Source organism: Plectropomus leopardus, chromosome 4 (genome assembly GCF_008729295.1).
Source record: "Plectropomus leopardus isolate mb chromosome 4, YSFRI_Pleo_2.0, whole genome shotgun sequence".
NCBI classification, from domain to species: domain Eukaryota; kingdom Metazoa; phylum Chordata; class Actinopteri; order Perciformes; family Serranidae; genus Plectropomus; species Plectropomus leopardus.
Window position 1 is genome coordinate 15,037,895 of NC_056466.1, and position 106,664 is coordinate 15,144,558.

A 106,664-nucleotide genomic window follows, 5' to 3' on the forward strand; every position below is an offset into this window, starting at 1 on the left:
TATTTTTCCCCATGTTTTGATATAAAGATTCTTTCTTTGTTCTTTTCTTTCAACGTATCAGCTCATTTTGCCAGTTTTTTCTTTTTGCATGTTTTCTCCTTTTGTATCTTTTCTATCGTTATTGTGTCTTCTTTTTCAGCATATTTTCATTGTCACATCTGTGTTCCCCCTGCTGCCTGTGTTTTGATATTTTCAGAAAGTCTGGATTTGTAGACACCTTTCTTTTTGTTTGTGTTTATGTGCTTGTGTGTGTTTTGATAATTGCACAGTTTATGGATTTGGAACGCATTTGCTGGAATATTTGTTTGTTCTTGAAGCATGGTTGTCCTTGGGGGCCATTATAAGATGCTGACATGCTGCTGGCTGTCACCTCGATTAAAGGCATTAGTTCATCATGTTTGCACACAGGCTAGGTTGGTTTAGTGGAGCAGAGTATTTCCCAGTGAATAAATGCTTTAATTAAAATGCAGCTGATCACACTGTTTACAGTATCTGCATCTGACAGCACTTAGAAAACCAGGTCCATCAATCAATTGGGCTTTCAACTGTAGCATTATTGTTGCTGTATATAAGGCACATTTAGTGGTGTATTTTCTTAATATCTAAATTTTGCTTCATCATCCTGCCTAATTTTCACTTAGTAGGGAAGTATAGTGCCTACAGGCTTAATTAGTTAATGCCTCAAATGAAAAGAGCCCTACAGCTTTCAAGAGGAATTGCTATCCACTTGTTACAATTTCTTTTAAGTCTGATTTTTGTTTAAAAAATTATGATACCAATACCAATACCAGTACTTATACCAGTACTATATCTTTGTATATTTAATGTCACAGGATAATTCATAGGTTTACTGCATAGGTGTGAAAATGTTCATTTAAAAATGTGGCCAACTAGATGTCTGAGTAAACAGCTCAGATCAAGAAGACGTTCATTTTTTCACATAAGCTGGGTACATGTACATGTACATGTTGGGAGGTTTGTTTCATTTTTGTGTATTTTTATAAAGTATTTGCTTGAAGCTTATTCAATTCTCAATAAGTCATTAATCTCAGATTTTTTTGCACACCTAACAAAATGTTATTTTTAATGTTTTTGGAGAGCATCTTCAAGAACAGTCTCCTCTGCTAAATTCTACAACCATATATTGTTAGAAAAGTCAGAAAAAGAGATTTACATTTACATTTAAAATAGAATTCTTCCTATGATATAATGTAATGATCATCTAGATCCCAGTGCAGAATTTTAGTCAAGCTAATAGCGTGGCTCCAGCGATAGCAATGACTACCGGTTGATCAGTTGGTTAGTTAGTCCACCACTTGAGGTTGATAATTTTGTTTTCAAGTGAAATATCTCGACACTTATGGGATGAATTGGCATGAAATTTAGAACTAATATTCATAGTGCTCAGAGGATGAATCCTGTCTTAAATTAGGATCTCTTGTTATTACTACATTTGAGATAGTATGCAGTATAATGTTATGTTTGATGCCTTGCACATCAAAATTCTAAAACATTTTTAAAAATTGGGAAATGTAATTGTCATTATGGTCAGTGTTTACCGTTTAAAGAAGATGTGTTTATCACTTCCGTTTGAAAGGAGCAGATGAAGGGCATGCTCCCCACAAGCCTAATGCATCTCATTTAGCAGAATGGCATTTTTATTGTAGCCAGCAATGTCACTGAGAAAGGAGAAACCCTGAAGCAACAGAATCAACAACTTCCATGGGTGGACCAGTGACGTGTGATATCATAAGGCTGTGGCCCAAGAGTTCACAGTCTTTAACGTTTTACCTCGGTTTCCAACAAAAACCAGCTCACAACTCTGAAACTCACACACAAGAAAAACTTTTTTTTTTCCCTGGGCTTGTCACCATCTGAAAAAGACGCTACCTTTCTTATACAGAACAGCTTCTTCAAATAGTTGTATCAATCTCTGTCATACGAGCTCTGCAAATAGATCCCCTTTTTTATCAAAAAGGTAAAACTGGGTGAATTTCTCAGATGATGAAAACAGGTCCAAGGGTGTGATGCAGGTGTCAGATGACTGATTTACTTATCGGAGGTGATGATGAAAAATAGAAGAGGCCTTTAACTTTATAGGAAATGAGATTTAGGCCACAGTATAGTTGGCGGTTTTTCTCTTCTGCTCTTTGTCTCTGAAAGCCAAAAGAGGAGAGAAGCCCCTCATATCACTGCTGATCAAAGCATAGCTCAAAAGAGCTTTTCCACACTGAATTGGATTTATTAGTGACAAAAGCTAAAGGTGTTTTATACAAATTTTATTTTTTTGTTTCATGGACTGAATGATTAATCTATGAATTATAGGATGCAAAAGATAAATGACTGGAAAATGTATGGTTTGTTTCAGCCCCATGAAAACATAAATACGCTAAAAATCTAATGGCTACTATTTCCAGATGCATTTTAAGTGCCATGTGTAGGATTTACAATCCTACAGCTCTTACATTACTTACTGTCCTTATGATACATCTATTTGACATTTACTACCCAGTGGCTGAGTTGTAATTAAGAGCCAAGTTTATTGGAAATGTCTTATGATGGTCCTATGACCACATGATGTGCCAGCTGAACATTTATGCTAATTAAAATAAGGTTGCAGATACAATAAAAATGTATTTCAAATGCTGCTCCTGCTGAGTGTTGTGATTTAATTTTCAGCTATAGGGGAATTCAGTGCCAGTTGTCAATACTGTGACAGGAAAGCAAATAATAAATCCAAAGATATTAAATAGCTCAAAGGAACTTAGTGTAATATATTATACTTTTAGAAATGCACAGTAGTATTGGAACCAAAATGACAAAGTACTTAAAATGCACTTATTCATTATTAATGCTACACAGAGCATTCCTATAGACGGGGCTATAGATAAGGCTGTGTGATACTGTTACCAGGACCCTTAAAGGGATAACAATAGCAATAGAGTACTTAATTCATCCATAATGTGAATGTAGTGGTGTGTAGAATAGTCTTTTCAGACATTTTGGTGGCATCTAGGCACTCTGACCTGCCAACTCCACCAAATATACAGTATTCAACTTTACCACAAAGAAAAAAAGAAGAAAAAAAAAGTCATTTTTTCATCCCTTTAAGGCTAACTATAAATGGTAATAGTAATAATACTTTTTGTGTAATACCGTATATCGTGATATGGTAAAACCATGGTATTTTCTGAGATGATTATCATACCGTGAAAATCTCAAACCACTGCAACCCTACAGCCCAACCTATCAACCAGTATTTTAAGTTGCAATTCAAAAATGTGCATCACCGTAGCATGACTAGAACAAAATGGATTTGTTAGAATGCACAACAAAGTTATTCTAGTAGTAAACTTCAAGCAGACGCAGCATTTCTGATTCTGACAATGCATTTCCTGTGCCGGATTTGCAAACAAAGCTCAGGAGAGGGGCTGAAATTCCCCGTTCAACCTCAAATTTCATGTGGTAGCTGGAAAAGCTGAGTGTATGCTAATCAAACCATCTTCATTTGAAGAGCATCCTGACTCTTGCAAAGCTTTAATCCATGACGGCTTGCTCTGAACATTATCTAATAATTGGCACATTCCCCTGGTGAGAATGGGCCTGCAATCTCTTCCCCCACCATGACAGTGTAATGGATTGCTATGCATATTCCACGTGGCTTTGAACTTATCTTCATCCCCCCCCCCAAACTAAATTCTTAGTTGCCTCCCACCTCTCTCTGTATGGAAATGTGGTACATCACATTATTTCACCCCCACTGCTTAATGCTTCAGGGTATGTACAGTAATGTTAAAGATTAATTTCATGGTATACTATTTACATGATGTTTACCCTGAAATATCACGGTAAAGGGGTATCATTAAAGTATAAATTTCAGCATAAGTCTCGCTAAGTATGTGTTTCATTTTAATAGGAAAAAAAATCAGTTGTGTTTCACTCATTATGTTGCACATTTGTGCTCATAAGTCCTGGGGGCTAATTTTCAAACATTTTCAGTGACCTAGCACACACTCAGGATACACACACATTAGCTTGCAGGTGGGGTGAGAAAATACATGCGCTCTTGATCTCCTAATCTCACATACTAGGCTGCAATACTTGCCAGCAGACCAGCAGATGGGCAATTCTGCACAGTTTTTTTTTTTTTCAGGTCAGTGGGGAAACAGTAGACACAGCAGGTTACACAGAGCAGTGTTTGGGGGCAGTAAGAGGTAAACATCAGCCTTTTTCCATGCTTAGTAAACTAACAGCTTCAAGCATCAACACTGCCTCAATAGCCTATGTTTGAGACCTGCTGATTGCAGGCACCACCAGAGGCTCTTTTCAATGGATATTTTTTCTACTTAATTATTTTTGCTTTTAGCCTTCAGAGGTTTTTAGGCGTCACAGAGTGTAAATAAAATCCTAGTTGAAAATCCACCCTAAAAAATACAATTTTATTATTGTAAAATTAGAAATAACCTCTTGCAGTTGTACTTTAAGCAAATGCCAACCCGTTGAGTAGTGTATACCTATATAATATATGTAGTGAAGACTTTGAATGATTTTAATAAAAGAGTATTTTTTAGTGAAACGTTAATGCTTCACACACATCTTCAACCCTGCAGCACAGAAGATCTATACAATCAGCACAGTTTCAAAATAGGCACCCAAGATTAGTGTCATCAATTTAGGATCCAACCAAATGCCTCCCCTTCTGTCCCTGAGTTATGGTGTTGAATAATGGCCAGAAAAGTGTTTTTGCAGAATATCTGTGTCAAAGTGAAGTTAGGGCTGTCAAAATAATCATGAAAAACAGAAGCAGGTATAATATCTAGAGATGCATGGTTATGGTGAGGATCCATGAACAAATAAAACACAGTCGCTCTCAGATAAAAGTACTTATAAAATGTCAGCAAAAACCAGAAACGGACGTGTTACAGCTACATTTCAGTTTTTTTTCTGCTTGTTTCTTTCATGATAACTGTATGCAAAACTGTGCTATTGACAACGCAACCACAAGGGACGCGAAGCAACAGCCACAGCAGCTCTGTTTATCTTTTTAATATTTTATTTATGGGAGCGCTGCATATTCACACTATGCTACAAATGCCAGAAATGCGCTGGCTATTCTGCTCTGAGCACTGCATGTTTGTTGAAAAATATTCAACTCTGGGTAAAATGCAGCTGCCACTCATTACTGTGACTATTTAGCCAGCTGTCCAATCACACTGGAAAAGGAGTGGAGCAAATACGTCAAAGACCAACCATTGCATCGCTGAACAATAATAACAATGGAGTAAAAATTAATGATGAACCCAGGCAGACTGGTGGGTCCGTCCTCTCTTCCTGCCCGCTGCAGCCTCCCTTCATCCAGATCAAGTAATGTACAGCGTGGTGACATTTTTACTTCTGTTGATATTCTGTATCATAGCCACCACACGCAAACAAAGCATCTCAGCTTCAAAAACACTGCACCGCTTATTGCGCCTCATTTGCCCTTCTCTGTTCTGCACTTAACAATGAACAAGTATTTAAATTTGTTTTAAAATGGGGTTATCGTTGTCATTAAAAAGAAAACAACTCATCTAATAAAAGTCCAACAATGAAGGCTTATTTATGAAGCACGGGAATCAAGATAAATGAAGTTACTTGCAAAAACAACAAAAAATGGCAGTAATACCACATATTGCGCTGTTAAACCACCTTTAATCACCACAGGGGAAATTCCTTAATCCCGACAGCCTTTAGTGAGGTTGACCTTCGACCTTTTGGATGTAAAATGTTACCATTTCACAATGTTAACCTTTAAGACTTGTGAAACTTTTTCATAATTAACATAGGAATTCTTGAGTTATGTTCAAAAATATGTTTTAACCTTGACTTTTGACCATCAAAATTTAAACAGATGCAAGATTTGAGGAAATTCTCTCAAGGCATTTCTGAGATAAGCATTACAGGAACGAGACAGACGGACAGACAATTTAAAAATAAAATGTCTCTGGCCGCACCTGTTGCCCATGATTCAATACTTATATTAACCTACATAATACAGCTGTACAATGCACACTTTAAGTCCTTTGACAATGTTAATGTCAATCCAGTGTAAATGCTTGACAGTGTAAAAGCTCTGCAATGCAATACATGAAAACATGTCTGCATCTAATCAGTTCCTGAGGGGTTTTTCTATTTTATTTAAATAAAAAATAAGAAAGTAAGCAAACTAAAAGTATTTGTATATGGCACTTATCACAATTCCACTAATTACAGCATTTTAGGAAAACTAGTTGACTAAAAATGAATACCTAAAATTTCACATCCACTTAAAGTGGTGTTGCAGCTTAAGTTGAACATTAAAAAAATAGTTTCTATTTATTGGAGTCGCAACATTACAATAAAATCTGAATATCTGCTGCTCAGCTTACGACCCCTGTGTGACAGTGGATGTGAACAAAGGATCAGGCGGGGCACTTTCTCAAAAAAACCGTTCCCGATCAATTAAAAATGCATTAATTGGGCACAGTGCTACTCCTTCAGATCAGATTGGGACATCCCTAAAATCGTGATTTCTCCTGGAAATCATGCACATACAATTACTTCAACTTAAAATAAGTTAATCCTTGGTTTAACTCTCACTAAATAAAGTTCCCAACCAGCCAGATCTGCCACATCTTAATAAGTGATTTGAGGATATAATCGATCCAAATGTCACCAGTATCACGTTGTTTCACTGATTCAGGATTGGCCAGCTAATCCCCCTGTGTGTGCTCCTCTTGTGATAAAAAGAAGTCCAAATCAACCTGAGGGAGTCAAGGAGCCCAAAGACATCAGTTAGCCCAAGATAAGGCTTCTCCTCCCCGTGCCCACTTATAGCATTCTCACCTCCCTGGGCACATACCCTCACCTCGCCTCTAAATCAAACAGTGAGGCCTTTTATTAATAGCCTGTCAGCAGAGTTAACATTTATTTCATGTGTATTCATCTGAACAGGTTTTACAAATGGCCCAGTGCTTGTGAACCTGCTCTTGAAAAATTAGCCTTGTTTTTTACCCCTCTCCTCATGAATTTCAATGACTAAGTGAATGTACGGCTATGTGTCTACCTAGATGCTGCTTTCTGCCTTAGGGTAAAAAATGAAAAACTGCTATATTTAGAGCGCTCAAAAATATCACAGCATGTGTAGTTTGTTAAAAATGAGAGGAAATATCATGGGGTGTTGAGGCTGTTGTGATGGTAGTTAACTGCTGAGAAGGAAATGCTTCCTGAACTGCAGGTACAATTGCAGATAATCAAACAACCTAAACCTTTATCTATAATATATATGATAAATAATGCTAAAAATAACCGCAATGTATCTCTGGTATCTGCAGACATTAACCACTGCCGTTTGTTTCCTGATGACAGACCACCAGAGACAATAGGGTTTGAAAACTGAGGTGTAAAGAGAAGGGAAGTCACACAGGAGCACTGGTGCCACTACAGAAGATGCTATCAAGAGTTATCTAGTGGAAATCTCCCTAAACATAAGTGAAACAGACAGAGCCTCTCTACAGAATTTATGGTGGCCCATTATTTCATTTTGTGAATACCAAGTGTTCTCCCAGCATTGGCACTTCCAGAGAGAAACCTGGTGCGTGCTGACACAAATTGATTACGGGAGCGAGGAGACAATCTATTTCTTCCTTTAAACTGATAGCAGAGAACGACAGGACGAGGAAGGTGGGATGTACAGGGAGAGAGAGAGAGAGAGGGTGAGAGAAATAATGGGATGGGGTAAAAGGAGTGGGAGAGAGACGATGTGCAAAGTTTTGCAACAACTTCCCATTTTCAAAGACAAACATGCCAATGAAAGCATTTTGCATTGCAGATCCATTCAGTGATAGTGCTGTACCTGACAGAATTTCAATCATAAATACATTTCAACACCTTTCTGTTTATGGAACTGCTGGTTCCAAAACACAGAGCCGACGCACTGAGTTTATCAACTATAGGGTAAAAGCCTTTTGGTAATTTATTTATTCTTATTCTAACTAATAATACCGCTATAGGGTGAGTCTCTGTTCATAAATGTAAATATGAATCAATGTTTAATAGCAAATTATGAGTGTATGAATATTTGTTGTTGTGTGACGCATACACTTCTACCCAGCCCACACTGGAAGAATGCTACATATAGGCTAGATTAAAATAAATTAAAAAATAAATAAATAAATACAACTCGTAAAACACTAAAAAAAAATATAGCGTACAATAGAATACTGAAGAAATCATTTTTAAAAAACACTGATCTGTCTTTTAACTAGATTTGTATCATAACAGTGTGGGTAGTGATTGTGAAACAGCTATGGTAAACTTCTCTCCATCCTTGACACAAAGAGTATAAAAGCAGAACGAGAAAGAGAGACGCCCCTCTTCCCTTCTGTAAAAATCTGACGAAACTAAAATCAAACTGCACTGTTCGAGAGTTTGTTAACAGGACCTGGGCGCAATACTGTTTGCTGTATTGTGAACACCAAGACTGAAAAACCAAGATGAATCAATAAACTAAGCAGTGCTAATAAAATATGTACCAAGATTCTGTTACTGCGTTACCCATTTCTTGCCTACAGTGTGTTCAGAAACACATTTTAGCTTACTGTTGAACTGTAATTCGAGATCATCTATTACCAGCTGGCTGCTATATTGTTTATTGAGAGGAAACTCACGTTACATCAACCACCAACTGGATAATTTATTTATCCGGTGCAGCGCAATGCATTCTGGTAGTTGTAATTTTTCCAGCTATTGAGCAAAGGTGAATGTCACAGCAGTTTTCTGTGGCCAGGTTGCACAAATTTCAAAGGTATAGACAGCTGAGTTTATGACAACAGCATCTTCCCAGCAGTGACGTACTAATTTAAATGCATCAAAATCAATGGGCATTCAAATGTTTGATAAAGAACATGCCAGGGTTTTGCTGGGCCATTTCATGAAAATTTACTCACTTAAATCATTCTTAGTAAAAACAATACAAAAAAAAGGAAATGAGACTTATTTTTCACTTTCCTATATCACAAAGCTTGCAAGCACAATCAGTTTCCTTCTAAAATAATGCAGTGTTTGAATCTGCCAACTCCAACAGCCAACTAGGCAACTTAAGATCTCTTTCCTCCGTATAAGCAAGATGTAACACAGTATTCAGGATCTTGGGCCCTATCTTACACCTGGGGCAAAGCATCACTGCTAGATTCAGACTGACACAGTTTTTCACGGCCAGTGGCTGCGTTGCAACCATGGCACCCATTTACAAGTAGGTCTTAAAATGAGGTGCAGTCAGGCACATTTTTTCAGCATCTTTTGCTATTTTGAAGCATCACAAGGCGATTGCACCATTGACCAACAAAAACTCTGTCTAAAGTCACTAGCAATGTGTTTTCCTGCTATGTAAAGGGTGCATTATACAGATTTATGCAGGTATACAATGTCTTCAAACCCTGGTTGTAACACACAGAAGGACATGTGGATGGCATTCAAAGGGAGTGGGAGATGCCACTCTGACTAGTTTATTTCATGTTATGCCCATAACACATCTATGTTTACACAAGGGACTAAATACAACTCCTTTAACCCTTATACCTTTCTTTGTGCCCAGTGATGCACCATTTAACTGGTAAAAGTGGAGTTAGACACTCCCTAAGTGCACTCACCATGCACTTTAGATCATGTGCTAAAGCAGTGGTTCCCAACTGGTGAGTCACAGCCCAAAAGTGGTTTGTGGGTCCATTCTGAATAGACTGTAAGTAAACGAGTCAAGATTGTAAAAAAACACACTTTATTTTGAAGTACAGTGGATTTCTGGCACAGTGCTTTTATTTTAAACTGCTGTTTCTGTTTATTTTTGCAATATTTTTTATTTCTTTGTGTTTCAAGCCAACATGTGGTTTACATTTTGTGAAATAAATCTGAATAAGTGATATTTTATAATGTGTGGACCTTGAACTGATAACTAAGGAGAAATCTGGACCCTGTAACTGGACCACTTGGGAACCACTGAGCTATACAACATTTACATAGGCACCAATATGTTATTTAGTTTTGGTAAGGTATTTCTAAATCCTTTTCTTCATACTTGAAATAAAACTCTAATATGGAGTTTACTTATTTATCTCCGAGATAAACGACATATCAGCCTACTAAAATAAAGAGTAAAACTCTTAAGCACATGGAGAGCCATGTGACTTTCTCCGTATTGTTTATTCTATCCTCCACTGCTGGATCATTTTACATTTTTGTTGTACTGATACTTAAATTCAGCCCATGTCTCACTGAATTGCCTGTGAGGAGACACATTTATGAAGCCCATAAAAGATCATTTAGTCTGAAATGCAAGGTTCTTTAACACTTTATCTACATTCCAATAGCATAATTCAACAGAAGAGAGACACATTTACTATGTACATACATGTAACGACCTTGGTTTTTCTACATTTACCCAAACTTTATGATGTAGCCGTTTCTCTGGCTGACCCTGAAGTCTCAGAGCTACAAAAACTTTTGGTGGGAATATACACTGAATGTTTATGCAGGGATCAAAGCACTGCCAGTTCAAAACAGCATCCAGCGAGATACCTTTGACATAATCGTCAGATACAATTATTTAATTAATGTCAAAAGAGATTTAAAATCTCTTCACTGCATCACTTTCCTGGTTTCAGAGCCAATGGTCTTTTGGAAAGCACTAATCTCCACTCCCCATTTTTTATGTGTTTTACAGCACAGGTAAAGCTGCAGAGCCAATACATTTGTCCTTCAGTACATGACACCTTAGCCTTACTAATGAGCCATTTAACAGCACTGTGAAGGGAACAGCAGTTAAACGAAAGGCCCCTTGTGGATTTGGTAAGAGCGTGTCAAGACTGGAAGAGACAGTAATACTTCACATTGACAGGAGAAAGAACGAATAATGAGTGGTTTTGCGGCTGTTTCAACGTAAGGCCAATCTCTCAACATTTTCCGGTGCCTCCATTTCTCTGGAGGAGTATCAGTGCTTGCACATCATGCCACAAACTCCACCAGGACTCCTACTATACTTCATATTCTTTCAAGTTTCCATTCTATGGTAAGAACAAACAGTATTTATTAATCTGAATGGCTGAAAACCAACAGTTATCCGACCCAACCAACACATCACATTGCCTCTAAAGATTTTTTTTGCAACTATAATGGACATTATTTGACACTCAATATTTAAATAGACCCTACAGCACATTTCTGCCTCCTACCTAAGCTATTTTTTACCATTCCTCCAAGAAACACCTGGAGGTTTCTGAACCAGAGAACTTGTTCTTGTGGTTTTCTGCATTAAAGCTTATGAGTATTCATGAGCAGGAGTAGGCAGTGCTCTCCAATGGGACTTAAGTCTGTGATCAACAGAAACTGTCAGTCAGTCATCGTCGCTGTGACCTAAGAGCTCAGGAGACAATGTTAGGTTTCCATTACAACACAAGACTTGCATTCGAAACTCCAGTGACTCATCTCGTAAGAGCTAAACCATATGGAGAACAAACAGAATGAGCTACCATTAGAATGCCACAGATGGCTGTCACAGATGTTAAAAGTTAGTTTCCATTTAATCTCTGTCAAATTCATGCAGCAACTTTAGTTTTCAAGTTTGACGGGGGGTAAAAAGAATAGTCTAATTCTATCATAAATATTCCCCACTGCCTCCCACACGATCAGTAACAGAGTGTGCTCCATTTACAGCTTCAACTGAGTGCATGAAAAGTTAGAAAAACACTTCCGTTTCTGCTTCAAAAGACTGTATATACGGCATTGATAATTTGTAGTGAATTTAACAATTAGTAGGGCCCTACAAATTGCAAAATTTTATAATGGCATCAGTGTGAGCATGCTGATGATGGCTTTCTAGCTGAAATGTGTTTGTTTTTTTGTCTGTTTTCAATAAGTTCATTTATCTGTGGAGTGCAAGTATGAGGTAGAGAGACAGTGTTAGGTTGAGTGGTAGTTTTGAAGATTTGTAAGAAGTATCAGAAATTTGGACTTTCATGAAGACGAGCTTGACTAATTTTGACAAAAAGAAATTACAAGATGGATAGATAAAATAAGGCTATTAATACTTTGCAATAATCAAATTAATATTGAATGACTTTGGAGACCTACTATTTGTAAAATTAAATAAAAGACATTCTTTGACTTGATATATTTTATGACACCCTGACAAACAAGCAGAATTCGCTCTGTGTACTGCTGGTGCATTATTCAGTCAAAAAAGTCAAATTGATGTATGACAAAAACAGGGAAACTGCAGAAGCAAAGAGGAGAAAAAGCTGAAAACAGCAGCCTCAAAAATGAACACTGAGTTGTACACATCTAACTTCAAAGACCACATATAATGAGTTTCATCAATTTGCAATTACTTTGTTTGAAGTTTTGTCCCTAGCAATATATTTGTGGATGTACAGCAAAACTGAGAGTTCAGCAGCTTTGAGGTAAAAAAAAAAAGCCAGACCATGTTATGATATAATGGATGTGATGTTACCAGGAGAAGAATAAACTCAGAATACAGAACACCTTCACTAACACACGAGAGGCATGAGAAAGTGAGCTAAGGTGCAAACCCCCAATGTTTGGGCGTATTTTAGAATCCTTATGATAGTCTCACTATGCTAGTCGATATGTTTTTTAGCTTTTCACGGTTTTAAATAGCTCTTGCTTTTTGTGTATTTGTTTAGGATAAAAACTTATACATGGTCCTGTGAAAAAGTTATTCATAAATTTGGAAACGCATTTCTGTTCGATTCCAATTTTGTGGCATATTTTGTGTTATCTGTTTTACACTGTAAATCATTGTTGCGGACTATCTTGGCCATGTTACTTGAAAAACAAATATTTAATCCAAGTAGGTTTTTCCTGGTTAAATAAAAAAAATTTTTCTTCTTTACCTATTTGCAGAGATTTGACTATTTCAGAAAAAAACCCCATAAGTATAGATCTACCTGTGTTAGTCTTCTCATAGTTGTTCCCACAGTATTCACTCTGACCCATACTACTCAGTTAAATATTCCAAATCCCCCTTTTTTCAATATCCTCAATTCAGACACTATGTTAAGGTGTGTTCACACCATCTCCACCAGTTCATCTTTTTTAAGATCTCTTGCTCCTTTCAGATTCCAAGTAGCTAGTATCAAAATTTGTTAACTGTTTAAAAACTTTGCTTTATTCAGATATCAGCAGAGTTCTGGGAAGTGTTAATTTCCTGGCCAATGTTGTTCTGTTAACTCAAAAGTAAAGATTAATCTAGTACACGGTCTTGTCTAAACTGCATTATGCAAAACCAATCAAAACCATTCATCAGTGAGTCCCAAATGTGATAAGTGCTGCTCTGCTGAATGATCACTAGCACATTATTTCTGGCTGTGCCCTACATGATACAACTTTTGGACCGCAGTTTTTCATTGCCTCTCAAAATCCTATTCCAGAGACATTCAGCCCTACCACAACCTGGCCATCTGTGGTTGCTCTGCAGATACTTTTGAGCTGCCACATGAAATGGTGATTGCTCTGCACTTCTGAATGGTGGTTGCTATAAAACATGTTCTTCTCATCTTAAAATATACCACCCTAGCTTGTTTTGTGCATTGGCTCAAGGACATGTTGTCTATTATACAAATGGAAAAGACTCCACTGCACAAATCCAATACACTGAATTGATTTTAGAGACTTTGGGGACCTTCCTTGGCACAGGTCGCATCACCCCCCAACCATAGGGACTCCTGACCTGCCTGGCTACATGACTTGATTCATGTTACTTTACCTTGCTCTCAATATGTTACTATTGTGACAACATTTTTGAAAGACTATTTATGTAATTTTGCAAACTGGCTGGCAGCCTTTGCTTCTTTTCTTTTTGGTCTTTCTTTGTACTGCATTTTTTAATGTGCTTTCACTACATTTTGTCACTGAAAAATCAAAAACTAAAAATAAAGTTAGTGACACTGTCAGATACTGTCACTGCTGCTAATCTGTCCTCTGTGCCGCCATTACTCTGCATGTATATATAGTGCTATGTATGATATATTACACAGTACATATATATGCAGTTTGTCCATAGTAAACCTCACAATTTAAGTGATAATATCTATAGAATATTACATTCGGATATTATTAATATAACTTGAATCTGGCCACTGATAATCACAAATCTAATTTCCAGTAATTAGACCTGAACATGATGGAGAACTCTGTAACACTGCACATGTAATTTCTGACTGAATCAACCTCCAGTTTAACTGCCTGGAAAACCTACAATCATGGCCTATTCATTAGCTTCATCCATTGTTTTATATGATGGACTACTTGTCCCCTTTACCCACTACAGTTACATTTAATGCGGAAAAAAGTAAGGACCACTGTCAGTCAACTGTGAATAATGCATTAGGCATCATGGCACCCCTAACTGCTAGTAATTTATGTAGTACTCCCTTTTGAGAATCAGACGTTGGAAGCTGCAGAAGGAAAGACAGCCTAAAAAAGAAATTAAGGAAGAAGGAGGCCTGGCAGCGGTGAAACTGACAGCCCGGCATGCAAATGTGCACATCTATCTTACTGGGGAACACTGAGTGTACTTTATCTCATCTAGAAGGAGCATTCCATCTCAGCAAGACAGCCGTTTGGACGACCTGGACTTAAAAAGCAGGGGCTCTAAATTGGATAGCAATTGTGCAACTGTACAGATGCTCACCTCAGATGGCCCATGCTGCACACGTATGTCTGTGGTGACCTCAGCCTGAGCAGCATGCTATGCTAGCTCCAGTTAACGGACATGAACCCATTTACTTTAACATTTTAATGAATATGTAACGTTGTGTATGTGTGGGTGAATGTGTGGAACCTGTGTCGCGGTCCAACAATAATTCAAATAATAACTATGGCTCTTTTCTTCTCAAGTGCTTTTGGATGTTGGGTGAAAAGCAGGTTGGCATTTGGAACAAACTTGGCTGAAATGACGAAACAAATTACACTCATCTGTTTATGGTGGACAGGCTCTTGAAAGAACAGCAGATTGCTTCAAATATGCTTGAAATGCACAGCCTTGGCTTGTGTACCATGGTTTGTTATTAGCCAAGAGACTATTCTTAAGCTTACCTTTTATCTGTTAAATACACACAAGGATTACACACCTACGTATGCACAGATGGATGCGTGCATGTGTACAGATATACACGCTTACAGTATGCAAACTCAAACACATTTACACAAGAGTATGATTAAATTTCAACTTCAATAAACTTGCATCTCATTGTTTTTCTGGTTTTTGGACTGAGACAATGAATCTCTGTTTTGGTTCTGTGTGATAACATTTGTGATAGCAAACCAAGGTCAGTTTTGTCAAGATTAATAAGGTTTTCCCACACTTAAGAACATTAAATAGACAAAGTAATGAATTGATCAATCAACACAATTCATTTAAGTCCCAATGACACAAGCAAGGACATTATGTGGCTTTTGTGAAGCTTTTGATGTCATACAGTGAAGAAAAACTAAATTCATTGTCTCCACTGGATGCACAAGTAATCTTTTTAGTAACTGATACCTCTATTAAATTGCTATCTCATCCACAGTAGTCAACTGCTCAATGATTAAATTTGAAACACCTCTCAAATGTGTCTCCACATTGCTTTCATTAGTATGTGTTTGCATACATTTTTATGCATCTTCCCAAATGATTACTATGGTCTGGAGAAATAAAAGCTTTAATTACTCTAAAGTAATTCAACAGTAATTCTCAGCACTGCCTCTTACCTGTACATTTGCATGAAGCCTTAGTCACTTCTGTCAGCATCCCTGTCCATCCTCCGTATTTGTCTGTACACATGAGGAAGAAAAGACAGACGTGAAGAGACAGCAGCAACACAGTGTCACCAATAACGGCTCTGGGAAAGCTTCTGTGCAGCCTCCCCTCTTTTTTTTTTTTTTTTTTCTTTTTTTTTTTTACTGGAGCTTCATCAAGAGATTCAGCATGAGGCAGCGGTGAGGACGATGTATTAAATGGTTTGAGCTGTGGGTAGCAGCGTCCAGGGCTGGTCTAGCAGGCTGCAAAATGCCTGGGAAGGTCCCAGAGGGCAGTGTGGGGTCCAGACAGCACTAACAAAGCAGCAATGCTGCAGCAAAAAAAAAGTGACGTATCACTGAATAAGGAAGCAAGACTGTGGCTATAGTTTAGGCCGTCACTTCAGCTTAACTGAAAATGAGAAGAAATACACCAGAATCTGGATGTCTTACCACCACCAAGCCATTTCCTAAGGGAAAACCCTAGCTTTACATTTAATAGGGAAAAACTTTAGTCTGACTTTCCTGTAAACAAACTTGACATGAGCGTATACTTACTTTCCTCCATAAACTATGAATACTTTGCCAGAATGATGCCTTAGATGCATAGTGAGAATGTACTGTACTCACTTCACATTGATTTTTCTGTCTTTCAAACAGATTTTTAAATCAACGGCCGTTTGTGAAATGCTAATGTGAAAATGCACCCACTTACAGATGTTTGGCACGCAGTATAAAACTAGATTCAGTGAACTACTGTCAACACAATTTTGTTTCGTTATAATGATGGCACTTTACTGCTGTGCTAATTTGTACTTTTTATGTTACACTTTATGACATGTGCTCTTCATATATAATTTTTTTATGCTAAATGCTGTGGCTGACTCCCATTTGATGATTTTTGATGACAGAACATCATCTTTAATTGGCCTGTTATATAACAGCAAGACTTAAAGGGATACTTCACCAGCAAAACAACCATTTGTACATCTGTTCGTCATGCCATATTTCCTTGAATTACCGGGAAAAAAAATTGGTGTTCTTGCATTGCAATTTGAAACTGAAATGAACGTGGAATGTATGCTCTCTTCAAAACCAGTAGTAAAAGTGAAGTTTTAATGAAAATGCATGTGTTGTTCTCAGCAAATGTTTTTCACCGTTTTTCACTGTTTGCCATTTTCTTCAATTTAAAGTAACACAAGGTAACACAGCATGACTAATCAACTTATAAATTGTCATTTTGTGGGTGAAGCATCCCTTTAATCTACTGTTTTTGTTTTTTAATGTTGTTAAATACAACCCTAATTATTTCTATGCACATTCTTTCTTTTATTAGGATTACCATGCTTAGGAAGGGTTAAACATAGATTTTCCGCTACTAACTACTACTGGCTGGGAGCAAAACATGTAAATAGCCAAAACAAACTATTTCTACAATCATCACCAGTTATTAATTTCCAACAATAAAAGACTAATGGATAACTTTGTAGGAAAATAAAAATTGAAGGTATGCAGACTTTCTGATGCTACATGAAAGTTTCAGAACCTTTTGTTACTCTGCAGCTGTCAAGTCTTGTCAACCCACTCTTAATCTAGATTCAACAGTCAGTCTTAGACAAAGAGACCAATGTCACATTTTCTTGTTTTGTTGGGATATGCTCAGAATATATGATATCTATTCCACCAACCTACTTATATATATCATGTCAGATGTAGACAGGACTTCATCCTATTTCAAGTGGTGTTTCAAAACCATCCACATTGCCATTTTTATTGTTAAGTTACTAAACCCATGTTTTCATAATGACCACAAATAATCTTTGATTACACAGATCATTGGGATTTCAAACTGCATTTAACAGATTTTCACTAAAAACCACAAAGAGTTACAGCCACAATTAAAAATGGAGAGGAAATATCCACCTGGAGCCCTTGTTTGCTAAATATGAACAGCAAGAATCCTCAAAACTGCCTCTACCTGGAAAACACTTCATCAAACCCCAGGTAAAAAAAAGCACAGAAAAGGCTCTACTTCCGACAGAAACCTAGGAAGGCTAAATTACAGAACAAGATCCTGGTTAACTTCTACAGAGGAGCAATAAAAAGCATACTGTATGGAAAAATCACAAACTGGCATGGTTTGTGCACAGCCCAGGACAGGAAGGCTTACAGCGAGTGATTAAAACTGCTCAGAACATCAGTGGTTTCACATCTACAGAGCATCAGTGACCTCGGTGCAGTGAGGTGTCTGCACAGAGCCCAAAGGATACTGAAAGACAGCAACCACCCCAGCCACAGCCTGTTCACTTTGGTGCCATCTAGAAAAGGATACAGAAGTATCCACTGCCGAACCACCAGACTACGGACCAGCTTCTTTCCCCGGGCTGTGAGACTCCTCAACTCCTCCTTTGATGCCAAAAGATGTAGCAGGATTGAGGGACTAATTTCAATTTCATTTTTTTCTTAAACTATGTTAAAGAAAAAATGACAAATAAATATACCTTTTACCTTCTCCCTTCTACTTTCCCTTTACACTACATAAGAGACAATGGGTACAGCAAAATGCGTTAATGTGCTCTTAATAAGCAGTGATTCCTTGTGGAAAAAGTGCAGATAGCAGTGGATTCAGACTTTCTGTCTTTCTGTCTTTTGTGCTATTGCAACAAGGTTTTAAAAACACTAAGTATGAAAAGCACAGCAGTTTCATTTCTTGTTTAATTAAATATTTCAAAGACAAATAAGATAACAGCAAATTAATTTATAAACACAATTAAGAAAAAAAGCTTTGCTGAGACATCACTTAAATGAGGAATGAACTTCATTCTAATGCAAATTGATGCCTTTTATTCTACCACTGAAATACAGTGAGTAAGGTGAGTACTCTGCAGATAAGCGGCCATAAAGAAAATGCCTTATACTGTTTCATATCAGTCACATCTCTGCTTCTCTATAACTCCTCTCTGTGCTATACTGCTAAACGTAAACGCCATGACATCAGCTGTTTGTGAAGAACTGCATGATGATTCATTAAAAACCACAGACTGTTACATTATTAGCGGAGCATGCGAGCAAAAGTGTCATGTTACCCACTCTGCATTAGTGCAGAAGCAGCTGTGCTTCAGGCCCATGTCAACAAAGAAAACTGAACACCTAAGCATCATTTACCAAATGGAAAGCTTTAGAGGGAAACAGAGCCTTCATCCTGCCTCTCTTCCCTCTGCTCCTATAAATCAGTGTCATTGTCACTGACAACTGGACAGACTCCAATTTTAAAAGGCATTTCACCACACCAGGCCAGGGACACATAAAATGTATCCCTAAACATATTCCTGTCTTGATGTTTCACTGCTATTCATATTGGCCAAGTGTTAAACTGCTTTTGTTGTGAGAGCCTATAACTTCAGAATGGACCCAACTCTGTATGACGTGATTTATTTGTGCACTATAAACTAATGTAGTCCTTTCTTTCAACCCTCTCTCTCTCTTAACCTGAAAGGATACTGGACAGAAGTCTGGATGAAATGTTCATGTAAATGGAGCTGCATGCATGTTTATGTACACACAGATGCACTCATAAACATGAAAGCATTCAATGAGCAAGTGCTAAATTAGGTATCATTAGGGATGCATGATGCGCACACACACACACACACACACACACACACACACACACACACACACACACACACAGACACACACACACACACACACACATCCTGCATATTGTTGAGATAAGAGGAACTGATTTGGAAATTCAGGGCTGATGACAACAAACAATCATTTTCTGCTGGCTAACTCCAATACAATAGCATTACTCTTGAAATTACAAAAATACAAAGGAAACAAAAAAGGGTGTTTATATTTACCAGTTCATTTTTTCAATAGGAATATCATTTTTTGTAAAACAAACACATTTTTTGCCAATATTCTTGTGTCTTTAACTAAAGAAAATAGAACTGCACGTATAGAAATTCTAGCATAAGCCAAGTCAAGTCAAGTCAGTTTTATTTATATAGCCCAGCATATGCATTATAGCGTAAACAATTAATCAAATTGTCAAAAATTTAATTGGCAGCTATGTCAATAATCGATTGACTTCAGTCATTTTAGCTGCTTATCTCTGACATATGACAGTAAATAAGTATATAAAGTAAATAATCTATTTGGGTATTGGGCTATTAGTGAGACAAAACAACAGCGCAACCTCGAATTGTAATCATTAAATGCCTGGTTGTTTATAAAACCTTAAAATTTCTTTACTATTTCATTTCTACAAAACTATAACCGCCAACCATATCACTGCATCGAAGGAAGCGTGCATCTACTGCAAGCTCACCTAGCACCACTGAGCTTGCCAATGTCACAGCTTGGACAAGTAGGACCCCTTAAATGTTTAAATCACATGCTTGTCCATGAGTAAAGGCACGCTTTCTTCTACGCAGTGATACGGTTCTGTAGAAAAAAAAAGTTCAACATTAAATTGCTCATAACAAGGTTTGTTCATGATTTCTTGGAAGGGACATGGCTGTTGAGTTTTTCAAATATCTTTGGCAATTTGAGCACCACAAGTCTAGCGCCATCAGGTTCTATTTTATTAATGAGAAGGCAGACATCTCAATGGCTGATATCTCCAACACTCAGCAACTCACACTTAAACAATCTCGACTGATAAATGTACACTGCAGATAAGAGGAGAAATATTTGATTTGGGGGTTAAATAGTCCCTTTAACATTGTCCTTTAATCGGTATTCATCAGTACATTTCAAAAGGTGTTTTGTTTCAAGGGTGACTGTGAAATTGTTCACTGTCAACTTCTGTTTGGCTCTTCATATAATATTGATCCATTTCCTAATTTACGCAACATATCTCCAAGGATAAGAGCAATGCAGTAACAAAAGGGCTCCTCCTCCACTTTGAGCTAACTACATTTAAAATGGAAAATTTTCACTTGTTCTGATTTTGCACCTTTAGCACAAGGAAATCATGCTCCTCTGAGCAGATGTTTTTGCAGCTGCATCACAAAATAGCTGGAGCGCCACTTGATAACACCACCTGCATTAATCATTTTGCTAATTTGCGGGTGTGAGCAAAGATTTAAATCAGTGGTTTCGGAATGTGGCCATCCCAGTGTGTCTAATGGAAAATCCCATTTTGATGCTCTAAACTAGTAACTGATGATACTAAGGAAGCGCCAATCTCGCATTTCCTCGAGATCAGGACCCCACATAACAATTATTTTCATTATGAATGAATCTGCCTATTAATATCTTGAATAACCAAAGGACAGGTCCATCTGAGTTTTTTGGGGGGGGGGGGAGGGGGGAGGGTTTTTGGTTTCAAAATGGGAAGTTCAATTGTCCCCTGTCACCTTCTGTTTGGGGGGGACTGGTGCTTGTCAGGGGGGGGGGGAAACTGGGGGGGGGGGGGGGGGGGGGGTTTGTGCTTGTCAAATGGAAACTTCCACTGAGCCATTATACAAACGCGGTGACAGCTTTCAGTGCTGGCAGCAAACATACACGGTATGATAAACGTGACTGGAGCACAGGGGCACAGAAACTAAACAAGGTAGCCTACTTCAGTGGACTTCACGTTAGTAAGGCTAAATCAGTTTTTATGTGTTACATTAATTTCACACTGTAGGTTAACTTAATTATTTGGACTTAAAATATCTGCACTGTGACTCTACGTCTAAAAAACTGTACAATCCCTCCATTGCACCTTTTGTACAGAAATTTTACTTTATGTTTATATTTTTAAATTGCTTCTATGTTTTTTATTTTATGCCCTATTCTATTTAAATTCACTATTTTTATTTTTCCTTTATGTTAATTGTTTTGCACTGAAACACCAAGTCACATTCATTTTGTTTCTAGACAGTGTGCACAGATAGAGAGAGAGAGCACGAGCATAAATGAGCACTAGAGAGGAGAGCAGAGACAGGCTCTATTATTATGTGAATGTGAACAAACTATAGTAATATGCAAAAAGCGTTACCAAGTAGTGGCTGCATCACAAAGCTTTCATTGTTTTTCAGTTCATGTCTATTTAAAGTTAAAGGACATCCAGTGTCAAAAATAAATACCAGAGTTAATGTTCAATAACTGCATGAAGCTCTAAAGGCCAGTGAGTAATCATGTTAAATAATCATAAAATAATTGTGATTTCAATATCAATTGAAATAATCGTGATTATTATTTTTTCCATAATCACGCAGCCCTAGTAGCAACAACATCATGCAGAAACCTACATTGTGTCGCTAGCAAAAAAGTTTGTCAAAAGGTTTGGGAAAATAGCATTTTGACTTTAAGACATAATAAATACTGCATACTATTTTTGGATTTAAATGCATCAGGAGCACTATTAAAAAGGTACAGACCAATATAAAAACTTAAAAAAAAAAATAAAAAAATAACCATCAGTCTTAATCCCAAATATATATGGTTAAAGAGATACTTTGCTGATTTGCGTTACCACTGTGTGAACAGTGTGTAGTGATCAACAGTGTTAAGGTGTCCCTGTACCACCACCCCCCATACTATGATGACCTGGCTGAAATCAGCAGAGTGTCACTTTAACAAAGTGGGAGAATTGTAAATCCCATTACTATTCAAACTTGTGCTTTTTCTACTGGGACTTGTAAAAATGTCCTCTGTGAAAAAAGCCATCAGACACTAGAACTCTTTAAAAAAAAAAAAAAAAACACTGACATTTTTGAGAGGCAGCATTTGGATACATTTATCATGATTTATCGTGTCAACGTGGGGCATATCCAATCCAACTTTACATAGAGTTTAAGTGGCTGCTGGTTTTAAAGTACAACAACATCTGTATTCAATTAAATGACAAGTTCTCATCATTTAAACTATTCAGCCCCTAACGTATTTAGTGACAATGCACTCTCTGCACTCTGAAACTCTGGACACACGATTTATAAAGTGCACAGCAGGAGGTCAAAAGCATTTCTTAACAAAGGCCTCTTATATATGCCATCGTGATGAGTGAAACTACTCGCAAAATGGAAGTCCACTGTGGATCAGCTGTGTTTTCTTTTAGTTTTTTAACACACAAGCAAAGTCAAGTAAGTGCAGTACAAATGAAGCAATTCCATATAGATTAAATACAATGTGCATAAAATTGTTCCTCTGTTGTACCTTTTTCAAGGCTAGAAAAATCAATAGAGCTACAGCTTTGTGTATGTCCATAGACTGCAATCTAGAGTTGGATAAACGTCTGTGGAAATACTGATTTTTATTTTAACCTGGGCTTTTCTTCTTGCACATTTGTGGCAACACATTCTGCAGGTTATGGCCTTACCAATGAATCGTTTATAAGTTTTCCAAACACTCAAACAAACCAGGGAAACATGTTCTTCTTTATGTAAGCAATTTAGGATTATGAGTTTCAGAGAAACTCTAGTCCGTCTAAAGTACTCTGAAGCTTTAAAATAATACTTTTGGGGTTTATATGTATTTTCAGGACAACATAAAGGCCCTGACAAACCAAGCTGCTGAGCATCAGTCGCACTAGTTGCTTCAGTGTGTTCTGTATCATTGGCCCTTACTGGCACCGGTCAGCTTTTTTTTCCCACCAATTCAGCATGTTGAGTAGGCGCTGGCGAAGCCTGTCGGTGAATGAAAGCACTCTGATTGGCTGTTTAGCTCAGAGCTTAAGGAATTAAGTCAAGAGGGAGTGAGGTCGAAACAAACTTGTTATTTAAGCTTAGATGGTTTTTCTTTAGCCACTGAGCTCTCGTCGGCTTGTATCGCCACTCCTATAGGGATGTAACGGTTTCCGGTTATCACAATAATCACAGTAAAATTCCCTGATGGTTAGTAATATCATTCAAATTTTCATTATTATGATAATCGGGGTGATTATCGTGGTTTGAAATCACGGTAAAAACTGGCAGTAGTTTCCAAAATTAATACCCGCCATGCACCAACTGCAAGTAAATCTCAGAAAGTTATCCGCTGCACTGGCGGGTAAATGTTTTTGCCAAAATAGGCATGAACTGAACTCCGCCAAAAGTCTCTGCTGCGTTTTCAGGGGTGCACGGTTCAGCTGCTCTGTGCAGCTGCTCCTGTGCCCTCTCTGTGTCACACTCATACACACCTGTGTGATGTTGCGGAGCCTGACTGTCTCAAGCACTACTCATTCTGTGTCACTGTTTCCTGTATGAGACATCAGATGATCCAGGAGACTATCATCCGTTGTCGGTCTGCTGGTAGCTAACGCTGCGGGCAAAGTTCTGAAGGTTATGAGATATTAAGACAGAGGCCCTGCAGTTTGAACCAAGACGGTAAACTCTTTTTGCCTCTCACTTTGACAGCGACAGTGCAGTAGCTCAACTTCTTCTGTTCTTACCTTTCACAATAAAAGCCCTTGACGGATTCTCTGCATCACAGCTCATCAGAGGGAACTCATTTACACACAGAGGCTGTGGTGATGAGCTGTTCAATATATTCAAAACTTTTTCCTCTTCTGCCTCTTCTCTAAGTTTGCATTCATTATTGTCTCAATTAAATTTACTGACACAAATGTGAATATAAAACAAAAAAGACAATTAATTATTTTGTCTGGTAAAAAATGTGCTTGGCAGGTAGATTTTTTTCTATCAGCCAAATTGGCCGGTGAAGTAAAAAGTAAATTTCTAACACTGACTGTCAGACTGTGATGACTTAACCAAAGTTAGCAAAAACAATCTCCTACAGATGCAGCACCATCGAACATGCAGGCCATCCTTCCCCCTTGTATCAGTAGTTTTTTAACATTTTCCAGGACATTTCAACATTATCACAATGATATCGATCATCGCAATGATTTGGGCTCAACAGGCTCTTACACCTCATCTAAGTCCTTTTCAATGGCAAACGCAGCCTAGACTCAAAGTGAACTGCTGAATGTCGGTAGACTTTTGACAAGGCCTATTACACAGATGGGTAACAGTTTTCACTGAGAAAACATAAAGCGGCCAAACTGAGCTGTGTCGTCAGTTTAGTGTCCCTCACCAGGAAGCCTCTGTTAAAAACACTCCAGGCTACTCATATCTGATGAGGTGTCCGCGTTTTCAACATGAATTGCCAGGTCGCCAAGTGCTGTTACCTTATCACAGCACCAATAATCTATAAGGCATAATTATAAGTGGTAGGATGTTGCAGAGTAATGCAGCTTCCAACTCCTTTTAGAGAGCATTTTAAGAGCAAGAGCAAGTAGCATTTCAAGCCTGGTATTAACATACTAACATCTTATTCACAGTAATCAATATTTTCAGTAATCTGCATAAATTATCAATATGAACAGGCTTGGGTACTGTTCAAATTTTAACTGAAACTGGTTTCGGTACCAAAAGATTTCTTTTCTTTGGTGTTTCACTTTCTGCAATAAAAATAAATTACTTTATGAAAAACTGCAGGGGTGGGTAGACAGAATACAATTTGCCCGCTCTGCTCTTTTCTAATCATGCATAGTGCTGATCATATGTCTGTATGCTTGTGTGTGTATCTAGCTCGCCTAGCAGTGACACTGGGCTATCACTATAATAACATAGAAAAGAAAATAGACCAGACCAGCCAAGCTATTGCAGCAGATCGACGCTGCAGGGAAAGTTTTTCCTTACTGGGAGGCGATGGAGTCACAGAGCTCCGTAGCCGGCGTTCCATCTTCAGGGTGCTTCCGCCTCCTGTCTTAAATTGAACCTGCTGGCTACACGGAGCTCAGTTGCCATCCTCGGGACTCTGTGGCTGGCCTCCAGGCTTTAGGGTGCTATGTGGCACTTCTGCCTCATCTAAACACAGCATTACTGACAATATTTGGCAGTGATTGATTTAACATGAATCAGTACTCAGTAGCACAAACGTAATTTGGTCAGTACCTTTAAAGCCTCTGGGAACCCATATCACCCAAACCCTTCTTAATAGGTAATTTAGGATTCTTACTTCTATAATAAATAGCATTTAAAATTAGCAGACATGAGCCTCAATCCAAATTTGAAATATTATTATTTTAGTGTTTTTCACAGTTTCCTGAAGCTGGGTTGATTTGGGCACAGTTATTCCCTATCCATATTAAATAATATGAATAATGCTAATCAAAAATTCAAAGTCAGGTGTCACTTGATACTTATTTATCATTCCAAATTAAAATTCCTCAACACTCCCTTTGTTACTGTAGATATAAGACGCGGCAATGTCATTCTGCTTGTGTATGTAGCCTGGCTTTTACCAACATTACACAGATCTACACCAGTGAGTATGTGGCAAATGGGAAAGCAATAAAATAATAAATTAATAATATGGCACTAGCGTTGGCTAACCCTACAGTGCCATGATTTATCATTGCATTCAGAGTTTTAATAACAAATGGGCTCATCTCAGCTCATGTCATATGTGCTTTGTTATGCTACCAGTATATTAAAGTAATATCGATAACAATGCATTTTGTAAACTAACCATTCAGTGACAGAGTGAAATGTGTTAGTTTGAGAATCCGCTGATTCTGGAAGTTTAGAGGATGTTTTTTCGGAAACACTCACTCAGTGCTGCAGCACATTCTGGCACAAACTGGACTGCTGGAATGTCCCGTTCTGTCATCCACAGCACCACACTCTGCCTCTGAACTTAACCGTTCAGTGTTTTGGTACCCAACCCCAACACACAATGCATTTTCCACAGTGACTGTACAACAATGATCTATCTTATGTTACGCATGGGAACAATAATTCACCTCAAGATTGAAACTGGAGTATTTTTTTCAACACTACAAGTTTCTTGGGTGGTTATAGTCAATAAGCCTTACAGACATGGCTTTTCAATAACTTATATATAAAATATATTCCCTGACTTAGATTTTTCCTGACAATAATGTGACACAAGCCCCACTGACACTCTGTCAGACTTGCGAGCTCTGAGCTGCTGTGTAAGACAACCAGCCCCACAGATGAACAGCTGACACACCACAAAACAAAAAGTGAAGACAGAGGCAGAAACATATCCAGATACATCCAAGAACAGACTCAAGAAGCCAATCTATATTTGAGTCAAGGGACTCCTACAGTGAGCGCACTGGAGGCAGAAAAAACCATGCCATCTCCAGGCAGCTGTGTAATCAAAGATTGATGCTTTTGCATGAACAACTGAGGTCCCCTCCTCCCCAGCAATTAATACTGCACTAACATTAACTTCTCATCTAAGAAGGGGAACCTCTGAGTTATCTTTAAGACATAGATAATCTACACTGCTGAATATTAGCAAAATCCTATTTATAAATCCCTGAACTGTTGGTCATCATTTAGTCTTATTGTGCATTAGGAAGACTGACGTTAGCCTAAGTATAATAGTGCATTATCAGGAGGGATAAATTTAGTATTGTCTTCAGGCAAATTCTTTTAAGCTATTAAAAATTAATAGAACCTCGTTATGCAGTGTAAAGTTAGTATCTGTAGCAATAGAGTTGTGCAGTTATATTCTTGGCAATATAATAATCATCAGCTTAGTTAATGGACCTGAGCAAATGTGCAATAAATGCAGTGAAACTGTAGAGTGGAAAATGACGCAAATCATAAGCTGAATTACGATTCCCCATTGAATCCTGCTTTCTAAATACAATTACCACTCTTTCCAATACAGTAATGGTTTTACTGCTCCAAATCTCTGCTGATGACATTGCAGTCGCATACAAAAACTCAATCCTCAAGCCCTCGCTAAATCTGATTAGTGCCAGCTTTGGTGGAAGTGAGAGAGCAAAAGAGCGGGTTTTGAAATCACTCACTTTTTTCTCCCCTGGCGCCTTGCCAGGAAGTGGGATCCATGGTATAATGTCAAAGACAGAGCACAGAGGCAGGCAGGTGAGGCCAAAGTATTGCTGAGTGATAGGGACTCACCTGGGTGAGCTGCTTTGATCTAGAAATATACAGATAACAGAACTGGAAAACATGCTGCTTTGTTCATTTACAGTACATTCCTCATCTACGATGGCAAGGATAGACAAATGAGTATTGAATATTTAAGCAGATGTAAGAAAAAAAACATCAGGTGAACACTTTAGTTTACAATTTTCACATAGAAGCATACACAAAAATCACAAAGATATCTTGCTCTGAACTCAATTTTGTTAAACAGGTGTTTTTTCATAACGCCTATCCAACTCGATCAATTCTACAATGGTGCTTTGGGAAAGTAAGTGTCAAGAGGACATTGCTGTGCGTCTGACTTAAGAGGTGGACAAGGAGGAGAAATTGATTTTGTCTGGACAGAACAAAAAAAGATAGTGTATCTGGACTGAGTGAGCACTGGTGCTGTGTTGTGAGTTGTTTTAGATTCAGTCCAGCATTGGCTCTGCCTTAATGTGATTAGATGTTTGAAACAAGGAGGAAAAAGGAAAAGCTCGAGAGGCAGTGAGAGAAAGAAAAGTGGACAGATACATGGCATGCAGGCCAGATGAGAGGTTGACTGGGTGGGTTGAGGGTGAAGAGAATGACAGACACGTTGCCAGGATTGGAAGATGAGGGAGTGCGACAGATGCAGTAAACAGAACTAAAGATGACTCAATACGGGGCTGCCAGGAAGAACTGTAATGAGATGCATTTGATATGAAGTACATCCAAGATTCAGGATGTTCATTCAGACAGACAGGTAAGAAGAGTGGAGTTCAACCAGCAGTCAGACAGAAATATTGGCAGAATAAAAAGTGAACTCAACAAAATATATACTGGCCAACTGTATAACATGCGCCAAATAAGTCCTGCACAAAGAACCTGCCAACAAAATTTAGTCTCCCTCCAGACATGTTTTAAAGTATGTTAAATTATTCTGCTATGATTAATGTTTTATTTAACAGCAAATCTACACTTTGTGTAGAAAATGGACTCAAAGGATCTGTTGCCAAAGCCCTACAGAGCCTCCCCCAGAGGTCCTGCCTCGAAAGGTCAGTGCCTAGTGCCATTCAAGGAGGCCCCACCCTGGATAAAAGAGTTTAACTGCGCATTACTGTACGTTACAGTATAGATGCACAGATCGGCTCTGACGTCATCCGAATTGCATTGATGAATGAGTGTTTTCTTTAATGAGTTTCTTTACTGATTAAAGAGGTGGCTTTCGGTAACTTTAAACATTTCAAAGTGCCCAGTAATGTCACTGCAGCAAAAATCATGGGAGAAATTCCAAAGGCATGTTCAAGGTCACTTAAAAATACATATCTCCTTTTCCTTAATTGTGCACTCAGTACAAATAACTTAACTCACATTTCATTAATCACCATTTAAATAAAACATGTGTATTAATTGCTATGTGATAAAAATAATAGAGTTTAATATAATATTATCACATTTTTAAAACTCTGAAGTATTGATACTAGTTTCTGCTGTACTTGAGTTGCAACTGTAACCAGTAGGGGGACACATGACGCTGCCACTATGCCATCAATTACCAGCTCTGCCAGCCCAATGATGCCTTCTAGGGCAAACGCGTCTCTTGAGACATGTTCATTTTTAACACTTGTGATGTGTTCCCCATTAATATGACACACATCTGCATAATTTACTGAAGTCTATAGTGCTGACTTTTCACTCATGCTAATGATGTTAATTAACCAGGCATGTTGTTAGCAGGATTTTGTTGACAAGAGCACATTGCAATTTCTTGAACAAATCATCACTTATGTGAAGCATCAACTACACAGTTCCTTAAATTGGTTTGGAAATTATGCTTACGATGTTATTGTTCATTCACGCTGCAGTTGTCCCTAAACATGTGTACCTTACTGGCTCCACAACACAGCACCCCAGGCCACCTTACAGACTGCTGCCATCAGTCCAGGCAGAGGTCCAAGAAGATAGGCGAAGCCCACTAAAGCTCACAAGCTCCCCTGCTGCCTGGGAACAGCCTCTCAGCTCGCCTTATAATTATTCTGCTAGCCCTGTTACGGAGCCGGAGACTCACTCCCTGATTCATTACTCACACGCTGCCAAAGATACTGCATTGAGGCTCCCCAGGCTACACCACTACACAGCTACGACTGTGCAGGTAAAGGCACACGTGTAAACAAACAGCAGGCTCAAGTTGTAATTTAACTTCTAACATTGCCTCATTATGACACATAGAGAGTGACTAGGATGCTTTTCTCAGATTTCTCAGAACAGCTTAAAGCTTTTAAGTAAATGAAGGACAAAATATTCCATGTGTTGTGCAGCACCTAAATTTGCTTAAAAGATCTATACAAAGGCTGAAATTGCTTCCTTTTGTATTGTTTCTTGCAAATAGGGCCATTACCACCCACTGATCAGGAGAGAAACTTCACTATGTATGAGTTTGGATGTGAGGTTTCTGCTTTCCATTTCGATCAGTTACAATGCTGTTGAGAAAGATGTTTCAAAGGGAACAAAAGAGAGCTCAGAGAGTGATAAATAACAGCTTAAGTAATGCACTATAATCCCATATCTACACTTTCACTGCTATTTTGTTGCTAGGGTAACCGTGCCCTGTTTACGTCCTGTCTGCTACTGCACTAACAAACAGGAAATAAAAAAGGACCCATTTACAATGTTTATATTGTCAAGTTTGAAAAGGTCTATATGGATACTTGAAAACATCCTTCTTGACGGGAGATGCTCTTTAGGTTCCCATGGTCAACCATGACATGAAAAGAAGCCTGGCACAGCTGTAGATGATGACATTGCCAGTAATCTAGTTCTCACATATCAGACATGCAAACCAGCCACTTATACAGGCACTGAAAAGGAGCACTTTGGGAAGAAAATGAGTCAAAACCTGTCAGCTGCCATATGTTACCCATTACCCCATCAGCCACGTCTGACGGCACCATGAACACAACAACATGAAGCCACCTGATGGCGACATTTTACAATCTGCTGTATGTCATAGTAGTAATTACAATCATATGCCAATGTGAGCTTTAATAATGTTACTTACAAAGAGATTTAAAAGGTTACATCCAGCCAGTGCAATGAAAGACAGTTATGTAGGGTGGAGTATATCTCATGATGAGGAGTACTACATTTATGGGATTAAATGTGACTGTGAAGCCAGTCTGCCCATATGTTGCATTTGAGTGAACTGAAGGCTGGTACTTTACCTATAAATCTATGACAGTGAGCTAGCTGAGGGAGTTATATGTCCATCTTGTTTCATATCTTGAAAAAAGAAGACATATATCAGCAATACCAAAGTTAAGATGGGATGGACCTTATACAGATAAAACTACAATCTGTGCATACCTACAAACTCATGTACACCTGGGGCCTGATGTATAAACACACACAAAAACCACAAACACACATTTTTCTGCACATAAACTGGCATTTATAAAAGAGTAATGTGAGGTGAGAGTGTGTGCATCTTATGCGTTCTTCAGAGCAGGTGTACATACAGTTTTTAGTGGAGATTAAATATACGTTAATATGTGGAAAACAATGTTTTAAGGTTCTTTGCCAACTTCACTGATTGTTTAATTTAATTTTATTTTTTGCAGTCTCCACTGTATTCTGTAAAATGTCAATCAACGAGTTATAGAGTTAATCTGAAATTATTTATGACTGATCAATTTCAGCATTATTTTTATTCATTAATTTATTCATTCATCTCCCTGTTTATAATCGTTCATTTTATCATGTGGAGCACTTTGTAAAGTCAGTTTCCACATGAGCACTATGAATGAATCACTGATTGTCCTTCTGGCATTTAATAATAATGATGATTGAGATTTCACCACAAAAATTATTTGCAGAAATGTAATGAATCAGTGCTACGGACAGCCGAATTTCCACAGCCATGCTCTGGCACCGTTGTAGTACCTCACTGATGCAACACAGTCCGTGAAATTGTACTTCCTTTACTGTACTTCTAATTGACAAGGTCTATGGTGGAGGGGCACACATGTCAATATAAAACTGAATGTTTAAGGGCATTTCTTTGTCCATTTATGGTGGGTGTGGAAATTAGACTCATGTCAATGCACTCAGCGCCACAGTGATTGAAATTTATAAAACAGAATCAGATATACACACGCACAGCCTTATAAATCTGACAAAAAGAATGTGCATGCACATTTCTGCCTCTGTGCGTGGGTACACACAGTTTTTTTTCAGGATCTATTAGAAAATGACTATTGTTGATTTGGTAAACTACTTTAATCATGATTGTGCTCACCCTGTCTATCTATCTATCTATATATCTATCTATATATATATAGATAGATATATATATAATACAAATTCTACCAAATCACCGTTTTTGTGGTCCCGAGAAGACACCCTGTAAAGCATCTTTTCCATGGACAGAGAATGGCATTAGATACAGCACGTTAGGCAAACACATGTGAATTTGCTCACTGTACATGTACAATGTATTGGACAAACCCACATATGGACACCTGAGTTAATAAAAAAAAAAAAACACCTAAATGACAACCGTGTGGATTTCAAGGGCCTTTGTGCTACATTGCATCCTTGCAATAATCCAGGAAAACAGTGCATGGGCTTTGAAGTTCATGGTAAAGAAATTGTAAATGTAATTTGGGCTGCCACAGCACTGCAGAGCCTCAGACAGGAGGATGTCAAGAGAAGTGACTGCACTGAGAGGGGTGTGGGCAATGGAAAAGCATAGAGGCAAAAGAGAGAAATATTGTTCTTCAAACAACAGCTCCATCTAGTGGTCAGTTGAGTAAAAATAAAGACAGGAAATAACTGATTTGGGTTCTTCTGCAAGGTGACCCATGATTAAAATTGCTATTCTGGCCTTTAGACTCTTGGCAAGATTTCGTTTTGAGGGTACGTCTTGCAAGACAATGAGATATATAAAGCTCTACAGTGGAAACTGTAGCAAAAACTAGGAATAGTGAAGCCAAGGGTGAAAATTAAATCTTATTTAAAGCTGATTTCAATACAACTTCATTGAAAACTACAGCAGTAAGGTATTTCCGTTTACACATATACACTGCTATAACTACAAAATTTACTACGAACACAACTTTTACGAATAAAAAGGCTTGGCAGTCTAATAGCATAATAAAATCAATTTCTTTTTCAGTTTACTGGAAACATTTGGCTGCACTAACAATTGTTATGCATAATTTACAATTAAAAAAAGTAAAGTCTGTAATGTATGTTCTCTCATTACTCAGCATATCACAAGACAATTAAAATCACAATAACATTGTATCATATGTTAAGTATCATAATAATATCGTATTGCAGGGCCTCTGATACACATTGCAGTGCACAGTGTCTCCCCTATCAACTGCTCAGATGTTTTTGAGATATATATGTATGTCCAACATAATTTGCTTTTTCTGAGCCTTTCGACTACATCCTCTTCCTAAAAAACGATCCCACAACAAATATAGCATTTTACCTTTTGTTGAGTTGGGATGGACCTTCTTCACAGCATACATTTTGACCTGTCAAGCAAGAAAAGCACAGGTGAAACAGATGAATATTATTAATTGTTCGGCTCCATTAAGTGTCCCAGCAAGCTATTCCAGTGAGCCAGCTTGCATAAATGGGATGCAGCCATCATTAGCTTTATTAAATAAATCGGTCATTTCTCACCAGGACCTGTCAAATGTCTGATGTGAAAACGCCTGTTGTACTGCTAATACTGCTAATTGAATCGTCGGAATACCCCACATAATATGCTCTGTTTGCCTAAAATTCTAAATAAATTAGTCATTTTAAAATTATAAAGTTAATCTTTGAGTTCATATGATTTTGTTGAACTAATGTTGGCTAATCCCGAAGTCAACAACCCCTTGTTAGCCATTTAGCTGAACCCGTTTTTCATTACTATTAGCTAGAAAAAGTTATCCTTAGCCCTCAATTTTAATAACCGAACATCTAAGTGGAAACAAGACAGGTATGACAGAGGTTCAGTTTGTGTTTTACACGTGAGACTTATAATAGAAACGCTGACTTGCTTTGGTCTGAGTCAGTGAGTTAAGGTAAAATGCATCTCAAAGCTAATTTTGCTCAATAATGACATAAGCTAATGCTAACGCCTCGACAAAATGTGTTTACAACAACTCTTACCACGGTTTGCGAAGACATTTCCAGATTCTTTTATGAAAGTGGAGCACAAATAAATCCCGTTGGTGTATCACGTAAACAAACTTTGTAAACCAGTTTAATCCCGCTCATGGTTACAGCTTAATCTTAGACGCTCGTTAGACGAAGATGGCAACCGGAAGTGACATAATACTCCTTGTTTATCTTCATGATATAGAAATCTTTGTCTACACTAGATCTACACTACTATATTATACGTTTTTAACGTATGTAAAGTGTTTTTAAGTACGATGAAAAGCGCTCTATAAATAAAATGTAGGCTATTATTATTATTAATATTAATATTATTATTATTTTATTATTATTACTTTAAATTGTTCTTGTTTCTTAATATATATAATTAATGTGTACTGTATATTTATTGATCAAATCAAATTTTTATTGGGCAACATCAATTTTTGACTTGATTAATCTTAAAAGCACCTTGGGTTGCCTTTGGGTATGGAAGGTGCTATATAAATAAATTTGCCTTGCCTTAATGTCAGTTGCATTGTTCGGCCTGGGCCCTCAGCCCCAAATGTTTTATTAATACCCCAGATCTAATAATAGGCTACATATATATATTTCTCAAAAATAAGAGGAATAGGTCTAATAATTCAAAATTAAACAGCCCTAGAAATAATGATCATCAATTCCGTTCATACTTATACTTATGAATAAATGTACTAAGTTACATTGATCCATTACTCTCTTAAATGCATACGTTTAACTATTTTTCCAACTCTAGTGAATATATTTTTAATGATAGCATTTGTTAAGTTCTTTGTACTCAGTATTTCTGACCAACAACCGCTTTTTTTTCATCACAGTTCATAAATAAATCTGGAAAAGATAAACAGTTTTTAGGATAAAAGAGTGCATTTTTAAAAATGCATAAAAATAGTGTTTGTTAATCAAAAGGACCCCGTACTGAGGTGCAGGCTACTCCCCCAATATCCTCAAATCCTTGAAACGCCCCTGCTTGGTGTTGTCATTATTTGATTTGTCTTGTGTAAATACATCATGGATCACTTACATGCTGCCATCTTTGTTTGCTATAAAAAGTCAAAAACATATCTTAGGAATTAAGTTAGAATTATTTATTCTGCAGCTGTCCAAATACTGTAGTTCCTGCTGGATGTAAGTCTCAAGTAAAAAAAACAAACTTAAGATATGTTCAGTTAAGTAATAAGCAAACTGCAGACATAGATACAGGTTGTTTGATATGTTAAGTACTCTGGTTAAGATCAAATTGCTCAGAATGTCTCAACAATTGTCTTGAAGAATTATTCATTATTCAATTGTCAATTCTAACTTTGAAATTGAGAGATTTAGGAATTAAAGACATGCAAATCTGCATACATGTGGAATGCTATCAATTTTCCAATCCAAATGTGACCGACAAGAAAGAAAACCGAAACAAAAGAGCACTCACCATGCACAGGACATAATCTTACTTTGGATTTTTTTTAACTTACTTTTTCATTTCTTCCCCTTCTATTTTCCATTTCGAGTACCTAATTTTGAATACATAACGAAATCATTTTTGAATAAAGACAGCACATGCATAAGAGGTTGGATTTTATTTAGTCCACTTTTAAAATTTACATTTTCTGTCGAGATTCATTAAAAAAGATAAAGCATCATCAGCTTTGCAGTCTGTATCACAAAGAGACTGCAATAAGGAAAGAGTGAAGTAGGATGAAGATGACTTAGTAGGCACATTTTTCAAATGATACATGTTAATCTTATTGATGGCAAAAAATATGTACAGCAATGATTTTATCTCGTGGTAGCACATGCTTGGGACTTCTGAATGAGAGTTCACAGGTTAGTAAAGCACAGATTTATGCAGACATAAAGACCTTTTCACTGTCTATGAAAGATGTATCAAGTTGACTACACAAGGCAGTCAATTTCCCAAAACTGTATGCCAGTTCAATTTGAAATAAATTAAACCTAAGACAAGAGAGAAATGAGGAATATCAATGAACTTGTGAAACTAATTGACCGCCGCTTGTCAAACTAAGCATTTTAACAGACTTAAGCAAATGTTCCTCCATATGAATCAAGAATACTGAGCTAAAAGTGGACACAACATCCACCTGATGAAATAACGTGAGAAATAAATTAGAAATGGATAGTTGTATTATTAGTACCTGATTTTCTCTCTCTCTAGCCTAAGTTTGATACCTTTGCATAACTTATAGAAAAACCTGTCACGTTCTTTTAAAAACTCACAGTAATTCATTCATTAATCACAAGTCCTGATACCACCGAAAAGAGGCACAGGATTCTACCCTGCAGAATCCACATACCTTCGAGTCAAACACGCTGGATATTCCATACAAATAAAGGACACTTTTCCTGTTTATATACATAACACTTTTGTACAGTCTTTGCACTTCCATTATAACAGATTGAAGCATCTCCACATACAAAGTAAATGGAAATCAAATCATGTTCAGTGGATTAAACCTTGAGTGAATCCAAAGTTTGAATTGAGCACTTGGTTACATGTAAAATGAACGAGTTCAACTGCCTTTGCATTGAAAGAAAAAAGTAATAAAACGATGAAATTCTGTCGTACTGGGTTATCTTGGGGATCAGGTTTGAAGTTTGCCTTAGATACAGATGAAGGTCAGTTTTAGGTATCCAAACTACAGAGTTCCCACACATTTTGATGGACGAAATTTCAGAACTTTTTCATCATTATTGTGTTTCCTTTTCAAGGAAATATGATAAAATTTACATTTTGGAAAAGCATGCACTTCACTGTGTGTGGTGACGGTGTGGTTATGGTGCTTTTCTACACACACGCACGCAGGAGAGTCTTGGCCTCCAATAACAAAAGCTGTAACACTACATCACATATACTTAACCGGTCTTAAAGGTGACGGCTTAGCCAGTATTGGAGAATGAGAACTGTGCCAGTTTTTTATTTGTATTGAGCAGCTAATAATTTGTTCGATGCGACTACACAATATTAATGCTGAAACGTTATATCCTGCAGCCCTAAGTCAACACAAATTAGAGTTATGTTATGTCAACAGCTAACTTATAGAAAATAAATTTGCCATTATGTTATATCATATGGAAGAATATCCCTGCAGGATAACTGTAACAATTTATGTCCTTGCACACAACACAATTCCATGACTTTTCCAAATCTTTCAATGACTTTTTTCTTATTCTGTGACTTTTCCAGACCTGGAAGACAAGATTGTGAAATTCTATAACTTTTCCAATTTTTCCATGACTGTGGGATCCCTGAAACTACCGTAGTAAAGAAATTGAGAAACTGACCTGTGCCCAGTGCCCATGGAAACTACCCTCCACTCAAATGGGAGAAACTGAAAAATCAACACTGTTAACCAGCTGTGCTAAGTAGTAGAGTGTTGCACTGATAAAGCACTGTGATCATGTTATCAAGTGATTTCACTTACACTCCAAAACAACATCAAACAGCATTATAATTTAAGGAAATGTTAACTGTGGATCAAGCCACCGGCCGTTGAAAAGTGAACAGAACAAAAAACTCAATATAGGAGGCAGTGAATGTTCAAAGTTCGTGAGTCTGCTTTTGTCAAACCCCAAAGACAAGTCCAGTCATTCCACCTGCTTTCATACTGCATACAGCTTATTCCTGGCTCACACCCCTTCCTACAACTGAACACACAGTGCTGTCCTAGGCCTGACAGCAGTGTAAACTAAACACAGTTGAGTGGCTATGAAGCTCCGCCGGCCCCTACACATAAAGGATCTTGCTGAGGTGGAACATGACAGCTGGACCATCCCAAAGCAGAAACCAGAGCCTACACTTGTGTAAAAGGCCCAACGGTTCAGGGGGTTTGGAGGGTGGGTTGGCGGTTGGGACGACAGGGTCATTTGGGTCCTTTGGAAGGGGTGTCCGTCTCTGTGGATTGGCGGCCATCGTTCCAGGCTTCCCGGGTGCTCTTGAGGGCCTGTGTTCGTTGCTGGTCCACAACCACGTAGTCAACACGTTCATCTGACACTGCCATGCCAGTTCCATTGCTTTTCATCTGGAGAAGGAAAACATACAAAGGTCGGTCTTCAGGCCTTTGCACACCAAGTCTTTCTTTTTTAATGTTTTTTTTTTAATTTGTCTTCTGATAAATATCATTACGCAGACTTGCACACTGAGTCTGGTGCATTTTATTGTTCTATTCATTGCGAAAATTGTAGAATGTAAAGACAAATTTGCTTTCTTGCTTCTCTCCACCCAAAACTATCACCAATCTCCAACGGCATATTTGGCACCACGGTTCCCTGAGTTATGGAATTTTATTTTTTATCTTACTGTTTATTTTTCACAGGGAGAGCACACAAATGGATCACGTCATGTTAAATATATCTTAATAATTTTTAAAAATCAGCACAGATTAATGTTACTGTGTGGCTATTAAATTGCACTCTGTTGTACGCAACATCATTGTTATGCATTTCTGGATGGGCTTATATTCTCCGTTCACTCATCACTCTGTCGTAGAAAATTTCAAGATGGTAACTGCTTCTATATATTGACTTCTTTTTCTCTTGCTGCCCCCGTCCCCTCTTCCCCGTTCCACTCTCATGTTGCTGTTGTATGTGTCTCAAAGCTTATGCAACATTCTCTTCACTGTATTTTGGTCAAACACCTGTTTAAAGGCTTTAAATGGATGTGATAAAAAAATGTTAATGACAAACGAAAGTTTTAGTGTGAAACCACATGAGGTTGCAATTATTTTCAACCATGCAACAATATCAGATGAAAACTTTGGACTTGATATCCAAAGGCCTTTGAGCCCAGTTCAGAGCAAAGCTTTGCATCGAAACTAAACCGTTGTAAAACATTGCATGAAAAGGTCAAGCAGTGTGAAGCAGTCCGCCTCATCTTGACTGAAGCTGGCTGATAGTGTCGCCTATAACTCAGTTTTCAAGTCGCCAAGAGCTAGTTTTACAAAGTAAGGCACATCACCTGTTTCAAAAGCCAATCAGCTGGTCGGGTCACCTGTAACCCGACAGTCAACTGATCAAAATGGCAGAGTTTTGGAAGGAGGAAAGAGAGGAACACCTCATCAATTTGTCTGAGCAACAGCCGTGTCTGTATGACACTAGCCTTTAAATTTTCTCATATATGAAGAAAATTACAAAAGCGAGCAAAAACATTAATCAGCACTGATCATTTTAATTTTGTGATATATATATTTTTGTTTGTTTTTGCAGTTTCATCACTACGAGAAATGCAACTGTAGTAGGTTGTCTCACTATCACTATCCTCATTTATATTTTAAGAGGCTACATATCAAATCCAGCTTTAAAAAAAAGCCTAAAAAGCCATAAGTTGTGGGGAGACCATACACCATCTGGTCTAGTCTGGTGTAAATTGGCTGGTTTAAGAACGTTGCATACCTGCGTATTGCAAGTAATGACAAGTTTCAACTGAACTCATCCTGAATCTATGGTCCAACCTGGGATTTTAGTTTGTTTAAACTGACTTGTGAAGACATGGAGCAGGATGTGGGTTTGGTAAATTCCTACCTTCCTAGGTGGGGTAGACTTGCCAGGGTCAAGATCCAAATCCAGGTACTCCACCTGTTTGTCTCCCTTCGGCTTCACCATAGGGCTGCTCCCACCATCCGCAGTCATGGGGGCACCGAGCTTCATGTTCTATACAAGTCAGAAAATGATGCGTTTATTGAAAGAAGAGGAACAATGACTGAGGCAGTGTCAGTGGGAAAAAAAGCTGAAATTTAAATACAATCTAGCATTGTCACAATAACCAACAGTTGTTTGCTCAGATGAAGAGATTTGCCTGATCTGATTCCCAAAAAGTTGGTACTTTTGAGAAGATTTCAACCCAAACTTCAGAGGTTGCACATATGGGTACAAATGGTTTGTTGTTTGAAACATTTAAATGGTTTAAAAAAGAGAAGTGAAATAAGACAAGTAAGCCAAAGTTATTGTGGTGAGTAGTCAATAAAATCCAAATCCATATAAACTAGCTGTCAGAACTGGAGCAAGTAGTAAATTATAGTACTATTCTGACAAAGTGGATCATCATTTTATTATAAGAATAGATTTGTTTAATCAGTGAACATCTTTTCATCTTAGCTGGTCCCATCTAACAGACAACAGACTGCCAGAGCTGTTCGCTGAAGATTTGAAGCATCATTTCGCTGATGCAGCCAACAAAAATTGGCACCAAACCAACATACCAAATCTCCAGTTGCTTCAAAGCTGTCCAATGAAAAACAAAATACTTTACATAGCAATTCAGATTTAAATACTTTAACTTGAATTCTGAAAAGGTTTCTGTACTTGCTCTAGTTGCAGAGTTTATGTTATGGTTTAGTTTATCCATCAAATTCAAGATAAGGAGACAAAATTCTGGTATTGTGACAACACTAAGGTACATGTTGAACCTATAGGTAGTGTTAATTTCTAACTACAAGTGGGATGGAGTTATTGAAACTAGGATGGTGACAAAACTAAGACATACTAATTGTAAAGAAAGTGATGGTATATAACATCTAAAAATCACTGCAGACTGTCGGGGAGTGATAAAAGCACAGCAAAGTATGCACTATGTACGTTTTGAATCTCTGATCTAATGATAACACCTGAAAGTGGTAACCTCTGGTGTTCTGACAGGGCAGGCCATGCATGTCTAACCTGACAACCCTGCTCACCTCCTCTATGGTGTCAAGTTCCTCCACCTCCCTCTTTACAGGGGTGATGGGGACTGTGCAGTAGAAGGACTCCTCTCTACACAGAGGGAGAAGGAAGCAGTGACAAAGGGAGAAAAAAAAGGAGAAATGGCAGATGGTCAAGAACAAAATGCAGGAAAAAGAAAACGGATGAAGCCAGAGCCTGGTGAAGCCAAAGAAATGAGGAACTAGGGATAAAGAAATGAGTAATGAAAGAACAGGAAGTCAGCAGACAATATCAAAGCAAATGTTGGAAAAAAGATAAACTGTTATAGCAAGAAAAATAGGAAAATGGTACATCTAATACCCAAACTGTAAGAGAAAGAATCCCCAATGACAGAAATTTTATCCAGTCAGTGTATGGTTGAGGTACCTAACATTATTCTGGGTATATCCGCCAAGTGCCCGTTTCCGCAGGCATTACTGAGTGACTCAAAGTCACCACTGATTCCACTTCAAGTAATGCCCAAATAACAAAAAAGGGTTTTTGAACTACAGTAAGGGTACTGATTTAACAAAACAAGCCTTTTAAAAAAAAAAAAAAAAAGAACACAGTACCTGAAAAGCAAAAGAACAAAAATTGAGAATAAAGAAAGCAGAGCAGCAGATCAAGAGGAAACTGCAAAGAAAAGAGTTGAAGTGGTGAGGAGTCCGTCTGCAGCAACCAGTTATTTGTCCACACTAATGCCTGCCTTTGGGAGAAGAGAGTGAACTGGAAATGTGATTTCTAATACTGTCTGTACAACAATTACAGCTTATCATTCTAGGTTTTGTGGTGTTCGACTCCTGAAACTTTGTCTGCCGTACACAAACTCTCTATTGTATTTATGGTGCATCTGTAGTGAAAACCTACTTTGTAAATGTGATGTATAAATGATGTAAAAAAAAAAATAGTTTCAACAAACCATGAAAAAACACATATAACAATAAAAATCAAACTTAGCACATTTTTTTCTGTAGCTTTGATTATCTGTGATTAAAGAGTAGAGAAAAATAATCATGCAACTTCTTATATCAGAGGATAGTTGTGTGTTACATACTGGTTCATCTGTGGACATATTAGAGACCATGGCTACATAATTCTCATCACAGTCCTCGGAGTCAGTGCTGGAGGCCGTACTATGCACTGAAGGGGGTCTTGTTGGCATTGGAAACCTAGAGAGACTGGGCAGCATTCACAATGTTTACACACCGACTTCCAGACAGATACACTCTCTGGTGAGCACAAAATATAATGCAGACATCACAGCTAAAAACCACTGCAGCCAGAAGAGTCCCTGCAGCACAAAGCACAGAAATAGACCTCATCCCAGATAAGACAACAGACTGCATTCAGTATAATGTAGCTCTGAGGAATATCCCAGATCAGTTTGTATGAGCAGTGCTACTATGGTCACAAAGTCACTACAGTAATGCATGAAATGTTAGTGCCTACTTCTTTAGTTAATTGTAACCACTACAAAAAGGGAATGTTCACACCAAAAAAACAATTATATTTTGTGTAGTAACATTACAAGCAGTTGGGGCAATGCACACCATTTCCATCACAACAACAGCTGCATTAGTCACCTGGCGATGAAGTGCAGCAGTTTATTTTACTCCACTCCTCCTTAAGGAGTGAAACCAAAAAAATAATAAATCAATACAGACTGATCGGAAAGCAAATTTTTTGTGTGAACACACCCTTTGTTGTTAGCAAAATGTAGAACTACAAAAAATGCTGCAAATCATTTTAGATACTTACTCCCGAGCAAACGACCGTGTGACAGGCGAGCGGACAGGCGTGCAGGGCTCTTCCCATTCTGGCAGTGGTTTTATCTCCAGTGGAGCGGGTCTTCCTGAAGCAAGGCACACACACCAGTCAGTCACTGCCTAACACACACACTTCAGCTACATGAGGCTACATATATGTAAAGCTGACAATGGTCAAGGGCAGAAAGGTTGTATATAATGTGGAGTAAATCATCCTACATGTTCATAATTTTAAATTGTAACAGTTTTAAAATGACTACTAATGTAGGTCAAGACTGGACCAAATGACTGTGTGATGAATGTAGATGTGAATAAGCTTTTATTTTGAAAGAAAAAAAAAATCTTGGTTTGAGTGATTACAAACAGCTGAAAAATAGATAATAAAAATAGCCAGAAATACTCAAATCTGGGTGAAATTTTAATAGTTTTAAAAGAGGGTAGTTATATGCAGTTCAGGTGTTACCTTTTTTTCATGTTTTAATAATGCCATTTGCAGTACAACTCTTTTTAGTTTTCTTCGGTTGTTGCTTTACAAATTATATATTTTTTCTATTATTACGTAAACATATATACATATAGTTTTACTTCTTTAAATGTAAATTCTGCATTTATTCAGCTGATAACTATAAGCATAAATGTAAATAAATTCAAACTCAAACAAAAAATAAAAAAATAATAAATGATATTGAGCAGAATGTTCCACCTATTTATCCCTTTGATTTGTATCACCCAGAGCATGTCCTCATCACAAGAGACTCTTGCAGCAACAACTTTTGCATGTGTGAGGACATTAAATGTGTGAAACATAGTTTGAACCAATTTCCTTATTTAAAAAGCTGAAAATCAAAACACAGTGACAATGGACCTTATGTAGAATGCAAAACTGTGTGCAGTGTAGCAGCTAACATGCTATCAGCACCTGATGTCACAGTTGGACTAAAGCACTGTGAACTAAAGAAGGTAGCCACTGCCAGTACACGCTCTATGTACACAAGCAGGAGAGATCCTCTACTGGAGTCTCTCTTTCATTAGATGATATCAAAGTTCAATTTCCTCCTGAAGAGCTATCTGCTGCTCCACAGCCATGTGTTTTGTTGCAATAATTCTGCTGTGGCTGCTACATCTGAATGTGTTTTGGAAGCACAGTATGTTAAACAAAAAACACAAAAAGAAATGTTTGAGAAGAGAAATGTTAGTAAGTTATTTGTTTGACTGCATGTTCAGGAAATAGTCACATTAAAGTGAGGGAATATTTAGGTAAGGTGGTAACAGTTAATTCTGTGCAATCCACCATGCATGAAGTGCACACTCATACCCTCCTGCTGGGATTTAAAATAATAAGACTGGATTAATGCAACAGCTTTGACACCCATTTTATATTCTTAAACCTATTTGGGGAGCTCTGGATGGATGCGCTCATCAAAGACAGCAAATATTAAAGGAACGGTGTAATTTGTTCTGGTTTGCACACACAGTTTATGTCTTAAAGAACCAGGAGGCCTGAGACACGAGGAATCTCACAACATGCAAAGAGTCGAGATGAGAATAGGTTTGGACAGGTCAAAGAATAGAAGGTTTTCAGATACACAGTAGCAGTTCAATGTGGAGTACCTACCCTTGCGTCGTCCCCTTGGGAATTCACCTACGGTTTGAGAGTCGGTTCGCTCTAAACCGACACCTTTTGCTCTTATTATTTTAGGACTCTGACCTGATTGGTGAAAGAAGACTTTGCTTATTAAAAAAAATTTTTTTGGTGATCACAACAATTTAGCCCTATTATAACAACTGTCCTGCCATGCAAAGCGAAAGACGAGACTTTTGTGAACAACAAAACTACACCCTCAAGTACACCTGATCACCTTTTTGCACAGCACAGTTATCAAGAGGATGATTGTCATGACAACAGCAGACCATACTGCCCAACATGCACCTCACTCCATGCACCATGGCTTCCCACACAAAGACTGACATCACAGCTGTGCATGCACGACGAGCTGTGTATAAGCACTGAGAGTACGCTGAGAAATCATGTCATGTTGACAGGAGCACATACAAATCTGCAGCAGAGTCACACACTGTAGCTTCTTTTACATTAACAGGCCGATCACAACATTTTTCTGCAGTGCTGACAAGAGAAAAACCTAAATGTGTCACAATCTCAAAGTTTGATCATTATTTTCAGTGAAATCACATATCATGGTGTTAATTAAGTAAAAGTCGTTTGCCGGCCTTGACCGCAGATGCCAAAGCCTTCAAAACATATGGCTGAGAGCTGAGACAACCAAAGCAGAGACAGAAGCGTCGAGAAGATGAAAAGAGCGAGTGGTGAGTTGAATTAGTCCACAGTACAGAGGAATTTTGCATGGCTCATGGTGAATAAAGAAATGAATAATATCTGAGGTAAAATACACACACACACACACACACACACACACACACTGCATTAAACCTTTAAAACCTGAGCAAATTTTCCTGATTTAAATACAGCATTTAAATGAAGGGTTACATACAGAGTGAGGATAAACATCTCATGTCAGTGCTTCTCAATCTTGATGTTACTCACTATTGTTTACTTTTCTTCAGTTTCAGTCTGAATGTCATACTTTATAGCTGCCAGTAGCCTCAATTTGCTCAAAAACATCTAGCTAAAAGATTTGTGTCCACGCACAGCCAAGTTGCTTAAATCCAAGATCCAGACACATTTTGCATCAGGAGCAGTAGGTTTTAGATTTACATCTAAGCTGTCATAAAAAACTATATTTGTATGAAACCTTTCAAATCATCCTTTACGTAAAAATGAAAATGCAACAACAAGAAGCCATCAGAAGAGGAAGACAAATCAGGAGGGTTTGCACTTTGCAGTTCTTTTGATACTGCTCAACTACTTAGCTCTCTTACTAAAATATATAAATAAATAATATAGTAAAGACAGTCATAAAAATGATGTAATGAACAGTGTTTGAAGTAAATTTGGTGTCAACAAAGAAAAAGAAAAAAATCTGGGTTGCTGGGCAATATGAATGAGAGAGGAAAAGTTACAGATGGCAAAAAAACTAAAAAATGACAGGGCTAAAACTACAAAGGGGAATCATACTTTTCACTGCCATACCCTTCTGGCTATTATGGATTATCAACTATATCCCTAAATATGTATTGCAATGATGTCCCCCCAGACTTGATCAAAAATTACAAATTTCTCAAGGCTGGATGTTTAAAACACAAGGGGATTGGGAAAACACAGCTGAGCTGAAAAGCTGCTGAAATTTGTTTGGCTACTGGCAGCTACAATTTTTTCTCGCCTAAATTGAGGTTATATATTCTGTAATAAATTTTATCCAATGCACTATGTAACACAAATTATTTAACATACAGAATTTAAGAGTTATGAGTACTCCCCGTGCCAAAACATAAGTTTTTCAGACAGTGTAGAATCACTGTTTGTCAATGTACATCCAAATTTAATGAGCACTGGAGATTTCCAGTTATGGTTTTATTGTATGAAATATGAGTAAAAAGTGAAACTATTTGGCCTTCAGTATGGCAGCAGGATGATTTGGAGTAATAAAAATCTTTTTATAACTTTTAGTCATAGTAGTCCATGACTGCGGATGATGCATGCCAAATCTGGAGATGACTGACTTAAAGGTCACAGGAAAAAAGACCACAAGTGGTGCATGGGAGGATTCCCTACTGGGATCTGTTAAAGTCCATAACATGTCCTATTTTCTTCAGTGACATTAAAAGCCCCGGTTTTTGGTTTGCCTACGTGATGACTCCCCGTCTCGCTGACATCCTTCAATTCTCTTTCTCTCTTTCCCCATTACTGAACCTTTCAATCTGCCCAGATTGTAATTCCCCTTGCTATTAGGTCTTTCATCAAAGAGCTCCATTCAGCTGAGGGGAACAAAGGGGATGGAGGTGACCACTCCGGGCTTCGGTCACTCCATGGCACAGGGACCAGCCCCCTCCAAAACGGTCTACAGGCCTCTCGAGCTTGGGACAAAAGTGCTTTTGACAAGGAGCTTACAGTGTTGGATGTAAGAGGATGTAGCAGGCACTAAACTAATTTAACAAGAGGTGAAATAAGTTGGTCAAGGACAGGCGCAGCAGAAGACAATGGTATTTAATACACGAGACAAACCAAAGGAGACAAACTGAACACATTTTTCCACAACTATAATGACAACTGAAGTCTGATGAGGAAAGACACTGCTCTGAGAGTTGAAATGATGAAATGTTGTGCAGATGGCTTAATGACCATGAGCCAGTGCTGTGAGAATAGCAGCTGAGTGTGAGATGAAGCACGGTCAGTCATCGCATTAGTGAATACTGAGCATACAGAAGCAAGTTAGGTGTGCAACAATGCACCTCAGCACACATCAACCCCAGCAAGAACTTGACAAACCTACAGAATACTAAAGAACCACAGTCACAGCCACACATGCATGCACACCCACTGCGCTCTCACCTTTGCGGTCAGGTTTGAGATTTCGGTCCACAGGCGGGGGCTGACAGTCACTGAGCATTGGTCTGCGAGGAGGGGTCTTAGGACTGGAGCGGAAGCCCATGTGGGCAGGTGGGGGGACCTGCTTTCCAAGGGAGGAAAACTCCATGGTGCTTGGGGTCATGGGCACATAGTTCGGTTGTGCATTGGCTCCGATAAACTGCCTGAGTGATGGTGTGACGGGGAGTTGGCACTCATAGGTACATAGTTCTGGTCTACCTCCTCTGTGGACTGGCTGCCCACTGGCATCATTCCTTTGTTTTTCTGAGGGTAACAAGATAGACATACATGTTAACAAATAAAGGACAGACAAAGGACAGACAAAGGCCACAGAGGGGCAGTAATAATGTTCAACATTATATCTACGAAATAGTTGGTGGCTAAAACTCCATAATGGGAGTCAACAGATTACTGGCCTAGCAGATTATTGAGGCCGATATTTGGTATTTTAGCCCTAAAAAACCAATTACGGTCGACCCCTACTCAATAAGCAGTCAAAACTCTGAGCAATCATCTGCTCATTTCTCCTCATGCACCATTAGGGCTATAAAAGGCTGATTTAGGTAACCAGAACATAACTACATAATTCAAGTGATTATACCCTAAAGACAACACAGTTATAAATATTATATATTCGGTTTTGGCCAATACATCCCCCTAAATCCTACAAACTGGTCTTTTAAGTAGACAGCCTCTACTTGAAAGCACCCTATTGTTCTACAAAATTTTGGGTTTATATAATAAACTTGGAACAACACTTACAAAATAGCTGTTGAAGCTTTCGTTGAAGTCAAATGAGCAGCTTTTCTCCGAGGGGAATGATCTAGGAATGTCATAGCAGTCCTGGGATCCAAAATCTGCAAAAAATTAAATAAATAAAAATAAATTAATTTTGTAAATAAATTTTGTGTCCACTGCAAATTCATGCAATTGCATATTTAACACTCAATGATTTTATCAATAAATGGAGGGCAGTGAACCTAATATTTTCCCATATCAAAGCTATATGCTGAATATAATGCCCATTTATGCTTTGGCATGATCCTTACAACACACAAAGTACAGGCCTTATTAAAAGACTCTGTGTTTACATGAATCTTTCATTCATTCATTGTCTGTAACCGCTTGTCAAAACAATAACAATGTGCTTCTCAGTAAAGCCATTACATACTGTCTAGCTGCTCCTCTTTCTCCTACTAAAAAAAGTCACCAGACTATCACAGGGCTGTTTTCATGAATCTGCACAGAATATTTTATTTAGTTGGAGAAAGATTAGCAGCTAGACAGTATGTAATGGCTTTACTGTGAAGCACATTGTTATTGTTTTTGACATTCTCATTAGGCGTTGACACAATCACTAATGCATTTCACTTACGGCCACAAGAACCACAGCAGTTCTAGGAAAAGCTTGTAAGGCAAATGAGAGTGTCAGCTGAGGAAGACTAAGTGAGGTAAGGACATGATGGGAGAATAATTACAGTGAAAAACATAGTTTCTTTAAAAAACTGTAACTGCCTCCAGACAACAATTATAGTTTTCAAATGAGTCAGATGAAATCATGTGTGTCATGCAGCACAATGAGCTTGGTTTATAGTATCTTTCAATCGCTCTTTACAGTGTATTTTTTTGGGATCCACTAACACGTCTGGACACCTTTGCCTGCTTATCTGTCATAAAGATGCAGAGCAGAAATTATTCCCTCAGTCCAGTTTCGTGTTATATAATCATATAATATTCACAACAGCCGCAGCTCCATTCAGTGTAACTCACACAGCACATCATCTCACGGACCTGGGATATGCACTGTTTGTGCTCTGACAGTCTGACAGCTTTTACAAGTGTTACACATTTAAGACTGGCTACTGAGTTTCACCAAAGACTTGAGACTCTCTTGGGTTTTTGTAAACAACTATCTTGCCACTAAATCTTCTGTAATGACATCTGTCACCACAAGAGGGAGGAGTAAATGGAAGAATAAATAATGTTGTGTCCATGTTTACTCTGTAAGTTTCTCTCCTCTTATCAGAAATTTACTCTATTTTAAGCCTTTCCACAGAGGATGTTGATTTAACATTGGTGCTATAAATGTCCCATTTTATTTTTAGATCAAAGGTATTTTCAAATTTTATGCAACTGCTATTATAAAAAAAGCATCTCTTGTCTACACAGAAGATTTTCTCTGTGTCTGATTTGTCAGATTTGAGTAGAATTTTCTCTTGTTGAGACATACGGTGGAAGTGATGACAGCATACATAAATTGTTGTTACATAGACTTGTAAACTCCTACTTTCGTAGATAACGCATACATCAAATGTATTTGTCCAGTGTTGTCAGATTAAGAGGACAGCACCAACACTCCCAAGGGTAGTAACATAACACACAAGGCTTTGCTAATAACTAGCCAAACATAATAGCTGTTTCAGTGATGCAATAGCCAGCATGTTTGTCCACAAGTAAGGATTATTAGTATAATAACACATATATTAGATTAGATTTGCAGCATAAACCATTGTTGAATTCCTTAATCATCACACTCTTAAGTCAAGACCATGAATTGAATGGATTGTGAGCGGAAAAGTAAAGCTAAAAATAAGGATTGCAGCCAAAAGAAAACATGCCATGAGCACCGGTAATGTCTCTCATCATCCATCAAAAGAAAGTGAAAAGGGTACCAAACGGCTGCATAAAAGCTGGTCAGAAGCCGTATAAGTTTGATGAAAAATATCACTGCGCTTAAAGGTCAAAATTGTATGGAGAAAAAGTGTCTTGGTGAATGTTTTTCCTATTAAACACTATATTTAGCTTTCATTTCTTTCCACACCATAGAGCATAGTTTATCATTTCAAAGCAGTTTTCCAGTGCATAGGAAATCTCTATTCCAACTAGAGGTGTGCCATATCATATCCTTCACAATAATACTGGTATTTCATATGATATGAAAAATTCATATCTTGAAATTGGCAATATTTTAACTTGTTGACATAGTGGGCACTGACTAACACACACTACAGCAGGAAGAGTAGAGGGGAATTGACAGAGCTTGCAGGTCCAGGTGGACCATAACAACTCAATCTTTAAGGATTTTTCAAAAGGGGAATAAAACTGTCTGTTGATTTGTTCAAATACGAGTTACATATTTAACAGAGCTTTTTTTCATTTGGTAGCTGTTTAGATCTTGTTTCTTTTTTTTTTGCTGTTCTATTTTTATTCTGACAGAATCTTAATCTCGCTCTGAGTTACTGTTGTTGTTTGCAAACTAAAGAAATTAGATCATTTTTGTTCGTTTTTTACAGAATATTTGAAGGCAAACTGTCAAGTTTATTCTGACATATAAAACTATAACACTTATTTTGATGAAACGATATATTCCGGAAATTAATCAGATTTTGTCATATCATCTAGAATATCGTGATTGCAAAAGAACCCTGAAATGTCTTGATAATATTTTAGGACCATATCACTTACCCCTAAGTCCAACAACAACAAAAACCAAAAAAAACAAAAGAAAAAACTCATGACACAAACCTTTGCGGAGGCGTGAACAGTCCACAGTGCCAATAGTGTTACTGCGTAAAGCCTTATTCCCAGCACTAGTAGGCACACAGTAGTTTCCGTCTGTCTCTGATGCTGAGCGAGGCACACAATAGGTGTCCGTAGGTGAGCGCTCAGCAGGGGGTGGTGGGGGTCCTGAGGTGGAACTGAGCGAAGGCTTGGGTGGTCTGGGAGGGGGTACTACATCTCCCCCACCCTCTGAGCCTCCTACCCCCGTCGACGCTGACAAAGTGCGGGGCACCTGGTAGGTACAGTTTGCGCCAGGCGTAGGTGGGATATCATAACTGATGGAAAGGTTGCGCATCTGTGACTCCATTGAAGGCTTCCGTGACGGCGTGTTGAAGACATAAAGCTCAGAGCCTTCCACGCTGTCCGGATGGGCCGACGGGGAGGAGGCTGACTTTGGGAGCAGCACAGTGTCCTGGGAGTAGCTGCGAGGGAGGTGGTAAAGGCCACCGTCGGTTGAGAGCGAGGCACCGCGTGATGGAGGCGAGTCGTAGATGGAAGAGGCGGAGGCAGGGGCCGGGTGCTGTGGGAAGAAGCCGTTGTGCGAGGTGTGTTTCGCTGAGGAGGTGGAGGATGTGGGCGTTCGGTGAGAGGGGAGGTTGTCATTTAGGTCTGTCTCTGAAGAGGTAGACTTGGAACACTCAGCATGGGCTCTGAGAGGACAAAACAAAAACACCAGAGAATCAAATATCCACAAATAATTTAGTTAAGCCAAGAAATCCACTCAGTTAGCTTAGTAAGCCTTCACAGCACTGTCTGCAAGCCATAGTTAGTAGGAATGTCTCGACCCAATCATCGAACATTTGGGGGCCAATCAGGCATTTTTTGACTGATCAGGATTGGAAATATTTAGCTTAAAGAGCATCCCATCTTTTGTTTTATGTCAGCACATAAATGTTTTTACTTTCAAACAATGCAGCCTTCATCCCCTCTGGTCCCTTATGCCGTCTGTCTCTCCTTGCTGCTGAATTTATGAGCAGGGGCCGAGCCTCGCCCACCACGAAACGCCACACATCAGAAACAAAAACACAGTATTAGACTGTTTATTTATGTTATTTACCAAAGTCATGAGCACTCATTTTATTACAGCTCAGTCGGAGAGTCTTGTGCTTTACTTTCAGCTGTAATGCATGTTTTGTCTCTGCTCTAAGAGAGCACAGGAGACAGATGCCCACCTTACTACAGCCACAATCAACATCTTATTTCTAGTCTTTGGCGCTTCTAACCAGATTAGCATCTGTTTTTCGAGTCAAGTAAAGTGGATGTTGAGTAAACGCTAAACATGCAGGCAATGACAAGATTATTATAGTGTTACAAAACGTACAACTCAGTCTGTTTTGATCCTCAAGGTCGGCTAGTTGCAAATGATACAAACACTTCAAATTCTGCACTTATAGACAGAAACCATTTGAATCTGCAGAATGGTGTATGAAGTGTTTGTTGTATGAAGTGTGGTCTTGTTTTTTTTAATATATGTGTAGCACTTCAAACAAGCAGGCAGTTCCAGCTGGATGGCTGGCCACTCACAGACTAGCCTGGGGAGGAAGAGTCTTGCTCTCACACTCCTCCAGGAGCAAATACTCCTGGTCCCCCTCCAATGGAGAGTGAAGCTGCACTGAGCTACACGCCAAACAGCAGAGACAAGGACGAGAGTGGCAGTACAGATGAAAAGTACAGAAAGAATAAATGGGTTGGGAAAAAGCACAGAGAAGCTTAGGTCACAGTGTGGCACTCCAACTAAGTGAATTACGGAGACTCACACGTATAAAATAAGACACAGACTCACCTGTTGGGCTCAGGCTTCTTGCTCTCACAGTTGACCAGCCACAGGTAATCCTGGGGCTCCTCTGTACTGGACTGAGAGTCCAGGTGTCGCACACTGACTGGCTGGTATGGAGGGGGCACGCTGGACAGCACTGCTGCTGGACCGACAATATTACCCAGAGCTGCATGGGGAGGGGTGTCCACCACCAGGCCTCCGATCGCTGACTGGTGAGCAGCTTTTGCAGCTTCTGGAGGAGAGAAAAGAGAGGGCTTGGGTTAATTCCTCTCAAGACTATTTATGTTTATGTGTTATCACCATTAGTATATTAAACCATGTGTGCTTCAATGCACCAAAATGTCAAATATGATACAAGGTTTCCCAAAGATGACTGGGGATGGGCTCCGAAACCTGGTATTAAATGGGCCCCGGGGCGGAATTATTAAAGACCAAAATATTGATAAGCTCAGACATTAACCGTTCTGCTGTCAGTATGGGCCACTGCCACTGAATTAATGATGACCTTTACTAACAGCAGAACATAAAGTTCAGAGCTCATGTGATCAGGATGGTCTTACCAGGCTACACAGGAAACTGAATATCTGTGGTTTCATGGACCATGAAGACATTTAAGTTCATCTTGGGCTTTGGGAAACACTAATCAATATTTTCCACGATTTTCTGTCATTTTACAGACCAAATAACTAATCGATTAACTGAGAAAACAATCATCAGATTAATCGACAATTAAAATAATCATTAGCTGCAGCCCTATCTCCAAAACTTCACCACTCACACTGAACAATCTAGACTGATGAATAGCACTACATGTAACAGGAAAAATATATATTTTGGATTTTGGAGTAAGCTGTCCCTTAAGCCTTTAGGAGTAAAAAAAACAAAAAAAAAACAAATACAGGTGCTGTTTTGCACAACAAAGGTCATATAATGAATGATTTGCATTATTGTTATATTGGTTGGACTTTAATCTAGTGACGAAATTGATGACAAAAGATGACATGCCATCGAGATCTGTCAGATTCGACTCAGCAGATGTCAGTGAATGACCGATCAGGCTTACATATTGTTCAATGGTCTTTGTGGCAATTATTTGAGACGGCTTGAGGCACACATTAGAATATCACCAGCCAGATATTCTGTTAGTATAAAGCACCAGGTTGATGTGAAGTTTGAAGGATGCATCAGTTGCTTTATTCACTTCAGCTGGACTCATCTGGATGGATTTCATTATATCCAGTGGTCACACTGAACTCATTTTACTTGACCTATTTCTTTTTACATCTTAAACTGGGTTTACTACATTTGTACTGGCCCTGTTGTAATAATGTATGACTGTAGCCACATTACAGTAATTTTATTAACTCAAGACTACCACAGAAGGAGGTCCACCCTGCAGCTTCTGTGGAACTGTGGACAGTGCAGGCGATGTTGGTGACTGATGATATTAGGCAGAAAGTAAACAGTACACTGTGTTTGCCAATGTGAACTCTGGCTGAGTAAACTTGGACCCAAGCTGTTTCCTAGCAACCCAATTTCAATGTAACAGTCTATAGTCTCCAGACTCACGGACTATATCAACGTTACATCTCTATAATGTCCGGACCGGAGCGGCTGAAGTGTGTAGGCTTACTCTGGTGAAACAACAACTCCAGGACAGATTTCAGATAACTCTTTAGAACAGACCAGTGCCTTAAACCAACCCCAAATCTAAGCTGTTAGCCTGCGGCCAAAACACAGCGTGCTCCGTTTTAACGGACCTAACGAGCCACAAGGATCTGCATCCTCACTTCCTACTTGGGTGGATTTCCTGGCGGAAATAAAACCTTTTCAAATACAGTGCACTGTCCAGCTGGAGGGGAAAGAAATTACAGACACACACGCACACACACACACACAACCAATTTTACAGCGTCAATTATGAATGGAAAACAGCATGCACTGCCATCAATTACTGAAGGTTGGGAAGACTTTTAGTTTATTTCTAAAGTAAATATTGAAACACAGAACTTGACTTTTTGGTGATATTCATGCAAGAGACTTTTGATAAATTATTATTATTATCATAATTTATTAAAATTTTTCTTTTTAAAGATTGATTTAGGACATTTTGATAGCAATTAAGGCCTAATATTTGAATTAATGGATTCAATGCCTTTTAAGATTTTTTTACGGATCCACAGATCGCCATGTTGCACAGCCATGTTTCTACAGTAGCACAGAAGAGACAAACCAAACACAGACTCCAGGGTTAGTCATTTTTGTTTTCATGTCAGCCACCACAGTAAGAAGACCAACTGCAATGAGCAGCGCTGGAGAAACAAATTTTTAATCCACCTTATTTGTGATGTGAAATTGCTTTGTTCAGTGTTTCTAGCGGTTTAAATGGCCGCTGTGTTTGTTTTGGAGAGGAAGAGACCTCTATGGATAATTCAACTTCCGGTGAAAACCTCTTGAACGTCTGGATCTTAACTTATCTGGAAAAAAGGCGACCTCACATTAGCATGTGTTGGACTTGCCGCCTGCAGTGAAATGCCAAACTGCGATGGAAATATGTGGATTTGTGACATGAAACTGCTTTATGCTATTTTTAACTTTTTATCGCCTGATCCATTTGATTTAAAGAGACCTCTGCAGATGATTCTGCTCCCTGAACAATGAACGTTAAAGGATTTCTACCCAGGAGAAGTTTTGGCTGGTTACAAACTGCAATTCACTGCTAGACACCACCAAATCCCCCTAAATCTGACACACTCCACCTTTAAATAAAACAAGCATCGATGGCTCATGTCAAGTTGATGCAGACCTCAGTCTTGCTTTAAATTTACACACTCACTCACTCACACACACACACACACACACACCATAAGACCACCACGAATTTGTATTTTCAGCCATCTTTTCACATCCAACACATACAGACATGCAACCCACTTAAATTGCTCGTAAACAGTCTGAATAAGGTGCTTGCCTTCAGAATCCCTCACACTCCTTCTCATACAGTCTTTCCTCAAAGGTCTCTGCTCTGTCACACAAATATCAGAGTCCTTTTCAAACCCTTCTGCTCAAGCTGATTGTTGCACCGTGCTGAGAGCCACCATGGCTGATGGTGCTATATATCTATGTATTCATTCTGCCTCTTTCTGCTTTTCTTTTTCACAGCTCTCCTCCCACTCTCTTCTTTAACTGACATGGTTTTCTTTCACACAAGGTCTTTCTCCTCTTTTAAAAATCAATTTCTTTCTTCACAGTGCATCATTTGCTCCTCTCTCCTCCTCTGCTATCTGCTTCTCCTTCCCCCCGTTTGTTTGTTGAAGCTGTAAGTGCTGAATCATACAAGACACAGGAAAATCCCCTCCACTCAAACTCCTCTGCCTCCTAGATCGTCTCTTAGAGCCTTCGTTCCCAGGCACTCCTAATGTTTCCTCCTCTAATATCTGGCCAGCCATGAAGCACTCTAGCGTGGTCACACACACGACAGAAAACTGGGAGTCTCACATGCAGAGAAGAAAAAGTGAGTGCAAAAAGGGAGAGCCAAGGACATTCTTTTGTAATGTGAATTGTGAAGAAGGCTATCTGCAATTATATTTGTATTTAGACCTAGTTTCTCGCTGAATGGGCCTACTTGTTTGTTTGTACATTGGGGTTTTGGCAACCAGTTCCAATAATTGTGTTGAAGAGGTGCCATGAATGTTGTTATCACGGTTGCCCTACAACACAAGCTATGTATCAGAGGTGAAGGCATAGTCACAACACTGCGGAGAGGACGACCTTGGGGCAGCATAATCAGTGACTCATATGCCATGTTTGAAAAGTGCATTCTTCTCCTTCTAGACTCCCAGAGACGTGATACGTTAGACAATGAATTACTTCTCATCACACTAAAGTTCTTACATATTTAGCTGAGGAGGGGGCAGGGACTATTGAAGACTGAGATGCAAATAGCGAAGCTCGCAAGTACGCTCAGAGACAGAGAGGAAAACAAGAGTATGCAGACCAGAGGGAATGATAAGAGGGAAAGAACGAAAGAGGGGCAGTGAGACCAACAGGCACACAATGCTTTGATTATCCAGTATTGGGAACAAGGGTAACGTGAGACTCGACACAACACATGGATCAACACATGCATCATTAGAGCTCGGCTGAGAACTATGCTGAATAGAGGCCTTCTGGCACATTCAGCTGCTTCACCTAACTCAGCCTCAGAAAGAGGCAGATATTTGAGAGGCACAACAGCGCAAAAACAAGGTCAATCAAATTTACAGCAATTAGCCTGTGACTTAATATTATGGGAAGTACACCCTGACTTTTACACTGAGCTGTTTCTCTATTCATGTACATTTATTACAGGAGGTGTTTAACATAGGGGTCAACAGATTATTGGCCTGGCCAATTACTGTATTGGGGCCAATATTTAGCATTTTGCCAATTATCTGTATCTGAGTTTTGTTTTAATAATTCCCAAGATAATTAGCTAATTAAGTGCAAAGAAAGTGTCAGCATGGAAAGAACTTTCACTTTGTAAAATCCCAAGGAACAAATTTTTATTTATTAATTCTTAATTTAAATTTTCACTTGACTTTATAAAAAAGTTGATGGGAACTTTCTGTATATGAAGCTGAATGTCTCAGTTTTTATTTAACATTTACTACTAATAATCAGTAATGGCCCTGAAAAAACAGTATCGGTCGCCCGCTTGTTTAATGTGACTGTTGGTGTGAATTTTGACAAGAATTTAAAATGTAATTTTAGTTGCTTACTGCAATTTGTAGTACCACCAGTTATTTCACATGTCTGCTGCGTTTCTTTGCCCCGGATGTTTATATATGTACTGCATCGTTAGTTTTGAGAGCACACCAAACCAATGCAGGAGACGCGTGGCAGCCATCATGCGTGTGTTTACGCGTAGTTAACAGCAAGTCTATCTTCAGTCTAACTCCCACAGAGATAAAACAGGCAGATATTTGAGAGGCAAACACAATCCATTAAAATGTACAGCAATAAGCTTGTGACCGAATACTGTATTGTTCGATAGCGGCAACATACTTGCTTTCTACTGGTGATGAAGTCAAACATTAATTTTACACCCAGCTTTTCCTCTATTTATGAAGATACATTATAGAAGGTGTTTAGGTGATAATCCGTTAGTTTTGGTCATTTACTGAATATTACAGTTGGTTTAAAGTCACATTTGAGTCTTTTTTTGTTGTCATTGTTTCATTTTAGTCAGATTTGTACTTCGGAGCTCAGTTTTAATTTTAGTCTAATTAAGTCAACATTTTAGTTATTTTCTCATGCAGTTTCATGATATTGTATTTTGCTGAATGACATTTCTCCTCGCTGTAAAAATTCTTATAATAAGTCAAACACTGAACTATGCATTTAGTCATTTCAACTGAGAGTATGTTACTGACTTACTGCACTTCTTTCATACTGCGTAAAAACGAATGCCTAAATGCATTTATATTACTACTACTTCTTATTACTGATATTACTGAAGTGCTAATTTCAGTATCCTGTTTTATTTAGTTGAACTCCTATTTGTGTTGTTACTGCAGATTAACATTATGTGGGAAACAATACATTAATTTAATTTGACATGACATCTTTTATCTTTCATATTTCATACGAAATGAAAGACAGTGATTGTGCTGTCAATATTTTTTTCTTTTATGGTGCCTAAGTCATCAAATAAAAGGACGAATATGTATCTTCAAAATTTTTGTTGACAAAATGAACACTGCTGTTGGTGCATGAAAAAAACATATAAAACGTATTAAAACAAACAATCATCGCTATGGAGACATCAGTGTGGTCATAAATATATTTTTTGAATAGTCTGTGAATTGAGTTTGAATTTCTACATACCACTCAGTGCTGATGACTGTCATAGTACATGTTAAATGTAAAATATTGATACACTTGATACAGTATGTGGAGGCGATAGCAGTTGACAGATTTCTTTGAAGATTTCATTTTGAATGGACGTGTCCTCCTTCTGTACAAGGGTGCATACCGTAATGTCCCTGTTGTGGTTGTGAACTACCGTCCTTTGTTACCAGCTGATGTTACTGATACTTTATCATCTTCGTAATACAATTAAAAATACATCTACTCTGACAAGACTGATTTTAGAAATGCATTCACAGGCTTCAGCCTCAGAGACAAAAATATCAGAATACAAGTTTTCAAGGATGTTCATCAATACTTCACAACTTCTACCTCTACTACTGACCTTCATTCAGATTTGTTCTATAAAGAAATATCCTTTAAACACATAAAGCAATCCAAGGCAGATTTCCTGAGATATCTAACCAAAATGGCACAAAATGTAAAATACACAGTATGCCAGTGTCATGAAATAAAACCTCAACTGTGTCCCGACGGGTTGAATTAATATTTATGGGCAGCAGCAGTGATGTGAGGCTAACATTTCTGACGCCAGTCCTTACCGTCATCAGTGGGGTTAAAACCACAGATGTCGCAGATACAGCGAACCCACTTATTCATCTCTTCTTCGGTGTCAGCCACCAGGTAAAAGACACGGTCAATGGTCTTGATGTCAAATATGAAGCTGTGCTCCAAGTCCTTCTTGTTGAATGTCAGCCCAGCGTCCACCTGAAGCAGCAACAAACAGGTCTCAGTTTAATGTGACATCAACCAAGAAAAAGTAGATGACTAACTTTATAGAGACAGTTAAAGAAAAGCTACATGAAGGTCTGACAAGGATTTAGCATCTAGGGACAATGGCAAATATTTCAATATACGGGCCAAAACTTCCTTCTTTGTACACCAGTCACTGTTTATTTATCTCTATAAACAGCTATTTGAATATGAACATGTGCATTTTTTTAAAAAGCTCATGAAAAGCTTAATCATTGTCAAGAGACAAATGGACTTTGTGAACTTTTTTTTATAACATGGGAAGTTGTGCACACGAAGTCGTGAACTTGAACAACTCACACGGTCATGAATACAACATCAGGGAGCCTTCATACGGTTGTTTCTCATGAACTTGGACAACATAACCACATTTGTATGTAACAAGAGACTGCAGACAGAAACCAGAACTCTTCTGATACCAAAATCTACGAAATATGCAGATATCTGTAGAGATTATTATGTAGGTCATTATTTCAAGCAAAAGTGCAAAACATTTCCTCGTTCCAGCTTCTATTGTTAGAATTTACTCTCTCTCTTTGCATTATATGATAGTTAACTAAATATCGTTTCATACTAGACTGTTGGTGTGGAAAAAAATAAGCTATCTGGGGCAGCCAGTAGCTCAGTTGGTGGAGCGGGTGACCCATACACAGAGGCTACTTCCTCGCCTCAGCGGCAGCGGGCTGGATTCCAACCTCATCCTCTCTCTCTCCCTTTCACGCTTAAGCTGTCTTATCTAATAAACACAAAAAGCCCGCCCAAAAAATCTTTAATAAAGAAAGCTATCAGAAAAGTTTGCCATGGTCCCAAAAACTTCAGTTTTTTCACAACTTTCTGACATTTTATTGACCAAACAGTTAGAATGAAAATAGTAATTACTTATATCCTCATTGTGTGCCACCTGAAAAACCTCCAGGCATGTTTGACATAGGTTTGTGCTCTTTTTACATGGATGATTACAATCAAGTTACACATGGAAGCCAATTTTCCTACAAAATAAATAAAAGTCAATGTTGAGGATTTTCAAAATATTTTTAAAGGTTTGGCTTTTATTTGTTTTTGAGGATGAGAGCTGCCTAAATGTCAACTATTAATGCAAATTTCTCAAACACCATTTTTACATTAGGGGCATCAACTGTGATGATGTGATGTGTGACTGATAGAAATGATGGACCTCACCTGCTCACACAAGTTGAGATCAATCACGCGGATGGGCTTCTTGGCATGGTCATTCTTGTAGTACTCCAACACGTCTGGGTCGCCTGTCAGACGGCCACTGCGAAGAACAAACCACCGCTTCTTCCATGCCTGCAAAGAAACGAGGCCAAAGGTTATATGTGTGTTCTCACAATGACTGCTCCATTCCCGACTGACCACGGGCTGGCCAAATGCTTTATTTTCCCAGTTTAGCCAGTGTGTCCTAGCAAAGCCTGTGCCTCTGTGTGGACCCTGCACCAGCTGCACGGCCCTCAATGAAGAATACTCAGGGCCAGAGGGAAGAGGCCCGCAACCAGAAATATGTGTCTGGGATAACCAGAACAAAAGCCACATAGTTTAGTCTAGCATCCTGATTAGGGTGAATAACCAAATCTATAAAGAGAAACAGGCAATTAGGTCTTTTCTTTCAAATGGGATTTGTTGTCTGTGAAAAAAGTCACCACAAAGCAGACAAAAGAGTCTAAATTCAGTCATAGCAGACAGAAAAAAAAAGACGTAAGCAGCTGAGATTTATGACTTCACAGTGTGTACATAAATAAAGGACAGTTGGGTAAAAAAAAAAAAAAACGTATCCTTGAGTACATTAAGGAGTTTGACAATGACAAACCACCTCTATTCCTTCTTATCTGGGATAATTTAGTATCTTAAAAATACATTGTTGAATTATATTACAAAAAATCCCCTTGTACCACTGTAATTCAAAATACAGAGCTATTTTACTCATGAGCTGTTAAAAAAAAGACAGCTTCAGAACTTGTTTACATATCATACATAGCAGTCATATCACAGATTGTTGTTTAAAAGATAAAGGTCAGTGAGAGTGAGCAGCCTCTTTAAGCTTTACAAAAATAAATATGAAGCCAAACGCAGATTAATTTCGATTGCTGACACTGCTCTGTTTTTGATTACGTGTTCCAGGTCATGGTGTTTGTAGTTTTATTTAGAGAAAACATCCAGCAGTGATTCATTTAAATGCAGACTCAAGAAGGTCATGAACTCGATTTCGCTGAGTCATGGCAGTTAGGCTGTGTGTTCAGTCTGCTCAAAATAAGCCTCTCCACAAAATACGAGCCAGACTTGTCTAAGCAATCGCTGGATTTTATCATGAAATAAGAGTCATCCCAAAAAAGATTAGCATTCTTTTGCTGCTTAAGACAGGGCATGTTTGTGTGGACACAAGTTTCACAAACCGAATGGGGCAGTATAAAAGAAAAGAAAAGATGGACAAAAAGTCGAATGGTTAATTGAATGCCAGAAATGTTCCTAGTGTTGTTTGATATGCAAGTTTGAAATGATAGACAAAACCCAGAACTCCAACAACCACCACTGAGATCAGACGGATCAGGAAGCATACCAGCAGAGTGTGAGGAATGCAAACTAAAGCTTAGTTGTTGTTGTTGTGGGGCAAGATTTTAACCGTATTAACAATGCTCTGGGTGTGTTTTTTTTCATCCTTTAGCTGTTTTTCCATCTACAGGGTGTCTTTTGTTAGTGGGCCAAGCCCCTGACTGACACAGCATGATGAGCATCAGACCTTTCCCTCCACAAACAGGATGAAGACACAAGCAGACCTGAAAAGCCCCTCCATTTTTAACTGCAGGCACACAGGCATTGAGGGATCACACATTAAATAACACGCACTGTTACATATAAAGAGAAAACATCACTCACATCCCACACTGACATACTGCACTCACACGTGCAGCACATGTTTCACGCACTAGTTCAACTGCATTATATAATCACCAACACACCCACATAGTCCAAATGGGGATTAAAGCTATTAAGCCTACATCCTTTGAGGCATGCCCACTTCAATACCAAAATTTGACCGTAAAATCTGAAGTGAATGTGCAGAAACACTGATGTGTCTGTGTTGTGTTGGTCGAACAAAGACGGTGGGTGTGGAGAGGGAACCTCTCTCTCTGGCACATGACAAAGCAATCTTGGGTCAAGTTACCCTGTGGGGAACAGAAGGACCCAGAGCTTATGTTACAGCGAGGCCAGGCCCGCCCAGGGTGAGACTGTTGACAACTGGGTACGCTGTGCAAGCTGAAGACAGAGGTGAGAGAGACCTGTTTAACAAAGCGGCTTCATAGCCATTGGAGTAGAAGTTCCTTTAAAAATTCATGGGAAAATAGTAGTTAGTAGTTATCTACAGTTCAGATATTAAAACAAACAAACAAACAAAAACATGTTTAGGTGTTGTATCAAAAACTCAAACTGAACAGTGGGATGGTCGGGAGGACTGGGTTGGGTGGTAGGGTGGGGTAAAGGACAGGTTACCCTCACATTTATACTCATCTGTATAGTGCATCTGTCCTATGTTCAGAGACACATTCATTGTCATTGTAAACTGCATACAAATATGCTTTGTGCTGTTTGCAAATATGTGCAAACAGAGTGGCTAACTTTCATGCTATTTTAGGTGCATCAACTAAAAAGCTATGTTTCAAAAAAGTCCAACTTATGTTCTCACGTCTCAGTACCCCTGTTCAAGTCAATATCATCAACCCCGGCAATATAGAACTCATAAACACATATATCAAACAGAAGGCTGTGATATGCAGTTTATGTAAGAACAGCACTTACAGCTGGAGATCATAATAAAATGTGTCTCTATAAAGGGGCTGCAAAAGAAAGAATATTGTATAAAAAGCACTCTCAATATAGTGCATTACAAAAATTCAATCAAGTATATAAATCCCATAAATTATCCATAAAGGAAGCCGTTATCATTGAGAGTACTCCAAAGAAAAGATAAATATAGTCGAAAACCAAGAAGATGAAAGATAAATACAGAAAATTAACTTCCCCACATATAACAAATGGTAAAAAGATGTATTGGGCCCAAATGAGTGCAGCAAAATGTATTCATCTCAAAATATTTGCAAATAATTTACACAATGGAAAAAAAGGATCAAATTGCAAAATCTTCAGGTGATAGGTTGCAACCCTGTTCAAAGAGCAGAAGAGAATCTAAATGTTTCTGCACTGCCACATTAGTGTGATTACAGCCATTGCCAGTTCTCGGATGACATGCTGTGTGGTAGCTTGAGCATCTCTCCTCCATCTGTGGTCTTTCACGCAGCTCTCCTCATGAACAATTATGCACACTTGCAGCGTTTTAAACCATTAGATTTGCACCACCTATTCAGCACCAGACGTGTATAAAAATAAACATGTATATAAGTGATAACACTACCAAACTCAACAGCAAAACCAAGTTCTTTAGTTCCCCAAAGACTTGGCCAAATCAGCTACATAAATATAGAGACACTCCAACCTGACACAAGTGGTGTGTTTCATTCACATGCATATGGACACTTATTATGTTTCAATGCACAAAAGACATCGGGAAAGTGGGAGAAATCGGGTTAAGGAGGAAGTCAGAGAACACATTTACATGCAGTGCAATAACCCAGTTACTGTAAAATCCACATTTACGTGCAGCTGGTCAGTAATTAGATTTCTCCTCTACCTCCCACCATATTTTTGAACCAATGCAGGCAGATTTAAAGTGTATTAGTGATATGTATTGCAGCCTAAAGTGCTCTCTTTCTTTTTTTGTGAGAGCATTTGGGCAGAGAGCGCTGCAGGAGCGCAGACACTTGTAGTGAGACACAGTTTTTTCTAAATTATTTTAGTAGTTCTGATTTACTTATATTGGATTCAATAATGCACCGCTACAAGACATTATATATACTTTTCATCCTCTGATTTGCTTTTACTATGAGAAATTTGTCATGCATGTACGCTCTGAAGACTTGCTGGAAGCAGGTTGCTTTGAAAGAAATCTGAATTTGTTAACCCTTTAATGCCTGGATGGACATCAGTTTTCTTGTGCTGCATTTAGATGTCTTTCACTAGCATTTAAACCTCTGAAACTTGAGCGTATTTTTTTTTTTTTTTTTTTTTTAAACACTAGAAAAAGCAACCTGGCAAAAACAGTCAAAGGCGATGAGGAAATGCTATGAACGTGTTTTTAATTCATTATATATTTGATTTGTTTTAACACCTTTTTGGGTCATTTTCTTGTCTTTGTTTGTTTTTTTCTATTCTTTTTTACTTTTCTTACTTTTTCATTGACTTTCAGCCAATTTTCTATTCGCTGTCACCCTCTTCTCAGGTTTTCAAGCCAATTTGCTCAGGTTTCAAAGGGTTATGTGAACTTGCAAAAACATATGCAAACAGAATAATTTAACATTTGACATAATCAAATAGGAAGTCTACACATCTCTTTAACTGTGTGTAAACACACTGGCTATCAACATGGCAGAACCCAAAACACAGCAGAGTACTTTGAACCCAGAGCCACAAACACACACTGGAACAGTCTGACCACATGACCTCTGCCAAATACTGCGTCCAGCATTACATACCTCCTGTCAAGCCTCATGAGGAACATGATGAGACATCTAGTCCAGCTCTTTCTTTTGTATGTTCCATTGCGTTAAATTAATGGCTAAATCCAAATTGGTCCGTGCCAGACTGCAGTACTTATACATCCATTCTTCCTAAATACACCAACTGATTCTGAACCAGCTCACTCAACAGCCACAGAGCCCACTTCAGCATGCAGGAGTCCAGTGCTCACTGGCCCCAGGGTTGGGAATGGGACGGCATGGGACGATACTGGACTGGGATGGTGGGGGCTCCCTGAGTGTGGCAGCTGTCCCCGCCAACCCCTCTCTGTCCCCCTTCCCCCTTTCTCTGAGCGTCCTGGTGTCTTCTGATAGGGTGAGACACAGGAAGACACCCTCTATTCGCCCACCCAGGTCCTACAGCCTATGGGGGCCAGACAGAGAGGGCATTGAGGGTCTGACTAAGAGGATGACAAGGGAAGGAATGGTGGGAGGGTGGAGGGGAGATGCCAACTGAGTGGAGTCACGCTGCCGTCAGAGGCCTTCTGGCCCAACATCACTGAAGCATGACAACGGCAAAGGTGGGGGAGAGAAGTAGGTGAAATGCATAAAGGGCAGAAGGAAATGCACACACAAAAAAAAGAGTGTAAAGTGGGTTCAGAGAGAAAATAACAGAGAGAGAAGATAAGCTGCATCATACACAAGAGGGGGCACGGTATTATGAACCACAGAAAAATCTAATGCAATTCACTCCAAAAGCCTTTGAGGACAGTGGTTTAGTTCAACATGTTATCGCTCTAAAGATCCTGGTACTTTGGTACCAAATTCTACTTATGCTTACTTAAAAGAGGTCTGTAGCCCACTAATAAAGAACCACTGCTACTGTGCAGTCTGAGGATATCTCACTTTGTAAAGTTCAGTTTCTGTCTGATGGTTGTACAAAAAGTATAAAAAAGTACACACTTCCAGACAACAAAAAGGCGAGTTGCTGGACGAGAGAAAATACAAGAGAGGAAAAAACAAAGCCCGCACACTTGATTATACTCCCATGAATATTTAATACAATTACCACCAAGGTCACATTTTGAGCTACATGGTCTTCATCAAACAAGTTAACAATGCAGACACACGCCTTCAAATCAGGGTTCCTGCAGCTTAAGCAGCTTAAAATGTGTATATAGACATATGCAGATGCATATAAATATATACATATATACACATAGCCCCAGTGTAGGAAATCACTAGAGAAATTATGTGACTGGCATGAGCTTCAGATAAAAACCTAGTGTACAGCACCTAGAGTCAATCAGAACAACCTGCATATTGTGTGAAAAAAACATAGGCTTATCAAATAAAATGACATTTAAAGTCAATCGGAACAAACTGAATATCGTGAAAAAACATCAAAAAACATCCCTTTGTCAGATTAAACGGATGCATGCACATGGGAGCATAATCTAGTGTGCAGGCTTTGTTTTTTCTTTTTTGCTGAAGGTTGGCCATAATGACACCTTAGGTCATTCAAGCTCTCACAATAGAAAAAGAAAATATAATTTTTTCATAATGACCCAGAAGGCCAAGACAATGTCAAGAGGATATGGTATTTAAACAGTGATGCTAAACAGTCTCAGAAAAAGGAGTACTCCTGGCACTGCAAATCAGCTGTCCCAATACATATTTAAATACAGTAGGGGTACAGGAAATAAGCACCCATCAAAATGTCTCTTAAAGAAATACTTGACAAGGTTTCACACACATTACTTAATTTATGGCAGCCTGCCACTATTCACACATCTGCAGCCTCTAAAATACTTCCAGAGCTCTCAGTTAAACTGAGGATTTTTTGTTTGTTTCTTGTTCTTGTTGCTTTCAGTCAGTGTATACTCTGTTAAAGTACTCCATTACTCTGAGTCTGCCTTTTACATAGGCATCGCTCATTCTCTCTTTAAATATTAAACCTGGATTTCAGCTCATGTCATTTTTGTACTCCACAGAAGGAGGACAACCCTATTGATGATATTCTGACTGATATTCAGGGTTAGGGAATGGGAATGTCAAGGATTGCGATTGGATTTCATGCGTTGTTCCTCGTCAAATAGGCTTTGTAAAGTTTGATACATGTCGTGAACATAAAGTGTATAAACTTCACTAAAAACATTCCTGATTAAAAACTAAATAAATTTACTGACACATATTGATTTTATATTTTTGGAGCTGAACTGATCAATCGGAGTACTACACCATTTGGTTATTCAGCCACCATACTCTCAGGGTGCAGAGCACTCTCTGTACACAGATGGAGCAGGACAATACTAGGCACAGTAAAACATAACGGTTCATTGCACTGGGTCTAAAAGTTTACTTTAATTCTCCTCTGCAGCAGCTGCTCCTCTTATCCATTGAGCTCATCAGCTCTGACCAGACTGACAGATCCAATTTTCCATCCCTCAAGAATTAAAACTCCTCAAACTACTACTGAGGATAAAAATGAACTTTGATAAGAATGATAAGACTGATAAGAAGCTGATATCACTCATATCTCTACAACCAGCAGCCGGCCAGAAAGTGGTCTTGCAAATGACCCCATGAGAAAATATTTAATTGTTGTGGTATTGATCTCTTGTCTTACTCTCTGCAAGAAACAGAGGAATATGTGAGTGATAATAAGTGTTGAACTATTCATTTTAAACACTGACTGGCATCAACAGAGACATTATCCCTAGTGTCTGTCTATTCCTAGAGAAATCTCATCCATCATCATCATAGCTTTTCCTTGTGTAACATTTCAGTATCTATTTGCTGTTGTCAGTTAAAATTGAATGAAATGAGCCTCAGCATTCCTATATCAGACTTTGGAAAAGTCCTACTTGATACCATGCCATGCCAAAATCCATCCTATAGAAGCAAAGAAATGAACAAGACAATATGGCACCACTGCATGATGATTAAAGACCGGGCAAGAGATCTAAAGGCAGTGGGGCATGAACAAAAAGACAGAGGAAATGAGCTCTGTGTTTTAGCCTGCAGCTGCTAAAAGTAAGAGTGTGGCCAAATCAGTTTCCTATTACAAGAGTTTGATCTAATCTATTGGGCTAAATTTGTGAAACTAGTTGTGGACCATCCTGCCAACAACACTCAAGCTCCACCAACTCCGGTTTTACTGCACTTAAAAGGCTAATTGTGCTTCATGGTTTAGATAGATTAATGCAGCCTAAAAAGCCTTTGAGTGCACTAATTGCTAATGCGAATGTACTGTCATCATCACAGGCTGTTAAACTACATACTTAAACTCATCCTGCATATCCCTAATGGTACTGAGACAGGCTTGTGGGATACTAAAATTTGCAGCAGTTGGGATATCACACAAGGTTGTCTCGTCAAGACATGGACAAGTGTGCTGTTTCTTTAACACTGCTGCTGGACAATATGTGAAAAGTGACACCAGAGTCATTTGTTTTCAAACTGGTTCACGCAGTGTTAACGCAGGCACAACATATGCCCACTTTGTAAATTGCAATGGACCAAAGACAACTGTAGGGCACTTAAAGGACACTAAACAGATTGCTAACACTTTATCTTCAGCATAAGACGCTCATACTTACTCTCACCATGACACAGCAGTGGTTTAATATTTCAAATTTACTGCAAAAGCAAGTTTACACTCAACCAACCTGTGACTTCACAGATAGACATTTCTCAAGTGGACAAAATCAAGACAACTGCACAGACAACATGCAAATGTACTTCCGATATACTTTGATGTTTTTGGCAACGAGAGGTTGTAAACACTCCACCCATGAAACGCAAGTAAGCGGCAGCTTGTAGAGTCTCATGCAGTTTTAGTCCTTGGAAGCAAACGGACAACCAGATAAACATGGCAAAGTGACGTGCACAGCAAATACATCACAAACACATCATAAATCCTAATTAACAGGCTCTTAGTGTTCCATGCTTCTTTTGAAAGGCCAGTGATCTAAGTCTCAGGATGCAGTTAAGATACTTGGTCCATGCACCAATACAAAATGAAAACAGCATAACTTTAACTTCTATTTATGATGATACAAAGCTAAAACTTTGACCTTCTATTGTAGGAGCATCTGTACGTGTCCGTCCTGTTGTGCCGCCAGAATTGCATTAGTTAGTCACATTTAGGGGGTCACAGTTAAAGAAAGAAGACCAGAAACACGAGCAAAAAAATACTCATCTGCGTAAATACCCAGCCTCTTTTAAACACAATCATAACTGAAGAAGTGGCACGTCAGAGGAGCACTCTTTGATAGCATGATTTGTTTTTGATGTGAGAATTGGATATGTATTAAAAATTACTGTTGTTGCCTCCAGTCATGAAAATATTAGGTATGATCATTATGCATTCCCTAGTGGAATCAGCAGCACAATGCACTCAAAATCATACACAAAATTACAAAAAGAGCCCCAGGCACATTTTTTCTCTTTTTTCTATTGTTCATCCAATACGTGTTAGCATTAGCTTAGCTCACAGACTCTTGGTGCACAGTTAGCACTTAGCAGCATGCTAAGATGGCCGGGCCATCTGTCCTATCTGAGTGGGCTGTGGGTAAATGACCTGCACCCCAGCTGCACTGACTCATCCTGACTGGGACAGCTTCTCTGTTTGTTCCTCAGAAAAACACAGCGAAAGGGAAAGAGCGAGGGAGACTGGGCGCAGGGTGCAGACGAGGGAGAGAAGGTCAGGATTTTGGTGATAACAAAACAAATTAGTATTGTTTAATCTGCCAGAAATCACCACCAGACTACATTTTATGACCACACTGAAAACAGACCACCTTTAACAGTCAGTTGATATGGAAAAAAAATTGCTTCACTCACACTGTCTCTCTCTCTCTCTCTCTCTCTCTCTCTCTCTCCCCCTCTCTCTCTCTCTCTCTCTCTCAAGCAGGAAATTAAACATACGACCCTTACCAGTGTGTCAGTATTTATCTGTGTATTCTTCAGGGCATTCTCATTAGAAGGAATAAGGATGCTTAAAGCAAGGTGAGAAAAATGTAAATGAAGCATCAGGTGCTGTGATCTTCCTCAGCGTTCCAGCAGAATAATATACATGAAATTCACTACTTACTGCTATATCAGAGGACGTACTAATCTTATTTGATTTACAGCAATCGTGTCAGTCCACAGCATTTAAATGGCTTCAGCTATAAACATTTAAGCAAGTGTACCTGAACAAATGGTTCTTCAAGAGTCAATATGCATAAAACACTTGTTTCATAATAAGGGATGAGTCAATGAAAGGTTACACTATCAAACTATCAAAGCCTGGTAACAAATTCAACTCACATTTCTCTGTGTTGGCTGGTAGTCATACGTCATGTTTGGACATAAAGAGGGGTTAAGGGGGACAAAAGATAAGGAATGAATTTCCGAGAGTGCATGTGACATTTTCAAAATTTGAGCAAATACCTGAATATTAAGTAACTGCATTTGCTGACGCAGAAAAGCAACAAAAATACTAAATATTTCCATGACTCTGCAATCTGACACAAATGCAGTAAACAAATACGCAATCTTGTAGACCGCAGTGCTTCCCCAAGCCTCACTATCGGGACTTAAGGACTAATGCTGAACAAAGGCTGTTCTAAGAGAGGAGTGTCAAGAGCGTCAGAGGTTTTGGTGCTCACGGCCTTGGTGACGAGGTCTGCAGAAGGAGAGGGAGAGGAGGGACAAAAGCTCCTCTATGCTTAGTGCCGCAACTTGTATAAATCAGTCTTTGTTAGCCAGACATGACTGGGATTCTTGCTAAACAGCTATTTTTACATCCTTGAGCACCAGAGAGGGCAGTTAACGTACAAGTAAGAGGGCATGGCCTTTGGCTAAGTGAGGCAGTTTGGCCGACGTCATCAGCCCCTCCGCCTGCTGGAGGGAGAAGGGACTTCCGTGAAAGATGTGCATGCCTGAGGTCCAGCATCCTGGACAGTGGTTAATAGTCAGCCAACTCTACCACCAGCTTCTGACCTCAAAGTAAACAGTCTTGATAGCTGAACCCAGTGCATTGCTTGACCTGACATAAAAATCCATAGCAAGTGGGGTAGTGAAATATTGTATTCAAAAAAGGGATGTCCCAATCAAGTTTTTTTGCCCTCGATCCCGATCCAAATCATCTGATATTCAGTATCTGACAGTATCGATTCCCGATCCGGTACTTGCATTCAACCTGGATAATACAGCTGCACATACTTCAAATACTTTAAAGTTACTGAAATTAATCCAGTGTATTCGCATAATAGTTTAATAGCTCTGCAATACAATACAAGAAAACAATGTCTGCATCCAAACAGTTCCATAGAGGTTTTTTTTAAAATTTTGTTTTTACTAAATAACAAAGTAAACAAACTAAAAGCATTTTATACGGCTCTTATCACAATTCCACTTAGTGCAGCTTTTGTTTCTTTTATAAAATAACCAAGTAAACAAAATGAAATGTCTTTAGAAATGGCTCTCAAATCCACTTAGTGCAGCTTTTGTTTTTTCAGCAAAACAAAAAGTAAACAAAATAAAATGTGTCTTTACAAATAGCTCTCAGATCCACATAGTGTAGCATTTGTAGAGGACACTGTAAATGAGTATTATAATCACAATTACACTTTAAAGTGGTGTTATAGCCAAACTTTAACACTCCCAGTCACAACAAATAAAAACAAAGAAACAGAGGTAAACAAAGGATCGGGCGGGGTGCATGCTCAAAATAACCAATCCTGATCAATGTGTTGATCAGGCCCAATACCTATCCTTCCGATCAGGACATCCCTAATTCAAAACAAAGAAAGTAGAAGGTAGCGGGTAGAAGGTAGATTTATTAGTCATTTTTTAAACAGTTTAAAAAATGACTAATAAATCTACCTTCTACATTAAAGACCTATCACCACCTTCACAAACATGCTGATCCTTCCATATTCACATAAACCAAAAACTAATTCTAGCTGTTTTTATGTTGATCCAAGACTGGACTCTAAAGTAAGTGCACACACTGGTACTTCACTAGAAGAAAAATAACCATAATCAGCATTCACCATTAGTGTTTCTTTTTTTTGTTTTTTTTTTTGCCAGGGCAAGCAAGCAACTGAGATATTGCTCAGAGATTCCTCAAAGTCAGTTTCTATCGGCCTCTATACAAATTATTTTATTCATTATCAAATACCAAAAAAGAAAAACAGTCAGTTGTTATGTTTATTTACATAAATATTTCAGAACCAGGAAACCGGTACAAAGGCACAAAATAACCAACAGCTCCAACAGTTGTAGCGTGAAGTGTCAGCTAAGACAGGCTATAGATTTCACTGGGGACTTTAATTGCCCTATACTAAAAGTATGCAGGATTGTCGGACTGCACTGTTTATGGAAAAGCAAAAGTGAAAGAAAAAGCCAGCCCTGACCTCACCTGAGCACCCGGGGGATACACTATACATACATACATACACACACATATATATATATATATATATATATATATATATATATATATATATATATATATATATATATATATATTTCAGTCCATTTCAGGCAATGTTTTCCTTTTTTTCTTTTTTTCTTTAAAAGGGAAGAGAGTGTGTAACTGGATCCACAATCAAATGGGAATTTATATTACTGGCTCTAAGCAAGTTTTGGTGAACTAATTATCACTTTGTCCTGATACCACAGCACTGTTGCTATGGTATTATTCCTCCTGTATGTAGGAAAAATATTGGATAGAAAGCCACAATCACACCTGGGATTCGCACGTGAAAGTTTCCCAGCATTCCTGCATGCTAACCCTTCTAGCCTTAACACTAACAGCCATCGCTACCAAGACTGAGACAGCACACCACACAGCTCAACAAAATGACTAATCAATATATCCACAAATGTTAACAGATTATGCACGACAGGATTTTTCTTTAAAGCTTGAGCGAAAAACAGTGAGCCTACCTTAGCTGTATATCCATATGAGCTATTTTCATTCTGTGTCCTGTAGTATTTCTCTTACTGTAAGTGAGTAAGCAAGTGCTGCATGTTGTTTGTGTTGGTGTTTGCGCCTTTTGGGTTTATCATGTGCTGCAGTGTGTGTGAGGGTCTGTAGTTTGTGACCCCTCCCTCCCCTGACTTCCTGTTCTATGTAATCAGGTTGGCCCAGACCCTTCTAACTGCCACTGCTAAATCAGAGGGGGTGGGACTGGGGGAGGCTAGAGGCTGCGCCTCAAGTTTACAAAAAATATAATAGAATAACTGCTTTCACCCTAACATGTTATTCAATTTGGTTGCATCTGGCTCTTATTTTTTATTATTTTGACCACAATTAAATTAAATTATTATCAAACTGCAAAACCACAGTTTAATGATGAATTGACAAAGCCTGACACAGCTTTTAGACTGAAGGGCACGGAGCAACATGGGCGAACGCAAAGGTTTTTAACAATTCCACTTTAACAAAATTACACACTATAGCCATTTTCACGCTGCCTGTTCAGTTACGTCACCTCCCTGTCTGTCTCGAAGGTACAGTCACAGACTGTGGGGACAGAGTGGTCTCGCCTATAGTCCATGGGAGGTAGTTACAGTGCCAAACCAGTGTCTGTTTTAAACAGGACATGTGCCAGGACGGGACCACGGGCAGGACGGATGTGACATTTTGATGGCGTGTTATATGTGTGACCAAGACTGGGAGATTTCAAACATGGCTGTTGGCTGTTAGCTGTTAGCAGTTAACGTCTTACTCAAAGAAGACGAAAAGCGACCGAAAATTGGGAAAACAATGAGATTCTTGAGCTCCTTACCCTACAAACAGATGATGAGATCAGCCACCATACAACAGAGACGGCAAATGATTGTTATTGCCTTGTTATGCAATTGTTATTGTTTGTAAAGCACTCAGGATGCACAATATTGGGTTGGTTAGGGTATTTTTTGCTAATATGCTGATATAATTTGGTTGATATATTCACTTTTTTTTTACCCAGAATCTTCTGATTGAATATACACTCATCACTCTTTTACTTCTGTGATGCCAGGATGCTGTCTAAAATCACAAATTGAAGTGTGCGAAAGCAGTACAAAGAAAGGACTCTGTAGCAGCCCTTTAGTGCGATCTCTGTTTAAAAAGGCCCACTGAAACACTTAGAAGAGAACATGAAGCTCAAGCGTGTACAGCATATGAAAGCCTTTATCCTTAGACCTCGGATTATTGTAGCATGGTAAACATCGACAGAAATCTGGACTGTCCAACTGCTTTTCTCTCCCTAAATGACACTGATTTGGAGTACTCCTTCACTGCAATAACTGACATCCTGTTTCAAGAGGAAATACATCACATTAAGGAAGTAAAGACAGTGTTTCATGGGGGTTTTAAAACCGTTCTCATCTCACCACTACACACTACACACAACTACATGTCCTCACGGTTCCAGCAATACAGCCACACTTGAGAGCTGTGATATACTCCTTTCTTCATTTCCATTGCTAATCGAAGGTCTGCACAGAGCTCATAATTACAGACAAATCACTCTCTGTGTTTCTCATTTTAGTGTTGCATCTAAAGACTCCATCCTCTTCCCTGGATGTGAGCCTTCCTCTGCTTCCTGTAGAGACTTTATGATTCTGTTTCCCATCTGCACTCTCAATAAAAAAAGGTCAGAGAAGCCACAGCATGGACAGCTTCCTCTACATGCCTGCTTCACAAAGGCTTTCCTTTGGCAGCCCACTGACCCCAGACACTTGTGCTAATGCTGCAAAGATAGCTAGTTGGGGACTGGAGGTCCTTTAAGTCGGGAGATAAGAAGGGCTTACAGAGTGCATATAAATGTAAAAAAGCTCTTACCCAGATTTCCATCCAATATCAAGACACTGATTTGCAAGCCAGTCTTCTCCTTTGTATTCTACCTTTTGGTTTGTTGGTGGCTAACATTTCGGGACAATGATGTGCTTTTCATCATCCTGCTCTGTAATTAAGTGCACACTCCTCAGCACAAAGACAAGTGACGTTGCTGGGCAGCCCTAAGGAAAATAAGTCATGCATGAGAGCTTTGCAGACGCACCTTTCTGCATAAACAGAAGTACTTTTAACTACCTTTTAACCCTGACGACGGCAGTCTTAAACGGATAGTACCTTTTTTTTTTTTTTTTTTTTTTTTTTTTTAAATTGGGCTGTATGAGGTATTACTCCATAGACAGTATATTACATATAGTGGATGGTGGACAGCATGCCTCCAGTTTGGAGAAGCAGGCCGGGGTTCAGCACAGAAGCTAAGCAATGTACTGCTGTGGATGGGGGTCAGCAAAGAAAAATATTTTAGCCACCTAAAAAAAGTCCCACCAAAAACAAATCAATGTCAATTTAAGTTATACTGAGGGTGTTTTCACTCCTTTACCTTTCTGTCAGACAGTGATTTCCAGCAGAAAAGCTGTTATATTGCACTCCTCAATGCCAGACTCCATTGAGAAAAACAGTGATTTGAAATTGCTGAACACTGGAGCTGCAGGTCTACTGCTTCAATCAGGTATTTTGTTAGTGTTATTATTTGTCTTTAGCATTCAAGAGGATTGGGAGGACTTTTGATTCACCAAAGTCATACAATGACTCAAACTGATGAAAGCAGCAGTAGATCAGCAGCTCCCATGTCAGGTGTGCTGAAATTACTGTTTTTGTAAATGGAGCCTGGTGGCTATGATCAGAGCATGGCTATACGTTATGTTGCTGACCCTCTTCCACAGCAGTACTTTGCTTAGCTTCTGTGACAAACTCCAGCTTGCTTCTCATGCTAAATGACATCTACTGTGTGTAAAAGGAATCAGCAGAATTTTCTATTTAAATTTTCACTCGACTTCACTCAAAGTAGCTGGGATTGTTACATTCCTAGTCTCAGTTTTTTTTAAAGATTTGAACGATTTAAACATTTTGTCTTGGAGTTTGTTATATTCCAAATGCTAAATATTGACAGAAAGATTTTCATTTTTATTGTAAATGCATATTGGTCAGTTATCGGTCTCTACTAAAAATCTGTATCGGTATCGGCCCTGAAAAAACAATATCAGTCGACCCATGGTGTGTAATACACTGACCGTGAATAAGTACCCAATACAACCTCACTTCATAAAAATGTAACTATCTCATTAAACTCTCAAAAACAGAGGTGTAGCCAGACAATTATTTTGTAAAACTAATGAGGCAAATCAATCATGGTGAATGAAATTGAATTTAAATTTCATTCTCCAGTAATGCTTTACCACACCCGGAGCAACAGACAACTATTATACAAGTAGTCTTAATGGTTATAATGAACGCAAGAGAACTACTGACAAATACTGATTGCTTAAATAAACCATTTAGGAGGAAATATAAAGTCTATTTTCCTTGCTCCATAATAGGATTTAGACCAAAGGCAGCAGAGGAAATAAACAAAGAGAAATAGAGTGAGAACAAGCTAAAGATAGGACCACCCAGGCAAATGGACTAAAGCAACATCAACACTAGCTTAGGTGTGACTGTGTGTGTCCTATTGAACCCTCATATGTCCATCTCAGAAACACCCACGACAAAAAATTGTAACTCCCAACTGGTTCCGGACTTATCAATTATCATCCGTGTCCACCGCACAGCACTGCTCCCATGTGAGAGTCAACCTCTTCATTTCTCTCCTCTCCAAGAGAAAACAAGAACAAATCTTTGTTAAACTGAAACATCACATCCTTGCTTTGTGTGCAAGCGCCCCATCTTCCCACACAGGTCAGAGACACAACAGTGAGAATCTAAAGTCTCAATTCTTCCACAAGAACCAAAGCTCAAGATCCAGAATTCCTCAGAAACTAGACATCCATTTTTAATGGACTGCATATGGCTAACCTTGCATTAATACATCAAGTCTTATTTATGTTCTAGTTTGTGTTTTGCATACAGAATAGATTATCACAAGTAGACTAAATGATGATTAACAACAAATACATATGTAACTTAAAATTTAAAAAGAACTGGAAGAAATAATATTTTCTAATGGTGCTTTCTCATTCTGTGGCTGCACATTGTGCCCTTGTACAAATGGGAAATTTCAGTCCTGAAAAATGTAAATTAAATCGGATTCCAGTCTAATGCATGTATTTCGTAGTGTTTCAAAAGATAGGAATTTCTATCTTTAGTACAACTTGACAAACATTGATATTCAATACCAATTTTTGATACCACAGGGAAAACCTGACACTGAGAGTACAATGTTACTTCATTAAAAGGTAAGTATAACAACATGACAGCAACAACTTTCATTTTCGTGGTTAGTAAAAGAGAACAGCAGAATGACTGCAGTAAACATTAACAAGAAGTTAACTAACAAGTACTTATAGTCACATGCTGCAATGGATTGTGAGAATTTCCAAGACATATGGACGTATGAAAGAATGGTAAATCACTTATTATAAAACTGGACGGAGAGTTAATAGGGTTTGGTACAGACAATAGTACAGCAAAGTCAGCCAGCATCATGCTCTTTACAGGCTACAATTCCAAACAAGAAAACATTTGTTTTCTGCAGCTGGGAATATGCTATAGAAGTAACATTTGTGCATTCTGACTTTCCTAGAAATAAACTGGAAAACTGACATCTGCTGTGTAATGTAAAGACAGTGTGCATGTTATTTTGTGTGGATAAAAATAGCCCAGTACAGTTAGCATTATCTGATACAACCAGTTCAAAGTCAGAAAGTGAATGCAACTTTTTTTAGGCAGCTGAGTCTACACAAAGAGCTCCTCCTGAGAGGGTAGGACACATCAGCATGCTCGCATCCTATATGCATGCTCATCAACAGTGTATTGATCCATAAGGAGTTCTATGATCAAAACAAGCCACTTTTCTCCCTTCATCATCTGCACAATCCCTTGCTATCTCTACCCTCAATTTACCATCCCACAGTCGCTCCTCTTTCATCTGCAGCTGTGAAATTCTCACCCAGCCAGGCGCCATCTGACCCCAGCCCTAACAATCTACGGTAACTGTCCAAAGAACACAGACCTTGGTAGTCATACTGCTATCTTTGCAAACAGCGCTCACAAAGACCGACATTCTCATCAAAGACCGTCTGAAACTTAAACAGGTGTTCTTAATTTATGGGCTTTCACAGGTGACCTAATAAAACATCGATGTGATTTTTTAAAACTTTTTCACATCAAAAACTAAATATCCTTGCAGAGATGAAAAGCCACATCCAACCTGTCATTACGTCTACTACACAGAGGCACATTCTGGAATTATTTAACCTGGTTTAAATGGTTACAAAAATTCAGCTGTTTCTACAAAACTCTGACAGAAAACAGAGATGCTTACCAAAGTTTTCAGTAGATATGATATTCTCTGAGGCTTTGTTGCATAGTATTCTCATCAACCAGTTCTATGGTCCTTTATACCTATGTCTTACAGCCCAGGACAACGGTGCTGCTGTTACACCAATGTCTTGGATAAGCAAATGTGTAATTGTTGTTGTAGCTGTACTAACTCCTTCTGGTAGGGCGGAGACAGGAACTCTCAGTCAAGTAATCATTCCATATCATTCATAGAGTATCCACTGACAGAGGGAGGGAAGGACCAAGCGAGCGAGTGAGTCAGAGGGAGAAGGTGGGGAAGATTACAAAGTGTATATTGTGTGTTTGGTTGTGTGCAGGTGCATAACATATGTATGCATTACATGTTTAAGATTTATGAATATGCAATAGGGGTGTGCCATGTCATATCATTAAAAATAATAACAGTATCATTTTTAAAGGGTTTGAAAAATTCATATTGTGATATTGGCAATATTTCAGAAGAGGAGAAATGACAGAGCATGCAGGTCTAGGTGGGCCTTAACTACTCAATCTTTACGGACTTCAAGGAGAACAAAATTGCCTTTTGATTTATTTTATATATACACAAACTAGTTACAGATTCAAGGGTACTTTTCTTCAATGACAGATATTTTTGTTTTGTTTTTACTTAATATTTGAGGCAAAACTGTTAAGTTTATGGCGATATATAAAACTATTAGAAAAGGATAGATATACACACATTGTATAGGTGCAAGGCTTTCAAAAAACGTGCATTAAAAAGGTAACGCCTGCACACTTACTCCATGCCACACAAGTTTATTAAAGATTTTTTGAGCATGTTCTCCAAGAAGAGGAGGAGATTTAAGAGAGTTTTCTCCCTTAACCCTGATTTAAAACAATTCTGAATGTAGGTGATGTTGACTTATCACCTTGATGGATTTTAATATTAAAGTTTTTGATAAAAACATGTATTGTGATGAAAAAAAAAGTGATATAATGTTTTTATTGACTGAGATAGGCTTGATGATCGTAATATGGCCTTGACATCACTTTTATGTCTATGTATTCCTTCAGTTTTTTCTGTGTAATCTATTTAATTGTTGATTGTCAATTGTTTAACTACCGTGAATGGTTCAGATGGTTAACCACACCTGCAACCACAGAGCTCGTCAGCTTATTGGTGTGCATTACGTATAAATATAGGTGTGGTTTCAGCCCTTCAAACATTTGACCTGACAAAAGATCCAAGCAGGATCAAAACAGTGTTTTTAGTAAACTTGTGTGGCATAAAGTTAGTGTGCAGGCGTTACCTTTTTTCCTTCCGATATATAAAACTATAACATTTTTTTTTGTTGCAACTGCATATTCTAGAACTTAACAAAATATTATTCAGTATTTTGTCATATCATCAGGAATATATTTTGTCTTATGTCTTTAGCTCTTTATTGCAAAAAATACTCTGAAATATTGTGATAATATTTTAGAGCCATATCACCCACCCCTAATATGCATTAGGTGTATATGTGGAATGTGTACGTGTGTGTGTGTGTGTGTGTGTGTGTGTGTGCGCGCGCGTGTGTGTGTACGTGTGTGTGCGTGTGTGTGCATGTATATGTGTATATATGGATGTGTGTGTATGCTTGTATCTATGTATCTAAGTGTTTGTGTGTATGTGTAATGTAACTGTATGTATGTACATAGTAAGTCAGAGATGAAGTTCATGAATTAATTGAAAGGCTAGGAAATAATAATTATAGAATTCCTCCAACTCCTTTTTGAACATTAACATCGAATTTTCTTGGAGTTCACTGGAATCTATTAGTCAAATTTATGAACAGGTTATCATACATTTCTGTTATTGCCATTTTATTTAAATTTTATCTTTTTTTCTGCAGATGAGAGCACAAGGACGTCTGATAGGTAGCTCTGTGCTGTGTCTAACTACAGCGAGTCTTGTTTATTTTCTTAAAAAAAAAAAAACCCAAAACAACATTTTTTTCCATTTAAATTTTCTACTAACAATGTTTGACATCTGCCACCTTCAATAGCAATAGCCCAGCTACCCCCTTGCCTCACTACACAGCTCTCAGACTCCAGATTCAGACTTAATGCTCACACTCACCAGAGTAAAGCATTAACTCACAGGGAGCAGGTTTAAACATTAACACAACTTCACATCATGTATGACTGAGGGAGCACAGAAGCTTCAGTTGTTACGTATAATGTAGGAAACTGTTCAGCACTCGCAGCCTTTTCATCAAAACTAAGCCAACTGCCTCGGACTGTGTTTTCCAGGAAACAGGGGGCTTTATGAAACACAGAAAAGGAGAGAAAAAACACACACAAGGCAAAATAACATCCCTTAGTGGAAGTTTCCACTTTGTTAGCGCTTTTTATCTTCCTGGTCATCTGTTCCCAACACACACTCTGAGCAAAAAGATTTCCTGTTTTGCCTCCTTTTGTCACTGCGGTTATGTTTGGAGGTCGGTCGGGAGCTAACTTTAGAACCTCTTCAATATCAACATTTACCGAATCCTGCAACAGTTAATGTCTTTTCAGGTGTCCAGAAAACTGGGGATTAGATTCAGAACCCCAAACAAGATATGAATGTGAACAGTCCATCTTGGATGCTCAGAACTTAATAAAGGGAATCCAACGCATGTTCAGCAGAAATACTGTTACCATCTATGCACAGAGTGGACAAAGCAGAAAGGAAATCACATTTGCACTGTGAAAACTCAATAACAGAAGTTGATGATTTGCTCACATTGTTTTTGCAAAATGCTTGACCTGTGCTGGAGGAAGTAGTAATCCCTATTTGACATTATTTGTGAGCAAGAGACTGATCCTCTTTGGTCTGAAATGATACGAAGCAATGTACTGCATGTATAAAATTTCAAAATATTCAAAATATATATACACGCACACATCAGCACTACTCTACCTCCATCTACCTTAAACAATGTTTAAACATGTTTCTGTTTGCAGCTTTCACTTGCACAATCACCTATTTTACAGCAACAAGTTCTGGAATCAAAACTGCACACAACTGCATCCACTGAAAGAAATGATGAAGCCAGAGATACCACTGCTGTCTGCACAGTGATGTGCCATGATTATGTTTTTGGATACATGGCCCAAAGCCCAAGAAACTGTATCTTGTGTGCTACCTGCTTGTCATGGTAATTTTGGGCCAAAGAGCAAATACTGGTGAACAAAATTTTAGGAATCAATGTCTACTGATTAGATCTAGCTAATTATGTAGCACACATGTGAGTATACAAGAGCTGAAGGCAAGCTGGTAAAGGACTTTGGATGTCTTTACAAGATAAATATCTCCACACTGTCGGGTGCAGGAATGTTACACTAACCAATACAATATATTGACACAACAATCCGGCACCCAGCCTGTCGCTAACCATAAAAACAAAGTGACAACTGATTGCAGAACAAAGAGTTGCAGAGAAGACACATAATTATGCTTACAGAATGAACTTTGCTCTTTCAGGTTGCTTACCAAGATCTCTCATTGAAATGCAACTGTGCAAACTAAATTAAAATTCTCCTCACATGAGAGCTGTCACTGCACCCGCTGGAAGTGGCTGCACTCATGATGGACATTTCTTTGCCATGGCATGGCTTTTGTTTGTCTTTATGGGATTTAGTATAGAAATACCACCATATTTCAACACTATGGTCATACATACCCCCCACTGTCACCCTTCAGCTTAAGGCTGTTATTTTACATATGCAGTTATTTCTCTATGATTCATAAAAGAATTAACCATGCTTCAATACTGAATCAAAGTGCAGCTATCGATTCTCTTCACACTCTGACGTCCCAAAAACAGCACCATTAAGGTGGAATTCAGGTTATGCAACAGTCATCAAATTTCCATCTACTTCCATATTTTTGTTGTGCTATCTTCCCAAACAAACATCTCCATACTGATGATGAAGCATTATCGATTGATAGTCAAGTTCGTTTCTAACCGTCTACTGAGAGTAACAAGCTAACAATATTTGAAAAAGAAAACAACAGGATTCAAATAATCAAAAGATAACACTAAATGACAAGCTTGCCGATTATTAAAATGCAATTCCTGGCCCTTTACCTGGTTCTGAAGAGTCCAAGCTTTGCGCGGATGAAAACGAGAAGCATTGCGGGAGAAGCAAGGTAAGCAAGCTGCTGACCAGCCGCTGTTGTTGAGTGAGTCTGCTGGCCACCTTCCTGCCTACCCTACTGACTTCCCTCCCCTCCTCTTTACTCCGTAAAGTCTGCAACACCCTGCTCCAATAACCCCTGACCCACAGGAAGTAGACACAATGGACTGAAAATAACACACCACCTCCCCTGGCAACAACTGCCCACCCCAACCCCCATTATGCACCGCCTCTACGCTACAGTACACCTACAACACGCTGGCCCAAGACAGGTGGGTAGAACCAAAAATACTAGCCACTATTCAATGAGCTGTGCCCACATGCTAAACAGTGCACCATCCCACTGCAAGTTCCTGGCATGGCTTTTGAGTCACTCCTGCACATGCACAAGTGAGGTCTACCTATATTACTATAAATATGGACCTTCTGAGAAATGCATTGAATGTTTCAGTAAGAGCCTGCAGTGGAACAGCCTTGCAGCTCTCAGTGAAGCACAGTTTCACACTACAGCAGGGTTGTGGGTTGAGCGGCAGACTCGTGACAGTCCCACTGCTTCCTGTAGGGGGACCAGTGCATGGCGAGATGGATGACTTCTCCATAGTTAGGCCTAAAAAGCATCTGTGGGTGAGTGTGTGGGCGTATGTGTGTTTATATGTACGTTTTTTTTTTTTCGTTAAATGAGGCCATGTTGTAATTAATTTGGATTAAATAAATTATTATACACCAATTACACAGAAAGTCTTGTTTATACACTTACAGGCTTTTTGATTGATAAGTCAATCAGGCTTTTAAAAAGCTGGACAGCAGGTGCATTGTTAATACTATGTTAGTCCACTCTGTGTGTGTCTAGCCCAATCCTTATCCATGCACTGAGCACCAGCAGTCTAATCCAATCAGTCCAATGAAAATTATTCCAAATCACATTTAGTGGCTAGTAAGAGGTTGCCTTGGACATGATCTAATTAGCCCCCCTCTTGCTTGAGTCCATCCACTAGGAAATGGATTGAGATGCCATACACAGAGATAAGGAAATGGACTCTAATATGCACTTCTGTGTTGCCAGTGGTGTTGCATTCAAAACAGTGGCACCTTGTTACTCATACCGTTTTTGCACCAAAATTAGTAAGTGTATGCTGAGACCAGGATTCCTGTCGCTTAAGGCAAGGTAGATTTAAGACTTTTTAAGACATTTTTAACACTATTCGGAATTAAGTTTAAGACCAATTTCCTAATAACCAAAACTGAAGAAGGATCGTTTTATTTTGCCCAGATGATTATTGTAACATAAGGCATGCCTTTTTTTTCCAGTGGTTAGATTAAGTTAGTTTATTTACATCCTTTCGTCCACATCCAATCCTTTTAAAAGTGAAAAACATGGACAATAATGAACATATTATATTATCATCAGAGTATCTATTTGGTTTACAAACAGAGGTGGGAAATATCTGGCATTTCTGGATTGTTTTTTCTCGATTTTGTGTTTCTTAACCTGCATGTGCAATTTCATTAGTTGGATTTCTTCTTTTGCAATGCAATGTCAGAAAAAAAAAGATTCATAAAAATCTACTTCTACGTCTGAGCATTTTTACTTTGAATACTTAACTACTACTTAAACTCTTTAAAGATTAATCTAAGTGAATTTAGCACCAATTATGGCCTCATTTTTAGATTAAAGAATTCAATGCATTTTAAGACATTTTAAGGCTATGAGGGAACTTGATTGGCTCTTTAATGCAGGTAAAACCTGTTAAAAAATGGACAATAGAATGCTTTCCTATTGCCAGTAGACCAGACGAGAATGTCTTTCTGTTTTTTCTGTGTATCATGTTTGACATCACAAACCAGCTGGAAAAACAGTTAGTAAACAGTAAATAATGCATGGAGGCCAAAGAAAATGTTAGGGTGATTACCTTTTAAAAATGCTTATTTAGTGTCTCTCGGTATTGTTAAAAGTTTGAATGATGTTTGAAACCTGCTTGAACAAAGATGGGCGGTATTTTGTGGCAACTCATCATTGCATCGCACCAACAAAGGAGCTAGCACTAGAGCTTCCACCCAAGTGTTGTATTTCCATCACTGCTGACTGAAGACAATAAGAGCTAGAGTTGATAATTACCCGTGACAACTGCAATTACAAACTCCAGATGTTAGCAGGTGTTGGTGTTTTTTTGTGCAGTGGTAAAGGAGATTTATTCACACTCTCTCTCTCTCAACTTAGTGTCGACTAAATTTTGCTGCGTTGACCTGGATGTACGGTATTTTGTGGCGGCCCGTCATTGCCTCACATCGGCAAAGGGACTAAATTTAGCACGTCCACCCAGGTGTCATTCTTTCATCACAGCCTAAGGAAGCTGATCGGAGCTGAAGGCGATGAATTCCTGCGACTACAATAGAGCCATTTTTCCCAGAAGTAAATGCAGATTGTATCCTCACTCGGAAAAAAAAGGCATTTTAGTAGGTGTCTGTGGGTTTTTTTTTGTCCTGTGAGGAAAACAGCCAAACAAGAGATGAAACAAGATTCAAGGACAATTTAGATTCTGTTCTTCCAACCAATGAAAATGCAAAATTATAAAATAAATAGGAAACTCAAACAACTAGAAAGTAGTGAATGCTGTTATGAAATAAGGTGCTGCTGCATATATTATTTCGTGGTGTCTCTCATCGATCAGAGATACAACATGCTTATTCTCAGTACTTGCAATAGGCACGTTTGGTGTCCTGTTCTACGAGCTAAGCTGCTGAGCATGTCTAGGCACGTAAGTTAAAGACACACCTCCTTTTTTAGCCAGTCCCCTGAAACCGGCACACACCTCCACTCTCTGTTGTCACATTCAGATGATACTGCTTCACTTTCAGTTGAAAGAGAATGTGTGTGGTGTGAACACATACCTCAGAGGTTGTGTGCTGCGTGTGTGTTCATGCGATTCCCGTGCAGTGATTCACATTTGGGGAAGAATGTGAGGAATCCCCCATACACACTCGTTTTAAGCCACCAATACAGGCGGCGAAGGCAGCAATGCAAAATATTTTTCCAACTAAGCTATTACGCAAACGGCCCCAAAACAATGTCAGCATTTTTAAAACATTTCCCTCACTCTTTAGCTTTGCGTTGGCTTCTGTGGGTGTGTGCTCGCATGCCTGGAGATTGGTCCTAACAGCTTGCACTCATTCACACTCAACTCACCTGCACTCACCATCTCTTGTGCACACAGAGGTTTAATATTCCAACCTTTTCGATGTCTGAACCCCTGTGTTATTCAACCATATCTGTAATGCCCACTGAAGACATTTACGCATTTGTGCATTTTAACTTTAATGACTGCATAATGCATGACTGCTGCCTGCAGAGAGGCCGAAAGGCAGGTTTTGAAACCAGTTTTAACACCATATCCATAATCCATTACCTCCTCTATCGACTCAAAAATGAACTGTCCTGACTTCTTTGACCAAAAACTGTTCCCAATCCAAAAAGCTTTGATTGAGCATTGATGCTTCCAGCGCCTTTGCTGAGATTCAGCCAGGTAAAGCCATTTCTGTCTGTCCTGCATCATCAGAACAGAGTCTATCTGCAGAATCAAATGGTAGCATGAATAACAAAACTAAGAAGTTATGAAATTTGTGCACTAAACACTAAAACAAAGCTGGTTTCCATTAGAAATAAACAGCATTAAAACAACATCCACATGGTTAAGAACAGTCTTGTAAAACGAAAATGATCTCCATATACACAAACATTCTAGCACTCTCCATTCATACTAACATGCCCGAAAACATATATCACACGACTGTTCTTTCATTTCTACAGGAAGCGGACTGTCCACTCTATGGTTGGATGCTTGGTTTCAGAAAATGTTACGAAAATGACCAGGGATTTTCCTTTTCTTGTATGGATGATGAGATGGTGAGAGATGAGAGATGATGCGAACTGTTTCTAAAAGTATCGTAAGTAGATGGCTGTCAAGGTGGTGAAAAACAAACCACTCAAAGTTAAAACTATATAAATGTTACACTGATGACATTTTGTTATTTTGGGAGGAGAGGCAGGGTGAATTGATGGACTTTGTGCCACATCTCAACAAAATCTTATGTTTCTTAAAATTCACATGTGAATACAACTCTGATAAAAATATTTTTTGGATTAAATCATTTATCAAGAAGAAACTGGGACCATTCATCTACTCAAAAGATATGAAACGCAACTCAATACTGCATGCAGTAAGTCACCATCCTAGACAGTGAAGGGTAATATTCCAGTTGGCCATTTATTGCTGCTCAGATGTTGATCTCTTTTTTTCTTAAAAAAGCAAATATATACAAGCACAGACATATTAGAGCGGTACCGGCCATGAGCATTATCCATCGCCAAAGGAAGTCACAACATTGGAACAGCAGTACCCACAAAAGAAAGATAAAATCACAAAAGGCATGTAGACCTAGCTCTTGTGTTTTGGCTTGACATGCTGTGAATGGTAAGAGCCAATTTGAAAGTAAATGTTGGTGTCTGTGTCATCGTTTCCAAAAATCTCAGTTTCTCAGGACTGAAATGCAATCCTACAGTTTTCAGAATAAAATGGTGTCAGCAGTGTTTTCAAGGGTCTTTGTTTTAGGCACCTCAAAGTGCCGTAGTAGTGTGGATGCAAGACGTAGACTCACAATCTTAAAAAAAGGAATAATTAGAGTGAACTTTCATCTGCTGAACAAAGTATTGTAAGGATATTTGTTTCCAAACGATCCAGTTTATTCTTAGCAAGTTCTGTACATGAGGTATTTTAATTCTGACTGGACTTTTAATCTGATTATTAGAGGAACAAAATACCCTGTATAAACCCTGCTTATGATAAGGATAGCGAATTCACAGCAATACAAAACAAATCATGTTCAAATAGGGCGCCTACTCTTCATGACAGGAACTAAAATGTCGTCCAGATCAGCAAAAAACAAATCCTAGCCAGGCAACATTTGCTCTATTACTTAAGTATCTTTCTCTCTTTCTTGTAGTTCATAGTTATTGCTCCTCCAGCATGGTGAAAATGCACTCACATCAGCTTGTGGTGGCAAGGGTAAAATCCAGGTCACCAATCAATACCTATTACCCTACAGAGTAGGAAACAACATTAAGCTCAGGACACAGATAAATACAGGTTGTGCATCTATTATGTGCATTGTGTTTAAACCCTTAGGTCCAGTTTTTGTTAATTTTGTAAACACATCAATAAAAGTAGAAAGTGAACATAACTCTTTCTCTTTCAGCTTTTTAAAAAATGTTTTTTATTCCAATCATGTCTCACATCGTGGCACAAAAGTGACAAAATATCCGATTTCTTGGTCAAATGACACCAGCTGTTTGTGAAAGAACAAGTATCCAACTGTCTTTATGTTTATCTGCTCCTCCAATAAAGAAACATAAACAGAAATGCAGTGTTTCTCCCTGACTGACACACTCACACTGCAATTACTGTGGCTCATTTATATAACCAATGGGAATCTTTGCTGAAAATAAATCCCAGACTCAATGTACTTAATTACCCTTGTTCATACAGTGCCCTATTCAATCTGCATACTCTGAGGACAGTTTGTGAGTGCAGATGGCAGCCCACTCTCAGCCATGAGAACTAAAGCTGTGCTAGAGATAAAGGCTGGCTCATCTGACTTCAGGATATGTAACTCCCCAAAACACACGTTTATCACATTCCCACAGTATCTCCTTGTTATTTGGTCCTTCAGTTTGAATACTGTTTTTTTTCCAGATAAGCAAGGAGGTCAAAATGTTGCATGTTTTGCTCCTCCACAACCTTGACACTTCTGTCCGCTGCATTCTTTCTTTTGATTACCTGCTCTCTCTCCTCTGCCGTTTTCATCCTATCTGCCTTTGCTTCTCCTGCCCTCGCCAATCTAAGCTCTTGCTCTTGAGTCACATGCACTTGTCAAAGCAGCATCGTTAGAATTCAACACATTCCTTTGGCATGGCAGACTTGGTTCACATGATCACGCTGTTCCTTGACCGCTGACGAGAGGGGCTTAGACAATTCTCCTTTCAGCCCCTATTGGCCTGGGCACAGCCTAACATTGCAGTTCATCCAAATGTGTACATAACAGTTCAGAAAAAAACTGTCACAACAAAACACAAATTGTTGAATATATAACACAAACCAAATCATATGCTAAGAATTGTTAAGTTTTAAAACTGGCCAAAACAAAGTCTTATTCAAGAGTTCTCGGAGACTTAAAATACGTCTATTTTTTCAATTTCAGCACACCTAATGAACAGCTAGTGCAACTTGTACTACTTAATAAGTTATTATATGCAACACAGATGTTGAAAAAGCTATAATTCATGAGGCAAAATTGTCCTTTAAATCCCAGCCAAATTGCAGAATGTGACTTAAACACCTGGAACTAAACCTGCTGATTATAAAAAGCTTATGTTGGAAATTCCCTTTGCAACTTTGCAGAACTGTACTTGGACACCACATCACAGATGAATGTTATTTATGGACCATAACATTTTCCCCAATTGGGTAATTTGCAAATTTCCTCTTGCATTTACCAATACACATATTTGTCTGTGTTCTCAACCAAAAAACACAAGTGAGTTTTGTATATTATATTCCCAAGTTGTAATTTAAAGACAAGTAATACAAAGTACCAACCTTGAGTTCGGCTTGGATTTTAAAAAGTTAGCTGGTTATCCAAATGCCATGGGCATGAGCTGAGCCATAGATAGTCACAGTATTCCACAGGTTTCTAAAACACACCAGCAATGAGTGTAAAAAGAAGAGCAGAGTGCCAGGGAAAGTTCAGACAAATGCCAAGAAAGTAGGTGGACAAGGGGAGGAGGTCCTCCTCACTCTCAGCTTCCAATCAGGCTGGAAACGAATACTCTCTGAGAGCAGGGGTCTGCTGCATCTCTGTGTCTCTCTCATTACGTGTGTGTGTGTGTCTGTGTGTGTGTACATGTGTGCAAGTTTAACCACGTCCTCTGGCTTGAGGCCAGGCCAAAGATATCGGGCAGCACCATAGTAGCTCTAATGCAATCAGGGACAGTGGCCACAACAGGACCAATGGTGAATAGCAAAGAGCCATCCATCTTTCTTTGTCCATTTCTGTCTCTTCTGAGGATTCCTACTGATTCCTGATTTGAAAAACAAATTACAGGACAAATTAATCTCAATTAGATACAGACGGCATCTTTTTTTATTGAGGGCCTGTCTGAGTCACAGTAACTTGGGAAATTACACAAGTCAGTACCAATATTTCGCATCTGGTCTCCAGGCTGACACCCCAACACCCCCTCTGTCTCACTCAGCCTGTCCTCAAGCCGGAACTAACATGCACACATATTGGTGCACAAACTACAGCGCAGAGCAAGTGAAGAGGGGCAAAAACTACCATGACAGCAGCGGGCTATATTAAGGGGCTGCAGACACAGCGGCTGGGGTCAGATCACACAGCACCACATAACTAGAGTGCCAGCTGCATGTGTGTGTGTGCGAATGTGTGTTTGGGGGGGATGACAGGTGAACCTTTAGAGTTAAATGTGAGCAGATACAGTCGCACATATTTCTATCTTCAAAAGCTGCCCTCTGACCTGATCACTCAGATCATCCAACATTGTCAAGGACAGAACTGGTTCCCTGGGAAAGTCTCTTTTAAAAACTTATTGATAAGTTTAGTCATTTGGTTCTCTGCATCTTGAATCTGCCATTTCATTCTTTGGTGCACAACTCATAGTTTTAACACAGTGGAAAATTTCTTGTTGACATCTCAGATATTTGTTTAAAATAAACACATCCAAAAAGTAGCCTACCTCACAAAGATAACAAGATGTCTGGCAGCAACTTAGACTAACATAAAAATCATATCAGCCAGTATTTTATCCCAATCCACAATCTGTAGCTATGAGGCAAGTTTAAACTGATAACAGCAATGACTCGTGACAGCAATGACTCGTGACTTGTGAGGTCACGAGTCATTGCTGATTTAAAACTCTTAACAATCTGATAAGGCAACTAATTTTAGAGCTGAAGCAAGAACTCAAATTATCGAGTAGTCAATCAACAGCATCACGAAGTGTTTTGATAATCAAATGATTTCCCTTTGAGAAAACACCAAAAAATTGAAAGGCTACAGCCTCTGCTTTGGTTCAAGATGTAAATATTACCTAGTTTTCTTACTGATGATACTGAATGTCCTTTGGCTGACAGGTGAAGATGTCATCTTGGACTCTGGGAAATCCAGCAGATGATAAACATAAACAATTTCTTTTTCATTGTCTTTGTTTCTCATACAGGTTGCCATCTAATTGACATTTGAATATTTGCTTGGATATAAAGTAATAAAAAGGATAGCTTTACTATTTACTATTTTCTGCATTTTATTGACTGCTTGAAAATACAATACAGCCCTTTTATTCAGGGGCATTACGTGACCAGGTACTGTCACCGGGTACTATTGCTTTCCCCGTGTGCATTTGTTTTCTGTCTCTATCACTTGCAGTCATAAGCTCAGAGGAGATTCGTTAATGTTTTTGACTGAGAAAATTATTTTTTTCCCGTAATTTCAATGTGCAAGTGGCACTAGTCTCAGGTAGCCTGACAGAAGCAGATGGGTTACCACAAGGCAAAGTGTCATTGGAGCAAGTTAAAAAAAAATAGAATTATCATACTTTTAAATTGTTTTTTTCATGTTGTCATAAAAAGACCTAGAGTGAATACTGTGAGTGGACTGCATGATTTCTATAGAAGTGATTTTTTTAGACAGGATTTTAAACAGAATTGATCTGTCCAAAGCTTTTATATCAAAATAAGTGGTTTCCACTATATCTAACAGAGATAACAATTAATGAATTAATACAAAATAAAATCATCAGATCAGTGACAGAAATAATTTGTTGCGTTTCAGGTCTCCTTTTTATACTCAGATATCCAGATTATTTAATAACTATTTCATGAGACAACCCACAGTAGCAACACATAATTGATTATTTTTCATATCTAAGCCAATCATGTTCTCTAAGTCTTCCTGTGAGAAAAGATGTTTAAAAGCAGCACACTGACCTTCTGGCAAAAACTATGTAATTTATTAGCAAGCAATGTATCTGATGCCTCTTTAAAAAACTAGTCCAGAGAGAGGCTGCATTAAAGTACAAACAGGTCATTCTCCAAACAAGGCAATTAGAGCCAATTTCATCAAGCAGGTGTGTTAAGTCATCCGTGACCATGTGTGTATCCCTGGAGACTAAGCTAAAGAGGTGATAGTGGTCTCTACGTGCAGTGAGTTTAGAGGGCCTCCTGTTGGTGAGGAGCAGGCTTTCAGAGAGAGCCAACTGGTGACCCATCTCAGTTCTCATGAGTTCTTGTTGAAGCCCATCAAGCAACACATGTGCACCTCAGCTCCTGCTTGACAGGTGCGCTACAGTGATAATAAAGCTTAGTGTTAAAGTTTCAGTTTTAAAGCAAGCATGCATCATGAAAAGGCTTTCAAAGTACACAATTCCTCAGTGAGTCACTGATCACAAGCGAGTCATCTTTTGTGTCTCAGGGTATGTAAGACCTTGAGAAACACAACATGGTATATAGCCTGGATGCCACCAACAGCACCGACCTTTTTCTCCTTGTTTATAAAGAGCAAAAGGGGCAGCAAAATGTAAAGATGGGGTAAAGGGGGAAAATGATTTTACAAGAGAAAAGTAGAACATACAAACATAAAAAATGACAATATCAAGGCAGAGAGGATGAATAGAGAAAAAGAGGGAGTGCATGAGACCTCCTCTTCTCTCTTCACCCGCCATCTGGTAGCCATCAGCGCCTCACACAGGAAGGGGCGGCCATGCCTTGCTGGGGCGCCAGGGAGCGGCTCCTCTTCCCTCCCGTTGCTGCAGAAACAACAATCAGCCAGTGCATTGCATTGCAGTGGAGTGCAGTGCAGTCCAGCCCATCCTAGCCTAAGCTGAACAACCAGCAGCAGCAGCAGCAGCCCAGGACCAGGCGCTCACACCCCAGCAAGACCAGCAAAGAGGAGCACAGAGCAAGAGCAACCTCACATTCCTGCTGGCTGTGCCTGCCAAGAAGCACTGGGAACGGAAAGAAAGAGGGAGAGAACAGAGAGCTGCTCTCACTGGAGGCTGCCTAATGGTGTTGCTTTGAGAAGCACTCCAGTCTTTCTCATCTCGTTTGCTCTCCTTTCACTGTCCTCAACAATGATGACAAAATTATTGATTGCCATTGTGCTGTATCCCAGCTTGCATGTCACTGCATACACATCTATAGTCCTACAACATAAGTCTAAAAAGTTTCTCCTGCTTTACAAGAATTTAGGGAATGCACACAATCATAAATTTGGCCCAACTTCTGTTAGTCCTTTGTTTCTCTCAAAACAGCAATCTGATGGGAACAGAGACCCTTGAAAACTTTTTGTCTAGTTAATGTAGTAGACCATCTTTGGCCATCTGTGTTCTCCTACCAGCCCTGTTTTATGTCCAGAACAAACTACAAATCCACTCTGGAAATAGAAAGCAGCCTTATGACACACACTATTTTTACTGCCTGGTGTCATTCGCTGAACAGTTGGAGAAGAGAAACAATGTAGTGCAAGTATGTGAACTTTTAATTCGAGGAATTCATCTTTGAAATGAATCTATATCGCACCATTCTGATCAATCACAAATGAAAAAAAAAAAAACACATGATGATGTGTACAATTAGCCATGCCAAATAGTTGAGAGGTTTCAGTCATCTGCATTTAATAATAGCTGCACTTGAAACTGTTCGACTTGGCACAGCGACAAATAGCACAAAAGGATCATTTTACAACTCAACAAGAGTATATTCCAGCAGAAAACACGGTTTCTGCTGGAAGTTTCAAACAGGAAAACCGAGTCTGCATGAGAACCAGTACTCTGCAGTCACACCACGAGCTGCTGGTGGACTTGGCACACAGGACAGTAAACAGCTGCACCAGGCAAAAAGAGACACATCTGTTTACAAAATGCTCCGTGTCAGCCTTGACCTACTAATTGAATCCAACAGTCTCAGGGCTACACCAACACAAGTTTGAAGAAAGATAGGATCATGTAAGTAAAATGTTTTTTTAAGAAATTGTGCATGATCTCTACATAGCGCCACTCATGAGGCAAACAACGTATAGATAATGAAGCACTTCTTTAACTTGATGCACCAGTATGCATAAATATGTTTACACTATAACACAATTAGTTTGTTGGACATTTATACGCTGTGACCATTTTTTATTGATTCTTGATTGTCCTGAATCAGCAACTTTCAGCTGAAAATAAATTCATAAGCAGCACACTCTGAAAAAAGCTATTGACAGAGAAGCTAACAATGAAGGAGCTAAAAAAATCAACTTTATTTGGAACCTGTAAATCGGTGTGTGCTGGAGTAAACAATGGTTTAACGTGCTTTGAAAAGCTGTTCAACCGCTCAAGAATCTGCATGGAAAGTTATGCATCGAAGTATCAAGTTTACGTGACAAACAAGTGAATATCTCCTGGGAAATGAGCAGTATAGGTTAATGAAAGTTAGGACAAAGCTGGACCGGACTCAAGTTTACTCTACTTTTATGTTGTCCAAGCTATCTGTATTGTTCTGATGCAGACAACAAGATCCTGCCAGATGCTACTTACAATTGCTGCAAGACAGCACCAAACAAGAGACACAAAATTCAATTATTTATAAAGCTGCGCACTTAGTTGATGCTGTTTTATATCTCTTTTTCATTGTAAAACTAAGCACACATGCATAAGCTCCATTTTAACCCGAACAGATAGACAGTTATGGATGTAGAAATTCCTTGAATTACTTGTGTATCCTAAAGGAAAGAAATTACAACAATGTAAATATAAAGAATGAGACAATGCATTACTTTCACTTATTCAAAATTAAGCTTGTGAATGCACGGTTGATTGAAATGAAATAGATTGCTGTGTCGATTTTAAAAACAATAACGGAATAAGGGAAATTGGGAAGAAAATAAACATTTTTTTACCCAAGCGGCAATCTCCAGGACTAAAAAGGGAAGTCAATGCAGAAGTGCCAAAAACTGCAGTTTCTCTAATGGCTACTTGAGGCTGGTTCCGAAAACACGTCAATGCCCAACTTTACCCCAGTGATAAAAATGTTTACAACCTGGTACAAAAAACGTTTTGGTCTCTATAGCTAATTTCAACATTCATTACAACTGCACGGGCTGGATTTTTATAATCTCACCCATTTACATTTTATTAGAGCTTAAAGTTGCTCATATTTAAGGTAGGGCTGCTTGAGTGACCAACTGTCTGCAAGTAGCTGTTTCAGTCTGTGAGTCAGCTCCCCCCTCTTTGCCCAAATATGGTCATTTTTGGCTCCAAACAAACCAAGACAGCAAGGTGCACAGTAGCTCACCTGGTAGAGCGGGCATCCCATGTACAAAGGCTATGTCTTTGCGGCCACAGGTTGGAGTCAAATCTGCTTTTGCAACCTACAGCCCTTTGTAGCATACCATCTCCTCTCTCTCCCACTATAATCCTACAGCTGTCCTATCTAAGAAAAATAAATAAACAAAAAACCAAGACAGCAACAGCCCAAATGCCAAACTCCAGGCAGAACAGGACTCCACAAGCCAATGGTGATGTCACAGTGTCTATGTCCATTATTTCCTACAGTCTATTGTTTTATGATCAGACAACATCTCTAACCTTACAGTTATCTTTGTATCTCTCCTCTTACCATTTCACACCTGGTCTAAAGCAAGTGTGAGGTGCATGCATTCTTAACACACATTCTTCTTTTATAAATACCACTTAGTGTGGGAAATGGCATGCGCATGGTATTTGTGCATATGTATACGTCTGTCCCTAGGGCTAGATTTGTGGGACTCCAAAATACTTCTGCTAAAAATGGAAAGGAAATTTTTTTGAAAACTTGGCAACCTTTCATTATCTAATGACTCAAAGATAACATAATGTCAGCTGTCAGTGAGCCACTGTCTAAGGGCTTTTCTGTATGCCATGTCAAAGTTTGTGTCAGGAAATCTGCAGTGTTTTCTATCTAACCACCAACTACTGCTTTTATGTACTTATTTCTTTAACATGGAAGGAATAACCATAAACTGCTGCTGATAGCACCACGGAAAGACAATAAGATTTCCAAAATACGTACAGTTGGTCAATCTATTTTTACTGAAAGACCCCTTTGGATAACTGGAGTGATATTTTCCAGAGCCTCAATACTTTGATACTCAAAGTATTGAGGCTACTACTACTACTACTCAATACTCTGTCCAATAAAGATGATTAACAGACAAAAAAATAAAGTAAAGAGGTGAGTCTTCTGTTCATAACACATTTCAAACAAAATCTCATTTATGTGAGGCAGCAAAACCCTGCTGGCATATTTACCATGTGTCACAAAAATACTATGCAGTGCCAACTTTCAGAGGGCTTTGCTCTCACTGGCTGTTTTGCTTTTGTGGCTGTGTTTTCCTTTGTGATGCAACGACATGATTTCAGGCTTACTACACTCTATAAATATCCAGAAGAAAACAGAGACATGTTCTATTGTGTTTTGAAACAAAGGCCTAAACACCAGTTTGGTTCATAAAATATGTCAACAACTGAAAGAAAACATCCTCAGTGCATCTGCTCTCTGCTGTTAAAATGAAAACTTTGAGAATTTACTGATCTGATTCTCAATAGCACCGTTTGTGAGTCCTTACAACCCAAATTTGCTGGTAACTACAATGCAACTGATAGGCCTATGTATAACACAGTGATGATAGTCTGGGTCTGGGACAAAAGTGGGCCGGTAAGGATAACTATTGTAGTAGCACAGACATTAATATTTAATGGTTATTTGTTTGAAATGGACATTAAATAATTAATGGCACATGCAATCCATTTTCAAGCTGTGGCAGATCACACAACAGTAGTCTGCTCGCTCCAAATGGAGAGCTGAGTCGTTATGGCAGCCAGGACACGGTCCAGTAATTTTTCTTTGTTAGCCTAAGAGGCTAATGCTGCACAAGAACCCCTCTGTTGCATCCTGTTCACTTTGCTTGTTTGTTTGTTTCTTCAAGCATGTGGGGAGGGGGGGGTTTAACAGAAAGTGAGTGTTTGTTCTCTGTTCCACTTGCTAAGCAGATTTAATGAATCCTCTACTTAATCAAAGAGCTATGGCTTTGTTTTCGTTTGACCGCCCTGTCACATTGGTCGCATACATATTTCTCTTTACTTTGTGACAACTGTTTCCAGTCAGCCACAGACAGAAGTAATGATCACAATGGTGTGTACTGTAAATGCATGTTTCCTCAGCTGAGAGGACTTAAGACCAGCATGGAGTATGTCCTCAGGCTCTCTTTACAGCCATCAGAGGAGGACCTTCAGGGTTCAATATTTTCCTTCTTCCGGTCTACCCAGCAGCCTCCTGCTTAGGCTCTGAGGCCCTATTAAGGGCTGGAAGAAGCGTACAACAAAACCCTTATCTGTGTCCAGTGGGTACACGGCAGTGGTCTACAGGGATTATACTGGTCCATATAGCTATGAGCAGTGGGAGGGAAAACACTGAAGAGATGCCCAGCTATATTAACATTTTGAAATCTGAAAACCTGAGAAAAAGTGGTTTTATTTCTTCCAAATATATGAGGAAAAGGCAACGAACAACTTAAAATGTGTGACATGTGTGGGACATCTCTTGCCAGCATGGTCATGGTATTTTTTCCCCATGTTATCGAAAGAAATCAAACCTATTTGCTCAGATTTCAAAGGGTCAAATAGCTTGTGAAAGGTGTCTGAACGCAGCAAAAGAAAACTCATGTTGAGGTTTCTATGGGTTAAGGATATGAGATATAGTCAAGAACCATTATCACCGTAATTTTACATTTACCACAATGCTGATAAACTGAAGATACTTTTTAAAAGCTCAGGTTCCTTGACAACTTCAAAAAGCGCTCCATGATCAACTGAAAGATTATGTTTTACATACACTAAACTATTCAAATGAAAACATTAGTCCTCATTGTGTTGCATCGGTCTTTGTAATGAACTAAGATGGAGAGTAAATGCAGGACAGAATGGAAACATGTCACTATGATAAATGGGTATTTCAGCATTTAGGCGACAGCGCTTGAGAGCAGCTGGGGAACACTTGTAAACATACCGACATTTGAAAAATTAGGTTGGTGGGTCATCCTTGAAAATCAGTACATTTCTGTGGTTCATAATCCTTTTACACGGTTCCCACACATTTTCATGGACAAAATTTCAAAACTTTTTCATGACTTTTCAAGGACCCATTTCAATATTTTTCCCACTTGCCTGGCAATTTTCAGTCATGACAGATTCAGAAAATGAAACTTTTGTCATGGTAATGTAAATGTTGTCACACATCGAAGCATGTTAGAGCTAACTTAATGTTGTTAGCTACATGAAATAAATCCACAGTTATGTTACATTATGTGGAAGGTTATCCACAGAGGATAATTGTAACAATGTCATTACAGACAACAACATTAAGTGACTTTTCCAAAATGCTCAATATGTTTTTCTTATTCCATGACATTTCCAGGCCTGAAACAGGTGATTGTGAAATGCCATGACTTTTCCAGGTTTTCAATGACTGTGGAAAACCTGCTTTTAAAACTGCAGCTTATTACTGGCACCATGACATAAAACAATTTGCTCAGTTTCTCATTACAACAAAATAATAACATATTTTTTTTTGCCACTGGTGGACATGCAACCAATCAGCTGAACTGTCATCGAAACGACATATAATCTTGTTTTTATATAACAATATTATGTGGCAATGTGTTGTCACATGTACACCATCTCTAAACAGAGCTGTGCTGAAAACGACTTTGCAACTTCATCTCTACATCTCCTCAGGTCTCTGCTAACATACTGCAGATGTGGTGAAGATACCTGTCTTCAAGCTGTTCTTTTGAAGACGGTTTTATAAGTGAACCCTGACAGAAATTCACAGATTGAAAGGTAAGAGAAATGAAAGAGGAAAAGGAGAAGCAGATGGAAAATGCAGTGTCAATGAAATGGAAAACCGCAGAGGATACAGTTATGACAAACTCTGGCTGAGAAATGTCCTACAAAAGCAATTGTGGTTAGATACCTTCTTACTGCCATTGAATGAGACATTAATGGACAGGAAGCTGTGAATCTTTCTCTGAGAATTCAGACTGCAATAATACATTAATACATTTCTAAGACTGTATTTTAAAACCTGCATACATTCTGTTTATAAAATGACTGAGTTGTTTAAGAGACTGCCACTCAGACTGTATGGAACGTGGAAAAACTGTGAAACTATGAACCTTTTCAACAAAACTTTGCGTGATTGGTCAACATCAGGTTAAAATGAATGAGAATATTGCCTCCTCACACTTGCTTCACTTGTTATAAATAGAGCAGCAACATTCTCCAGCTTGTCAAGCCCATGGTGGTTGGGGCTGCTCAGACACACTCGGGTCTGCTGAACTGCTTACACCTTTGAGCTCACTCAATCAGCAGCAGAGCTCCAGGGGCAAACTTTGCCCTGAGTGGTTAATCAGGTAAGCAAGGGCCCCCGGCTTCTTGTCTGCTGCTGCTCAGTCTGGACATGGGGCTTATAAAAGAGAGCTGAAGGTGGAGTCAAGTTCACATACTTTTATAATGTGTTCTTTTCTATTCCTATTGTTCAGTTTTTTCAATTCAGTCATAAGACAAAACAGACAACCTTTAACCCCCTTGCATTTCAAAGTGGTATTATTGTTGGTGCCACGGAGTATGTTAACATGCATAAAATTGTCTGATTTTTGCACTTATTCCAAAAAAGACAATATTCCTACTAAACTGTTTACATGACAGAGGAAAAGAAATATTTTACAAACACTTCCATTTACATGCAGCCGTGCATACTGTGATTAACGTGCCCCAATATGTTGTTGTTATCATGTCAAAATATAAAAGTAAAACAGCTGGAGTCGCTTGCTTTCTGTACATCAAAATAGGATTTTTTTCAGTTTCCTACCAGTGGCAAATTTGTTGGGCCATGCGAGTTAAGCCTCCCTCTTTTCATTACTTCACCGTCTTGAAAAAGTCAGCGCGCATATGTTGATAGTCTTTCATAAAGTTTAAAAGCAAGAGTGTTTCTCTTTCCGACTGAAAATGTGGGATTGTCTTTTGCATGCTTTGCAAACTGCTGCTGAGTTGGTTTGTGTAAAATGTGTCCGAATCAACACACAGCGTCGACCATTAACAGACAGGAGGCTGTGTGTCACAAACTGCGATGAAAACCTGAGAGACCACACGAATATGCCGATTTGGCTGTATACATGCCCAAATAATGCTCCTAAAACCCAAATAATACTGACATATCCCTTACGTCTCAATCGGAAAATGCAAATTTCAGAAACTGCCTTATTCTGAATATTTTAACAGAATATGCTGTTTACATGACCCACATTAACTTCAGAATATTGTCATACTCGGAATAATACAGGCATATTGGTGTGCATGTAACCATGGCCACTGTAGCAAAGACAACTGGATCGCTTTCTGTTTATTTAAGCAGCAGGGTTCTGTTTCTTTTGCTGGGAAGGGTTTCCAAAGTTACCTGCTAGAAGTAACTCCAAAGAACTTACATTGATACTCTTTGGTAACCGGGGATAGGGACTTCTAGCTAATGGGAAGCAAAAGTGCTATCTTCTTTTCAACACAAAACAGGGAAATCGAGCATTCATTTTCCCAGAAGGCTGTTTCCAGTGGCAAACAGAACTATAGGGAACCAGTCCAAACACTGATGGCGTCATTATTCTAGTCATTACATTGTGCAATCAACATTTCCTTCATAATGATAAGTTACAGCAAAAAAAAAAAAAAAAAAAAAATCCCTCCCTATTTCAACCTCAAAGGTCTAGAGCCAGTGTTTGGTTTGTCCATATTGGGTTATTGTGGAATAACATGATGAACTCCCTTGAAGAGGACCCGCGCGGTATGTCAACATAAACGGCTCATTCTAGGTGACTAAAACACAACAGTTCTTATTTTCAGCTCATTATAAACAAATGAAAACATAATTGTGAATACTATCAATTCCCCTAAATCCTACACACTGGAATTTTCAACCTCTAAATGTTCACTTTAACAACACAGAGTGCCTCACTTGTTCAGAATGAATGCTGTGATCTGGAGAAGGTTTTATGGTAACTACATTATCTCGATTATCTGTTTAAATAAGATAGGACAACTGTTGGACAATTTACATGGAAGCCTAGGTTCCCAGTGGTTGAAAATGTAATCAGGCTAGCTGGATTATTCTGCTGATCAATCCAGTTTTCTATCAACTGATTTATCAGTGTCTCTGTGATGAAACAACCGCATAAAAAGTAAACTGTCTTTATGTAGTTGAGGCACTTGTCTGGCATCAATGATCAACACAGGGTATCTGGTAATGTGAATATTTTTTTTTGATATATCCTGCAGTCAATGATAATAATTTTAAACCAGTCTAATATATGTGGTAATCTAACTGTAATGTCATCACTATCTGATCAGACCCTCATAGGCGGAGGGAGACAATTCAAGTAGCACAAACATCTGAAATCATGAAGCGAGTGTGTCCTATGGTTTTAATTTAAAACTGAGTTGCAGAAAAGCTAGCAGCAATGTGGCACAGACTGATGTTGCTTGTCTTCCAAGCAGCAAGACGTGACAGTGAAATGATTTTAGTTATGCGTCTGACACATTTGAAATTCACTCAAATGATGGCAGAGGAGGAAAGAGTCTCTAACAAACAGAACTTCACCATCATTATCTTCTCCCTGAGAGAGACAAAGCTGAAGAGTTGTATTCATTTCGTTTTAGGGTCACTGGGTTTTGTTCTGATCTAGAATGTATGTGATTCCCAGTGAATGCAGTTAACTAAGTTTGGGATAGGGAAATATAGTGGTCTTCAGTCTATGCACCAGTAACATGAAGATAGCATTATCTGAAAAAACCACAAGATTTTTACTATGGTCAATATTCAGATTGGTTATCACAAGCCGTCCCAACTTTGCCAACAGACACTACCATATGATTGGCATCAAAGACATCACACACTTACATTCAAATGCCAAAACAATTCCTTGATTCAGCCTTAAAATTATCCCACTAATCCTTGCTACCCTGAATCCACAATGCTTCATTACTGCCTGCATTATTTTTTTTCTTTTTATTTTAGGCATTAACTCAAACAGCTGGTGGGGAGTTGCTCAATAGGTTACAGTTAATCGATTTGTCATTGACCAAAAAATGATAGATTGAAAACATTTTTGTGAAATCTGAATATATATTTTGCTACTCAACATGGTTACAGAGGTAAAACAAATAAATATCTCAAATATCTAGCAAACTTTGAGTCAATATTTATATGTAAGCAGGAAGGTAAATCGTGATAGAGAAAGACATGGTCGTCATCAAAAAAAGGTGATATGCAAAACACAAAGTATCCTGTAGCTGTATTGAATTACAGACTAGAGTACATCCCAACCAATACATGATTTTTGACTGATACCAATATTAACATTGGAGACTTTTCAAAAATCTTTGAATTGCATATCAGCCGATTAACATTTTCTGTCTTTCTTTCCTTCTTTTTGGCTAATCTACTGGGCAGGACAAATTTACAGTTCACCCTGTTTCAGAACATACCTTTGGAATTTCTGCACTTAAATTTCTTGTCACTGGTAAGCTGACATATATAGCCATGCCAACATATCTGAAATTAAGTAATATAAGCCAATACATTGGACATTAATGCTGGACACTAACGTCAAAAATCTCTAACAGAAACCTAAGATTGGCACAAGCTTTGGAATGTCTAAAACCTGACGGCTCAGGTATCTGCCATAAATCAAGCGTAAAACTGCAGTTAGAAATGTGACTTTTGTTGGGTCTAAAATGCTATTTTTGTTTTCACTCTTATGTAGACTACTGAATTGGGCCTCCGTGGCCAACTCTTTCTTAATATGTGCATCACCACCTGTTTTGATAAACCTGATAACAATCTAGTCACAAAAGGTAATTGCAAAATGGGGAGGGGGAGGATACAATCATTGGCTTGTAGTGGCTAACCATCAATTCACTTTGCAAAATTCCTCAACAATAAAACAAAAGAGCATAGTTGTTTGCAAATATAAAAACAAACAACAATGTAGATTGCTGATCTGCCGTAAAACACTCAAAATTTTCTCCATAAAACCAGCATCAGAGCGGTTCCCATGCTCCTCATAACACACTGTGAAATGGCCTCTAGACTATTCTATGCTACTGTGTCCAGAAGAACGTTATAAAACTGGAGCAGCAAGCTGCTAATCCCCTTGAGAACAATTAAGTCCGCCACCAGCCTGCTATTTACAATGTTGAGAAAGAACGATTCTGTGTCATTAGCTAACATTTGGTTTCAGAGATTATATCAAGCAATTGCAGAAGTGAGAACATCCTGATGTGGGAACATCAAGTTCTCATCACAGCATACTAAACAGTGGGGTGACCTCTAACATAAAAAAGGGGGTCATTCTTCCTTCAAATGGTAAATAGGATGTCATTACTGGTCAGTGTTATGAAGCTTTGAGTGATAACCCCTCATAAGGGCAAGCAGTAATGCAATAAAACTGCTCACAATAAGTGAACTTAGATTTTGACTTCTTCTACAATAAATCTGACTTCATTCTGTTATGAATGTGAAAAATCCTTGTGAAAACCCTGTCTTTGTGGTTAGATTTTAGTTTTATTGCTTTCATAAAAAACACTCCATTGGACCTGTGGTTCCTGTGAAAACATCCCTCCTCTCAAGTTGCGGACCCTGTAATTCAAATATCAATAACAGAGATATCCGCTGATCCACAAAGAAAGCATATAGACTTGACAGCTAACGTGCTACTGAGGTTATTTGCTTTTGCATCTGCGCTGCTGTTGGTTGTGAAATTTTCTTCCAAGTGCAACAAATAAGCAGAGAGAATCGCAAACAAAACAGGGATAGCTCACTGCCAGAGCGATAAACTAATGACAGAGAAAGAGACATGTATTGTCCTAGGTAATTATGTATTACTTTACAGACTGTAACACTGAATTATGTGTTTGAGCAGCCTGAGTGTATAAGTGTATGAGTGATCATGCATTTTTTTGCACCAACGGGGTCATCTTTTGATGTATTCCGCCGTTGTTTTGTAAATCATTTAACCCTTGGCATGACCATCTACCACCTTTGACACAGAGAGCACTGACTGAGACAGCACAAGCACTGCTTCAATAATAATCAATATATTTTGTGATCGGTCCAAGACAGTCTCAGAGGTAATGCTTAGAGATTGGATTGCTGCCCAGTGGCATAAGCTAGCCATTATGGAGGCTGTCTCAAAGGAAAAGCCTCAGGTTTGACCCAAAACAACAACGATGTACCTTGCTGAAGTACCCTTGAGTAAAAGCATACCAATGTGACTTTTACTTATAGTAAAGTCGATCTCATTGATATGGACTACGAGGCAAACCTAACTCTGAAAAGTCAAAAATCTTGCAGAAAATGGTAAATCGTACTTGTTGAAATGCAGACAAGACGAGGCCTACACAATGTGTCACTGCGCCCAACCGTGCACACAAAAAGTGTCCAGGGAAGTACTGACCCATTTTGTGCAATGGGCTTTTTTATTACAATGTAACAAATAGGATATAAAGTGCACTTACGTAACGTCTCAACTTTTTTTCAGGAGGAGACTTTCTCAGCCACCCTGAGCACACCACATCTCCCCCACTCATATCTGCTCCTTTCTTGCTCTCCCTGGGAGTTGGAGCGGAGATTACTGTGGCTTCGTTTGTTTTTGGGAGTGTCTTCTTGTTACCTGAAAAAAAGAAACGTTGACACAAAACTCAAACGGCGACACAAAAAGTTGAAATGTTTGTGTTTTTGAAAGCAATAAATACCGTCACTCCTTCTTCGAAAGTCGACTCACCGACCAGGCGGTTCTCTGAAATGCACAGACCAGATTTTCCACGAGTTGTAGTCAAATAAACGGGTATATCCTGAGCTTGGAGTTAATATAAACCTCCGCGGTACCGCCTTTTGTACAAATATCAACGGTGACTTGTGTATTATGTTCAAACTGAAAAGCTGTGGGGGCAAAAAAATAGGCGCAGGCAACTGAAAGTCGCTAAGTTTTGTTGTTATATGTAACGCCTCATGCTAATTCCCGTCAAAGTGGAGCGATTCCCAGTTGGCGAGATCAGATATAAATGTCCCACAGTGTACCGGTGCATAGTTGTCGTTTCTGCGCAAATTAAAACAATCTTCACCGTGAACACAGTGGTTCCGCCGAGTTTCCTTACCAGTTTACTCCCATGGTTCCTTAATTGTGATTGACAGGGTGGCTCCGTCTTTCCCTAAACTCACCCTCCTCTGAAACATGGCGGTGTCAAGCTAACAAGGCTAACGGCTAAGCAACGGATATTCGCACATTTCTTCAAATTAAATATCCGGCTTTTCTAGAACGTTACTATCAACGGTTATTGCACATATTTTGATGGATAAAACGGACATTTTAATTTAAGTTACGTGTAAATGTGCTCATTTATCCCTTTTTGCAGCCATAACTATCCACTGTCATTCGTTTAACTCTCAAGAATGCTCCCTTAAGCTGATGAGAGATTTATTTTGAAAGTCCGTATCGGATGTTACATTGTAGCTGTGCTCGCTTAGTTACTGGTCTCGAGGACGAAATGGGGAGGCGGCGGCGTGCAGGGAAAACTGTAGAGCTCCAACCATGGGACATGTAGTTCAAAAATCGTTTGTGTTCCGTCCTAAAAAACAACACATGACTCCCGGGTGGTTTAGTAGATGAAACATGATGTGATATAGCCGTATGCACCCCTGGGTGACCACAAAAGTGGCTTCGGGCAGTTGCAGAAAAGACAAAGAAAGACGCAACCTCCGCGTGAACAAAAAGGGCCAAAGAAATCATTGCACGTGTAAACTACACTATCCACAATGCGTGCTAATTCCCAAAAGAAAACTAGCTGTAAAAATCGTGCAATGTTGGGGGAACCGTAGAAAGGATAGTGCACTCATTTACATTGTCTTAAGTGTATTATTTCGGCATTCTAGTGGTGCACTCTCTAACTTTACATATTAGTTTTATACATTGCATTGTAGCATAAGGCACATGGTTTTATAGTTTTACATACAGCACATAATACATGTTCTATTATATATTTTTACACACTCAGCACAGTATATATTTTCATAATTTAATTCTAATTTAATTGTCCTTATTTATATTTTTACATATTTTTTGCTTGTTCTTATTTCTACTTTCTAGAATTATCTATGCTTGGCATCTGAGCGACTGTAATAAAGCACAATTTCCCCCCAGGGATCAGGAAAGTATTTCTGATTCTGACTATTCTGTGTGGTGCCATTAGAAATTAGTTTTGATCAAAAGGGAATTCTACATAAAGACATCCAGTATGTTTTAAATATCAAATATTTAGTGCATTTTAAACCATGAAAACTGCTAATTATATCTGAGAATCTTGTCTGCATATGATTATTTCTTTGGGACTGTTTATTATTTATGAGAGGGCGGGGTTAGAGGTTAAGCACTGGGGAGGGACTAAATGTTTTTATTTTGGCTTAGTAAAAAGGTATACAACTTTAAATGGCTGTATTTTGTATTATTTAACTGTAGATTTTTAAAGAAAACATGCATGTTTAAAACAAAAAAACACCAAGATTATACTATTAATCATAGCCAGAAAATGTGAAAACAGAAATCCAAGGCTTTTTTTTTTTAACTTGATTTTGTCTTCAAAATGTTAACTTTTCATTACCTGTTATTACATAACATTAACAAACACTGACTGGTAAGTTTTTAAAATCTTATTTATAGTGAAGGGAGAGTGATTTTTTTTACTGCAAGTCACCCACAGAGGCTCAAGGAAAAATATTTGTTGCTTCTGGAAGGGTCAAAACAAAACAAAACAAACAAATTAAAAAGTCACACCCCAGCCAGCCCCGCCTGTGATAAGTCATTTTTGAAAATAGCTGGATCAGTGTTGTTTTATAGGCTACTTTGCAAAACCACATTGGTGAGAAAAACATTATATATGTATGGTTAATATTGATCTGGTTTACCATATCTGATCAATATGGGCTCATCACAGCATCCACAACTAGTCTAATCCACAAGCAAAGACAAGATCCCTGTGGACTCAGAATGGTATCTGAGGAATCTTATTGGAATGCTATTGTAATGGTAAACACTTTCCCCCAAAGGATGTTCCCTGTTAGTCTATGATTAATGACTTTGCCATTGTACAGGCACATTACCTCTTTCGACAGCCTCGGTATTGATGAAGAAATGGGGAGCAATTAAAGGCTGCAGACACATTACACCGATTCCAGTTAATGAATTCTTTTTCATGATACCGTATATTTAGGAGCACAGCCCAACATGAAGTAGCGTGTGTCATGTTCTTGATGCATGAAACTAGTGTGGTATTGGTCTAAGAAGCTGTGCATTTGTGTCTGTGAAGCCGGCTTTAATTCTGTCTCTTGCTGCTGTGCATAAATCTTTAGTTTATGGGCTTTACAGCATAAATGTGCTCAACTAAAGACATCTGAGTCGCAGCACTCATTTATAACCACACTCTGCAAACAGGCCTGGCCTTATTTACTGCCAGTGCATGCCAACTGATTATGTGCACGTATGCAATGTATGAAGCTATAAACATTTTTCAATATTACATTGATTTCAAAGACAAGATGTAATAT

General features: G+C 38.7%; 1 protein-coding gene across 1 annotated transcript; it reads right to left on the reverse strand.

The window, feature by feature from the left end:
* Positions 1-36,947: 36,947 nt before the first annotated feature.
* On the reverse strand, positions 36,948-104,259 carry gab1 (GRB2-associated binding protein 1). The gene is given in 14 exon segments (XM_042484480.1): positions 36,948-37,906; positions 39,405-39,533; positions 41,614-41,737; positions 42,318-42,411; positions 43,941-44,033; positions 46,794-47,015; positions 47,018-47,093; positions 47,592-47,686; positions 50,355-51,040; positions 52,174-52,399; positions 58,620-58,785; positions 60,010-60,138; positions 103,583-103,737; positions 103,820-104,259. Coding segments are annotated over 13 exon segments (2,271 nt in total). The 5' UTR covers positions 103,655-103,737; positions 103,820-104,259; the 3' UTR covers positions 36,948-37,747.
* Positions 104,260-106,664: the final 2,405 nt, after the last annotated feature.